The 101,722-nt window shown below is 36.9% G+C and overlaps 1 protein-coding gene and 1 long non-coding RNA gene across 3 annotated transcripts; one reads left to right on the forward strand and one right to left on the reverse strand.

The window, feature by feature from the left end:
• Positions 1-4,851: 4,851 nt before the first annotated feature.
• Positions 4,852-88,258, reverse strand: SLC30A9 (solute carrier family 30 member 9). Its single transcript, XM_027056138.2, has 18 exons — positions 88,000-88,258; positions 67,769-67,936; positions 55,188-55,250; positions 53,050-53,149; positions 50,934-51,026; positions 50,466-50,548; positions 44,900-44,958; positions 38,487-38,554; positions 35,723-35,825; positions 26,789-26,844; positions 24,415-24,550; positions 21,764-21,803; positions 20,874-20,945; positions 20,299-20,406; positions 17,877-18,042; positions 15,446-15,575; positions 13,488-13,601; positions 4,852-6,276 (listed from the first exon to the last, which is right to left on the reverse strand). Exons 1-18 carry the CDS (start codon positions 88,109-88,111, stop codon positions 6,232-6,234), a joined length of 1,716 nt encoding a protein of 571 aa, XP_026911939.1. The 5' UTR covers positions 88,112-88,258; the 3' UTR covers positions 4,852-6,231.
• Positions 88,259-89,937: 1,679 nt separating this feature from the next.
• Positions 89,938-99,796, forward strand: LOC128314561 (uncharacterized). 2 transcript variants are annotated; one of them, XR_008296342.1, is made up of 4 exons: positions 89,938-92,079; positions 93,565-93,700; positions 94,123-94,212; positions 98,593-99,796. It is a non-coding gene; the product is annotated as an uncharacterized LOC128314561 (long non-coding RNA). The 2 variants fall into 2 exon arrangements; XR_008296341.1 differs by having other exon boundaries at positions 94,123-99,796.
• Positions 99,797-101,722: the final 1,926 nt, after the last annotated feature.

Here is a 101,722-nt window from a genome sequence, read left to right on the forward strand (position 1 = left end):
GGTAACTAGGGGTCACAGTTGGAAGCGAGAATGTTCCCTGTATATGTTTGAACATCCTTAATTTTAAACACTTTTAAAGTTTAAGAGAGAAAGAGAGCGCACAGGCATGTGAGTGGGCGAGGGGTACAGAGAGGGAGAGAATCCCAAGCAGTGCAGAGCCCATGCAGGGCTCCATCTCACAAACTGTGAGATCATGACTTGAAATCAAGAGTTGGACGCTTAACTGACTGAGCCACCCAGGCGCCCCTGAACCTTCTTAAATTTTGTATCATATAAATGGTTTATCTATTCAAATACAATTTTAGGGTATTTTTTTAATTTTTAATTAATGCTAATCTACATACCTTTCCCTAAATATCTTTCCTGTATGGTTCCAATCGATGACTGACAGTTGAACTAAGTATTATTACCTTCTGGGTAGGTCTCTAAGATGGCCTATAAGTAATATTTGAAAATACATCCCAGGGGCTTAAGATTGTCTCTCTCTCTCCCTCTGTCCCTTTCCCCCCTCCTCTCCCATGTGCACTCTCTCTAAAAAATAAAATTAATTTTTTAAATATTTTTGAGAGAGAGAGAGAGAGAGAGAGGCAGAGAGAGAGAGGGACACACAGAAGCAGACTCCAGGCTCCGAGCTGTCAGCACAGAGACCTACATGGGGCTTGAACCCATGGACAGTGAGATCATGACCTGAGCCGAAGTCGGACGCCTAACCAACCAAGACATCCAGATGCCCCTCTAAGAAATAAAATAAAGGGGCGCCTGGGTGGCTCAGTCGGTTAGGCGTCCAACTTTGGCTCCATGATCTTGTGGTTTGTGAGTTCAAGCCCCGTGTCAGCTCTGTGCTGACAGGTCAGAGCCTGGAGCCTGCTTCGGATTCTGTCTCCTCTTTCTGCCCCTCCCATGCTCATGCTCTCTCAATAATAAATAAACGTTAAATAAAAAAATAAGTAAGTAATCTCAGCAATGACAGCCAATTCTTCAGCTTCTGTAAAATATCAATGTTCCACCCCAACCCCACCTCACTGATCCCCCTGTTCCAAGCAGTCCAAATTAGATGTGGCTTGTTCTGACTCCTATTACCTCATTGGCTTATTTTATAATAAAATGATTGTTTTGCTTCTACTTTCTATACAGTGCTACTCCTCTTGGGCTCATCTGCTCACCAGTGACTTGTAAAGAGCCAAATTTTGAGTTCAAATTCGAACTCTGACCTTTACCAGCTGCATACCCTCAGACATTACAGATCTAACTGGATCTCAGTTTCCTCATCTGCATCTCTACTTCACTGGCTCTTTGTAATGATTAAATGGCTTAATACATGTATAATGGTACCTGATATTAAAGAACTCAAAGTATCCTTTGATAGCTATCATAATACCAACAGACATGTTTTAAGTCTATTTTAAAGCCTCTACAAGCCCTTAAAGATACAGATACAATTCTTCATTTTGCTATGCAAATTCTGAATTATTGTGTTTCTATTTTTAATAAATTTTTATTTTGGGGAGGGAAATATGCCCTTCAAAATACATTACTTTCAGTATTACTTTGGTTTAGTTTCATGTGAAAAAAATACAGTCAGAATTCCTACATTAGGATTAGCATAGAATTCAACATGGACCCCAGTGCGGGCTGGCTCTAGGCTGCAGCTTTTGGTGTGTTTGTGTTTTGTACTTGTTCCTCTAAATATGTTATATAGACACTTCTCAAAAGAAAGAACCTAGTTAACATGTTTACATAATCTAGTTTTGTCAAAATGGAATGATACTATGTACCAATAAGGGATAGAACTTTTTGGGTTTGTGCTTTATCAAACACATAATATCCTAACAGTATATTAACAGCGGTCTCTTCAAGGCGCCTGGGGGGTTCCGTTGGTTAAGCATCTGACTTCAGCTCAGGTTACGATCTCACGGTTTGTGAGTCTGAATCCCGCATCAGTCTCTGCACAAATGCAGAGCCTGCTTGGGATTCTCTCTCCCCAGCCCCCCTCTTTTTCTGCCCTTTTATGCACGCTCTCTTTCTAAATAAATAAACTTATAAAACTAAGTTTTCTTTACGCTGAAAAATGATTATAAAATGATTTAAGACTTGTTACACTTTAGTTTTGTAAAACCAGGAAATTTACAAACTAACAAGCATACTCAATGATTAATAAATTGTTCAAAAAGGCAGGCATTTAAAAAATTTATTTTTGAGAGAGCCACCCAGGCACCAATATGCAGGCATTTTTATGGTAAAATATATCAGTCTATACTTTACGATTTAGTTCTTACTACATGAGGTAAAAAAGGATTTATGTTGACAAAAACATTTATTTATCAGGAGAAAAAAATCCCAAACTAGTAAGTGAACTGCTCTTACTTGCCATGTGACATTTGTTAAGGAAAAACCATCCTGAGGGACCAGGACCATCTTAATCTGCCAGCAAAATCAGACAGATGAAATACAATATAATAGAAACAAAAATTTTCTTTTCCATAAAACCAAGTCTAGGGATGCTAGTAAACTTAGTGCAAATATAAAGGCTGCCAGAACCATCTTCCATATAAATGCCTTCCAAATTTCCATTTCAGACACAGGGATGAGGGATTTAGGGGAGACAATCTTTGAATCAACATTTCACCTTCAATTCTTTGCTTCACTGACTTCTGACAGTTTGGCAAATTAGGGGTCATCACATTTAGAAGAGATGCCCAAGCCTGACAAATGCAATCTAAGAAAGACAGTATAAATTTTAAATGCCTGTGTAATTTTCTGTAGTTCCCAGCATTCTACCTCAAAAAGTCATCAGATTTAAAACTTAAGTCATTTCCTTTAGATGGTACAATTTTAGCAAAAAGCTTTTTTCAAATTATGGGATAATTAAGGTAACACTAAAATTCATATACCCAAAATTCAAGTCTTATGCCATTTTGTTATTCTGGGTTACTTGGTGTGTGAGTAGGAAGATGTATGGCAGAGATTAACTTTGTTTTTGAAAAAAATTTGAAAAATTTCCAATCTAATCCTATCTCAGTTTCTTCAGTACATGTTCAGAAATCTCCATCCTTGGAATTAGGTATTATTATTGGCCACCAAGACGGCCACTTAAAAATAAGTTTCCATCCCTCATGCTCCCACTGCCCTGGTCTAAAAAATGTGCCACCTTAGTTTGGTGCCTGCTATTTACAGGTGATTAGAGATCCATTCTCAGCCGGAGATGAAAACAAGCAATCTTCACCTTTGAGTTCCTAAATGCAGCTTAATACAAGTAGGAGTCCCAGGTCCATGACTGCCCTCTTCACTGTCCAACGTTACTTTCGCAATTATTCTACCACAGAAGCTATTTCCCTTGAAAACACTGAGATTTACATGCTTAAATATTCAAATGGTATGCATCAGGTCAGGACTCAAAAGTATTAATTTGGAAAACACAAAAACAAGAAACCTGAACTTGATAGCCTATTTATTTATTTAATTTATTTCTGAGAGGAAAAGAAACAGAGCATGAGCAGGGGAGGGGCAGAGAGAGTAGGAGACGCAGAAACCGAAGTAGGCTCCAGGCTCTGAGCTGTCAGCACAGAGCCTGACGCAGGGCTCAAACTCAGACACTGCGAGATCATGACCTGAACTGAAGTCAGACGCTTAACTGACTGAGCCACCCAGGCGCCCCTATTTATAAGTTTGTTTTTATTTATTTTGAGAGGAGATACAGAGCAAGTGGGGGAGGGGCAGGGGGAGAGGGAGACAGAATCTCAAGCAGGCTCTGCACCATCACGCAGAGCCCGAGGGGGTCAAGCTCAGGAACCAGGAGATATGACCTGAGCCGAGGTCAAGAGTCCATGCTTAACCGACTGAGCCACCCAGGTGCCCCTTCTCTTATTTTTAAAGGCCCAGGGGCACCTAGCTGGCTCAGTTAAGTGTCTGACTTTGGCTTAGGTCATGAGCTCACACTCTGTGAATCTGAGCCCCACACTGGGCTCATTGCTGTCATCACAGAGCCCAGTTCAGATCCTCAGTCTCCCTATCTCTCTGCCCTTCCCCATTCTCTCTCATGCGCTCTGTCTCTTTCAAAAAGAAAAAGAAAAAGGTCCAAATTCCCTGGTTTTAAAATTCAAATTTGACTCTAGTTTAAAAGGAAAAAAAAAAAAAAAACAAAAGCAGTGATAGCATACATTCCCTGATTCCATAGAAATACTCAAATTCATAGATAATGCTGTACTTCTTTATGTCAAATTTTGTTAAACAAACTTTACAAGATCAGTGCAGAACAGAGCTGGAAAGAAATGACAGAAACAGAAGCCTTCAATAATTATTTAAGAATAGGTATGATCTCAGTCAAAATCAGATTAGAAAACTCAAGGAAATATCCGGCACTGGCTTCTTTTAGGGAATCCTTAAAAAACCTACCATTTGGAATAACTTCTGTATCCCAACTTTGACATTCTTTCCTAAATGAATTCACTATTCCTATTTTTGCTATGTGGAATTTTTCAGAGTAATTTTCCTAGGAGGAAATTGGATATAATCACGTACCTTCCCATATGGCAGTGACATGGGACTAACAAATGGCAAGTGGGAAGGGGAGAGAAGATATAAACAGTATAGAGTGAAGTATAAGGAGTAAAACACAGTTAAAAAAAAAAAAAAAAAAAAAGGGAAGAATTTGTGACCATAAGAACCAGAATCAAATTGTGTGTGTGTGTGCGTATAACAATTTTATATCTTCAAAAATAAAACTGGAATGTTATTTCACTTAAAATGTACAATACGCAAAATGCTCTGCAAAGGTAAAAAAAATGTACCCCAACATAAATTTTCATGATTTTCTAATACATGACACTTTTGGATCAAAAAATTACCATTACAAACCCTTTAATCAAATGTTTATTTTTTGTTTCCAGCATTACAATCTGCTGTGATTCATAAACTTCCATCTAAGTTAAGTTTTTAGCCACTGACCTCATACAAGTAGTTAGGTTCTTACATCAACCACCCACTTATCCAGCAAAGAATCACCCAGCTACAACTCTTGCATGGACAATGCTCACTACCACCCTGAACAACTTAAAGTGCATGAGTTATTTTGATGAATGGAGACACAGCTGTAGTTTTGCACTAAATTTTTCATTACTGAATTGTATGTTTTTTCACCTTGGTACCTTATCACTAGAAAGCTACTTACTTACATAATGTTATAACCATATATCATGATAAATGCCCATTTATAACTGTAAGAAACTCATGTTACAGACACACTATTGACTATGATATTATACAAAATCATGGCCACAAGTTTCCGCATAAGAGATTTACTTCTCTTTCTCTTAAAGCAAGAAATATCTCACAGTTCAGATTTACATGAGTAGTGCCTTTTAAAATAAATTAAAAATAAAATGCTGTCCCGTCTGTAAAATTATAAATATTTCTAGTCCATTTTACAGAATTTTAAAATGCTTATAAATGCATTACCGCCTAGTAAATACACATTATGGCACTGAAGCCAGTTAAAAAACAAAAAAAAAACCCAGCCATCAAACTGGCCTATGGAAACATCCAGGGTTATTCTGTATCTCCTACACTGGAAAAATGAAACTAAACAAAGAAAAAAGTAAAGGAGAGATAAGAAATTTACAAAATGGCAACTACTACAACCTAAAAGGTGGACTGAAATGTCCTCCTTCGATTCAGTAACTAAGCTGTTTCTGGAATGAACATTTATGGATAACTAGAATAGGAGAGTGTTCCTCTTAATGCTCAGGGCAGAATTATGTAGAAATAATTTCCACATTCTGTAAGGAAAAAACAGAGTGACTATTTAAAAACTAAATTTAGCCAGAACATTCAAGATTGGCAGGTTCTGATGGAGTGACATCTTCAAAGGTAACAAAATTAAAACTCATAATCCTATGGATGATGCTTATTTTTACAAATGTAAAGAAAGGAAACATGATCGCAAGATACAATATACCCTGACAGGGTAAAATGAAAAATTATGAACAATTTAAGTAACTAAAATGTTCTCTATTGAAACATAAAAACATGATTTCCAAATTGATTCAACTTGTAATAGGTCCCTTACAAGGATGAAGTAGTCATTCTGTAGATGCTGAACTGCCCTTCACATTAAATACTTCCTCATCTTCAAAAAAAACAGCTTCTGAATGGCCCTGACACCTTCAGTACAGGAGAGCAGGCTCGCGGACTTGTTTCCAAGGCTTTCCTCCAAAGAGATTCATTCAGTAAAATCTATAATATCTCCAAATCTACATGTCGAACTTCGGGATTTCGTTTCTGGAAGGAAAAATCACCACCACATTATTCATAGCAAAACTGAATTTTGTTTCCTTTTATTCTGTTAGATCACTAAAGCCACTGACAACATTTGGTCAAACGACTTCAGTGTAGCATATTAGCAAGATAAAAATCAATAGATGAATACTACACACTATAAACAATATGGTAAGTAGCCCCATCTCCCTGAGTTTGTTCAAATGTTCGTTAATACATTAATGGATGAAGAACCTAGTATGTGCCAAGCATTGGAAAGCACTGTAAATACACTCGTTTGTGGTGCAAAGAAAATCACTGTAAAACAGTAACAATCTGAAGAAATGAGCTGACATTCACTTATTTTATATATTTTAGCAACACCCCAGATAGTCTTGTGGCAGGCACTGTGCTAAATAGTGGAGCTGGAGCTATGATTATTAGTAAGTCTGTTCTTGACCTTGATGGACTCAGTTTAGCCAGCAAGACCAGCGTATCAGTAACCATCTACAAGGGAAAGCATTGCAGCTAATAAAAATAGCAGTTAACATTTAATAAGCAGTCACCCTTATGTCAAGTACCATGCTAAGTAAGGGCCTTCACGTGCATGTGTGTTTTAAAATCCTCATAACTCAATTATTTCCATTTTATATATGGGAAAATTGAAGTTTGAAGAAATTAACTAACCTACCTACGTTATGAGCTACTAAGTGACGAAGCCAGGATACATTCTGGACCTCAAGCTCCTAACTATTACAATGAATGCACTGAAACGCTAACTCGGGGAACAAAACCGCCAGATCTATTTAACTCATGAGATTGAGTAAGACTTCACTGAGAGTATTAAGACTTCACTGAGAGTATCTAAACAAGGCCTGAAAGTAGTGAGTTTTCCAGATAGATGACGACGAGGATCATCATCTAGACAGAGGAAACAATACAAGCAAAGTCAGCCGGAGAAGGGTGTGCTGGCCATATGGTATAGTTAGCCACAGGGGTTGCAAAAAGGGCAGGATCAGTAATGAGGCTGGAAAGGCAGGCAGAAACCAGGTTGTGAAAAATTTTAAATGCCGGCTTAAGGAACTTCAACAACAGAAAGTATCTTTATTACATTCCTATTCTATGTCAGGCACTGAAGTATACAACAATGAACAGGAAACAAAACAGTACTTGTCTTCAACGAACGTCTGTCCAGTGAGGAAATACAGGTTAAGTAAGCAGGCACTTAAAGAGCAAGGTAAAGGTCTTGGGGTTGTATCTTTATGGGTACAAAAAGGAAGGACACCTAAATCTGGGAGTGGGGGGAGGGATTAAAAGTGTAATAAAATGTAATATAATGACATTATGAGAATGCAGGACAGAGAGAACATATAAAACTATGTAAGTAACTTACATCTATCAAAGAGGAAATAAATAACGCGGAAGCAGTTTAAGACCTTCCTACAGAAATACGGCAGTAAATCTAAAAGAAATACTAAAAATGGTTGCTTCTAAGCATGACTGAGGATGGTGAGGCAGGTGACACTTCTGTTTATAAGCTTTTCAGTTCTGTTTGACTTTATAAATTTTGTATATTTTTTTTATATTATTTGATAAAAATTATAAAAGTAGGGGCGCCTGACTGGCTCAGTTGGAAGAACATGCGACTCTTGATCTTGGGGTCATGAGTTTGGGCCGATGCTGGGTGTAGAGATTATTAAGTAAATATTAAACCAATCAATCAACATGGGGAAAAAGCTCTTCTAAGTGATTCTGATAATCAGTCAGGATTAGGAACATTTGCATATTACTCAAAGGAATTCAATTATAAAGGCAAGAATCTGATATAACACTAGAGTTTAGCTCCAGCTAGAGCATTTTAACTGAGTGTGCACTGGCATTCTTCTTATGACTAGTTTTGTTCCAGTATACCTGGGGGTACTCTCCTCTTGGATACTAATATGAGAGTGGCCAGGGGACCCCCAAACATGGGGGTACACTTTTGTTCTCAATTTTCTCTTTACCTTAAACTATTTGCTCTTTTCTAGAATTCCTTAAATTCAATACAGAATAAAAAAGATTTCCTCTAACAGAAATGAAACTGAATTTTATTTTCTCTTTCCAATCCACCCTAACCCATCCCAATATGACTTTAAAAAGTTTAGGTATTAATGGAAAATTTGAAATTATTCTGTCTAAAAAAACCACTATATGTAAAATGTGTACCCAAAAAAATCTAATCTCAAGAAAAAGAAACTGAGGCACCTGGGTGGCTCAGTCAGTTAAGTGACCGACTTCAGCTCATGATCTCACGGTTTGTGAGTTCAAGCCCTGCATCGGCTGTCAGCTCAGAGCCTAGAGACTGTGTCTCCCTTTCTCTCTATGCCTCCCTAGCTTGTGCCCTTTCAAAAATAAATAAACTTTAAGAAAAAAGAAAAAGAAAGTAAAAACTTGATGTATTCTGTTTTAAAATCAAGTTTTTAAAGAGAAAATTATCAAATTCCTAACATGAAATGTGCCAAATACAAAGACAGGCACAATATGAATGAATAAAAAAAATAGGATTAATACCCTTAGATTTTAATGTTTAGTGCCTAATAAGGTATCACGTGCATATAGCAGAAACTGAATAAACAGCTGAAAATCAATAATTGGTGTTCAATTTGTAATTTTCATTCATTTGTTCTACAGATACTTATTGATTTATTATGTCCCAGGCACTATTCAACTTGAATTAGAACATTTTACATAGCACAAATTTATTTCAACACTCATATTTTAGAGAGATAAAAACCAAATAGTGTAATTTTATAATGTTGCAGACTCAAAAAAATGCTACAGGAGGATGCAATTCAAGAAGCAAAAGACAGAGTAAAGGGCACAGCATTTAACTGGAATACTGCTTATTAGGAATTTGCAAATACTATGGCATCATCCCACTGAATTAATTTCCCATAGAATTACTGCTTCTCAAACATAAAAAACTTCATAGAAGAAGATTGAGATATAGAGGTAAAGCAAAAAAATTTTAGTTAACAGTTCAAAGAACTTAATATATATTTCACATTTATACTACGTGATTAGCTTCTATAATATACATTAGCTTCTATTATTTTTAATGTTTTTACACAGAACTATGCAAGTTGTAAGGGTGCCTGGGTGGCTTAATCAGCTGAGAATCTGACTCTTGATTTTGACTCAGGTCATGATCCCAGTGTCGTAGGATTGAGCCCTGTGTCATTCTCCACACTGAATGTAGAGCCTGCTTAGGATTTTTTTCTCTCTCTTTCCCTCTGCCCCTCTCCCCTGCTGTGCACTCTCTCTCATTAAAATTTGAAGAAAAAACAAAAGGAACTATGCAGGTTATAGATTTTAGCCAAAAATACTATTTTAATAATTATCAGATAAATGGCATCACTCAATAGAGATGGCTAGACTGCTGAATTTTATTATTGAGTGTGACTTTCCAAAGTGATTCAATAATTATTCAAATTTAAATTGAGAAGACAACCATGCTTAGATACTAAAAAAGGGAATATGCCAAAGTTTTAGTTTTCAAAAGATGATCAGCTTATTTTCAAAACAAGATAAAAGAATTACATTTATGCCCTCCTGGTTTAGTTCCTCAATTAGGAAGAACTTTCTTTAACATTAATTATGCCTTATTACCTTAGAGAGGATTCTAACCTGAAAGTATGGGTTAAACTTTGCTTCCTGGTTTGAAAGTCTTATATAATTCAGAAACACATGAGTTAGTTCAGTGCGTTAAAGATTTAATAGCTTCTAATTAAAGCACAAAGCTAAACAAAACCAATAAATTTATCTGATTGTGATAAGAGTAAATATAGTTAAGAATGACCAATTTGTTAATTATTCTCATATCTGGCTTCTGACTTATTGTTTCTATTAACGAGTAAAGCTAAAATAAAGATTTAGTCTAAAAGCTCATTATTTTATCCTTTCCAGGGAAATTTTTTTAAAAAGATAGAATAGAAAAGCAAAGTTTATTCATTCTTGTGTCACCCTGCACAAAAATAATCATCTTGTGTTATATTTGGAAAAGTGACTTTCAAAGTGTGGTCCAAAGGTTCTGACACCTTTTCAAGGGAGACTCCAAGGTCAAAGCTATTTTTATAACACTGATGTTATTTGCCTTTACTATGCTGGTATTTCCTCTGACGACATAAAAGCAATGGTAGATAAAATTGATGGCATCTTTGCACAATTCAAGGCAACTGCCACCCAACTCATATTATATGGAGTCATTGTGTTCCTTTACTGGCAGACACATTAAAAAAAAAAAAAAGCCAGTTTCACTTTAAAAAGTCCTTCATGAAGTAGTAAAAACATTGGCTTATTAAACCTCAACGCCTGAGTACACTTTTTAAAATATTCTGTGACAAAATGGGGAGTATTCTTAGACCCTCCTGCTTCACACTGAGGTCTGAGGTCACAAAGAGAAGCACTCTGGGACGAGCTGGAGTTATGAGCTAAATCAGATGCTTGTTTACATAACACCATGTACGAGCACCTGGCTGGTTCCGTTGGTAGAGCATGCAAGTCTTGAGCTCAGGGTCGTGGGTCGTGAGTTCAAGCCCTACCTTGAGGGTGGAGCCTTCTTAACAACAACAACAACAACAACAACAAGTGAGCTTATCTAAGTAAACGCCATTTTTACTTGAAAGAAAAATGAACAAACTACGGTTATTCAAATTGGGTATTTGGCAGGGATCTTCTTAAAAAATGAAAATGAAAAAAAAATGAACAAAATGAATCTGTTACTTCAAGGAAAACAACAGTATTTGTTGTTAATGGTAAAATGCAAGCTTTCAAATGAATATTAGAATGCTGAAAAACTTGTATCTATCACCGTGACCTTGACAGCTTCCGAATACTTAGAAATGTGTCACCATCTGAAAGATGTGCATAAACTCAGTGAGTTAGTATTTCCCAAATGGCCAATTCATAACATTCTGGAATCATGCATGGATTAAGAGATCCATCCAGAGTACAAAGACAGACCAACAAATTTTAATAGTGTATAGTAGATAATTAATCATACCCCAAGAGAGGTCTGGCCTTTGCCCTTGGCTACTGGGAGGCGATTGTTAGGCCCTTGGAATGTCCTGGCTGAAAATTTTGTCTTTGTTTACCTTTGGCCACACAATATCCGCTATATATCCAAATGGGACTAGAGACTAAAAGTGTCAGCTCTTCCTTGGAGTGGCTAGAGATGAAAGGTTGACCACTTAGCAGTCAACTATGGAGCCCCAGTAAGATCTCTGGACACCAAGGCTCAGTTAAGGTTCCCTGATTAATACTCTGCAAACTGCCACACATCACTGTCAGGAAAGTAACAGTGTCCATGACTCCATAGTGGAGAGGACAACTGAAACGGTGTTTAGAACTCTCTCCTGTGCACTTCTTCCCTTGGCTAGTTTTAATCCTTCCTTTCACTGTAATAAACCATAACCAGGAGTATAAAAGCAACCAATGAGTTCTGTGAGTCCTTTTTGTGAATTATCAAACCTAGGATGATAGGAGGAATCCCTTGAACTTTGTAACTGGTGCCAGAAAGGAGGGTGATCTTTTGAACTGTGTCCCTTTTTTTTTCATTTTAGAAACTATAGTTATTTTTCATTAAAATATTATTTATATTAACATGAAATGAATAAATATTTTTAAAATTCTCAGTTTTAATTTATGATTTGGTAAATATCAATAAAGCATTATAATTTGAATAAATAAAAGCTGTTTGGGTCCTCAATAATTTTTAAGAATGTAAAGAATCCGAAGACCAAAATAATTGAGAATTGCTCCTCTAAAACTTGAAAATCATGTTGTAAACTATAATATTAACATAAACAAAACTATATTATTTGATGTCCTATTAATCTGATCAGATATCTAGAGTCTAAAAGAAAAGATAGTAAGTAGTGACAGAAGTTCTTCCCTTCAATATTTTTCTTTTTAAGACAGGAGAGAGAGAGAGAGAGAGAGAGCGAGAGCACATGCACATACTTAAGCAGGCCCCATGCCCAGTGAAATGCCACACATGGGGCTCTATCTCATGACCCTAGATCATGACTTGAGCCAAAATCAAGAGTCGGACGCTTAACTGACCGAGCCGCCCAGGCACCCCTATTTCCCTTCAGTTTTTAACAAAAGAACGGTCAACATCAAGAAAGATGTGTTCCCTTCAACAAGCTATGTATGTCAAAGATCTTTTATAAGTTTTATTTATTGCAAAAACTTGAACTCAAGAGCCAATGAAAGACAATCTGAAAACAATGAGACGTGTTTAAAGATAGTCTATTCAGGGGGGTGCCTCGGTGCCTCAGTCGGTTAAGTGTCTGACTTCGGCTCAGGCCATGATCTCACAGTTCGTGGGTTCAAGCCCCACACTGGGGTTCTGTGCTGACAGCTCAGAGCCTGGAGCCTGCTTCAGATTCTGTCTCCCTCTCTCTGCCCTCCCTCCCTTGCTCGTGCTGTCTCTCAAAAATAAACATTAAAAAAAAAAAAAAGATACTCTTATCAGGTAATACTTCAGTAAAAAACCAATAGATTGTAATGATCTCCAACTGAACAGAAGCAAAAAGAAAATATAAAATGACAGATGGAGTAAAAGGAAGATTGATGCGTATGCTCAAGGACACATTCTATTTTTTCAAACTTTTGAACAAAATCTGAAGTTTCCCTTTTATCTTTCTCTAGAAACTTACAAAATACTTTTTATTTCAAAACAAAAAATCTCTATTTCGGAAAACTAAGCAAGCAGTATAGAATAGTGGTTGAGGGGCGCCTGGGTGGCGCAGTCGGTTAAGCGTCCGACTTCAGCCAGGTCACGATCTCGCGGTCCATGAATTCGAGCCCAGCGTCAGGCTCTGGGCTGATGGCTCAGAGCCTGGAGCCTGTTTCCGATTCTGTGTCTCCCCCTCTCTCTGCCCCTCCCCCGTTCATGCTCTATCTCTCTCTGTCCCAAAAATAAATAAACGTTGAAAAAAAAAAAAATAGAATAGTGGTTGAAGGTACAGATTTTGGAATTGAACGACAAAGGTTCAAATCCCAATCCCTTACCTTCCTTGAGTAAATTACCCAACTTCTCTAACCCAGTAATTTTTGTTTCACAACTACCAGTCATACACCCTGGGGTTACTAAGAAGGTAAATGCATACACGGGATGCTATTAGCAGTGTCTGCCACAGCATAAGTACTGAAAAACAGGTGGCATTATTATTATTACGAAGACATCTTACTTTCAGTTCCTTCTCAAGTCTGTCTACTTCAGCTCCTAAAGTATCAATAATATTTTCTCCATGTTTAAGCATAAAGGTTTCTAGTTCTTCAGGAGTTTTCACTTCTTGAATTTCCTATAAAGAAAATGAAAGCAGAAAGACAAAATAACTTTAAAAAAATCATAGTAGTACACTGATGATTTCTTTAAAAAATCGTAACACCATTAAGTTTGATGAAAATGAAAAACTTTCACATGATAGGCGATGGATGACCTAGTTCTGAAAAAATATAATTCAACAAAAAATTGAGTATAATACTTCACAGAGGTAGCTTACCAAAATCAGTGGGAACAGAACAGACTATTCAATAAATAGTGCCAGGGCAATTATTTTTCTATAGGAAAAAAGTATTAAATCCCTACTGCAAATCATTAAAAAAACAAATAATTCTAAGTGAATTAAAAAACTATGAGTAGAAAACCAACCACAATATTTTTAGAGAAAAAGGAGAATATTTTTATGATACTGGGAAAAGGAAGGATTTCTTTAACACGATAATAAAAAGCCTAGAGAAAAAGATTACAAATTTAACATAAAGTTTAAAAATGCATTAAACCTTCTGTACAACAAAGTGAAACAGTAAATCACAAACTAGTATACACAACTGAGGAAGGATTCGTGTCGAGCATATTACAAATAAAATGTTTATAAATCTGTCAGAAGAACAGAAATTAACTAAATAAACAAGCAAGTAGAGGAAATCCCAACGGTTAATAAATTTCAGTGCTTACTAACCTCGTTACTACTACCAGGGGGAATATAAATTATAATTAAATATAAATTGTAATTCTCATATTTATAATGACAACAATTTAAAAACTGGCAATACAATACCACCTAGTAAGAATGTAAAATAGAAACTCTGATATACTAATGATGGAAGTTAAACTGACACACTTTACACAATTTGCCAATACCTAGGGAAGCTGAGGGTAAGTTTACTCAATAGCCCATCTATTTTAAATCTAGCTGTACACTACTCTAAAGAAATTCTTGCATAGGTGAACAAGGAAATGTATGAGAATGACACTGTGGACAGAAATGTCCAAGTGGAGACTGGATAAATAAATTACAACAGATTCACTAGAGAATACTATATAGCAATTAAAATAAATTAACTAGAGGTATATGTATATATTAATATGGGAGAATCTCACAACCATGCTGTTAAACAAACTGTAGAAGAAATCAGACAGTATACCATTTATATCAATTTTTAAATATCCAACATGCTGCTATATACTACTATGTTAAGAAAAATATGCTGAAAAGTATAAAAAGTGAATGGAAATGACAGTACTAAATTCAAAACAATTTTTAGTTCTAGGGATGGAGGAAGGAGAATGGGATCTAAAAGGAGAAAACCAAAACTTCACCCATTTTTATAACAATTGCTTGTTTTTAATTCTAAGTAAATACAGTACAATAAAATGTTAAGATTTGACAAAGGCAAGTGGTAACCGGTGCACTGTTCATTATATCATCCTCTGTAAATTCTCTTTTAAATTTAATTCTTAATTTTAAAAAGCATGGGTTTTGGAGTCAGAGATCTAAATTCATATCTGACTCCATACTGTGGCTCTGCAATTTTAGGCAAGTTAATTAATCTTTCTGTGTCTCAATGTGCCTATGTATAAAATTGAAAATATTATTTCTTTACATCACAGCGCTGTTGAGAGTAAATCAGACAACATATATAAAATGCCTGGCATGTAACAAGCACTGGAATAGTAAGTTTGCTCTTCTGCTGTCTCTGACCCAATCTACAGTAAATAGAAGGGTTTTGTCTGATTTTGGAACCCTAAGAAGTTGAAGGCTGAAGTGATTTTAAGACCTGTAACAGTTTTATTTTATTTACTTAAAAATTTAATTTTTGTAACCCTTGGCTATATAAGAAAACAATAAATACATAAACTTACCTGCAGCATTTGGTCAAAATCTTGTTTTTCTAAATATGATCTTGTAACAACTCGTCCATCAAAATCTACTTCTGCCTTAAATCTTACTTTCCCTAATCCCAGATCTGTGGCTTTAACATCATGAATTGCCCTGTAATCAATAACAACGCATACAAATTTATATACACGCACATATATATTTTAATGGCGCAAAGTGCAGATTTCTTGTTTTTTCCCATCAGTGATAAAAATGGACCAAGATGGCTTTCAGAGTGTTCACCATCAAGTGCCATATATCAATATCCAAAAAAATGCCCATTTAGCTATTTTTTCATAATGCATACAAAGATGCAAACTTTATAAATATTATAGTTTTATAAATGTTATGAATTATATAGTTGGTGGATTAAAAACAATCAACTCTAAAGTGCTTTTCTACCATGTTATTTCATCTCATAATCCTTTTTTCTTTTTCCCAAAAGCTTCTTTACAAGTCTTGATACCACTGTAAAGTACTATCAGAATGAGGTTAATAATAACTACCTCACGGGATTGATATGGGGAGTAATGAACCAACACATACATAAAATTTTAATACTGTAGCAACTACATGTAAAGCATTTAATGAATGAAATTTACTTTACAGATTATACAACACTCCCAGAGGGACCTAAGTGACTTGCCTAAGGTAATTCAGCTAGTCAACAGCAGAGGCAGGATTTCCCCTCCAGATCTTCAGAAAGGGAAGCAGATGTTCAAGTGTCATAACTGCTTTTCATCCCTTCTGCCTGCCCTAACCCTAATCAATCTTCCTTAGGAAACTAATGAGAAAGTCTTTTCTTTCTATGGTAACCACTATTAACATCTTTTCTTTACAGGATATATAAAACAATAGAAAACAGTTAATCCTGGGGATAGAGCTACTGGGAAAACAAATTTAAATGAGACTCCAAATACTCTTAAAACATTTGACTCTAATTTCTGAGTGATCCTGAGCAAGTTACTAAATATTGAGTCTAAAATTCTTTAGCCATAGAAATAAAGAAGTATATTTATCAACTAGGATGAAAATAACATTTAATATTTATAAAATTATATATGCCCAAAATGAAAAACTTATCCAGAAAGGCAAGAAACTATATAATTTACTCTTTTTAAAAAAGTATACCTACCTCAGTCTTAACAACATGTTTAAAAATTTCATTATTTGACTAATACTAAATTGCAGCTAATGAAAATATGCAGCTATACCTTTTCCTTATGTACTTATACAGAACTAACTGGATACAAAAGTGTTTGTGATCAGCAGTGTGTCTACTATGGCTCCCGATAAGCCCCACCTCCTGTACTCAAGTCCTTGTGCAATCCTCTCTCCTTCAATGTGGGCTAGACTTGTCCTAAACAAGGGAACATGGCAAAGTGAGGAGCTATCATTTCCAAGATTCGATGACGATCTGTGACTTTATCTTGTCCACACTCAGTATCTATTGCCTTCTCATCTTGCATACTATGATGAAGCAAGAGGCCAGGTGGGAGACACCCATGTAGTAAGGAACTAAATTCTCTCAACAATTACATGAGCGGGCTTAGAAGAAGATCCTTTCCCAGGAGATGACGCCAGTCCCAGCCAACGCCTTTTGACTGCATTGTTTTTTTTTTTTTTTAAATATGAAATTTATTGTCAAATTGGTTTCCATACAACACCCAGTGCTCATCCCAACAGGTGCCCTCCTCAATACTCATCACCTACCCTCCCTTCCCTCCCACCCCTCATCAACCCTCAGATTGTTCTCAGTTTTTAAGAGTTTCCTATGGTTTGGCTCCCTCTAATTTTTTTTTCCTTCCCCTCCCCCATGGTCTTCTGTTAAGTTTCTCAGGATTCACATAAGAGTTAAAACATATGGTTATCTTTCTCTGTGTGACTTATTTCACTTAGCATCACATTCTCCAGTTCCATCCACGTTGCTATGAAAGGCCGTATTTCATTCTTTCTCATTGCCATGTAGTATTCCATTGTGTATATAAACCACAATTTTGACTGCAGTTTATAAGAAACCTAAGTACAGGACCCAGGTAAACAAACCATGCCCATGCCCAGATTCCTGACCCACACCAACTGTGAGGTAACAAATGTTGTTTTAAATCACTAAGTTTTGAAGTAATTTGCACAGTGATAGATAACTGAAAAAACTGTATGAACTTTCTGGATTACTAACATTTATTTTTTCTACCAATTTAATCTACAGATTTCACTCTTCCAGAAAATTTCAAATCTGCCACAGTACATCTTTTTTACTTATAGCTCTTTTTTAGATTTTGTAAACAATATATGCAAAATTACAAATACACATGTACCTAACAACAGGACACTGAAATACGTGAAGCAAAAACTGACAAATTTCAAAACATGTTTTTGTAAACCTTATTAGCAGCATCACTGGAATAAGCTGACCTTACTGATGGGTCGTTCTCCAGGAGTTCAGTCAGCCGCTGTACTTGCTCTGGCTGGATGGATCGCCCTAAGAGTGCTTCTGTGTTAGTGTAGATGAGGAACGCAGAGACTATGCCTAGTAACGTGCCCACACCCAAAGAACCTAGGCTGTCATACAGGGGATTACCTAAATAAAGTACATAAGAAGTCAGTAAATTAACATTTTCTTTTTGTCTTTTTATTTTCTTCAATATATGAAATTTATTGTCAAATTGGTTTCCATACAACACCCAGTGCTCATCCCAAAAGGTGCCCTCCTCAATACCCATCACCCACCCTCCCCTCCCTCCCACCCCCCCATCAACCCTCAAGTAAATTAACATTTTCTATTATTTCAATCAGCTTTAGTGAGTAAAGAACCAGAATTAGTAAATCAAGGGACCCAAAATTCATTCTGAATTCCTTTAATGACTGTCCTAACAGGTTTACTATACTACAAAATGGGGATGCTACAATGTGCTTCACACTACATAGGAGTATCAGGCTGTTTAATTATTTAAGATCTGTTTTCTTGCATCTGGTCATTACATGAGTGAGGGTCCAGAGCATTTTAGAGATATCATATACATATTAATAATACAATAGAGTCCATTTCTTTTTGATAAAGTAATAGCACTTTTCCTGTCCCATGTTGACAAAATAATTGGGAGATCAAAAGCTGAAAAACAAAACAAAACATTTTTTGTCTATTTTTCTTATCAAGGTTCTGTGCGAGAATTAAGCCATACAAAAAATGATATGGATCACTCTTCTCATTCACTCAAGGATGATGCATAGCTAGTATCATTCTAGATACAAAGGAGAAAAGTTAACTCACTGCATGCTATAGGTACCTTAGAGCAGTGGTTCTCAAAGTACGGTTCCTTAATCAGCAGCATCAGCATCACTTGAGAACTTGGTAAAAATGCAAGTCCTTAGGCCTCACCTAAGACTCTGAATTGGAAACTCTGGAGTTGGGACCAGCATTCATTGTCTTCTCAAGCCCTCCAGGTGATTCTGGTTCTATTTTTTTTTTTTTCAACGTTTATGTATTTTCGGGACAGAGAGAGACAGAGCATGAACGGGGGAGGGGCAGAGAGAGAGGGAGACACAGAATCGGAAACAGGCTCCAGGCTCTGAGCCATCGGCCCAGAGCCTGACACGGGGCTCGAACTCATGGACCGCGAGATCGTGACCTGGCTGAAGTCGGATGCTTAACCGACTGCGCCACCCAGGCGCCCCCAGGTGATTCTGATTCTAAAGTTTGCCTTAGTTTGTTGGGACTTAATTCTCTCCCAGAACCAATGAAAAGAGCTGATTATCAGACATCAATAAATATATTTAAAATTTTCCTAATAAACTTAACATACAAGGCTTTTATGATTAAACATTTTTTATTCCAAAGATCAAATATCAATATTAAATTTAATATTAAATTAATATGCTTGGTGAACATACATTCATTTTACTAAAAAAAAAAAGTCTGGGGCGCCTGGGTGGCGCAGTCGGTTAAGCGTCCGACTTCAGCTCAGGTCATGATCTCACGGTCTGTGAGTTCGAGCCCCACGTCAGGCTCTGTGCTGACAGCTCAGAGCCTGGAGCCCATTTCAGATTCTGTGTCTCCCTCTCTCTGCCCCTCCCCTGTTCGTGCTCTGTCTCTCTCTGTCTCAAAAATAAATAAACATTAAAAAAATTAAAAAAAAAAATAAGAAACACTGCAGAAGCATGGAAGCTTACCACCTACAATTATTTCAAGTATGCAAGGGCAAATGGGTAAAAATGGAGGAAGTTCCATTCTGAGAGAACTGTAACCTCAGAAATTTAGTTCTTTTATACTAAATGGTTGTTTTAGAAATTAAAAATGATTTTTCTGTCTTCTTATTTATCTGTACTGGTCTTCCAAACACTTAACTAGTTACCAAAATGAGGATAAATGCAACTAGAGAGTCCAGGAAACAGGAAAGCAACAGCAGTTGTTATTGGCACTAACAATGGAAGACAAATGAACAAGAGCCACAATACATATTTATTTAGAACTTTAGGTTTATTAAAGTTCTCTCCCATATATCATCTTAATATACCTACAAGGTCACTAGGCCAAATATCAATAGGAAGCTCAGAGTACTTGCATAATTTATTAAGGCACATCTAGGAAGGTTAAGCACATTATAGAAATGCTCTATTAACAGCCTTTCTGTATTTCAAACAAAGAAAATTTCTAAGAGACACATCTGAAGACTTTTGCTATCTTAATTGTCCTATACAAATAAATGGTTAGTATGGAATTAGTATTTAACAATCTCTATTGGTTTAAATTATTCAGTGATATAAAAGAAAATACCCACATATTAGACAATTACTTAAGTACTACAAATAAATCACCTGTAATTTATGAAATACTTACCTGTTATAGAAGTAAGGCCCATACACGTGGCTGCTATTATCACTCCCAAGACTGCTGCGGTATCCTCCAGTAATATAACATTTGTACTAGGATCACGACTTTCCATTACTTAATCGGTTGGGGTACAGACAACAAAAGAAATTTTCTGAAATCCTAATTTGATACTATCAAGTAACATTTTAATAAGTATCCATTCAAAATTAAGATATAAATTAAGACAAAAATGTATGAGATCCTGATTTTAAACATCCTGTTCAATGTAAACATGACTTCATGGTTTAAATGTTGACAGTAACAAATTTAAAGTCAAATTACTTTCTTTCTTTTTTTTTTTTACTTTCTCTAATAATATAAGTACATACAGAAATACCATAGTTCACTTAAGTTAAAATACAAAGTATTCACGTTCATATCACACTACATTTCTTTTTAAAAGAGACAGTATATATTGTAAGAGTCACACAGGGAAGACATTGAGATATATTTTGTACACATCTATAAGGAAAAAAGAAACAGCACTAGGCAATTTTAAAAAATAAAGGAGGTGAATGAAATAGGACACCTAAAATACATACCATATTTATAAAATGGCATTCCTTTGGCCCGAGCACTCCTACGAAGTTCATTTACAGCAACGAGAAGTGTTGCTGAAAGAAAAGCATTCATATCAGCAAGGAAAAAACTTCATGCCTCCCAGCTTTAAAGATGGCATCTCAAACTAAAGAGGCACAACACTTTTAATGCCAGGGTTGTCAATAAAGAAAAGTCCTCTATTAACTAGTCATTATCAAGACTCCAAAAATCATCACATTACAATGAATTTCTAGTATTCCCCATATTTCTAAACCGTAATAATTTTAATTTCCTGACTACAACCTAATGACCTTAATTTATTGGACAGCAACTGGTTGGCAGGCAGCACGCTAAGCACATTTACGTCTGACCCTCCCAACCTTTTGGGCCGGTAGTGTTATCACCATTTTACAGACTGTTAAAGATGAAGGGAACACTATGCATAGCAAATGACAACGTTTTGGAAGTAAGCACACTATGAATTCAGCAATGAGTCAGGCAGTTTCCCACATGATGTCGGTACTTCTCTGTCATAGAACTGCTACAGATGAAATTTGCAGAAACTTTGAAATATTTTATTGCAAAGAGTGACCTTTCTGTGATTAACACTACTAAAACCCGACTTTTAAAAACTCAATATATAGTTATGTTTTTATACTTCGCTCCAAATGTTCTGAGTATTACGATAAAATACTCAAAAACAAAAAGGTTTTCCCTTGCCCCCACCCATTATAGGAATAACCATATTATATTATACAAAGAATTTACTTCCTCAAAGTAGATTCCTATTTCTAGTTTTTCTTTAATCAATGGAATTTAGCAATTTATAAGAGTGGACTGCTGAATACACATTACTAAATTAAGAATAAAGAGATACTGTGACAGTACATACCTCCTTCAGATACTAATGATCCTGCTAAAATACAATATGCCTAGAAAATAAGTATTAAAGCATAAGTTAATATTTCATTAAAGAATCACAATGACTCATGCATAAAATTTATAATGTTTAAAACGGAAACATAAATTGAAAGCCTAGCCAGATCAGGATCTTGATGGGAAACAGCTCAAACGAGGACAATGAGATAGATGGTGTATCTTCATAAACGGAAAAAAAAGTTAAAAATCTGATGGCCATCTCATTTTTTATACTTATCTTCTCTGTAGAATGTGATACCGTGACCTAAGTTAAATTCTTGATATAAAATATGAAAAAATTACTTAATTGGTATGAAAATTTTTCTGAAGTTGAAAATGAACACAAACATTTGAAATCTGGGGTGTGGGTATCAGGATACAGTAAGATCCACATCCATACCCATGTAACTTCTGGATTTTGTTTGGATGCCTAGTACCAATCCTGATTCAGAAAGATAACCAGTTATAAACAGTAATCCATTTGGGGGAAGCGGGCAACACCATCTACCTCACAGTTCCAGGATACCCTTGAATTAATGAAAGATTTCAAAAAACTTTAATCCAAGGTGTATAGAAACAGTTAACCTAGCAACACAAATTTAAACAATTTTAAATGTACTCCAAACCAAACACATGTAGAATTTTCAACATTTCCTTCTTGGAACCCTAGGCTTCCCTGAAACAGAAGTTTGGAAAATTCTGATTCCAGTCTAACACTCTCATAATTCTACTAAGGAAACTGAGATGTCCCAAGGCTATGTGATTTGCTTGAGTACACAAAAATGATACCAGGGTAAAAACTTAAATATGGGTTTTCCAGTTTTAATTCTAGGCTATTCCCACTGAATCCTACTGCCAACCTAAAACATAATTAAAAGAGTAGCTAAACGTCTAAATAATTTTTTTAATCCTTCTATCTCTTTCCTGAAAGGATTTAAGATACACTTGTCACCCAAAAAAGGGAAACGGTATGTATTAGCCAGTGATTCCAAAATCTAATAAACATAAACCGGTCTATGGTATGTTAACCATTATATATTAACCAAGAGTCATAGTCTGAAGGAACCTCATTTAGTTACAAAAAGACAGAAAGAAGAGCTTCTAGAAACTTTAAAACTTATACACAATCAAAAATTTAACTAATTTTCACTGACCACTTAGCCTCTATGAAGTAATACCGTACAAATCAGACAAACGAGGTTATCTATAAAGTGGCCAAACCTTTTCAGAATGGAGAAAATATACCTGCTCATTTCAATTATATGAAAATATACCTGCTCATTTCAATTATATGGTAAGAAATCAGTCAATAAAAATGGTAGGAAAAGCCTAGTTTAATAGGCTTGTTATTGTGTCGGTACATAGGTGTAATAAGATGTTAAATGAAATTCACTGCAGTTGAGAACAAATTAGGTTATAAGTTCTCCCACATTCCAAAATGAGGTGCTGTACGGTCTCTTTAGGCCAGGACAGAGGATGCCCTAGGCTGGTTCTGCAACTCCTAGCTCCACACCCACTAGCCCATAAAGAAAAGCTAAGGTTAAGAGCAAAAGTGAAGATTTCTTTGGAGAAAGCTGTTAACTGTTAAGATTGCTCAGAAAGCTGGACGTGCACCCTTACTGTTTAGAGTTTACAATGAACTATGTCTAATGCACATATAAAAATAAATTTATTGGCAAGTCTACTAACTGATATTGTGTCAACAGAGTAAATAATTATGTTTGAAAAAAAATACACCCTCACTGAGAGGGTATTAAAGATGTCTGTTTTAACACACAGAGTCCAAACACGGAATTCTAAGTAGGAGTCTTTAGAAAAGAGATCAGCTGCCCCAAAAGCCTTCTTGAAAACGCAAGGCAACCTCAGCAGAAACAATCTGAAACTACACAAGATGCAGAAGCTGACAGCGGCTGGCATGTGACCAATCTGTTTATCAACAGAGCTAGAGTCAGAGTGGCCGTGTAGGGTAATCTCCAAGAAGTTTCCATGAGAGAAAAAGGCAGCTTTAAGAATCTACAAAGACCAGAGGAAACCCATGCAAAATGATGCTGCTGTCAGTAAAGTCTTACTTTTCTGTCCCTATCCCTACCTTTGATACTGCCAGAGCAATCTAGGGAGTAGAAGAGAAGGGTAGAAGTCCTAAGTAGGATTATACAGAAGGTGACCATGCTCCCATCCTACCATTAACCCAGTACAGGCTTCCTATCTACACGCGTGAAAAAAAAAAAAAGATCTTTAAATAAAATTCCAACTTACGACTGTGAGGGACTGTGTATTTTAATTACTGATAGATTATTCTTGGGACTAAAAATGAATAGAGATGTTCTTGTTCTTTAACAGTAACTGGAGAAATGAATGGAACTGCCCAAGATTTTAACCAAGGAGTCAGTGCTTAATGATTGTACCTAAAGAGATACTCTTGGTTCAACATCACTGAATCATATGGATTTAGAGGTCATGTCTAGTCATGTTCGAAAAAATACAACTACAGATACATAACCAAGTATTATAGTCAAAAAGGTATGTGTTAGTCCCTTTCTTTAGCATCAATGTGACAAAGCATTCTACTGTACTTAATCGCTATTTCATATTACTTGAAAACTGAGGGGGAAAAAAAAAGATTACCCATAGAAGGGATTCCATTGGCTGTGGATTAAGCAATCCCATGATTCCATGATACCAAGATAATCCTGCACCCATCATGAAAATACCAACCCCACTAATGAGTGAAGCAATATAGCGCATATTTGAAAATCCATACCTGAAAAATAAAAAAGATAATACGGCTTACAAGAAATACAAATTGTTTTAAAACATGTTTCATGAGTCAGTGAAAAAGAAAACCAAAACTCACAATATCGAGATGTCATGGCTTTATATTTAAGTAAAATGTAAGTGCCAAACTTAAGTCAGAAAATCAATATATGAAACGAAAAAAACTGGAAGATCTTTGAAAAAATATAAAAACAGAGTTAATATGGTTAAATTCAGGTATTTTCTAATCCCTTTTCCATATAGTCTGTTTTGATTAAGTAGAGGCACTTTTACTATTATGTATCCCAAATACTGATTAAACTAATCTATTCAGAAATGCATTCAAATATTTAATTAAAAGGGTAACATTTAAATTTCCTGGTAATGCAGCCTCTAACTAAATATTATGGTCTTCTGGCACAGCCAATCACTGATTTATACTACCTATAATTTGATGCTGGACACTTGTTGCTGGTTCTGAAGTTCAGTACACAGCAACTAACTACTATTAGCAGGACTACGAGCTTCAGTTTCTGGGTGTGTTCATGATGTTTAAAAATTTTTTTTTCATTTGTTTTTTAAGAATATTTGGTCTGTGTGTGCATTATTTTGTATTACTGTATGTGTTAATAAAATATGGAGTATTAAAAAGTTCAAAAACATATGAGGTAAAGAACCACTCATTAACAAAAATATTTCCTGGGAAATTTACTTCCAAAGTCAAACCCTATGGCACCCTTCTGGCAGATGCAAATTTAAACAATAGGTCTCAATTAAAATTGCTTTTTAATTATTTTTGCAAATATGTAGTAATCTTGCCATAGGGAATTCTCAGTTTACAGATGTGACAATGTTCTACCAGCATGATTTAGAAAAATTTACTTTCTCTGAAATTTACCCCCCAAATTAGGGATACACATATTTATTTAAGTTAATTAAGATCTAAATTAAATGCTATTATTTTCATTTTATGTGTTTTCAAAAATCTTGTAGTTTCTTATTGAAATTTTTAACTATGTAGATCTGCACTGTCCAATATTAGTCATCAGCCACATAAAGCTATTTAAATTTAAATTAATTAAAACTAAATAAAAATTTAAATGTAGTTCTTCAGTTGCACTAGCCACATTTCAAATGCTCAACAGCCACATGTAGCTACAGCTAGGGACTATCATACCGGACAGATACAAAATACTTCTACTACTTAGAATACTCAATACTCTATTGGGCAGTAGTAGATTGTTGAAAAATACCTTAAGAAGAAATCTTCACAACCCAAAATTTTAAAATTTTATCCTGTTTTAAAATTTTTGGTACATAAAACTGGTCAGGAAAATAATTTTTTGACATAGTAAAATACTGTAATAATGTGTAATTAGCAGATTAGAAAGCTAGTTGTTCTTTGTAATAGCTTTATTGACAGTTTTAGGATATTCAAAATATGTCATTATTTATAACAAAACAGTAGCATCTTGCTTTTGAGTAAAAAAAGGCACTTATATAAAGCATATATGTAGACTCCTTTACAGATATAAAATAGCTTTTTTTTTTTGCCTTTAAGATAGATCAAATTCTATTACTGAAGCTTGTTAAATGATACATGTGGAATTCAAAGTATTATGTTAGTTATGTTAGTAAAAAGAATATCAAATAACTGATGTGACTCAAAATAATATATTCTAAAAAGAATACTCATTTTACAAATAAATTTTGAAACGTTAGCAGAAATACAATTTCAAAATCAAAATATAAGGATTAAAATACATTAAATAGAGATTTAATAAAAGTTATTACGGTTCCTGGGTGGCTCAGTCAGTTAAGTGTCTGACTTGATTTTAGCCCAGGTCATGATCTCCTGGTTCATGAGACTGGGTCCCATGTTGGGCTTTCTACCCCTCCCCTCACACCCAAGAACATACATGTGGCTCTCTCTCTCAAAATAAATAAACTTAAAAAAAATTACCACCAAAATTTTAGATTGAGTGCCTATTAGTCTAAATGTGGAATGTTTCCTTTAACCAAATAAAATAGAACTCTAGGATCAAAATATGTGCTCTGTTATTAATTATCAAATACAAAGAGAACAAGATCTCTATGCTGTTACAAAGCATAAAAGTAATTTAAACTTCATTTTCAAATTAGATCTTGAATTTATTTTGACACAGCAGTGAGTCATGCATTCAGCTGCTTTTATTTCAATGACTTGCTGCCCTCCAAAAAACCGAAATAAAGACAATGTCCTTACGGATGAGTAGGATCTGGTGTTTGAACAGACTTACTGATGCCCACTGCTAGCAAACCCTACGGAGAAGTAAAAAGGGTAAATAATTGTTAGCAAGATGGAGAGAACAGTGCGGAAAAACCAATCTGGTGTGTGCAATCTGACAATGGCAAAGAAACACTTAACATGGACATACACAACAGCCTATCAATTCTGGTTCCCAGTACTTACCTTATAGAAATAAAGATGAACCCAATGGGGTTCAAAACACCATTGCTTATAAGGACGAAAAATGTGAAAGCCAACCTAAAAATCCATCAATAAGGAATGGCAAAATAAATGATGGTATTGCCAAACTGTAAATTACTTCTACAACAGTTTAAAAAATGGAGTGGAGAGACAGCTTTCTGTACTGACATACCATTAGACATACCATTAAAGTGGAAAAAAAAAAAACAAGTTTAGGAATAGCATATTAAGTACAAAAAAAACCTGTGTAATTTTTCTAGACTATATACAATGTAAAGCACGGGAAAAGGTCTAGAAGAACACACATTTAACTGTTGACACCTCGGAGATAGAAGAAGGATTAGGGTAGTCTGTAACATCTGATTTTTCACAGGAAAAGTAACTTGTATAGCCGTACAAATATAGTAAACATTTTAAACAGTACGCATTGCATATTGACACATACATTTCTTTTAAAACTTCAAAACCATGTACCAGGAGTTACGTATCAATATACACAGAGCAGTGATTTCTGGGGTGTGGAAGAAGGGAATAAAGATGGAGGACTAGTTACAACTAAGATTTAATTTCTTTAAAAAAACAAAAATGTAAAACACATATAGCAAAAATATGACATGTCTTTAATCCTGGTTATCACCTTTCTCTTTTCCTTCCTTTCTCCCCTGACCTTATCTTTTCTTGCTTTCATTTCTATTTATTTGGTTTTTTTTTTACATCTTTTGTTAAAAAGAATTATCCACTGGAAACTCCTGATATTAGTATGTTTGCCCTCAGTAAGTCCTTTCTATTCTAATTTGATGTGAATTTAGAAATCTAAAAAAGATTACCTCATTAAAATTATTTACTTAATAAAAATACAAAGCCTCTGAGTGAATACCCTATGTGATATTATTTGCTTAATCTGGGGTTCTTTTTTTTTTCCAGCACAGTACCCAATATCAGATAGATAAAGCTTCAAGATCGCCAAATTCTTCATGGATGAGGTTTCACTGTCACTTACAAGATACCTAATAGAAACATTCTCTCTAGTAAAATATATAGAGATTACACCACCTTGAAAATGGCTAAAACAAATATATACTGAACTTTCAAGTTTTAATACTGGAATTCCTACCCTAAATACACAGAATATTACCAATTTTTTTTCTACTGGATTCCAAAGAAAAAGAGGGTTAAAACTACCTAACACATAGAAGATGACTTTTCAGTGAACCAAACCAAGAAAATGAGAGTAAATTAAGATAGAACATATACTTCTTTAAAACTTATACATTAAAATTAAAATATGAATTCATGTTGTGTGTGTGTGTGTGTGTGTATACACACACATGGTTTAATGTGGTTTAATAATGTTTACAAAACAGCCATTGGGTATTCAATTATTTTTAAAATCCTTATTATTCAGGTTGGCCATGCAATGAAATGTGGAATATCAAGTTTTTTATAAATTGAATACAGATCATTACTTACCATTATTTATTAGTTTTTTCTACAAAAATAAGATATCATAGACCATCCCTAATCCTGTCCATCCCCACTCCCAGAAGCAGGGTAGCATGAGTTAAGTTTGATATGTGTCCTTTCAGACCTTTTTCTGCACAATTGTATGTGTGTATAACATATAAATAAATATACACAAATATATCAGTTTTGTAAATATGACCTACATCTGTTTGGTTTGCAACATAATGAAATATTAACAGCTAGTGGCTAAGAAGCAATGCTTCCCCTTCCATGATCATCCTTCCCTTTTTGGTTTTCCTTCAGTATCATACTATCATTCAACTGCTTAAATGTCATCTTGGAATATCTTTCTAGTTGTTTGAAGTGTATGACCTCCTTACAAAAGACAGAGCAAGGACTGTCTTCTTCTAAACACTACATTGTAAACTAGGTGCTCAATAAATTCATACAATTAATATTAATGATGCATTATATATTATTTAGGAGAAAAGTTTTAAAAAATGAACTGTCAGAGAAATTGTAAACCTAGATACCACCAGAGGTACAGATCTAATTTAAAAGTTAAGGTGTTTTAGTCTCTCAAGGGGTAAAGAAAAAAATATTATAGTTATAAAAATACTATAAAAATTTACTCTTTAATAACTGGAATTTTTATCTTTTGACCACCTTCATCCATTTTTGCCCACTGCCGCCCCCTCCCACCCCCCCGCCACTCCCCTTACTCCATCTTGGCAACCACCAATTTTTTGGTATCTAGGAGTTTGGGATATTTTTGTTTTACTCCATGTATAAGTGAGATTACACAGTATCTACCTCCAACTTTATTTCCCTTAGCATAATGACCTCAAGGTCCATCCATGTTGTCACAAATGGCAGGATTTTTCTTTTTTTTTTATGGCTGAATATCTGTGTGCATGCATGTGTGGGTGCATGCACAACACATTCACACACACCCACACATTTTCTTTATCTTTTCATCTAGCAACGGTGTGACCCAGGTTGTTTCCATGTCTTGGTTATCGTAAATAATGCTGCACTGAACACGAGGGTGCAGATATCTTTTCCATAGCGTTTGGTTTCCTTGAGGTAAGAATTCCAGAAGTGTGAGGTGATAGCTCACTGTGATGTTGACAGCATTTCCTTGATTAGTAACGTTGAGTACTTGAGTACCTTTCATGTACTTGTTGGCCATTTGTTTGTCTTCTTTGGAAAAATATCTATTCAGATTCTTCCCCATTTTTTGATTGGATAGGTTTTTTTTTGCTATTGAGTTGTAGGAGTTCCTTAGAATTTTTAAAAATATTATTATGTCTAAAAAGCTTTCAAAAGAGATATTGAGTTGTATCAGTTCTTTATATATTTTGGATACTAATCCTTTATCAAATATGTCATTTGCAAAGATCTTCTCTCATTCAGCTGGTTGCCTTTTAGTTTTGTTGACTGTTTCCTTCACTGTGCAGAAGCTATTTATTTTGATTAGTCCCAGTACTTAATTTTTGCTTTTATTTCCCTTGCCTTAGGAGACATACCTAGAAAAATGTTGGTAAGGTTGATGTCAAAGAAATTATTGCCTATACTCTCTTCTTGATTTTTATGATTTCAGGTCTCACATTTAGGTCTTTAACGCATTTTGAGTTTATTTTTCCATGCAGTGTAAAAAAGTACTCCAGTTTCATTCTTTTACATGTAGCTGTCCAGTTTTCCCCAGCACCATTTATTGGGAAGAGACTATCTTTTTCTCTTTGGACATTCTTTCCTACTTTGTCAAAGACTGACTGACTATATATAGTTGTGGGTTTATTGCCAGGTTTTCTATTCTATTCCATTGATCAATGCATCTAGTTTTCTGCCAGTTCCATACTGTTTTTATTACTACAGGTTTGTAACACAACTTGAAGTCCAGAATTGCGATACTTCCAGCTTTGCTTTTCTTTTTCAAGACTGCTTTGGCTATTTTTGCAGGGGTCTTTTGTGGGTCCATAAAAATTTTAGGTTTGTTCTAATTCTGTGAAAAATATTGTTGGTACTTTGATAGAGATTGTGTTAAATCTGTAGATTGCTTTGGGTAATATAGACATTTTAACAGTATTTGTTCTTCTAATCCATGAGCATGGAATGTCTTTCCATTTCTCTGTGCTATTTTCAATTTCCTTCATCAACATTTTATAGTTTTCAGAATACAGGTCTTTAACTTCTTTGGTTGTTTATTCCTAGGTACTTTATTATTTTTAGCACAACTGTTAATGGGATTGTTTTCTTAATTTCTCTTTCTGTTGCTTATTAGTATACAACAATGTAACAGATTCCCGTACACTGATTTTATGTCCTGAGACTTTAATGAATTCACTTATCAGCTTTAGTAGTTTTTTTGGTGTAATCTTCAGGGTTCTTTATAGTATCATGTCATCTGCAAACAGTGGAACTTTTACTTCTTCCTTATTGTTGTCTGACTGCTCTGGATACAACTTCCAATACTATGTTGAATAAAAGTAGTAAGAGTGGACATGCTTATCTTGTTCCTGACCTTAGGGTCAAAGTTTTCAGTTTTTCCCCATTGAGTGTGATGTCCGCTGTGGGTTTTTCATATAACACCTTTATTATGTTGAAGTACGTTTCCTCTAAACCTACTTTGTTGAGGATTTTTATTATGAATGGATGTTGTACTTTGTCAAATGCTATTTCTGCATCTATTAAAACGATCATATGTTTTTATCCTTTCTCTTATTGATAGACCACATTGATTGATTTCGGAATATTGAACCACCCTGGCAACCCAGGAATAAACCCTACTTAATTGTGGTGAATGATTTTTTTAATGTATTGTTGGACTCAGTATGCTAGTATTCTGTCGACGATTTTTGCATCTATGTTCATCAGAGATTTGGCCCAGAGTTCTCTTTTTTGGTGGTGTCCTTACCTGGTTTTGGTATCAGGGTAATGCTGGCCTCATCAATTGGATTTGGAACTTTTCCCTCCTTTTCTATTTTTTGGAGAAATATTTAAGAAGAATAAATGTTTGGTAGAATTCACCTGTGAAGCCATCTGGTCCTGCACTTTTGTTTGCTGGAAGTTTGTTTCTTTGTTTTACTGACTCAATTTCCTTGCTAGGAATAAGTCTGTTCAAATTTTCTATTTATTCCTGCTTGTTTTAGTGGTTAATTTATCCATGTCTTCTAGGTTGTCCATTTTGTTGGCATATAGTTTTTGAAAATATTCTTACAATTTTTTGTATTTCTGTGGTGTTGTTTATCCTCTCTCATTTGTGATTTTGAGTCCTCTTTTTTTCTTGATAAGTCTAAACTAGAGGTTTATCAATTTTGATTTTTTTCAAGTAATGAAATCCTGGTTTCATTGATCTGTTTTTTTCAGTTTCTATATCATTTATTTCTACTCTAATCTTTAATACTTCCTTCCTTCTCTGTTGATTTGGGGTTTTGTTTTTTTTTTTTCCAGCTCTTTCGGTATAAGTTAGGCTGTTCATCTGAGGTTTTTCTTGCTTTTTAAGGCAGGCTTATATTGCTACAAACTTCCTTTCACAACAGCTTTTGCGGCATCCCAAAGATTTTGTTTTCTATTTTTTTAAAACGTTTATTTTTGAGACAGACAAGTACAAGTAGGGAGGGGCAGAGAGATGGGGAGACACAGAATCTGAAGCAGGTTCCAGACTCTGAGCTGTCAGCACAGAGCCCAACACGGGGCTCGAACTCATGAACTACGAAATCATGACCTGAGCTGAAGCTGGACACTTAACCGACTGAGCCACCCAGGCGCCCCTGTTGTGTTTTCATTTTCATTTGTTTCCATGTAATTTTTAATTTCATCTTTGATTTCTTGGTTGACTCATTCATTGTCTAGTAGCCTGTTATTTAACCTCCATGTATAAGTGAACGTGTTCTCAGATTTTTTCTTGTGGTTGATTTCTAATTTCATAGCATCGTGGTCAAAAAAGATGCATATGACTTCCATCTTTCTGACTTCGTTGAAACTTGTCCTGTGGCCTAATATGTGATCTATTCTAGAGAATGTTCCATGTGTACATGAAAAGAATATGTATTCTGCCATTTGAGGATGGAATGTTCTGAATATAGCTGTTAAATCCACCCACCCCAGTGTGTCATTCAAAGCCATTATTTCCTTATTGATTTTCTGTTTGGATGATCTGTCCATTGATGTGAGTGGGCTGTTAAAGCCCTTTACTACTAATATATTAATACCAATTAATTCTTTCAAGTTTGTTATTAACCTTTTTAGGTGTTTGAGTCCTCTCATATGGATGCATAACTATTTATAATTGTTGTATCTTCTTGTTGGATTGTCCCCTTTATTATTACACAGTGTCCTTGTCTCTTGTTACATACACTCTTAAAAAAATTTTTTTTTAATGTTTATTTATTTTTGAGAGAGAGAGAGAGAGAGAGAACCTTAGCAGGGGAAGGGCAGAGAGAGGGACAGAAAGAATCCAAAGCAGGCTCCAGGCTCTGAGCTGTCAGCACAGAGCCCAACGCGGGGCTCAAACCTACAAACTGCGAGATCATGTCCTGAGCTGAAATCGGATGCTTAACGACTGAGCCGTCTAGGTGCTCTTCTTGTTATACTGTTTAAGTCTATTTTGTCCAATAGAAGTATTGCTACGCTGGATTTCTTTTGACATTCATATGCATGACACATCTTTCTTCACCCCCTCACTTTCAATCTGCAAGTGTCTTTCAGTCTGAAATGATTTTCTTGTAGGCAGCAGATAGACTGGTCTTGATTTTTAATCCCCTTGTCACCCTCTGTCTTTTGATTGGAGTGTTTAGTCAATTTATATTCAAAGTAATTATTGATAGATATACATTTATTTGTCATTTTGTTACTGGTTTTGTACTTGTTTCTATAATTTTTCTCTGGTCCTCTCCTCTCTTGCTGTCTTTCACAGTTTGCAGCAGTTAGACTGGGTCTGAGTCAAATTTCTGATTCTTGGTTGTCTGATAATTTTATTAGATGGAACATGATGAATGTTATATTAAGTGTCTGGATTTTGTTGTCTTCTTACAGAGTGTGGGGCTTTGTTATAGCATGTCATTAAGTTACCTGCAAATCAGCTTGAGCCTTCAGAACTTTTTTAGGGAGGTTCTAAAATAGCTTTTATACCAAAGATCATTTAGCCTTACTAGTATGATATGACCCTTCTATTTGCCTGGGTAATCAATGAGGACTGTATCTCAGATGGTCAGAACTTGAATGTATCTGATCGCTGTGTAAGCTCTACTCTAGGAATTAGCCTAATGTTCCCTGGTGTTTCTTTGCCCAGACTCATGTAAAGATTTACCCTACACCCTTTGCTTAATATTCAGCAAAGACACAACTCAAGGGAGGGAGGGAGGGAGGGAGGGAGGGAGGGAGGGAGGGAGGGAGGGAGGGAGGAAGGAAGGAAGGAAGGAAGGAAGGAAGGAAGGACGAACGAGCCTGTATGTAGACATCTGCTACTTTTTATCTGCACAGTTCCCTCCTCTGTGGAACTCTGCCTTGTAATTTCTAGCTACCTCGGCCTCAGTGAACTCTAGTTTCTGCCTTCTCAACCCAATGAGACTATTATCTCCCACCTTCCTCCCACTATTCCAAATGTGTCTTCAAGCAAAAAAATGAGAGATCATACAGCTCAACTCATTTGCTTCCCTTCTCTCAGGGATCATCCTATTGCAGTCCTTTGTCCAAAGTTTGAAAACACTGTTTCATAAATTTGGTCCAGAGTTTTAGTTGTTTACAGCAAAAGACTAAGTCCAGTCCCCATTAGTCCCTCATGACTGGAAGCTGAAGTTCCTTATGAAATGTTTTACAACTGGAATTTTTTACTCAAATTATACTAGCTATTATTCCAGGTCTGTCCACAGATAATCTACCAGTCTTTTAAACCCCTGAATATACTGCAGACTAGGGACACTTCAGGGGTGGCCGGGTGGCTCAGCTGGTTAAGCACCCGAGTTTGGCTCAGGTCATCATCTCACACAGTTCATGGGTTTGAGCCCCGCGTCAGGCTCTGTGCTGACAGCTTGGAGCCTGGAGCCTGCTTCAGATTGTGTCTCCCTCTCTCTCTGCCCCTCCCCTGCTTGCACTCTCTCTCTCAAAAAAATAAATAAAAATTTAAAAATAAAAAAAATATTTTTTGAATCCTAGATAAAAAAATGATCTTCAATTTTTTAAATAACAACTAATACTGAAACTAATACTCTGTACATACCCTCTTGCCCTATGTACCAATATTTTTATATTTCAGTATTTTTATGTTCAGATAGGCGTTCAACATTAGATACTGTGTTATGTATCTCTCCCCATTCTCTCCCCCAACTCCATACCACAACTGAGTGGAAAAATATTTTAAAGATAGTAGCTATTAAGTGTCTCATGAGTCTAAAATTTAATTCAAGGGAAAGATTGCTAGTACTAATAGTAAATGTCTTCTTTCCTTGCTTTTACAAAGGGTGTTAATTCATTTGACAGTGATGAGTTCTCAGGTTCAATTTTTAACTCAGATCGCTCTCCCTGCTCTCTACCATTTTATTATTACTTTTAACTTTGTCTAAAATATTGTTATTATACCTGTGTCTCTTACCATAAATTCTCCCAAATCTGTTCCTACAAAACAGGAGTATAAACAAATAATGCTAACAAGTTATTCTCTTAATACACCACATTCTTTAAAATGTGAAAAGCAACATAAGTAGAAATGTTTACGATGTTCTTAAAAAAGACTTAGGTTTGTAGTAGTCAAAATCCTGCAAGTCGAAGGGGATTTAAAAAGGTATTCTAATTTTATAAAAATCTTTCTTCATTTACAAAGTCAAAGAAAGGAATTTAAAATACCAGTCTAATGTAAAATGGTTTTAATTCATCAATCACATGTGAATCTTTTATATCTTTATTCAAAAAACTTAAATTGGCTCTTATAGTCATAAGAACTCATATTCAGAGACCAAATTTCTACCTAATGGTAAGAAGCTCTTGTACAAAAGCCTCTGCTCAAACACTTAGTGACCGATAATCTTATATGTCATACTCCATTGTTGTAAGTTCTTAAAGCAGAACAACCTGCTTTAAAATACTGTGACCATTTTTCTAGTATTTCATTGTTCAAAAGTAAAAAAAAATTCATTTTATTCCTCATGCCAACTATAGGAATCATTCTATTTTTAAATAAGTCAGCTTTTAGACAAAAGGCTTAAAAATTACTTTAAAACTAGTAAGGAAAAAGCTTTTACCCCTCACCTGATTACAAGTATCAGATAAAGAATGTATAGCTTCAGAGAACATACTTGCAGAACCCGTATAAATCCAGGCAAGAAATTTAAAGAAGCAATTTAATCCATTGCTAGAAGAGAAAGACAAAACAATTTAGCATAGGTTTTGATACAAATTTCCACCAAAAACTTATGTAATTGACTATAAATACCTCTATACTAGATTCTGTTCAAAGTAAATTAAAAAGAATCTCTAGTCTTCAAAGAACTTCTTGTATTTTAGGTAACAAGAGTGCAAATTTGAAAAACACAGGTTACGGTATCATTACTCAAATGAAGAAACATGATACGTGTAAAACAAATTACTTAAGTGTATTTTGAGAATGGATGAGAGTGTTTTATATTTTGACAAAATAAAGTTACAAAGGAAATTAAGTGTCTTCGGCGGGTTAAAGAGGATATGCACTTGATATTGTCTAGCAGACCAGTGTCAAAACCAAGACTTTGATGAAAGTCTGTTTTATCAAGCAGGCAGATGCCAGAGACGAAGACGAATCTAAACCAAGCAGTCTCAAGGTCATACCAGAAGATAACAGATGCTAAAAATAAACTTGGTTAGCTCTGAGGAAGCTGGCTGGTCAGATTCCAACAATAATGACTGGGACGGCTTATCTTGGGCACTATACTAGTCACTATGTTTCATTATAACGCTATTATTATATAAATATTAACATCTTCATTCTATAAATGACAAACTATAGGTCCCCTTCCAGCTACCCTTTCCCCTCTTCCACTTCAGATAATTTCTTAAAAGAGTTATATGTGCTATTGCTGTCTCAGTTTTCTATACTTTGTATTAAATCTTCAAGCCATTTAAAGATGGCTTATGTCTCGGATACCTCATTAGATTATTATCAACACCACAACTGTTTCTTATTATTAAATCCCTGAAAACATTTTAGTATTTTCCTTAATCTCACAGAAGCGTATGGCACTATTTTCTTAAAATGCTGTCTTCCCTTGGCTTCCATGGTATGCTGGTTTCTTCCTAGTTCCTGGTTTGCTTTCCTTTCTCTTCCTCAGTCTCCTCTGCAGGCTCTTTTCCTCCACCCATTTCACAGATGTTAGCATTCTTCAAGGTTTCCTCCTAAGAGGTTTTTCTTCCATATCTCCAAGTGATCTTAACTACTCTTATGGCATTAATTATTATTTCTATATTAATAACTCTCTAAATCCCTAATCCAGCTCTCCTCTGTGACCTTCAGGCCAATATATATTAACAATAATTATTAAATACCTATTAGGTACCAGGTATTATGCTAAGCAGTTTATATACATTACATACATTCTTCCGAGGAAGAAAGACTTCGTTGCTAACCCTGCTTTACTAATGAAAAGAATTACTGCTACTGCACTTAGTGCATCACCATCTCTTCTCTATATTATTGTAAATGACTTCCTCCAGTCCAGCTCCTCTCCAACCCTTAAAGATGAGAATTATGTATTGTATCTTGAATTTCAAGACCCTACCACAATTCCCGAGATGCCATATATATATATATATATATATATATACACACACACACACACATGTATATGTATATATACATGTTATTTTATTAGAAATAAAATAACAAATGAAGTACGGAATTAAACTTTTTAAACATCCTAAGATAGATTAATCAGCAAAAGAAAAAAAATAACAATAGGAATCAATTAGACAGAAAGAAAAAGAAGAGGCACAAATATCAATTATGTTCTTCTGAGGTAAGTGAAAAAACAAGAGTGCAGATACTCTTCTGTAGTTACAACCCATGCTGGTTTAGTTATTCAAAAAATGATCTTGGCAAATTCACCATTTTTTCTTCCAGAGACACAGAGAGTGAGCGAGCGAGCACGAGAAGGGGAGAGGGGCAGGAGAAAGAGAATCTCAAGCAGGCTCCAAGCTCAGTACAGAGCTGACTCAACCCTGAGATCATGACCTGAGCTGAAATCAAAAGTCCCATGTTCAACTAACTGAGCCACCCCAGGTGCATATAATTCACCTTTATAAAAAAAAAAAAAAAATTCTATCAACCCCAATGAAAATAAGAGAATTTTCAATGTTTTTATTTATTTTTGAGAGACAGAGAAAACACATGCAGAAGCAGGAGAGGGGCAGAGAGAGAGGGAGACAAAGGATCCGAAGTGGGCTCTGCTCTGACATTAGACAGCCCGATGCAGAGCTCAAACTCATAAACTGTGAGATCATGACCTGAGCTAAAGTTGGAGGATTAACCGACTGAGCCACCCAGGAGCCCCCAAAATAAGAGGATTTTCAGAGAGCAACTGTTCTTAGATCTTAACGACACCAAAAATAGACACAGTACATAGACACAGGTATCTATGTGGACTCTTCCTTCATCACTTTACTGACAATAATTAACAAAGACTTATTCGACTTCCTTCTACAACAATATAAACTTTTGGGATGCTTGGGTGGCTCAGTCGGTTAAACATCGGACTCTTGGTTTTGGCTCAGGTCATGATCTCACGGTTTGTGAATTCGAGCCCCACATCGGGCTCTGAGCTGATAGCATGGAGCCTGCTTGGGATTCTGTCTCCCTCTCTCTTGGCCCCTCTCCAGCTCTCTCTCTGTCTCTCTCAAAATAAATAAACTTAAAAAACAAAAGTATTAAAATGATATAAACTTGTAACTATCTAGATATTAAGTAATAAATGTTTACATTCATGGATATACACATTAAAAATAACGTGTTTCTATTTCAAATGGCTTATTTTTCAGTACTTACATGCAAATGGCAACCATCACCACTTTTCCTGGCCCTTTAAAAAAAACTGATGTCGTTCTGGACCGTGGCTATAAAAAAGAACCAAACAAATAAATCTCTAAAATTTCCCAGGGAAGCAGTTTAATGCTTTTAAGTGACTCTGACACACCAGAAAAACATCTCTTCTTTCAAAACCTCTAAACAACTAGATTTATTTATTTATTTATTTACTTATTTACTTATTTATTTATTTATCTCCAGAATTTCCTCTTCAAAAAGTGAGAAGATGGAAATTGAGAATGCCTATGGTCTTTTTCCAAAACAATAAATGTTTATTTTGCTTCCTTGTAAGTAATTTCCTATCGCCAGAAAAGATCTGAGTTGGTTACACAGAAACTAGGGATAAAGTGATAAAAATGTACTGAACTACAACTGATACACTCTAAAATTTTCCCATTTCTTGAGCAACTCCTTAACTTTTAAACAAGGAACAGCCAAAGCCAAGTTTCCTTCTCTAATTTAACTCCTTACTGCTCTCTAAACACCAAAGACCTCGAGTGATAATAAGTTTAATTCCTAAACACACCAAAACAAAAGAAATAAACCAAGTAAAGAAAAATATCTTTCTTGAGTTAAATGTAGTTTTACTCTTCCTTCAATGTATACTTTCTGCATTTTTTCTCCTGCTCTTTCCTCTCCCTGGAATGTTATCATCATCTTCCAACACAATCTGTCCAGGTTTTACTCATCCTCTTCCATGTTACGCCAGGTGGCACTTTTCTACATAAAGCCTTCCTTGGTCAGTCACAGAGAATAAATATTCATTCTGCTGCACATTTATTATTAAAATTCAGTTCAATTTAATTTCTATTAAAGTACTGCATATATTCCACCTTATGGCATTTATTCAAGAAATTTTCATCGTGCAACTACTACATGCCTCGCACAATTCTGGGATCTGACAGTAAACAAAACAAGAGTCCCTGCTTTCACTGATCTCCCAGTCCAGTCCAGAAAGATAGAGAATAAATCCATAAACAAATATATACCAGAAAATAATGAATAAAATAAGGAAGATAAAACAGAATGGAGAGGAACACGTATGGGAGGGGGAGGGTATATGTGGGAAGATTTATTTTAACTAGAGTAGGAAAGAGGTTCAAGGGTGATAAGGAAGCAACCATGAAAAAATCTGGAAGAACAGTTTCAGACAGAGTATACAGCATATTTAAAGGCTGGAAGAGAAGCACAAAATAAGGCTGGTGTGGCTTAGAACATAGAGAGCAAGGAAAATGGTAGGGGTTGAGGACAGAGAAGGAAGCAGGGGCCATATCCCATCGGATTTTGGAGAATACGGTAAGGAGTATAAATTTTATTCTAATGGCAAAAAGAAGGCACCGTATGATTTTATACAGATACTTGACATAGTCTAATTTATGTTTTACAAAGACAGAGTTTATAATGTAGAGACTAAATTATGGAGACAAAAGCATAGTGGAGAGAACAATTAGGAGGATACTCCAGGTAAAAGATAGTGATAGTTTAGACTAAGGTTTCAATAAGAGACATGGGGAGAAGCAGTTATACTAGGTATCTATTTTGAAGAAAATGCCAGTCAGATCTACTGATGGGATTTAAGTATAAAAGGGTCTATAATAAATGTCTAACATTTGGAGATTGAGTAAAAAAGCAGTTTTGTTGCAGAAGAGATAAAGAGGAGGTATTCATGAAATTAGAAGGAAAACCAGGTGAAAGGCTGTCTTGGGCTCCTAGAAAACAAGGTGTTCCAAGGAAACAGAATGCTGCTGGTGGTGGTAGGCACTTGAATACTTCTTCCTCTGATTTCCATGAGGACAGATACTCGCACCCCCGCTGATACTGTGGCCTCTTGCATTTAGCCAGCCCGTCCCCCCTCCCCAGTGGCCCTCTGGAGGTTGACTAAGTTTAGTGAGGTAAGTTTGGGAGAGAATGCTGGGCATGCTTATTAACTCCCTCCTTTATTTTGGGATGTGGTACACATTGTCTTCTGTTCTTTCATGGCTACGTATCTGGGCAAGATGGGTAGAACTGTCTACAATTTACTGGGTAAGTCTAAATAAGAAGAGTCTCTAAGATCTCATACGCTGGCTCAGAACTCTGAGAAATAGCTGAGGAAAACAAATGAGTAAAATTTTAGGTTGTTACTGGGATCAGGCCACGTGAGAGTCAGTTCTTGGTAAGTCACCACAGCTTATGGAAGTTTTGTCCCCTAGCAGCAGACTACAATGGTTTTGCAATTAGAAACAGCCCTCACTGAATGTGCTGGTTTTGAATAAGTAGAAACAGTCCTCACTGAAGGTGCAGGTCCTGTAAGACAGGGTGCTGCAGCTTAAATGTGAATTCTATAGAGGCACCTTGGCTTGGTATTGCCATGTCAGGCATGAGGGGAGAAAAATGTCTTTTTTAATTTGTTCATACTCTTACAGTGTTTTGCAGTCAGGTCTGTAGACCAGATTTTACACAGCACCTCCTAAGTTTCCTATGGACCACAGAACACAAGAGGGAGCTTCTGGATTTAAAGTGTTAGGGTCAGGTCTTGACAATGTGCAATTAGATGCCCCAAATTTTGTTTTGAACTGCCTGCAGGACTAAGATAAGGAACTAGGCAGGGAGAAACTTTATTCACATGACTTCAACTTGAACTTAGATATGCAAACTATAAATTCTGACCATGGCTCTAGATTTCCGAGTTCTATCACTTACTGATAAATAGAAACCACAGTATGTCTGTCTTATTACAATGAGAATGTGCCGCACGCATCTTTTGGCTGAAGAGAGAGAGAAAAAAAAAACCTTCACGAAATTATTTTAGGAATAGTAAAACTGTATAGAAATAAATGCAAAGATGCTGCTTAAGATGGTGGAAGATGAGAAATATTTCTTTAGAAGAAAGGTTTAAGGACTTTGGGGATAAATAAGATAAAGAAAATGATATGTTTAAAATCAGAATAGAATATTAAAGAACAACAGATTCACTGAGCTCAAACTGTTCTGATAAAAAAGACTGTAGAAAAGATGATTATGTGTTAGTTGTCACTAGATCAGAAATAGTGACGAAGTCCAAGGAAAAGCAAGAGATCCACAAGGAGCCAAGATTCACAAGCCACTTGGGAAGTATCCTGTTAAAGTTACCAATAAATTCCATAATGAAAGCAATGGGAGAACCATCTCTAGAAATCAGAATGGCCACCATGCTGGGAACTACTGAAACTGGAAGATGGGTACATCAAATATCTATTTTTTTCTACTTTTGCATATATTTGAAATTTTTCATTACAAACAATTTTTTTTTAAATATTGGAACAGAACCAAAATTTGGCAATATTTCAAAAAAAGACTACCACAAAATCAGCAAAAAATACTCAAAGCACTACTGATGTATTTCAGGGTTATAACTGCAAGAGGAGATAAAGGTACTTGTGATGCTCTAAAGGACTCTAAGAAGAAATTCACAGAATTAGAATTCTAAGGAAAGGCACAAGAAAGTAGAAACATATTAAAGTAGAAACATATTAAAGGAACAATGAGAGGGGCAACCTGGGTAGCTCAGATGGTTAAGCGTCTGACTCTTGGTTTTGGCTCAGTCATCATCTCACAGATTTGTGAGTTCAAGCCCTACGTCGAGCTCCATGCTGACAGCACAGAACCCGCCAGGGATTCTCTCTTTCCCTTCTCTCCACCTCTCCCCAGCTTATGCTCTCTCTCTCTCTCGAAATAAATAAAACTTTTTTTTTAATGTTTATTTTTGAGAGAGACAGAGACAGAGCACGAGCAGGCGAGGGGCAGAGACAGACATAGACACAGAATCTGACGCAGGCTCCAGGCTCTGAGCAGTCAGCACAGAGCCCAATATGGGACTCAAACTCACGAGCCTTGCGATCATGACCTTAACCAACTGAACTACCAAGGCGTCCCTAAATAAGACTTTTAGATAGATAGATAGATAGATAGATAGATAGATAGATAAAAACTTTAAAAAAAAAATAAAGGGATAATGACAAATTAGATATCAGACAGTTAGATAGTGTTCTGAGGAGAGAATGCTTTTAGCAGACTCAGAAGATGGTAAGTTCATATATATCAACCACTACTGGAATTTCCTAAGACAAAGAAAAATACCATAGAAAAACAAGTGTCTCGATCTGGGGAGAAAAAAAAAAAAAAACAAGTAAAAGTAAAGAAGGTATTTAATTCCAGCAAATAGGACTAGCCCCATATATTTCGGAGAAGGAAAGCAGCCATCTTCAGTAGGAGAGTGAATGTTCCTTACAGGAATATGGAACAGTAAAGGGAAATTAAACACTAAGGTGTTATCCTATTACTACAAAAAAGGGTGTAACAGAAAGATATTCTATTCAAATCCTGGAACATTTCAGGGTTGACGACTATTAATCCTCAAAGGCCTCTAGTGACACAGATTTCAGAAGTCAATAGCTACTATTCAAAAATCTGGTGACAATGACCCTCCATGTGAAACAGATACAACAGTAGGAACAGACCTTCCCAGGGAGCAGGTCTCACCAGCCTCACAGGAATGGGCAGTGGCTACCACAGCACGGAAGTGAAAAGGCTGGCTCATAAGGCATACAAAGACTCACTCTATCACTGGGATGCCAGAAGCAAAAAACTCAAAGGGAAAATGGAAATTAAAGAGTTTTGAATATAATGAATGGAAAAGAAAAGAGTATCAAGTAAAATATGACTAGAGTCCTCATCACTGCCAACTTAAATTCTGCCAAAAGGGAGCAATGTCTCAAATGTAACTCAGAAGAAAGGAGACAATTTACATGGCGGGTCTTTTCTCCAGACAGGACACTGACTTCTTCACGGGAGATACCTCCCATTTAGGTTTAAATGCAAAGCTGACTCTGGACATGACTACCTGGTATTTTGGAGGTTGTGGGTACTTTGCTAAGAGCCATTTCAGTGGAGTGGTGGGAATCAAAGCCCAAATGAAGAGAATTCAGAAGAGAGTAACAGGTAGGATAATAAAGGTAAACTTTCCATACTGGTCCCAATAGTAATCCTTCTAGTAGGAAGTATTCTGGCACACAAGTAGGTAAGTCAGTAAATCTGGTGATGGAAAGTGAGGTACTTTTATCCGATTACATCTATTTTTTTTTTTAATTTTTTAAAATGTTTTTATTTATTTTTGAGACAGAGAGAGACAGAGCATGAACGGGGGAGGGGCAGAGAGAGAGGGAGATACAGAATCGGAAGCAGGCTCCAGGCTCTGAGCTGTCAGCACAGAGCCCGACGCGGGGCTCAAACTCACAGACCGTGAGATCATGACCTGAGCTGAAGTTGGACGCTCAACCGACTGAGTCATCCAGGTGCCCCACATCTATTTTTTTCAATGAAATATGAAGCAAGGTCATCAGCTGAAGAGTAAGGCTATAGGAAGTGTGGGAAGAGAGGAAAAGTATGGAATAGCTATCTCACAGAGTAAAGAGAATGAATGTCCTCTGCAAGTTTAGTAAGACTGTCAACATTGTATCCACTGATTTTATTTTCATTAATTAAAAAAAATTTTTTAACATTTATTTTTGAGACAGAGAGAGAGCATGAACAGGGGAGGGTCAGAGAAAGAGGGAGACACAGAATCTGAAACAGGCTCCAGGCTCTGAGCTGTCAGCACAGAGCCCGACACGGGGCTCGAACCCATGGACCGCAAGATCATGACCTGAGCCGAAGTCGGACACTTAACCGACTGAGCCACCCAGGCGCCCCCACTGATTTTATATTTACATATAATAAGAAAGAACAATCAGTGGCTATGAAATGTTCTCCTCCAAGGGCTGAACATTTTGGGTACAAGCAGAGAAGTGGCAGTTTGAATATTTAATCAGGGTTAGGAGTAGGAGAGAGGATAAAGAAAATTAAAGGTGTACGTGAGAGTTTAAACTTTGCTAAAAACCTAAGAAAACAGTCTTCTCTGTCACCTACGATCTATACACTTATGGTTTATAACACTATTATGAATTCAAAAAGAACATATGTCCCAAGTTTTTAAATTTTTTTTAATGTTTATTTTTGATAGAGAGCACGTGAGAGAGGGGGAGGGGCAGAGAGACAGAGGGAGACACAGAACTGAGGCAGGCTCCAGGCTTTGAGCTGTCAGCACAGAACTCGCAGCAGGACTTGAACTCATAAACCCGAGATAATGACTGGAACCAATGTCAGACACTTAACTGACTGAGCCACCTAGGTGCCCCCCTCCCAGTTTTTTTAATTTTAAGAAAACCACACAGAAGCAAACAGACTATTTCAGTAAGTTACAATGTGCTCAGGAAAATCTTGAATTATGATCAGATATGCTAGATTTTCACAAAAGACTGACACTAACACTTCACCATGCAAAATATATACACATAATAGCAGAAAGATAACCTTACCTTAGTGTTTCCCAGGAAGTCTCTATATTCTCTTAATATTTTTTGGTTTCTAAATAGCCCTTTAAAAGAAAAGAATCACAAAATACATTTAGCTCATACATATTCTTATCAGTCATATTTTAGGTTAACACAATTATTCTCTTTAAGACTATGTTAAATATATTCCACAGGCTAGCGGCCAAATACAAAATGGGCAGAGGACTCTTCTTTCTCCAAAGAAGATATACAAATGGCCAACAAGCACACTAAATGGCCAACGTATCACACTAATTATCAGAAAAATGCAAATTAAGACCACAATGTGATATCACCTCACAGCCATCAGAATGGCCATTATCCAAAAGCAAAATGAAACAAAGCCCAGAAAACAAGTGTTGGCGAGGATATGGAGAAACTGAAAACCTTGTGCATGCTGGTGGGACTGTAATATGGTGTAACCACCATGGAAAACAATATGGAGGGTTCCTCAAAAATATTAAAAACTACCATATGATCTAGCAATCCCACCTCTGGGTATACACCCAAAAAATAAATAAAAAAGCAGGTCTCAAAGAGATATTTACATACCCATATTCAGAACATCACTATTCAGAATAGCCAAGAAGTGAAAGCAACCAAAATGTCAATGGACAGATGAATGGATAAACAAAAGGTGGCATATACATACAATGAAATATTATTCACACTTAAAAAGGAAGGACATCCTGTCACATGGACGGACACTGAGGACAGTATGCTAAGTGAAATAACTCCATCAAAAATACAAATATTGTATGATTCTATTTACCTGAGATATCTACAGTAGTCAAATTCATAGAACCACAAAGTAGAATAGCGGTTACCAAGGGCTACAGGTACGAAGAAAGGGCCATTGCTTAACAGGTATAGTTCCAGTTTTACATGATGAAAAAGTTCGGGAACTAATTTCTAGAGATTTGTTTCAGAACAATGCAAAGATACTTAACACTCTGTTAACATGATAAATTTTGTTGTGTTTTTTTGTGGGAAGAAATCTGGCTTTACAATGAGAGAAAGGCACTTTGATATTAAGATTCTGTTCTCAATATTACCTAAAAATATGAGTTACTTAAGCTTGATAGAAGAACCAATTCCTCATTTCTTAGCCCAACGTTTAAAAATACAATAAGAACAAACTTCTATTACTATCTTTTCTCAATTGTGAACTTTATATATTTCCTTTAATGTATGTACAAGCTACTTGTGGTATCATTATTTTAATAGCAAAAGACTAGAAATGACCTATGGGGAAATAACTGAATAAACTATGGTATACCCCCCAAAATGGGAGTATTATAAAAGGAATGAAAAAAATGTCTCTATTTACTACTATAGAATGGTCCTTAGGACATAGTGTCAAACAAAAAAGCCAAGAACAGAAAGTATACCTTATTTAGCAAAAGGGGTCTGAGGGGGTAATACCAGTGTATATGCTATTTCTATTTCTCTTTTAATAGTATTGTACTTATTTGTGTTTTGGAACTTTTTTTTATTTAAGTTCATCTATTTATTTTGAGGGAGAGAGTGTATATGAAGGGCACAGAGAGAGAGAGAGAGAGAGAGAGATAGAGAGAATTCCAAGCAGGCTCCACGGGGCTCAATCTCATAAACCATGAGATCACGCATGGCCTGAACCAAAATCAAGAGTTGGAAACTTGGGGTGCCTGGATGGCTCAGTTGGTTGAGCATCCGACTTCAGCTCAGGTCACGATCTCATAGTTCGTGAGTTCGAGCCCTGTGTCGGGCTCTGTGCTGACAGCTCAGGGCCTGGAGCCTGCTTCAGATTCTGTGTCTCCCTCTCTTTCTGCTCCTCCCCTGCTCACACTCTGTCTCTCTTTCAAAAATAAATACAGATTAAAAAAAAATTAAAAAAAAGAGTTGGACACTTAACCGACTGAGGCACTTAGGCGCCCCTATATGCTATTTCATAATATATTTTTTAATGGAATAAATAACCTCAAAACTAATTTTCTAAATGGTTACTGATACAAGAGGGAGAATAGGGTGGAGAGGATAGTAGTGGAAGCTAAATTTCTCTGAAGTATTTTTATCTGGTAGATGTGATTCTAGATAATCATGTAAATGTTTTACAAAATTATAAAATAAAAATAAATCAAAATTATTTCTAAAAATCATAAGCAGGGGCGCCTGGGTGGCTCAGTCAGTTAAGCGGCCTACTTCGGCTCAGGTCATGATCTCGCAGTCCGTGAGTTCGAGCCCCGCGTTGGGCTCTGTGCTGACTGTTCAGAGCCTGGAGCCTGTTTCAGATTCTGTGTCTCCCTCTCTCTCTGACCCTCCCCCATTCATGCTCTGTCTCTCTCTGTCTCAAAAATAAACGTTAAAAAAAAATAAAAAAAAAAAGAATAAAAATCATAAGCAAAATGAAACAAATGAACCAAATTTTACATCTACTTTGTGGTTTATCCACACAGACAGAAATTTCAAGTGAATTTAAAACACAGAAATATAACTATATATCCCTAGTGGGATATATACTAAAGACCAAAAAAAATAAATAAATAAATCTTAAATCATCCTGATGGCAATAATATTGGTATTATTATTAGAAACTACATTATATTCTTTCTATATGTGTAAACAAAAAATGTAATTAATTATATCAATGGACTAAAAAATAAAATTTTCAGTGTAAGAAAAGAGATACAAAACACAACAAAGAAAAATAAACATTCAGTTTTTCAAAACAGCCTATATATCTTCTCTCTTAAGGAAAAAAAAAGCATTTCCTACCTCTGTCCATGGAAAGACCTTAAACATATGACAACCTACTACAAATGAATATCCCTGATGCCCAAAGTAGACTCTCTCAATTTTATTTCCTACTAGAAAGAAATGTAGTTCCTTCCAGAGATGCGTAATGCCCAGTCCGGGGCAGGAAATATAGAAGATAAACCTGAAACATCTTACTGTACCTAAAAGCAAGGAGGCTACAACACTAGGGTTATGCCAAAAGGACTTTGGAACCAACCTGAGGTGCTTCCACTGGCCAAAAATGGGACAATTTGAGCACCACTACTTTGCCCTACTTGGTTTTTCCTTCCTTGCATATCTTCCTTCAGCTGGTTTCACTTCTCCTTGATCTCCTTCTATCTCACCGCTCCCCCTCTTTATACTGAACTCCCATACTCTCAAGAAGCTCCCTCTATCCCTTTTCTATCTATATTACTGACCGTATTTCCATTTAGAAATTTCACCAACTCATCAGGGGAAGGTAATATTGTCGCCTTTAAGCTTTGGTCCTGTACAGAATTTAGAAATACAGTTGAAGAATTCAGATTCTCCTAAATAAAGCCTGTCAAAGAAAAGTAAGTGTATATTTTTCTCAGATACTAGCACCTCTATCTATATTTTAATCCTGCCACATTCTATCAGTTCCCCAAAGTAATAGAACAGATCTGTAACTGCAGTGCCAGCATCTAATTCCCCAATGCAATCTGCCCTACTGGAACGACATTTGATCATATCCAGTATTAGCATCTGTATTACTGAAAAGATACCCAATGGAAGTCTTTGAATAGTGATACCAAAATTCTGAGGTTCTCTGATCCCAGTATATATTTGTTTTACTGAAATATTTCACCCCTGTGGATTTAGGTGCAGCTCTCTTTAGCATATCTGTGAATATACAGTCAACAAATGTTTGCTTTTTCTAAGAGGCAAAAACTGCACAGATCCTAGGATTCACGGATTCTCCTTATTACTTTTCAAAATGCTGAACTATGATTTAAAGGACTTGGATTGTGCAAAACAATCTACACTTGCTCAACATACAGATATCTGAATATCATATATTCCAGGCCTATAAGAACCTCAAATATAGCCCTTATTCCTCCTGACTAGATTAGCTGGAAAGAGACAAAATGTTTTTTCAACTTTGTCAAGAAAAGAAATAATCAGCAGAAGGTCACTCATTTTCTTTGCCAAAATTAAAACTATACAAAAACATCCTAGATCTTCAACTAAAGGGCAACTGAGAGGATATTAAGACCTACTGACAGATTATTGAGGGCAGTGGTTAGTGAGCTTTTCTAAAGCAGTTTAACCATCACCATCATATGAACTAACTAAAACAAATACCTGTTTTTTAGAGACATATACTGAAATATTTATAGATGGAATAATATAATAGCTGGGACTGGTTTCAAAATAATTCAGCAGAGTGAATTACTAACCCTCAGTAGAGTGAGGGTTAGTAAAGGAAATACAGATAAAACAAGGTTGGCCACATGTTGATAACTGTAAAGCTGAGTGATGGGATTCTCGAGGAGTTGTTACACTTTCCTCTGTACTCCTATGTCTGAAATCTCCCACTAACTGGGGGGTGGATAAAACAAAATATGAAGAAGGAGCAAAAGAAAATATTCAGAACATACAAAATTAAGGGTTAAAAATACACCAAAAACTCATGAAAATCTATTTTAAAAGATACACAATCTAGAAGAGTAAAGGATATAAAAATTATCACAGAAAACTAAGAAAAACAAATATATTAAAAGATAACCAACCTCAGTGGTAATCAGAAAAACTCAAAATTAAAGGTACCATCTGTTGTCCATCAAATACATAAGAAAGTTAAAACAATGGTAACATCCAGCACTGTCAAGGATATAAGGAAATAGTCACCCTCATACACTGTAAGTATAAATTGACACAATATGCCTTTGGAGAATAATTATTCAGAACTAATCATTCTAACAAATCTTAAAATGCCCATGTCCTTCAACCCTAAAATTCTACTAACATTTTATACCATGTATTTTTAATAACAGTATATATTACATATTTTAAAATATGACATTCACTAATGGTTCTTTGTAATGGTAAAAAATTGGAGAACATAAAGCTTGTTATGTCCATATAACGGAATACTCTGTAGCTGTTAAAAAAGAATGGGAGTGAGGTAGAGCTCTATAGAAAGACATGGAAAGAGGTTTACAGTCACACTGGTAAACATAAAGGACAAGACACCAAACAATATGCATAGTGTCACCCAATTATGTTTAAGTGAAAAAATGTGTACAGAAATTTGAAAATTCATCAGAAATATTCTGGATAGATATACACCAAATTGCCAACAACAGTTCTCTATAGTCAGGAAAATGAGACAGTAACTGTAGTTACTGTAGAAAATGAAAGGAGGCTTTTTATTCTTTATATATATATATAAATATATATATAGGAGGCTTTATATATATATATATATATATATATATATATATACACACCTATATATATATAGATATATATACATACACAAATATAATCTTCAAATCAGACTATAAATTATAATATTGACATATAGAAACAACCATGTAGCTTTGTTACCTCTCATCATCTTTAAAGAGCCATACAGGAGGAAAAAAAAAAAAAGGTACTGTTTTATACAGTGGAAACTGGTATTTGCTAGAACCAACAGAGCCAAAGTCAAGACCTGCAACTGCTAGGAAGTACAGTTATTCATTAAAGGCCCCAGTTTCACCTACACGTTATGTTTTAATTAACTCCACTTTAAATTGAATATACTTACTCTCTCTGTATTCTATTTCTGCTTCCTTACGGAGTTTTTTCTCTCTGGCAAGAGCTTCAGGGCTTCCCCAAACTTCCAAAGATCTGCACATACACACATGGGCCATTGACAATAAACACTTTTAATGAATTTATTGTAATCATATTTAAATCTAGACGAATTATAACTATATGAGAATCTTACAACAAAGCATAAGGTCCTTTAGAAAAAATACAAAACACTGAAGAAGCTTTTCTAAATTAAATCTAAACAGTAACAGTAACTTCAACAGCAAATTTTCTTATAAATTTTGATATACTTTTAGTTGACTAGTATATACTAGTAACTCACAGATAGACAAGTTTGCAAATATGAAAATACTCTGCTTTTTAAATATATTCTTTAAAAACTTCTGGGTCTATCTAAGATGGGTTTTTATTAATCCCAAATTTGGCTTTAACATTTATTCTAAAAGAACTATATTCTTACTTTGCCTCCACATCCGATCTCAAGTATACGGTAAAGGACTCGGTATCTTCATGAGGACTTCGTCGTCTGATTTTTCGAAGTTGTTCCAGATCACTGGAGAAAGAAACATGCTGAATTTATTCAGACAAGGTTCATATAGTTGAGGTACTCAGATAGATTATTAGGGGCAGATAAAAGCCACTATCTTGATCCTGATCTTTAAAGGCTACACAGATCAGTTAAAGGCTTTATAAAGATCAGTTTAAAGAAGGCATTTTTGCATACAGAAATTGCTCTAGAGACAGTGAAAAAAAAATTATTCTTGATGCTCACTATAGATAACATGACATAATATGTAGAGATTCAACTAATTCATCAGTGTTTGTTTTTTATCTGTTATGGACACTCCACTGCAATGTCTGATGTATGAGGAAAAAGTGAAAAGTAGAAAAAACATGGATTAGGATATCATCCTCTATTTAAGAATTTAAATTTAAGACTTATAGTCATACTTGTTTATATCCAGATTAATACTAATTGATGATACTAAGTGGTAATACTATTTATAGGTATCAAGTCATAAAGTGTATATGTCAATTCTGTGCTATTTATTTTCCATTCTCTTAGATTCTGAAGGGTTTATGTATTCATCAAGTCACGGCTAAATAGTCATTCTAAATTTGATTATTGGTCTTTCTAAGGAAATTCTACAAGAGCAATGGAAAGACCTATAAGTAAAAATCTGGTTACTATGGAATATATTAAATCCCAAGAAATTATTTTGGAGTTTAACATAAGTCAACAACCCGGGCACCTGGCTGGCTCAGTCAGTGGAGTGTGCGACTCTTGACCTTGGGGTTGCGGGTTCGAGCCCCAACTTGAGTGTGGAGATTATTTAACATAAAATCTTTAAAAATAAATAAATAAATACATAAATAAAACAAGTCAACATAACCAACCATCACATATTAGTAAAAAAATGTTTACTTATCAAAGATATGTATCCTAGTTCCCTGATGCTGACTCACTAAGTGAGCCAGGTTGCCACTGACCTCTTTACTATGTTTCTTGGCCTACAATGCGGAGACAGCAACACCTAATCCACTTAATTCACAAAATCTTTGTGAGAACTAAATGAAGTACTCAGTGTGAAACAGAACATTCTTTTACATCACTGTTACAACTGTTTTTTACAATGTTACAATGTTGTTTTTAATAGTTAAGTAAGTTACAAAACTGATGACAGGAATTCTTATTTCTTGATACTGTAATACAGAGGATGTGACCAGGAGGGAGAGGGGAAAAAAGGCTAAATCTGATGTCTAAATTGCCAAGAAATCTTCAACGTAATATGGCTTCCTTAGGTAAACACACAAAAGGGGGGGGGGGGGCTTCTAAATTTGTGACAAATATCTTAATAAATATCTAAGATTACAACAAAATTAGTAACAAAAAGATACCAGAAAAATAATTTATGCTCAACAGAAACCATAGCTGGAGTGTGAACATAAATGTAACTAAATTACTCAACTCTGCTAGCCAAATAAACCCAAAACTTTAAAAAGTTAAACAAATACACAAATATCTTATTAATAATAAACTACATATTAACACAATAATAAAACTCCTAAGGTTCTTGTGGGATATAGAGGTTTTGAAGAACCTTTTTTTTTTTTTTAAAGTTTATTTATTTTGAGAGAGAAAGTACGAGTGGGAGAGTAGCAGAGAGAGAATGGGAGAGAGAATGCCAAGCAGGCTCCATGCTGTCAGTGTAGGAGCCCTACACAGGGCTCAATCCCGTGAACTGTGAGATCATAACATGAGCCAAGATCAAGAGCCAGATACCCCACCAACTGAGCCATCCAGACACCCCAAGAACCTACCTTTTTGAACTTTTTTAAGATATCACAAAAGACTGGAGTTGCTCATGTTGAAGCAGAATTCAGTTTAGTAAGCTACCAATCTTAACATTTTTTAACTGAACAAAATAGATCTTCAATTTAGGAAGGTGTCTTGGGAAAATTTCCACATGGATGGTGGCAAGTAACATATTCTAAGAAATAAATGGCTATTTAGATTAGATACAACTATCACATTAAAAAAGAAAAAGAAAAAGAAAAAGAAAAACCTACTATACCTGGATTTCAGACAGAACTCATTTATTGCTCTGACTCCAGTGATGAAATTATTCTGAGTGTACTTTGGTCCATATTCCCTCTTCTTAAGGACTGCTTTGACTAAAACCAAAAATAATAATTAAAAAAAAAACATAATAAATATGCAAATTGGAAACAATATTAGAAGATAAACATTTGTTGACGTTTAAGTGGGTTCACTAATGAATTTCATAGAAAATTGATGTTTTTCCTGATGCACTAAATGGCATCAGAAAAGGAAATTCTCCAAGTGCAGAATAGGACAGAATCCCATTTGTTGCCTAAATGTAGATTTTATCTCCATAGCTCAGCTACAACTGATGCCAAAATGCTAATCCTTTGTCTAATGGACATCTTGTATAGGTATTACTGGTCTGTTTAAATTGCACTAATACAATTTAAATTGTCTAGGGTCTAAATGAAAATGAAGTTTCAATAAAAAAATTCCGTACTGGTTCAATGTTTTTCAAACATTTTTTATAAAAAGGAAAATAGAAAGTAATCAAAGAGTACTACATACAATGAATAAGTACTCTTTGTGAAAACTTTTGTTTTCATTCATATTTCTTACGTGAGGTGTAGTCAAAAAAGGCCTGAAAGCCACTGGACTATTTCACATAATGTAAGAAAGCTAAAGTAAACGTAAGGAATATTTTTATCAGTTAAAAATTATAGGAAGTTTAACATAATTATAGAAGGTTTATTATGGGTAATAGGTAAAATACTGTCTTCTACTAAATTATTTCCCCACTACCAAGCATCAAATTGTTCATTAAAAAACCAGAGATCAATAACAAAATACCAATTTGGCATCAATTATAGCCTGTGAATTAAAAATTACACTCAACATAGGTCTATGTTTATAAATCATTGCAAAATGAGACTTCTGGTCACATAACGTAGGTAAATAACATGAGCAAATATCTGAAGAGCAGGACAAAACAACACAAGTCACGTGTTCCGTTTCAAACTGTCACCCAGTTACTTCATATTCTATTCTCAGATCTATTAATGAGTTTTCCATTGTACTTTGAAGTGGAAAGAGTATATTAAGACTAAAATTACCTGTCACTACAGTAGCTAGAAAGGACTCTTAAAATAACACATTAACTATTAAAATCAAATGCACAAATAATATTTAATAACACTTCCAACAAAGTGCAGTATAAAAAATCAAAACTTTATTTGAAAAAAATACATATAAGGTAGTTCAGGTTTCTTTTTGCATGAGTTTCATGTCTCTAAACTGCCTTACTCGAATAATCCTAAAATTCTAAATCCAGATAAGCTACTCTGGAGCAAAGAGAAGAATTACTTCTTTCTTTTAAAAGATCAGTGGTTTTTTAAAGTTACTTTTCAAAGATTTCTTTCTAGTATACAGAAATCCCTCTTGGCCTGCCCTGGCCCAGACTGTGGATGATGCTGCTGCAATCATATTAATTATTCCTAACTGTAACTGTATACTATGGACCATCTTCCAGGTTACCCTAGAAAAGAAATTGCATTTAGCAAAATCTCATAGGGGTGAAAAATACGGCTCAAGGAAAATGCCCAAGGCTATACAGCTAGTACATGCTGGAGCCACAAACTGAGTCCACTTTTGCCTGATGCCAAAGCCGTGGTGCTTCTAATCACAGTTACTGCCCTGTAAAACACGCTGCTTTGGAAGTGAGAGCCACAGTTCATACAAAGAGCAGAGCTGCAAACAAGAATTCCCTCGTCACTCAGTTATTCCCAGAAAACAAAGTCAAAAAAGAATGTCCAAACTCTATCTGGATTTGAACATGGTGTAACTGAAAGGTTTTGGGTCTCCTGCTTTTTAATCACATTACTTTTCTAAAAATGATAAAGCAATTGATCACTTTTATTTGCCATTACTCCTTTCTTTGGGCTTTTGAAAAAACAATTACCACAAAATTTGTGACCAAAATGCAAAGTGAATTTCGGTAGAAAATTAGTTTATAAAGAGGAGAATAAATCCTTATGGTCAGTATGTTTAAAGAAAAAAAGGGACTGTACACTCAGAATAATGTAATTATAAAGAGCTCTATATAAACTAATTTTGTATATTTAATTCAAAACACCATTACAATAAAAAAAAAGAATAAAATATATTTACCTCTTACTTGGAGAGGTTCTTGCTTAATGAGTGGAGCTTTGAGTTCAGCACCTATATTTTCTGCTAGAAAGTTAATTTTAAAAAGTTACATTAAGTAGTTGCTTTCAAGCAAAATTAAAAACTTAATGTTAGCTAACAATCTGGCAATGTATAAAAAATATAATATATGATAGGCCAATATCCTAGGAATACAAGAATAGTTGAACATTAGAAAAACTATTAATTCCCCTCATTAACTGACTGAAGAAAAAAAGCTACAGAATCATTTCAAGAGCTAAAGAAAAAGCATTTACTAAAATTCAACACCAACGCAAGTTTCAAACCTTTTTTAAAAATTAGGACAAAAAGGAATTTCCTTAGAAAATAAAACAAACCTATAACAAACATATTCAATGACAAAAAATTAGGTGCATCTCTTTATAAGGTACAAAACAAGGACACACACTATAAATTCTTCCACTCAAAATTATTCTAGAGATATTAATGAGTAAAGGATGACTATTGAGTGGTACTGGGAAGAATGTACAACACCCCCCAAAATTCACTAAAAATTAAAAATTAAATATACTTCATCCCATAAACAGCCAATTCCAGGTCAATTAAGAACTTAAGTGTGAAGGCATTTACATGCCTAACAGACAACAACAGAGAATATTTTTATGGTAGAGACAGATTTCTTAAACAAGAAAAAATGGACATATTCTACTAAACTAAAATTCAAAACCTCTGTCCATCAAAAGATCCCATTTAAAACAAAACAAAACAAAACAAAAGATGGGTGCCTGGTTGGCTCAGTCAGGAAAGCATTTGACTCTTGATCTTGGGGTTGTGAGTTTGAGTCCCATGTTGGGTTTGGAGATTACTTAAAAATAAAACCCAGAAAGAAAAGAAAAGAAAAGAAAAGAAAAGAAAAGAAAAGAAAAGAAAAGAAAAGAAAAGAAAAGAGAAAAGGAAAGAAAAGAAAGCCTCAAACTGGGAGAAGATATTTTTAACAAATAGCATCAACAAAGGATAAGTACCAATATTTAGGAATTTCTCCAAATTAACAAGAAAAAGACAGATCATTAGAAAAACAGAGAAGACAAGAACAAGAAGGAAAGGAAATACAAGTGACCAATAAACATACCAAAGAGATGGCTGCCTCATTATGGACAGAACCCAAAAGAAACCACAAGAATCCATTTTACAACAATCAGATCAGGAAAAATGAAAAAACGTATCAACATCTAGTGTTGGCAAGGGCTATGGAGCAATGGGAACTCATACACTGCTGGTGGAAATATAAATGGCACAATTACCTGGCTAAACAGGTTGGCATTACCTGATACAGCTGAACATAAGCATAACTTATGACCTAGCAAATTCTTCTAGGCCAATATATTTGTCCTAATAGAAACCTGCACAAGGGTACAAGGAAAAAGGTATATGAATGTTCAGAGCAGCACTGTGTTCTGTTGCTTCAAATTGGAAAGAACCCAAATGCCCATAAGAATTGGAATAGCTAAACATACCATGTTCTATTCATACCACATTTCATACAGTAGTGAACAATAATAAACATAATAGTGGCTATCTTTCTTTGAGCCTTTACTATGTGCCAAGCACTATTTTAAGTACTTTACATGTATCATTTAATTCACACAACCATCAGAAGTATGTGCTCTAATTATCTCCATGAAAATTAATGAACTAGATACATATAATTTATAAGCTAGACACATATACTGTTAAGATAAATCTTAGCAAAATCTAATGAAAACAGTAAATCACAAGCATACACACAATAAGTTATCACACAGTAAAGTGTAAAAAGAGCTAAACAATTAAAGATATATACATATAAATGTCTAATTCTATTCCTTTTTTTTAAACTGACAGAACTTAATTTTTTTAAGTTTATTTATTTTTGAGAGAGAGAGAGCATGAGCAGGGGAGGGGCAGAGAGAGAGAGAAAAAAAATCTCACCCTTAAAAAAATGCCCCTTATAAATTTATATCCTCACTCAATAATAAAATATTTACTAATGACAGAGCTAACATTTACTAAGCATTTAATATGTGCCACATACTGTACTATGTGTTTTATGTGCATTATTTCATTTGATCTTAACAAAACTGCTGAGGTAAGTACTATTATTATCTTCATCGTAAAGATGAGGAAACTGAAGCACAGAGAAGTTTGCAACTTCCCCCAAAACCACACAGCTGGTATTTTAAACATGAAGGCACAGTCAGGAATTGAAACACACATCATTTTGATTAGTCTATGCTCTTAACCAACTTCCTATATTATCTCTACGTGTAAAACAATATTCGATGTATGAGTAGGTATTTGTGTATTTTTCATGGCAGGGAGGAAAAGGACAGATGTAAAAACTGGATTAGCAACATGAAGCTTACTGGTAGCCTGTTGACAATAGCAGTTTCAGCAGGAAGAATGGGGACAGAAGCAACAGCTTGAAGTGAGAATGGGAAATGAAACAGTAAAAGCAGTATCTGGACTTTCAGCAGGAGCTAGAAAGGAGAATGGGATCAAGGAAAGACTGACTCTTTTATATAGGGATGAGAATGATGAGGAAGAAACTGTTGGTTTAATACATCAAGAGGATAGTCTCAAGAGCAAAGAACTTGAGCAGCTGATAGCAGAGGCTATCTAAACGTCTCTCTAAACACGTCTCTCTAAACATATTAAAAAAATAGAAACTGTTTCCACATATTTATAGAATGTCAGTTACTGAAATGATATGCAGCACCATGAAATCTGGCTCACTACCTGAGTAGTGGTACATCTGGACTTCTGCCCCCTTACTGTCTGTTTTCATTTTACCATCCTTTTGCTTTGCTCTTATTTTTGTTTTGCCTTTCTTGCCATCTGTTAGACTGATAGAGTTTTCTGTATTTTCTTCCCGCCCCATCCCTTAAGATGGTTTGAAATTTGTAAGATTACGTTTCTGTTTAAATGATTCCACTTAAAAATTTAACATACATACTTTTCTGTGAATCTTTCTAATCATCTGCAAAGTTATTCAGCATCTCAACTTTCCTCTAAACAGGAAAGAAACCTTTAATTACTGAAAACTTCTTTGATCTTATTATGCATTTTTTTAAGTGTATCGATTTATTTTGAGAGAGAGAGAGAGACAGAGAGAGAGAGAGAGAGCGCGCGCGCGCAGGGGAGGGTCAGAGAGGGAGAGAATCCCGAGGAGGCTCCACACTGTCAGCGCAGAGCCAGACACAGGACTCAAATTCAGGAAATCCTGCGGTCATAACCTTAGCCGGAAATCAAGAGCCTGGGTTCAACAGACTAAGCCACCACAATCTTACTACTCTTGACTACGACTTTAGCATTTAAGGGGAATCCCCTTCTGGGGATATTCTCTCTCTCAAAATTAATCAACTTAGAAAATAATAAAACAAAATAAAAAAATTAAATTAAATTTTAGCATTTAGTATTTCAAAAGGTTATTGTTTGTATTATCAATACTTAATTTTCCCAACATGTTTTATCCATTTCTTGCTCTTCACAGTCTCGCCTATATCCCAATGCTTTTTTCCCTCTGAGTCTACTCTTATACAAATATCTTATACAAGTATATAATTTAATTAAGTTTCCTTCTTTAATGTGGGTGGGTTAATGGTAAATGACATTCATCTTTCTATACGTGAAGTATTTTTATTTTGCTTGCACTCTAGACTGTTTACTTAGACCAGTATGAAATTCTAGAGTAATATTCATTCACCTTTCCTTTTCCCCTTGCACAGCTATTACTACGAATCACTCACCCCTGTGTCTTCTGCATACTGTGAAAGATAAAAAGTCCACCTCAAAACAGCAACAACTGGGCTGATACAGTATTTTCACTTTTCTCTTTGGACGCTTTTAAGTTGGGCTATTTCTTGTTTTTGTTTTTGTTTTTAAACCTGTGGATTTCTTTTTACTTATCCTGCTTAGTATTCAAAGGGTACTTTTGATCTGAAGACTCTTGTTTCATCAAAATCTGAAAGATTCTTATCATCTCTTTGCATATTTCACCATTTCTATCTTTGCTCTGAAATGGCCTGTTAAATGTAGGCTACAGCTTCATGCCTCTTAAATGCCTTCTCACTTTTCTTGAAAATCCTTTTGCTTTCCTATGTGCACTGAGGGTGAATTTCAATTTACTAATCCTCTACTTGACGAGGACTATTTAAACTATTAAATTTTTATTTTAGTAACTAACTTTCATTTCTAAGATTTCTAGTTGGCTCTTTTCCAGATTTATTTGTTCTGGTTTTATTCTGACAGTTTGTATTTCAAAATATGTGAATACTTCATTTATTCTTTTGAAGATATTAAACTTCTTTTAAAGCAATTCAGGCCGTTATTTTAATATCGTCTAGAGTTAATACACATTTGATTTTGTTGGCTTTCTTACAATTAGGATTTTTCATGTATTTTTATTCTTCATTGATGTAAGAGACATAACGTTTCCTAAGTTTAAGGTGTACAATGTGATCTGAAATTTATATATTGCAATATGATCATTCATGTACTTTTAAATTTCAGAATTTACAATCTTATTAATAAGTAGGATATATCCCTTCACTCTCATGTTCTAGTGCTCAAACTCAATCTGATCCATCTGTCCTGAACCAGATCTCCTACTGCCAGTTTGAAATTCCTGCCACTCAATCCAGTCTCTAAGTCAGCAAACAGTAGGTTCTAGTTTTTGTTCTTCTTGCCTCCCTACCCTACAGCCTCCTACAATGGAAGAGCCTAGTTCCGCCTACTTTGGAGAGTGGGTGGGTGAGTTCAAACAGTGAGTCTGACTCCAACACCAGGCTATGCATGTAGCACCTACAGATCCCTTACCACAACCAAACCAAACTCCTGGTTGCCAGTGCTTGCTCACACACCCAGAGTAAGTCCACTCCTTGGACATAGCGTATCTTTTTTGAGGGCCGTTGTTTCTTCAGGTTTCTTTTTCCATGTTTTATCTATCACTCCAAGGAGAAGTAAAACAGATACTTCAAAGCATCTATTCACAATGCCATCTTGGTCAGAATTTCTGCCTAGCTACTAATTTACGTTGTTCAAGGCTTTTCAGGACAGATTAAATGCCAACAGACTAGGTACTCACAAAGGCAGAACCCTCTCTGAAATAAAGGCAAACATCTTACACATAATTTTTGGTATATTCTTAGGGGTTTTTTTGTTTTTGTTTTTAGTGAAAGCCACTGGGCAAATGACTTAACATGGTATATTATGGTTTGATAACTAAACATGTACAGAAAATCCAAAAGGCTTTAGTTTTAACTATTCATCAAATCCTAAGTAGGTTATTAAACATATTGGTAAATTAAAGGTAGGCTTAAAAACCCTCTTATTTAGGGGTGCCTGGCTGGCTCAGTCTGTAGAGCATGTAACACTTGATCTTGGGGCTGTGAATTCAAGCCCCACATTGGGTGTAAAGATTACTTAAACATAAAAAAAAAAAAACACTCCTGTATAATTAATAACTATAGGTTGTAACATTTGACACTGGACAGTTAAATAACATGATTTTATTTTTGTCTAAACTATACAGCAAGCAAATTCTGAAGCATCTTTACCCATAAAATCTATTTATCAATTTCTTAAAATTTTGTTTTGGGGAACAGAGAGTAGGGCAGACAAAAGTGAAAGAAAAGCTTTCAACATTCACCTAGCATCTGAACAACTAAAATCTTTTACTGTCAAAAGTTTCAGAGACAACCCTCTTTTCCACAATGATCAAAGGTGTTCAACCAAATCACTAAGATGAATTGCTCTAAGGCTGATATTTCGGGATATTTTTCTCCCTACAAACTGTCTATAGTTACTAATCATAGTGCTAAGAATCATAAGCAATAAATGCTAGTAAATGGCTCAAAGACATGTATGAATACTTACTTTGCACACCAACACCTTAATAAGCTTGTACTGTATCACTGGAGTAGAATCTTTATGATTTCAATAAATAACTAGACATTCTATCCATGAATATCTCTAGACACTTGTTTAAAGCTCAACCCCTGGCTGTTTGCCACACATCTGCTGCCATTAGCAAAATTAAAACTAATTTTACTAAAATTTAAAACATCTGAATGCTCCTTAAAAACTTAAGGATTCCTTAGCAAGTCTCTGCCTCTTAATGAGCTGTTGCTGACTTTACCATGTGATTTGAATTATTCAAAAGTCAATCTTAAATCCTTAAATATACAAATTATCTTTCAATCAAGCAATTACTTGCTGTCTATCTGATGGCTAACAACGTCTAATTTGGCCTAAGCAAATTCTGAAAAATTGAGCCCAAAATAAAACTATCAATAAACAAATGTATTTCTAATGTAAGAAAATAAACTTGTATTTTTATTTGTCAGCAGACGAAAAAGGAAACCTTGTCATGGATTTCAGTTTCAAACCTTTTGTAGAGCAGAAACATTAAATATCTTTGCCTGAGTCTACGTTCACCTCAGAAGAGTATTATAACATATTTTACCTTTGTATTATTTCATCACTTATTTCTTCTCCCATTTCTTTTCTTTTTTTAATGTTTATTTATTTTGAAAGAGAGAAAGAACGCACGTGCACACACGCAAGCAGGAGAGGGGCAGAGGGAGAGAGGGGGAGAGGGAGAATCCCAAGCAGGCTCTGTGCTGAGTGTGGAGCCCTACGTGGGGTTCGATCTCACAACCGCCAAGATCAGGACCTGAGCCAACATCAAGAGTAGGCCACTTAACCGAGTGAGCCATGCAGGCATCATTCTTCTTCCATTTCTACGTTCCAATAAATATTCTGGAACTCAGGGACTCATCATAACCTCCATCCCTTCATCTTCTAACATCAAACTCTCAATATTTCTCCCTGCAGTTCTCCATCATCACAAGAAAAAGAAGAAATTGGCTAAAACTGCATAGGTGCCCAAAAGGAGGATGGGGCTTAGGGACAAGCATGAAGAACAGGCACTGCAAACATAAGTACAGGTTTCTCAAGGAATCTATAAAATATTCCCATGGGAAAGACACCCAACTAAAGAAAAGATAGTTAAACTCCCTTCCTGTACTGTCTCAAACATACTCATGACTTCAATAACCTCTTAGGTAGAGCTATTAACTACTCCTAAGTCTCTCCCCAAGTAGGAACTTAGCATTCATTCATTTACAAATATTTACTAAACAACTACTATGTGCAAACCACTGCTCTAGGCACTGAGTCCTGCTATCATGGGACCTGGAAACAAGTGGGAGAAATAAATATTGGAAATATCAATCAGCATTAAGTGCTGCCCACACAGAGTTAAAATTAGGCTGATATGGCTACTTTAGATGAAGTGATTAAAGAATGACTTTGTGCAGAGTTGACATTTCAACTAAGATGTAAATGACCAGAAGGGGTCAGCCATGTGTAGAAGGGCACCTTGAAAAGAGAAAGCAAGTAGAGCAAAGGCCCTAATCAAGAACAAGGTTTGTATTTTCTAAGAGCCAAAAGGAGACTGGTTGGGCTGAAATATAATGAGCAAGAAAGAGAATGGAAGCACAGAGCCCAGGAAGACTGCTGCAGTAATCCAGTCAAGAGATGATGATGTCTCACAACAGAAAAGTAGTATACCCGGGGTGCGTGAGCAGCTCAGTTGGGTAAGTGTACAACTCTTGATTTCAGCTCAGGTCATGATCTCACGGTTGGGTGAGGTTAAGCCCTGAGTTGGGCTCCATGCTGACAGTGCAGAGACTGCTTGGGATTCTCTCTCTCCCTCTCTCTGCCCCTCGCCCACTTGTGCAAGCTCGCGTGCTCTCTCTCAAAGTAAATAAACATATATATTTTTTTAAAAAAGGCTAGCATAGGGGCGCCTGGGTGGCTCGGTCGGTTGAGCGTCCAACTTCAGCTCAGGTCATGATCTCGCAGTCCGTGAGTTCAAGCCCCGCGTCAGGCTCTGGGCTGATGGCTCAGAGCCTGGAGCCTGCTTCCGATTCTGTGTCTCCCTCTCTCTCTGCCCCTCCCCCATTCATGCTCTGTCTCTCTCTGTCTCAAAAATAAATAAATGTTTAAAAAAAAAATTAAAAAATAAATAAATAAAAAATAAAAAAGGCTAGCATAATTCTAAAAAAGAAAAGAAAAACAGTACATACCCAACTGCCTATTAGTCCATCTGTTAAGATGTCACAGAGGCACCTACAATTCAGATGTCCAAAACTAAATCATCACCTTCTCATGAAAATATACTCTAGCTTTGGTATTCCCAATTTTAGAAGTCAATGAAATCATCTACACAATCACCCAATCCAAAACTAGGCACTGTGCTTTACTTGACCCTCTCCTCTCTTCCCCAAATTCAACCACCCAATCTTAATTATTTAGCTCCTAAATCTCGAGTTCATCTACTCCTTTAAAAAAAAGCATTGCCATTAACCTAATCTGGACCTTCATTTGTATTACTGCTCTCAGTCACCTTCTTTTGCAATAGGTTTTCCAGTCTTCAGCTAATTATCTTTCTAAAATTTTAAATCTGATCACGTACTTCCTCTACTTAAAATGCTCTAATAGATTCCCACTGCCTACAAAACCAAGTACAAACTCCTCAACAAAACCTTGATCTCCTGATATTCACCCCTTGTGCTCTCAAAACTACCAACCCCACCATCAGGTCCTCTACTAACTAATCACACTAAGGTAGTTGTAGGTTTATCTTCTTTCTCTACCATTCAGTACACCAATACCTAATTTTCTTTTAGGTCCCTAATTAGATAACATTTCCCCTCATGGAAAACTTTCTCAACCACTCAACACTCAGGTACCCCTCCCAAGTGCTCCTGCAGCATACACTATTTCCTCTATCATGGTACTTACTCTACAGTATTACATTTGTTTACTTAACTTTGTTTCAGCAATTTTCTGTTTTAGTAATAAACTCAGTCATTCTCATCTGCTGCCGTATAAAAAGTGTTCAATAAACACTTCTTGAATAAATTAATGGACAAATAAAGGACTTCATTTTTATGCTGCACAGCAAACTAGGTATCCTGAACAAATTGTTTTCAAACACATTACTAAGCTCACAAAAAAATTATCTGAAGAGGACAAAAATGAAAGGAAAGCAGGACCTCTACAAAATAAGTGAGAACACCAAAGCCAACTTTTCCCCTGACATGTCTGTTAAAGCTTATAGTCCTTGAGCTTCTACTTCCATATCTGCTAGGGGAGTAAGATACCAGAGAATAAGAACTACATTCTGTTTAAGATGGGCAGTCTAACAGGAGGCACCCAGAAAAAAAGCAACACAATGTATAACTCTGAACTGAAAAAAAAAAAAAAAAAACACACAGAAGGGAACAGCAAGAAAGCATATCAGCCTTTACTTTGCTGTTAAATAGTGAGGATGAAAAAAAAAACTCTGAAAATCCTAAGGATAAGTCAGCTCTCACTCAAGTTTGCAGTCTAAATTCATGCTACCAAAGTGGTCTAAATAATCTAGGGCAAAGAATTTAATTTAATTTGGTACCAAGCTATATTCCCAGCAGCTAACAGAGGCAGAAGCAAACTCTATGCAGGAATGCATCTTCAATCCAGAAAGATTTCAGAGTTCCAAAATATAAAACTGCATGAAAAATGAACAACTCTCAGTTAAAAAACAGATATGGCATCATGAATAAGTGCATGAACAGAGGAAAAAAGATAATATAGTTAGAATCAAAAATTTCAGACAGAAGAATTTTCAGTCACAGAATATAAGACATGTTTAATACGGTACTAAAAGAGAATAAAAGAGAAGTTGGACTTATGAAAACATAAGGAACAAGAGACCAAACAAGCAAAATGAAAAATAAACAATTTCTAGAAATGAAAAATATAATCAGTGAAATTCAAAACCCAACATACATATCAACCAGCAGATGAGAGGCAACAAACAAGGGAATTAGTAAACCAAGTAGACTTATGAAAATAATTCAGAATTCAGGCCAGAAAAATAAAGAAATACAATATGACAAAGAGGCTTAGAGGCATGGAAAATAAAGAACGAAAATCTAACATAATTCTAGTTAGAGTTCCAAAAGGAGTAAAAGAGAACTGAAAGCGAGGTGGCTGGCTGGCTCAGTTGGTGGAGCATGTGACTCGTGATCTCATGGTTGACAGCTGGGAGTCCCACGTTGGGTAAAGAGATTACTTAAAAATAAATAAGTAAATAAACTTTAAAAAAAAGAGAGAGAGAATTGAGAAAAGGTAATACTTAAAGGGAGAGTGACAAAACTATAGAGTAAAACCAATTCTCAGATCCTGGAAGCCCAATAAATCTCAAGCAAAATAAACACATAGTAATACATACCTAGTACACAGAAATATACACAGTAAAACTGCAGTTTACACCAAAGTAAAGACTTTCAAAACAAAGGTAATCAAATTTAAAAAGCAATAAAATAGAAAAGACATGAGAACAAAAGCATGATATGTGACTTCTCAACAACAGTGGAAGCCAAAAGGCACTGTAATAACATCTTAAATGTGCCTTTACCATAGATAGAGCCTCACCTCAAGGAACTTCTATAGGATCCACATCAGACAGAAAGATCAGAGAAATAAGAAAAGGTAGTTAACAAAGATTCTAGAAAAATTTAAACAAATAACAATGTATATTGTATAGAAGGGAAAGAGCAGAACAAACACAAAATACAGCCAATAAATAGCATGTAAGTTGGGAGAAAGTGACCAGAATTAAAGCATTCTAAGTTCTTCATATTTTTCAGAAAAAATGTAAACTTTTCAATTACCTTTAGATGCTGAAGTACATAGAGTATATAACTCCCAAATGAGTACATGTATGTGTGTGTGTCTGGGAGAGAGGGGACAATGCAATGAGAAAAAAAGAAAAAATGTAAAAGGCGAAAAAGAAATAGAAGATAAAAAACACAAGGAAGCTCATGATACATTGGCAGAAATATATCCAAACGTATCAGTAATAACAGTAAATGTAAACAGACTAAATTTCCAATTAAAAGACAAAGATGATCAAATCAGGACAAAAAAAGGTTATAGTCAAAGGATGGGAAAATTTATACTGAGCAAATACTAATAAAATCTGGTGGAGATGTCACTAAAAAAAAAAGTTGTTACATAAAAATAATGAATGTAATTCACTAGTGTTATATGCTAAATGTCTATGTATCTAGTAACATAGCCTTGAAATATATAAAGCAAAATTTTAGGGAGAACTATTTTTTTTTTAATTTTTTTTTTTTTTAACATTTATTTATTTTTGAGACAGAGAGAGACAGAGCATGAACGGGGGAGGGTCAGAGAGAGGGAGACACAGAATCTGAAACAGGCTCCAGGCTCTGAGCTGTCAGCACAGAGCCCGACGCGGGGCTCGAACCCACGGACCGTGAGATCATGACCTGAGCAGAAGTCGGCCGCTTAACCGACTGAGCCACCCAGGCGCCCCAGGGAGAACTATTAAAGAAGAAATTGTCAATCTACCATCAGAGCCATCATGGCTTAAATGCCTACTTTAGAAAAGAAGGAAAGTTCAGAATTAATAATCAAAATAGCTACCTGATAATTTATTTTTATTTTATTTTTTTTAATTTAACATCTTTTTTTAATGTTTATTTTTGAGAGAAAGAGAGTACAAGTGGGGGAGGGACACAGCCGGGGCGGATAGAGGATCCGATGCGGGCTCTGCGCTGACAGCAGCGAGCCAGATACAGGCTCGAACCTATGAACAGTGAGATCATGACCTGAGATGAAGTTGGACATTCACCCAACTGAGCCACCCAGGCACCCCACTACAAGATAATTTAAAAATGAATGACAGAATAAATACAAAGAAAGCAGGAAGATTTAATTAAGGTAAAAGTAAAATAGGAATAAAATAGGAAATATTTTATTTATTATTTATTTATTAATTATATATTTATTAATAAAATAGGAAATAAACATACAATATAAGGATTCAAAGAAAAAAATTATTACTTGGGAACAAAATAAAATGGACAGAGTTCTGGCAAGAATAATCAAGAAAATGACAAACACCATTAGGAATGAAAAAAAGGGATATAACTATAAATGCTGCTCAGAATATACAGAGTATATTGAACTTGATCCAATAAATTAAAATTTTAGTTTAATTCGATAAGCTCCCAGAAAAAAATAGAACTTACCAAAACTGAATCAAAAAGAAACAGAAAAACTAAATGAAAGTAAATCAGCAGTCTAATAGCTTTCCACAAAGTAAACACTAATTCAGAAAGTTTTGTACAAAAGTTCTATGGAACATGCAAGGGACAAATAATCTTATTCAAGCCATTTTGGTCTAGACAAAATGATTTTTTTTTTTAACATTTATTCATTTCAGAGAGACAGAGAAAGAGCACGAGTGGGGGAGGGGCAGAGAGAGAGAGAGAGAGAGAGAGAGAGAGAGGGAGACACAGAATCTGAAGCAGGCTCCCGGCTCTGAGCTGTCAGCACAGAGCCCAACGTGGGGCTCGAACTCACGGACCACAAGATCATGACCTGAGCTGAAGTCAGATGCTTAACCGATTGAGCCACTCAGGCGTCCTGAAAAAAAATGATTTTAAAAGATTTATACATACCTGTTTCATCAAATGATGGTACTTTTTCCACTCTGAGACTTTGTGATCCCTGTCCTTCTTTCTGAACATTTGTAGAGTACAACTTCACTTGATTCAGTGTACAAATGAATGGGTGACTACAGGGAACCACGTTTGAAAAGCTTCCCAATGTCACTAAATTCTGCCATTCTACAAGAAAAAAAATTAATTTCAAACTCACAACAAGGATTTTATACCCAATAAAACATACTTACTAATATTAGAAGGGTAATTTTACAGAATAACAATAAAACTTTCATTCTGCAAAATATCCAAATGCACAATGCCAACCCACCCTCTCCACAGAGATGTTTCATTGACCCCTAGGTGTATGGGGACCACATTTTGTAAAGAAAAAATAACAATAATATTCCTATTTTCTCTAATTTGTAAATTTATTCATATGTAAACTTTTAAAATATATAAAATTAGATAAGACATTCTGATTATTGATTATTCACCTGTTCTGAAAGGTCTCTGGAATACTTTTATTTTATATGCTGGTTGCATGCTAAAAAATGTTGGCATAACATACTTTTCAGAATAGAGAACTCTAAGGGGGAGGGGGTGGGGGAGGTCAAGATGGCTTCCTATTCAAAATTACCCTGTGTCCTCCTTTTGCTAGCTAGAGATTTATTCCTCTTTCACTTCACAATCAATAAGTGAATTACACTAATCAGTCATTCAGAGTGTCACTGATTTTTTTTTTAATCAGATAATTAGATCAACATTTGGTAAGATTCCTCAGTATACAGGAATTCTAATTGAGGGAAGAATAGAAGACTAATTACAAAGCACTTCAGCTGCTGCATCTGGGTGACTGTGGGCTTTGGAGGCTGAAATACAGAAGAAAAATATATTCCACACTTGCACTGAAGTGGTAGAAAACTAAATATGTCTGTCTCTACTCTCATGTGACCATCTTTCTCTTTTTTACTATGAGTACTCAGACCTTGAAAATCTTGTGAATAATTTACATCTCTTCTAAAGCATCAGATGAAATAATGAAGTTATATCATTAGAGATAGTCAAGTTTCTCCAGCGGAGAGTTAAGCTTTTAAGGGTTGAAACTTTCCTCTTTTTTTTTTTTTTTTTAAAGTAATCTCTATACCCAATGTGGGGCTTGAACTCATAACCATGAAATCAAGAGTCACATGTTCTACCAACTGAGCCAGCCAGACATTCCAAGTACTGAAACTTTTCTAATTGTTTAATAATGTTTTCCAAAAATGGTAATTCATGTATGTGCATGTACAGATGTATACCTTCTGAAATCAGGAAGAATAAACCTTTTCTTTATGGCTCAGAAAATTCATCAGGAACATAAATTTTGTGAATGTTCAAGATAATCTGAAAAGCATGAGAAACATAAAGCAGCATAAGTATCCACCCAAGTTTCAGGCTTGGAATTTTTTTTTTTTTGAAAAATTTCCTGATGTCAACTTAATTGTTCATTTATTTGGTAAAGAATTGTTAAAGGCCCAGTATGATTTTGGTCATTTGGTATTTCTTAAAGGCTGAGTAAAGCAAATATAACAATGTATCTTCTTGCACATTAAAATATGTAGCCTACTAGCAGGGAGCTTGGATGGCTCAGTTGGTTCTGACTCTTGATTTCAGCTCAGGTCATGGTCCCAGGGTCGTGGCATTGAGCCCCACATCAGACTCCATGCATGGAGCCTGCGTAAGATTCTCTGCCCCTCTCCCCTGTCTTGTGCTCTCACTCTCTAAAATAAAAATCAGGGGCACCTAGATGGCTCCGTCGGTTAAGGTCAGTCTCTTTTGGCCCCAGTCATGATCTCACAGTTTGTGGCATCAAACCCCGCATCAGGCTCTGCGCTGGCAATGTGGAGCCTGCTTGGGATTCTCTCTCTCCCCCTCTCTTTGTCGCTCCCCCTCACACACTCTCAAAATAAATAAACTTAAAATATTTTTTTAGAGGTGCCTGGGTGGCTCAGTCGGTTAAGCATCCGACTTCAGCTCAGGTCACGATCTCGCGGTCCGTGAGTTCGAGCCCTGCGTCGGGCTCTGGGCTGATGGCTCAGAGCCTGGAGCCTGCTTCCGATTCTGTGTCTCCCTCTCTCTCTGCCCCTCCCCCATTCAGGCTCTCTGTCTCAAAAATAAGTAAACGTTAAAAAAAATAAATAAAATATTTTTTAAAGAATATATTTAAAAAAATAAAAATTTTTTTTAAAGAAATAAAATTTAAAAATAATTTAAAAATAAAATATGTAGCCTACTAGCAAAATTAGTGAAGCAAGGGCTAAAGCAAATGCTCCTAAGAAACACCCTCCAGGAAAGCACTGGTCACTGGTATTCTGACTTCACGGTCTGATTCAAAGTATCTTTTGTGATTAATACCTAACAAAGACAATATGCCACAAATACTTTTTTTTTTCACCCAGTGATCAAATGCTTTTGTAGAGACTGTACTAAAATGTTTAAAAAGGGAATATGCCACAGTTTAAAAATCCTTCCTCAGAAGCTGACAATGTTTCCATGACTGGTCCTAGATGTTTTTCAAGGTTCTCCTTAGTTTTTCAAACATTAAAGAAAATTTCAAATACATGCAAAGGTAGAAAAAAAAAAGTACAATAAATGTCCACATATTCATTGTCCACCTTCAGCAATTATCAGCTCAGTCAACCTTGTCTTATCTCTACCTGCACCAATATCTCTTCACCTCCATGTTAATTTGATGAAAATCTCAGACAAAATAATTTCATTCATAAGTATTTCTGTATGTATTCTAAGAGACAAGAGCTTTTTAAAAACACAGATAAACCACCATTACAAAAAAATAATAAACAATTGAGGATATCATCAAATATCCTCAATTTCCAACTGTTAAAAGTTTTACAACTTCTGTGTGTGTGAACAGATCCTAATAAGATCCACATACTATGGTTGATGCAGATGTCTTTTAAGCCTCTTTTAAGCTACAAGATGTCTTTTTTTTTTTAACTTTATGTGTTTCTTAAAGTTTATTTATTTTGAGAGACAGAGAGAGAACGTGAGCCCAAGCGGCAGAGGGGCAGAGAGAGAGGGAGGGAGAGAATCCCAAGCAGGCTCTGCACCATCATCATGAAGCCCTACTCAGGGTTCCATCTCACGAACTGTGAGATCATAACCTGAGCCAAAATCAAGAGGCGGCCACACACCTGACTGAGCCACCCAGGCACCCCTAAGAGCAATTTTTAAGGTGAAGAAACCAAGTTTTGTCCTAAATTTCTGTCCTGGTAGTTTTCCAGTCTGAATTTTGCAGACTTAATTCTCATGGTGTCAAAGGATGTAAAGGCTTTATCTAAATTCTGATTCTTTCTGTTAGGATGCTACCACTTATTATGCAGTGATGAGTTCTTTCATCAGGAGCCACATAAAATTTGGTCGACTATTTGTGTAGTGTCTGCTGTTGTTCAATGCCCATAACCATTTATCCATTAGGTGGTTACAAATGGAGATATTCAAATGTATCAATTCTTCAATTGTTAGAACACTTCTACAAAAAGAAAATCCTGTTCACTTATTTGGTTATTCACCAACGTACTTCACATAGGAAAATCAGGCTAAATGCTTAATTCTCTCCTTATTTACCAGTTCTCATAATAAAGAGTTCACTACCTACCATCCTATATTAATTTGCATATATATTATTTCATAGATTAAGAGTTATTTGATATATTTCAATCCATTTCAGTCACTCTGATTAATAAACTGTCCCATTTCTGACCAGTAGGGGTCTCTTCAAATTGATTCCTGCATCCTTCTGAAACTATTCTAGTAATAATCTTTAATAGCTTCCTTGCTAGCTGTTCTTGAAAAATCCTTAATTTTTAACTTTAGAAGAATTTCAGGTATCAGCAACGTTAAAAGTACACATTTGGCATTGACACAAGATCAAAAGTTGCACAAAATTTGCAGAATACATTACCACCTTTAACATTTTATACTCTAAAAAATATAGAGGACCACATTTGATTCAGGAAAAAGAATATTATCTAACACACAGCAATAGCAACACAACCATTTAAAAATACATAGGGGCACCTGGGTGGCTCAGTCAGGTAAGTGTCCGACTTCGGCTCAGGTCATGATATCACGGTTTGTGAGTTCAAGCCCCATGTCGGGCTCTATGCTGACAACTCAGAGCCTGAAAGCTGCTTCGGATTCTATGTGTCCCTCTCTCTCTGCCCCTCTCCCACTAACCTCTGTCTGTCTTTCTCAAAAATAAATAAACATAAAAAATAAAAATAAACACACCCACTTTTTAATAAATTATTGAATTCATTAATTAATTCTAAGAGGCAGAAAGATAGTAAAAAAATTGTTACACTTTATTCTAAAGAGGTTAGTGTGAACTTAAAATACACAACAGCAGAAGCTTTCTGGGCCCATAAAATACACAATAATACAGACTGTGAAAATGTTCTTCATGGTAATATTTATCATGGCAGAAACTGGAAACTTAAATGTTTCCTAATAAAAAAATAAAAATTAAATTATGATATCCCTATATTTTCATTGTGTATACATTAAAAACTATTAATGTGGAAAAATATTGAGAATATTACATAAAAAAGCAAAAGACAAAATAACATAGGATTTCAACTATTAAAAAATGTGACTGGGGGTACTGGGGTGGCTCAGTCAGTTAAGCGTCCCGCTCTTGATTTCGGCTCAGGTCACGACCTCACAGTTCTCAAGTTCAAGCCCCGTGTCAGGCTCCAAGCTGACAGTGCAAAGCCTGCTTGGAATTCTCTCTCTCCCTCTCTCTCTGCCCTTATCCTGCTCTCGCTCACTCTCTCAAAATAAATAAACTTTAAAAAAAAAAATGTGACTAGTAGGGGGCACCTGGGTGGCTCAGTCAGTTAAGTGTCTGACTCTTAATAGCAACTCAGGTTTTGATCTCAGGGTTTTGAGTCCAAGCCCTGTATTGGGATCCACGCTGGGCATGAAGCCTACTTTTAAAAAAATAATAAACAAAAATAAAAATGTGATTAGTTGGGGAGGAGTTAAGATGGCAGAGTAGTATAGTAGCAGGACCTTATGCTTGCCTTGTCCCTCGAATACCAGTAGATAAATACTAAGTCATTGTGAACACCCAGGAAATCTGAGAACTAAGAACAAACTGCAACTAGAGGGAGAAAAGAAGCCAAATTGTGGAAGGTAGATGAAGGGATGGGATTTGGGGGAGAAAAGAATCAGCTGTGCTGAGGAGGGGAGGGAGCCCTGATTAGGGAGAGGGAAGAAAGGAGAGAAAGAGATGGCGGGGGTGGGGGGGGGAGAGAGAGGGAGGGAGGGAGAGAGAGAAAGAGAGAGAGAGAGAGAGAGAGAGACAGCGCGCGCGCAAGCGCATGTACATGCAAGGGACAGCAAGCAGGGTGCAAAGCATTGCACAAGAACAACACTTCCCCAAAACCACTGACAGGGAAAATGACAGGGGCTGATAATCTCAAGTTTTTACAAGCAGCAGAGCTCAAAGTCTGAAGGTTTAGAAGTCCACGCTGTTGCTGGGGTGGGGCCTGGGAGTCACAGAGGTGCTCCTGTGCAGAAGGAGAACGGACATGGGTGCAGATAGTGTGCTCTGAGGATCCCTTGGGTTGCACTGAGAGAGACCGCACCCCTTCTTGCAGTGCATTTTGGAGAGATGGCACTGGCTCTCCAGGGACAAAAAAGCCAACAGATGCCCTGAGCTGCCCTGTTCATTAGCCTAGGAGCAGAGGCAGCTGCTCAGGGCAGCTACGCTGGACACTGGCTTTCTGCTGCACTTTACCATAAACTCCAAGGCTCTGAGCTTTCATGCAACTGCCCTGCTGGGACAAACTGGCACCAGCCACAGCACAGTGAGACCCTTCCCCAGAGGATCAGAGTACGTCCATGCCCGACTGGGTCCCTAAAATTTGGAGTTCTGAAACCCAGCCAGCGCACCTGATATAAAAAACAGGAGCACTGCACCGGGTGGGCAGAGAGCCCAGACACAGACAGGGTGAAGGCAGAGATCTGAGGGAAGCCTGGGACACATGAGGGGAGAACGTTCGCTCTTCTGTGAGGGTTTCCTGAACAGCGGAAGGCATGAACTCCCCTCTCTGGGGACTAGAGAGCCGGCTGATGCCATGTTTTCCTCGCCCATCAGCACAGGAGGACTTCAGTGAGCAGCAAAGCACCCAGAGTGGAAGCTTGAGCCACTTTCACCAAGCCCTTCCCTCTGTGCTCTGCAGGTGCTTCTGAACGAGGGCAAGTGTGCCTGAGAGTCAGAGCAGCAGTGGGCCACTCCCCCAGAAGACCAGCACAACCTCTCACCACCCACACGCAACAAATCTACTGATCATAGAGTGCTACAAAGCTTCAGTTCTAGGAAAAATAGGATCCAGCCTCTTTTAACAATTAGCCGACCAAAACATACTGAGTTAAAACTTGCCACACAGTGGACAAGGTCAAAACACTCCCACTGCAGCACAGAGAAACTCTGCAGAGGACTGACCTAAGGGAAGAAACAGCCAAAACACAACAGTCGAGTACACAAAGCATATACCAGAAACAATTCCTGAAGCGGCAGGCCCTAGACAGTATGACTTCTTAATATAGCCAATACTCTCAAGAGCAGGAAACATAACAGGCTTTTATAACACACAGAAGACAGAGCCCTACACAAAATGCCAAGACGGAGGAATTCATCCTGAAAGAAAGAACAAGAGATCACAGACAGGGATTTAATCAAAACACATATAAGTAATATGACTGAACCAGAATTTAAAACAACAATCATATAGACACTAGCTGGGCATGAGAAAAGCATAGAAGACACCAGGAAGTCCCTTACCACAGAGATAAAAGACCTAAAAGCTAGTCAGGCTGAAATTCAAAAATGCTATAACTGAGATGCAAAAACTGGATGCAATGACAAAGATGAAAGAAGCAAAGGAATAAGTAATATAGAAGATAAAATGATGGAGAATAATGAAGCTGAAAAGAAGAGGGAAAGAAAAATATTGGATCACAAATGTAGATGTAGGGAACACAGCGGCTCCATAAAGCGTAGCATTCATACCATAGGAGTTCCAGAATAAGAAGGAAAAAGGGACAGGTTTATTTCAGCAAATAATAGCTAAAAACTTCCATAATCTGGGAAAGGAAACAGACAACAAAATCCAAGAGGCACAGAGAACTCCCATCAAAATCAACAAAAGCAGGCCAACACCAAGATATTATCATAATAAAATTTACAAAATACAAAGATAAGGAAAGAATCCTGAAAGCAGCAAGGGAAAAGATATCCCCAACCTATAAGACAAATAAGGTTAGTAGCAGATTTCCCCACAGAAACTTGGCAGACCAGAAAGGAGTGGCATGTTCAATATGCAGCCAAGAACACCTTATCCAGCAAGGCTATCATTCAGAATAGGAGAGATAAAGAGTTTCTCAACAAAAACTAAAGGAGTTAGTGACCACTAAACCAGTCCTGCAGGAACTAGTAAGGGGACTCTTTGAGTGGGAAGGACAGATCAAAAGCAACAAAGACTAGAAAGGAGCAGAGAAAATCTCCAGAAAATCTTCTGATGTTACAGGTAATACAATTCATATTGTATTTACAGGCACTAAATTCATATCAATAATCACTCTGAATGTAAATGGGCTAACTGCTCCAATCAAAAGACACAGGGTATCAGAATGGATTAAAAAAAAAAAAAAAAAAGACCTATCTATATGCTGCCTACAAGAGACTTATTTTAGACCTAAAGACACCTCCAGCTGGAAAGTGAAGGAATGGAAAACCATTTATTATGCTAATGGATGTCAAAAGAAAGCTGGAGTAGCCATACTTTTATATCAGACAAACTAGATTTTAAACCAAAGACTGTAACAAGAGATGAAAAAAGGCACTATATGATAATAAAGAGATCCATCCAACAAGAAGTTCTAACAACTGGAAATACTTATGCCCCCAATAATATGCATTTGGGAGTAACCAAATACATAAATCAATTAATGACAAACATAAAGAAACCCAATGATAACAACACAATAATAGTAGGGACTTAAACACACTACTTACAACAATGGACAGATCATCTAAGCAGAAACTCAACAAGGAAACAAAGGCTCTGAATGACACACTGGACCAGATGGACTTAACAGATATATTCAGACCACTGCATCCTAAAGCAGCAGAATACACATTCTTTTCCAGTGCGCATGAGACATTCTCCAGAGTAGATCACATACTGCGTCACAAATCAGGCTTCAACAAGTATAAAAACTGAGATCATACCAGGCATGTTTTCAGACCACAATGCTATGAAACTTGAAGTCAACCACAATAAAAAAAAAAAAAAAAATTGGAAAAGACCACAAATACACGGAGGTTAAGATCATCCTACTAAAAAATGAATGGGTTAACCAGGAAATTAAAGAAATTAAAATATATCTGGAAGCAAATGAAAATAAAAACACAGCAGTCAAAAACATTTGGGATGCAGAAAAATCAGTCCTAAGAAGGAAGCATTCAGTAATACAGGTCTACCTCAAGAAGCAAGAAAAGTCTCAAATATACAACCTAACCTTCACCTGTCAGAGCTAGAAAAGGAACAACAAATAAAGCCTAAAGCCAGCAGAAGAGAAATAATAAAGATTAGTGCAGAAATAAATGATACAGAAACAAACAAAAAACCCAGTAGAGCAGATCAATGAAACTAGAAGCTGGTTTTTGATAGAATGAGTAAAACTGGTATACCCTGAGCCAGATTTACCAAAAAGAAAAGAGGAAGGACCCAAATAAAATCACGAATGAAAGAGGAGAGATTAGGGGCACCTGGGTGGCTCAGTCAGTTAAGCATCTGACTTTGGCTCAGGTCATGATCTCAGGGTTTGTGGGTTCAAGCTCCCTGTCAGGAGCTCAGAGCCTGGAACTTGCTTCTGTGCTAACAGCTCAGAGCCTAGAACTTGCTTCGGATTCTGTGTCTCCCTCTCTTTCTGACCCTCCCCCGCTCATTGTCTATCTCTCAAAAAAAAAAACATTAAAAAAAAGAGAGATTAAAAAAAAAAAAAGAAAGAGGAGAGATTACAACCATATCACAGAAATACAATTAAAAGAGAATATTATGTTATTTTCAATTTTTTGAGGAACCTTGATACTGTTTTCCAGAGTCACTGCACCAGTATGCATTCCCACCAACAGTGCAAAAGTGTTCCCCTTTCTCCACATCTTCACCAACATCTGTTGTTTCCTGTGTTGTTAATTTTAACCATTCTGACAGGTGTGAGGTGGTAACTCACTGTGGTTTTGATTTGTATTTCTCTAATGATGAATGATGTTGAGCATCTTTTCGTGTGTCTATTAGTCATCTGGATGTCTTCTTTGCAAGAATGTCTATTCGTGTCTTCTGCTCATTCCTTCACCAGATTATTTGTTTTTTGGGTGTTGAGTTTCATAAGTTCTTTATAGATTTTGGATACTAACCCTTTATCCAATATGTCATTTGAAAATATCTTCTCCCATTCCATAGTTTGCCTTTTAGTTTTGTTGATTGTTTCCTTCACTATGCAGAAGACTTATCTTGATGAGGTCCCAAAAGTTCATTTTTGCTTTGGGTTCCTTTGCTTTCAGAGACATGTCTAATAAGAAGGTGCTGTGGCCAAAATCAAAGAAGTTGCTGCCTGTTTCTCCTGTGGGATTTTAATGTTTTCCTCTCTCACATTTAGGTGTTTCATCCATTTTGAATTTATTTTGGTGTATGGTATAAGAAAGTGGTCCAGTTTTGGGGTGTCCGGGTGGCTCAGTTAGTTGTCTGACTTCAGCTCAGGTCATGATCTCACAGTTCATGATTTTGAGCCCCACATTGGACTCTGTGCTGACAGCTCAGGGCCTGAAGCCTGCTTCAGATTCTGTGTCTCCCTCTCTCTCTCTCTCTCTCTCTGCCCCTCCTCCCTCCCCCCAAAATAAATAACCATTAAAAATAATTTTTAAAAAAAGTGGTCCAGTTTCATTCTTCTGCATGTCACTGTCCAGTTTTTCCAGTACCATTTCCTGAAGAGACAGTCTTTTTTCAACTGGACACTCTTTCTTGCTTTGTCAAAGATTAGTTGGCTGTACATCTGAGAGTCCATTTCTGGGTTCTCTATTCTGTTCCACTGATCTATGTGTCTATTCTTGTGCCAGTACCATACTGTCTTGATGATTATAGCTTTGTAATACAGCTTGAAGTCTGGAATTGTGATGCTTTCAGCTTCGCTTTTCTTTTTCAGGATTGTTTTGGCTATTTGGGGTATTTTGTGGTTCTGTACAAATTTTAGGGTTGCTTGTTCTAGCTCTGTGAAGAATGCTGGTGTTATTTTGATAGGGATTGCACAGAATGTGTAGACTGCTTTAGGTAGTATAGACACTTTAACAATATTTTTCTCCCAACCCACGAACATGGAATGTTTTTCCACTTCTTTGTGTCTTCTTCAATTTCTTACATAAGCTTTCTATAGTTTTCAGCATACAGATCGTTTATCTCTTTGGTTAGGTTGATTCCTAGGTATCTTATGGTTTTTGGTATAAACCATAAGATAAATGGTTTATATAACATTTATATACCATAAATGGTAACTGTAAATGGGAACAATTCCCTGATTTCTCCTTCTACTACTTCATTATTGGTGTATAGAAATTCAACTGAGGGGTGCCTGGGTGGCTCAGTTGGTTGAGTGTCTGACTTTGGCTCGGGTCATGATCTCACAGTCCACTGGTTCAGGCACCATGTCAGGCTCTGTGCTGACAGCCCAGAGCCTGGAGCCTGCTTCAGATTCTGTGTCTCCCTTTCTCTCTGCCCCTGTCCCACTCACACTCTGTCTCTATCAAAAAGGATTATACGTTAAAAAATTTTAATTAAAAGCTTTTAATTAAAAAAATGCAACTGATTTCTGTATGCTGATTTTATATCCTGTGACTCTGCTAAATTCACAGATCAGTTCTAGCAGTTTTTTGGTGGATCATTTGGGTTTTCCACGTAGAGTATCATGTCATCTATGCAAAGTGAAAGCTTGACTTCTTCCTTGCCAAATTTGTATGCCTTTTATTTCTTTCTGTCTGAAAAAATTAAAAATAGAACTACCCTGAAAAAATTAAAAATAGACCTACCCTATGACCCAGCAATTGCACTACTAGGTATTTATCCAAAGGATACAAAAATGTTGATTTGAAGAGCACACACACCCCAATGTTAATAGCAGCATATCAATAATAGCCAAATTATGGAAAGAGTCCAAATGTCCATCAACTGATGAATGGATAAAAAAGATGAATGGAATATTACTCGGTGATCAAAAAGAATGAAATCTTGCCATTTGCAACAACATGGATGGAACTAGAGAGCACTGCTAAGCAAAATAAGTCAGAGAAAAAAATGTCATGATTTCATTCATATGTGGAATTTAAGAAACAAAATGATAAACACAGGAGATGGGAAGGATAAAAAGAGAGGGAGGCAAACCATAAGAGACTCTTCAATACAGAAACAAACTGAGGGTCAATGAAGTGGGGGAGGTGGATGGGGGAATGGGCTGAATGGATGATGGTCATTAAAGGAGGGCACTTATTGGGATGAGTATACAGTGTTATATGGAAGTGATGAATCACTGGGTTCCAATCTTGAAACCAATATACTATACTGTATGTGGAATACTTTAAATGAAAATTAATTTTTAAAAAGAGAATAATATGAAAAATTATATGCCAACAAATTGGGCAATGGTGAAGAAATGGATAAATTCCGAGAAACATATAAACGGCCAAAACTGAAAATCTGAACAGACCCATAACCAACAAAGAAACTGAATCAGTAATTAAAAATCTTTCAACAAACAAAAGTCAAGGGTCAGATGGCATCCTTGGGGAATCCTAACAAACATTTTTTTTTAATGTTTATTTATTTTTGAGAGAGAGAAAGAGAGACAGAGCATGAGCAGGGGAGGGGCAGAGAGAGTGAGGGAGACACAGAATCTGGAACAAGCTCCAGGCTCTTAAGGTGTCAGCACAGAGCCCAATGCGTGGCCTGAACTCATGAACCACGAGATCATGACCCGAGTCGAAACTGGACACTTAACCAACTGAACCACCCAGATGCCCCAGGAATCCTACCTAATATTTAAAGAAGAGTTAATACCTATTCTTATCAAACTGGTCCAAAAATAGAAGTAGTAGCAAAACTTCCAAACTCATTCTATGAAGCCAGCAATACCTTGATTCCAAAATCAAACTACTATAAAGGAGAATTACAGGCCAATGTCCCTGATGAATATGGATCCAAAATTCTAAAAAAGCTACTAGCAAGTCAAATCCAACAGCACATTAAAAGAATTATTCTCCACAATCATCACAATCAAATGGGATATATTCCTGGCCTGCAAGCGTGGTTCAATATTCACAAATCGACGTGATACAGCACATTAATAAAAAAAAGGATAAGAACCATATGAGACTCTCCACAGATGCAGAAAAGGCATTTGATAAAAGGCAACATCAATTTTTGGTAAAAACCCTTAACAAAGTAGGGATAAAGAGACCATACCTGAAAATCACAAAGGCGATATCTGAAAGACCCACAGCTAATATCATCCTCAATGGAGAAAACCTGAGAGCTTTTCCTTTACAGTCAGGAACAAGACAGGGATGTCCACTCTCACCGTTATTTAACATAATACAGTACTAGAAGTTCTAGCCTCAGCAATCAGACAAGAAAAAGAAATAAAAGGCATCCAAATCAGCAAGGAAGAAGTCAAATGTTCACAATTCACAGATGATATGATATTCTATGTAGAAAACCCAAAAGACTCCACCAAAAAATTGCTAGAACTGACACTCAAATTCAGCAAAGTCACAGGATACAAAATCAATGTACAGAAATCCGTTGCATTTCTTTACACCAATAATGAAGCAGCAGAAAAAGAACTCAAGGAATCAATCCCATTTACAGTTACACCAAAAACCGTAAGATAACCTAGGAATCACCCTAACCAAAGAGGTAAAAGATCTATACTCTGAAAACTACAGAACACTTATGAAAGAAATTGGAGAGGACACAAAGATATGGAAAACCTTCCATGTTCATGGATTGCAAGAACAAATATTGTTAAAATGTCTATATTACCCAAAGCAATCTACACATCTAATGCTATTCCTATCAAAATGCCACCAGTATTTTTCAAAGAGCTAGAACAAAAAACCCAAAAATTTATATGGAACCAAAAAAGACCCCAAATAAGCCAAAGCAATACTGAAAAAGAAAAGCAAAGCAGAAGTATCACCATTCCAGACTTCAAGCTATATCACAAAGTTGTAGTCATCAAGACACTATGGCACTGGCACAAAAGCAGACACGTACATCAATGAAATGGAATAGAAAACCCAGATATGGACCCATAACTGTACGATCAACTCATCTGCGACAATGCAGAAAAGAATGAATTTCCAATGGAAAAAAAGACAGTCTCTTCAAATGGTGTTGGGAAAACTGGACAGCGACAGACAGAAGAATGAAACTGGACCACTTTCTTACACCATACACAAAAATAAATTCAAAATGGATGACAGGAAAACATCAAAATGCCAAGGGAGAAAACAGGCAGCAACCTCTCTAACACTGGCCGGAGCAACTTCTTACTAGACACGTCTCTGGAGGCAAGGGAAATAAAAGCAAAAACTTCATCAAGATAAAAAGCTTCTGCACACTGAAGGACACAATCAATAAAACTAAAAGGCAAACTATGGAATGGGAGAAGATATTTGCAAATGACATGTTGGATAAATGGTTAGTATCCAAAATCTATAAAGAACTTACCAAACTTAACACTCAAAAAACAAATAATCCAGTGAAGAAATGAGCAGAAGACATGAATAGAAATTCTTCCAAAGAAGACATGCAGATGGTTAATAGACACATGAAAAGATGCTCACAACATTACTCATCATCAGGGAAATACAAATCAAAACTATAATGAGATATCACCTTACACCTGCCGGAATAGCTATGGTTAACAACACAGGAAACAACAGATGTTGGCAAGGATGTGGAAAAAGGGGACCCTCTTATACTGTTGATGGGAATGCAAACTCGTGCAGTGACTCTGGAAAGCAGTGTGGACATTCCTCAAAAAGTTAAAAATAGAACTATCCTACAACCCAGCAATTGCACTACTAGGAATTTACCCAAAGGATACAAAAATACTCATTTGAAGGGACATGAGCACCACAGGGTTTCTAGCAGCATTATCAGCAATAGCCAAATTATGCAAAGAGCCCAAATGTCCACCAACTGATGAGTGGATAAGGAAGATGTGGTATATACATATACAATGGAATATTACTCAGCCATCAAAAAGAATGAAATCTTACCATTTGCAACGATGTGGATGGAGCTGTGGTATATTATGCTAAGGAAAACAAATTAATCAGAGAAAGACAAATACCACATGATTTCACTCACATGTGGAATTTAAGAAACAAAACAGATGAACATAGGGGAAGGAGAAAAAAAAAGAAAAGCAAATCACACGAGACTCTTAACTATAGAGAACAAAGTGAAGGTTGCTAGAGGGAAAGTGGGTGAGGGGATGGGCGACGGATATTAAAGAGGGCACTTGTTGTGATGAGCACTGGATGTCATATGTAAGTGATGGATCACTAAATTCTACTCCTAAAACCAGTATTACACTACATGTTAACTAACTAGAATATAAATAAAAACTTGAACAACAACAACAACAACAACAAAAGTGACTTGTGGGGGCACCTGACTGGCTCAGTCAGTAAAGCATGTGACCCTTGATCTTGTGGTTTTGAGTTCAAGCCCCGCACTGAGTATAGAGCCTAATTAAGAAAAAAAAATGTGACTGGTGAAATATCTAGATTATGTATAGTTTTTACTTGATAAGTTATAATTTTCTGTATTTTCCAAAAAAATGCCGAAAATTTAAAAAACTAAGAAATACATTCATTGCCAAATTACTTCTAATATTATTACTACTAATACTGACACTATCTAGTTTACTCTTACGCTTTCAGCTAGCCAAAAACACAGGAAAACCTTTGGTGACGAATCATCTAGCAAGCAAAAGTGTGACCTAGATCAGGTAGCTCAGCCTAGAGAACGATAACGGATGTGATTTCTCTCCAGAACACAGTAAGCAACAGGGAAGAATATTGTTTTTTTAAGTAAATATGAGATGCTGGCAACTTCCTACACTGCCTATTGGTATACATCTCTACTGCCCTTAATTCTTGTTAATATATGCTTAGAAAAGTAAAAACAGTATCTAATATATTTAGGGTTTACCAAGCGCCATTGTCTTAAATGCTTTCCCTGCATCATATTTTCTAATTTATATTCCAAAACATACCTCAAAGTCATCTATTTCTCTCCATCTCCACTGCTAACCACTATGGCCTAGCCACAGCCTTGCCTGCCTAGATAACTATCATAGTTCCCAAATGATGTCCTTACTCACTCTCCCCTTTTCAATCCATTCTCCCCACAGTAGTCTGACCGATATTTTGTAAATATTGCCCTTTTTTAAAACCTATGGCCTAAAAGGCACTGATGCTTCTCAAACTTCATTTCATACTCTATGCCCACTTCCCCGAGCCACAGCTGTTTTCTTCTCTGCTCCTGAACGCTACTATATGGTCTCTAGGGTTCCTATTTGCTCTACCTGGACTGCTCTTCACCCTAGATCTTCGCGTGGCTAGTTCATTTTCATTTTTCATGCCTTGACTCAGCCACCACCTCCTTAGCAGATCTAAATGAAATGGCCCCTGCTAGCTACTTTTTAGCCCATCATCTTTTGCAGCACTTAGACATGTTTTCTCATTCTTAGTGTCTGCCCAATGAAGGTCTGTCTTGTTCAGCACTAACTACAATGCCTGGCACCCTTTGCTGAACTGGACCTCAACTCACAAAAACCTATGAAGCACACAGTATGATTAGCATCATCTTTCAGTTAACACATCCTATCATAAATTTGAACTATATAGAACTATGCTGTCAGCCTGCCAAAATGGTCTTTTATAGCTGGCAATGTTCCTATAACTTATTCAAAGTGGGGTCGGGGGAGGAGGCACAACAAAAGTGAAAACTTCCACTCTATTTTCCTTAGGGTAATAAATACTACCAGATTAGAGACAGGAATAAAATACAAAAATTTAATTTTTTATTTAAAACTACACTTCTGTTAAACCTCAGATTTAAGCAAAAGCACATATCTGTTAATTTGATATGCAGTACTTAAAGGAGCATCCTCCCATCACAAATTTTTGTCAAATGAGGTGAGGCATAAATATATGAAAAAATAAAATAAGTGCCCCATGCAAAGTCAGAGGAACTTTTTTAAAAAAAGGAAATATTAACTACAGAAACTAAGTCACATTTTTATTCTTTAAAAGGATTATGTTTGGGGTGTCCGGTGGTTCAGTTGGTTGAGCGTTCAACTCTTGATTTCAGCTTAGGCCACGATCTCATGGTTTGTGAGATGGAGCCCCATATGGAGCCCAGTGAGGAGCACAGGGCCTGCCTGAGATTCTACTTGTCTCTGCCACTCTCCTGTCCCCACTGACAGGAGCGGTATATATTCTTACTGTACATTTTTTCTAGTTTTACCTAATAGTACAATAGCATTTTCTCATGTCACTAAATATTGTTCTAAATTGATTTTTTTAATGTTGTATACATCACCAGTGCATAATAAAGGCACCATAATATATTTCAGTTTCCAACTCTCCATAACTAAAAATGTTACCAATTTATTATAATGAATAATGAATCTGTGCACACACTGTAATACCTCTCTGCTTATTTCTTTAAAGTAAATCATTTTAAATAGAATCATTGGGTCAGAAAGTATGAACTTTTAAAGTTTTTGTTTTTTTAAAATGTTTATTTAGAGAGCACAAGCAGAGGAGGGGCAGAGAGAGGGAGAGAGAGAATCCCAAGACATGGGGCTGGATCTCACGAAGCCTAAGATCATGACCTCAACCAACTGAGCCACCCAAGCACCTCTAAAGTTCTTTTTGTTCTTTAATGTTCATTTATTTTTGAGAGAGACAGAGTGTGAGCAGGGGAGGGGCAGAGAGGGAGACACAGAATCTGAAGTAGGCTCCAGGCTCCAAGCTGTCAGCACAGAGCCCAACGAGGGGCTTGAACTCAGGAAGCGCGAGATCATGACCTAGGCTGAAGTTGGACACTTACTGGACTGAGCCACACAGGTGCCCCTAGTTCTTTTTTTTTTCTTTCTTTCTTTTTTAGTGTTTATTTTTGAGAGAGAGCATGAGCAGGGGAAAGGCAGAGAGAGAGGGAGACAGAGGATCTGAAGTGGACTCTGTGCTGACACTAGAGAGCCTGATGTGGAGCTAGAACTCATGAACCATGAGATCATGACCTAAGACCTTTCAGATGCTTAAACAACTGAGCCACCCAGGTGACCCCTTTGTATTCTTTTTATATAAAGAATAACTGACCTCCAAAACACTGTTCAACTGTATGTCCCAATGAATAGTAAGAAAGTTCCTGCTTTCCTATACTCTCCGTATGAGGCATCATTATGGAAAACTCAGCCAATATGCTACAGGCAATGAGTAGCAAATCCTTAAACTAATATTTCCATGCCTACCGGTACGTATGGTAGATTTTTGCATTTTTATTGGCCACCTGAACTCCTTTAATGAACTCTTCATTTATTTATTTTGCCCATTTTTTTTTTACTGCAAGATACACTGGTTTGTAAAAATTCTTTATAAATTAGGGATACTAACTTTATAACTGCACTGTTCAATACAGTAGTCACTGTCCATTGAGCACCTAAATTGTGGCTATTCTGAATTAAGATGTGCTAAACATAAAATGCACACTGGACTTCAAAGATTTAGTACAAAAAATAATGTAAAATATCTCAATTTTTATCTTGATTGCATACTGAAATATTTTGAAAATACTGGATAAAATATATTAAAATTGGGGCACCTGAGTAGCTCAGTTGGCTAAGCGTCCGACTTCAGCTCAAGTCATGATCTCGTAGTTTGTGGTTTGAGCCCCGCATCGGGTTCTCTATTATCAGAGGCCACTTCAGATCCTCTGTTCCCCTCTCTGCCCTTCCCCCACTAGCGCATGCTCTCTCTCAAAAATAAATATTAAAAAAAAAAAAAAACCCAAGAACTAAAATATATTAAAATTAACACTATCTGTTTTTTACTGTTTCACATTTGGCCATCAGACAACTCAAGATTACATACATGGCTCAATTATCTTTCTTTTGGACAGTGCTGCTCTACATGGTTGTTTTCCTTATCCCCTTGAAACTGAGCTTTCAGTGTACAGGCATTTCTCATTTCTAAGTATGCAAATAAGGCAATTGTTTCCCTTAAGGCTTCCTCCTCTCCTTATTCTTTGTAAGTTTTTCCTCCACCACACAGGAATTTAGAAGCATAAACTTTTTCTTGACAAAGAAAAATATGTTTTTGGAATTTTCCCCCAAAAGTTCTTCAAATATCCTTTTCTTCTTACATGCATCCAACTTAAATAGTACCCTTTTTCTAAATGCTTTTTAAAATTTTACCATAACTGTTGTCCTTTTAAAAATTGTTTCGGTATTTCTGGAACTAAATTTTCACAAAGAAGGCTATTTTTAAAACCTACTACATGTTTTTTTTTTAAGTGTGAAAACACATTTTAATTTCCTGGTGATAAACATTCCAAAGAACTTTGCAAAGTCATTCTGACTGATGAAATAGGTATTATTATCTGTGGTTCACAGATGGATGAGACAAAGAGTACATAATTTTGGACACGATGACAGTTACAGAGAATAGGAAATACAAATTACACTATTTCAAATCCTTTCAACTAACACTTAAAGGGCAGTTTAGACTAAATTCAACAGCCAATATACCTAATTTAAGTGTAAAATGCCAAAATTGCTTGGCAATAAGAATCAACTCTGCTAGAAGGTTTACTTGGGGATTTTGGAGTATGGTATAATCAGATGATTCATTTTGTTCATTAGGGAACCGGCTATATTGCCAATATAGAAAAACTCAACTTTTCTATCACCACCAAAAAGCCCCAAGAACAGTGACGTTAAAATTAACTCCTCTGAAATTTTAAGAGCCAGTTTATACATTCATTGCAAATAAAAGACACTGATGTATTCCAATTTTATCTGCACAGCTTAGGCATTACTTTATATTACTTATCAACTTGAATGACGTGACTACAAGTTCTAACTTCTAGTCTGAGGTCACAAACATGCTACAAAGTTTTTCAAACATGAACTTTTGGGAAATGTTTCTGTAAATACTCTGCATACTCAAGAATCTGAGGAATTAGACTCGGGGTGGATATGGTTCTGTTTTTCCCTCTTCGTTCCTATCAGTTCTGGAGAATCAAGCTACAGCATGTCAAGCCATGGCAAAAACAGACACAAGCCTTACTAAAACTGAAAAGTTCCTTGCTATCTTGGAAACTGTGGGACAACTTAAATTTGAGGCAGAAAAGAATGCTGAAGGAGAGGGATAAAAATTCGCGTCAACCACATTTTTCTGTTACTGTTCCAGTACACACGTTTTCACCAATAAGATTGTTCAACAGAACCGAAGAGTTCTCTTGCTTTTCAGGCCCAAACTGGGTACATTCAATGACTGTGGCACGGTCATACGCTCATACTCAAGAATGATTCGTAAATAAGGAGTACTCCCCCCCACAATCCTCCCTACTTTCGGGAAATTTAAGACAAAAGTTGGAGATATGGGAAAAGGGGCAGGGCAAGAAAACCTGCTCGGCCAAAAGCGCTCAAAGGGAACTGGTGAGCTCGAAACACCCAGGCACTCTGGGGAGTCAGCAATTTCTCACCGTCCGAAAGGAAAGAGATTGTCACCGGGGACACTGCGATGCAAACGTGGCGTTTCATCTGGTACAAAGTGGTCGGCTTCATGCATGCGACCAGGCCCGAGAGCTACCCGCAAGTTTCTGCGGGGGTCGTTTTAGGGCCAGAAGCGAAACCACGGTCTGGGAGACCTCTCCAGAAACCCCGCGGGCTGGGCGGGCCGAACTGCAAAGGCGGAGACCCGGAAGGAAGGTTAGGGGGTTGGGGAAGGGCAAGCGGGCGAACTGCCCGAGGCGAAGCGCCGAGACCGGCCTGGTCCTCCAGGTCACCTGCCGCGGAGTCAGCGGCCGGGCCGGTACACTCACCCTGGCGCTCGCTGGAGCCGTGGGCCGCCGCCCTGCAGCGCAGACGGAGCCGGCACAGGGAGGACCAGCTACATCTGTGGGCCGCAGCGGCGGCGGCCAAGCCCGGTAACATCCTGGCGGGGCAAAGGCCCCTATTCGGACACCACCTCCTGCCTCCGCGACGCCGCCGGCAACAACTGACTCCATAGACCGGACACCTGCTAATACTCACGCCTGCGCCGCCACAGGCGGCCTGGATGACCCGGAAATAGTAACAACATTTAGCGCCGCAGAGCCCGCAGGCAGCGGAAGTGACGTAGTCTCGGAGCACAAATCAAGAGGCCTTGCCTCCGCAGACCGTGACGCCACGGCGTGCGCAGGGCGGGGATGCTGCGGGGTTTTGGTGTCCTCTTCGCTTTTTCTGCGTCTGTACCTTTTCCTGTTAGTTGGAAGTCATCGCCTGAGTGGTTTGCATCCTAACAGCTAGGAAAACCGTGGGAGAAGTGACAGGGCCTTTTCGGGCGTCTGCCTGCTTCTATTTCTGAGCTCGAAACGTGGGCCATGCTGTTGGAAATGGGAAGAGAGGTGGGAAGGAAGGATGGTGGCTTACTTAACCTCTCTCTCCGGAGCCTTCTTGGATGAGCTCAAGCAGCGGCTAACGTGCCGAACTCAGTACTCTCCAAACCCTGCCCCAGTACGTCGTTCTCCTCTAACACACCAGTGTGTAGCCAGAGTACGTGAAGGCAGGTACTTGCCTTATTTACCTCTAAACTTCCGATTCCCGTGTGTAATGCAATAAAGTAAGACTTTAATGTGTTCGAGGTGGGTTAAGTGGAGATGTGCGGACATCGGAACAGGAGTCAGTCTGGTTCTAGAAAGATCGGAACAATACTCACCACGGTGTTGACCTCTGACATGCTCATTCAGATCTTAGCTCAAACTCAATAGACACTTTCCTTGACTACGCTGGCTGGAGTAGGGCTGGTTAGTCTCTACCCGGTTGCCTTGTATACTTTTCTTCAAAACGCTTATCACTATTTGAAAGTTTCTATGTAGTTTTTTTTTTTGTTTTGTTTTGTTTTGTTTTTTAATTTGCTCGGAATAGAAAATAAGCATCACGGAATCTTGGGTTTTGTACATTGCTGTTTCCGAGGGGGTAAAACAACCGCCAGCACAGCAAATAGAGTGGAATGCATTGTCGTTTGTTTTGAAATCAATCTGAGTAGCTTAACTATGTTCCTACAGAATAGCTCTTTCAAAGGGAAGTAAATTAGTTTGTTCCTAATTTTGAGAGAATCTACAGCCTTTTTTGCCAATTAAGATAAGTATAACCAGTTTAGTGGGGTCACAGTGAATAAATTATCACAAAATGGTAAGCAAATTTAACTTCTATGACAAACATAGTTTAATACATTAAGGTTAAATAGTCATAACCTCAAGATTATAAAAAATCAGAATATTACTAAAAAGTTCTTGTCTCTTCTTTGTGGATAGATTTTAACAGAAATTCAACTCCATGATACAAAATACATAAAGGCTTAACTCTAACTTTATAGTCATTGTATGTAAATGTCCATTAATCTTTGCCATAATGCTTTGGATTTCTTAAAGTAGCCCCTGGTTTCTTATAGTGGATACTGTATTAATTTTGATGAACTTCCAGAAGCCTTGACTTGCCAAATAAGTTTGAAGAATAAAGCAGATCTTGCTGTGTTACCTTGTTTAAACCCTCACAATGCTGGATCACATAATAAGGTCTTCACGGCCTTAGATTAAAATACTTACCCAGGGGTCCCTGAGGGGCTCAGTCGGTTGGGCATCCAGTTCTTGATTTCCACTCAGTTCATGAGATTGAGCACTCAGTTCATGAGATCAAGGGGGGGCACTTTGCTGACAGCTTGGGCTGCCCCTCCCTGCTCCAGCATGTCCGCGTACTCTCTCACTCGCTCTCTCGCTCTCTCAAAGTAAATAAACTTAAAAAATAAAATACTTCTGCAGCTGTCTTGGTGTTTACACCTTGATGTTAGATACAATGATGTGTTTTCATAACATACTTGTCCTGCTGGGCAGTCTTCAAAATTTCCCCAAGTGCTGAAAATTAAGGAAATGTCAGTTGTAGAGTTCCTTAGAATTTCCCTTGACCCTAAATTCTTTGAGAAATCCCATCCTTTGCAGACTTTGCAGCAGTAAAGCAAAGTACCAAGGTCTACCAAGAGACGTTGCCTTACTGCTGCACCTCAGACACATTCAGCAGCTGCCTATATGTAGTAAACAGATAAGAATCCAACATCATGGAGTTTATTTTTCTATGTGAGGAGACAAACTTTTTAAATAGACATATAATTTCAAATAGTGGTATTAGAGATGCCTGACTGACTGGCTGAGTTGGTACAGCATGCGACTCTTGATCTTGGGGTTGAGTTCAAACCTCACGTTGGGTTTATTTTTTAAAAATTAGTAACGGTAAAATATCAGTCATATGGCAATTGCCACACCCTCTGTGTGCATTATCTTATTCATAACACCGAAGTAAGTTATAGATGAGGAAACTAAGGCAGAGATCTTGCTGTTAACCACCACACTTTACTTTCTAAGTCAAACGGTTTTATCCTTTGGAAGAAAATGTAGGGTCTTTCAAGATTTGAATGACAACAGGGGCGCCTGGGTGGCTCAGTCAGTTAAGCATCTGACTTTGGCCCAGGTCATGATCTCACAGTTTGTGAGTTCAAGCCCGGCGTCAGGCTCTGTGCTGGCAGCCTGGAGCCTGCTTCGCATTCTGTCTCCCTCTCTCTCTGCACCTCCCCAGCTCATGCTCGCACTCTGTGTCTGTCAAAAATAAATAAACTTAGGGGTGCCTGGGTGGCTCAGTCAGTTAAGCGTCTGACTTTGGCTCAGGAGGTCATGATCTCATGGCTTGTGAGTTCGAGCCCTGCATCGGGATCTGGGCTGTTTCAGATTCTGTGTCTCCCTCTCTCTGCCCCCCCCCCCCCCCGTTCACACTCTGTCTCTGTCTCTCTCAAAAATAAATAAACATTAAAAAAAATTTTTTTTAAAAACTTAAAAGATTTGAATGGTATCTTGTTTTCTGAAATACAGGTCAAGAGAGCATTTCCCCATATTTTTTTATGTATGATCAACATATTAAGTTTCAAAAAAATAAACTGAATTTTTGGGGCACCTGGGTAGCTCAGTTGGTTGAGTGTCCAACTTCAGCTCAGGTCGCGATCTCATGGCTTGTGAGTTTGAGCCCTGCATCGGGCTCTCTGCTGTCAGCACAGATCCCACTTCAGATCCTCTGTCTCCCTCTCTCTCTGTCCCTCCCTCACTCACACTCTCTCAAAAATAAACATTTTTTTAAAAAAATTGAGTTTCATGAGGATCTGAGATATAAATAGATGCCTAAATTTGGTAACTATTAAGTCAGATGGATGGAAATAGATGTAGGAAAGAAGTGTCATTTGATTATTACCATACACAACACCTGCAGTTTTCCATTAATTCTGAAGGAGTTCCCACATCTTTCAGAAATTGGCTGTAATTAAGCTGACTGTTCCTTGGTTTCATCTTGTCTATAGCTTTGGGAAAACAGTGATTCGAAACAAACTTGACCGTTTATGTGGAAAATTGACTTAGATAATCCATTAGAAGATAAAGTGAGTGGTTCTATCATGAGGCATACTAAGAACACAAATTTAATTCTGAACATATATATGTGTTGGCATCGTGTTGCTTTTGGCCTGCAGGATTGAAGGAGGAGGGAGCTTGCCCACCTGAACACTTGAAAAAGAAAATGTTTTACATGTGGATAAAAGGAAGACTGTCTGGCCACACTCAGAGGTATCATTCCCTGCTGTACAAGCATGGTCGGAAGCAATGTGGGTCTGCACATATAGCAAACGTCTGCATAAGTAGAGAAAGTGAAATGTGAAGTTGATATGTTTCTGACCAGGCTGCTAATCCCCCTCTCCATTTTTCAGAGGTGTTGAGTGATTTTCCCAAGATCACTCAGCAAGGATGAGCTAGAACATGGAATCAGACTCCGGTCCTCTAACTCCAAATCCGTACGTGTGTGACCATAGGGTGCGGTGGGGAGAGGCAGAGGTTGGTTGTTCTGATAGGTTTTCTCCCCTACGTTATTCTGTGAATTAACTTGTTTTTTAATCACAATTATTATGTGAAATAACCATATAGTACTCCACTTGCACTCAGTGGGTTCACCCTTTACCACTTCCATCCAGGAATAAGAAGAATTTCTCCAATGTTGACCATATTCCTGGGTCCTAACTCTTACCTTCTTAGCTCTTTTCTCCATACACTCCTGGCTCCTTTCCTCAGAGGTTAGTGATCAGGGGATTACAGGTATTCTAGCTGGGAAAATCAAATTACTAAATACTCCTGGGGACAGAGCAGACTGAAATGTTTGATAATCTTTATCCTTGAGAAAAATAAGCTGGGGACTGAGAGGATGTAGATTTGGTACTTTGGGGGAGGGCAGCATTGGTGGAGAGAGTTAAACTTCTTCCCCAAAGCCACAGGTGGGGGCACCAAAAGAAATTCTCGTTAGGCTCTTAAAATTTTAACTTTTTATTTAAGTATAATACACGGAAGAAAGCACAAATCCTATGGGCATGGCTCTAAGGATTTTAACTAGGGAACAAAACTGTGTTTTCAGCACACAGCATTGCCCGCTTCCCAGAAGCTTCTCTTCTAGTCACTACCCTCCCACCCCTGAAGGTAGTACGAATCCTAACAACAGAGATTAATTTCCCGTTTGAGACTTTCTATGTTGTACACTATGTGTTCTTTCATACTACATATGAAAGAGTCTAGTTTCTTTACCTCAAACATTATGTTTGTAGGATTCATATTGTTATGTTCATTCTCACTGCTATATAGGATTGTATTGTGTGAATATCCCACAATGTACCCATTTTACTGCAGATTAGCATTTGGGTAGTTTTAGTTCAAGACTATTACAAATTATCAATGACCTGTGTATGCATTTCTGATGGATATATTCCTGGGACTAAAATTACTGGGCCATATGGTATGCAGACTTCCAGCTTTAGCAGTTGCTAACAGTTTGCGAAAGTAGTTGTACCAATTACCAATAGACACCCCCAATAACAGTATGGGGAAGTTCTGTTTGCTCATGACTGTACCATTTGCTACTATCCTTTTTTTTTTTTTTTTCTTTTTTAACCTCATGGGAGGTATGGAGCGGTATAACATTGTAGTTTTAATTTGCATTTCCTTGATGATAAATGAAGCTGGATACAATTTCAAATGTATATTGGCTCGTTAGATATCCTTTTCATATCCTAGTCAAGATGATTATTGCTCACCTTTATTTTAGGTTGTCTGTGTTTTTCTTATTGATTTGTATGAGCTCTTGATATTTATATTCTGGAAACAAGTCCCTTGTTGGATATGTGTATTACAGATATCATCTTCCACTCTGTGAGTTGTCTTATCATTTTTTAGTGGTGTCTTTGGAGAAAGGAAGGTCTTCATGTTAAATTATCAATTTTTCCAAATTATCAATTTATTTCACTAATAGTTAATATCTTTTGTGTTCTATTTTAGAAATTTTTACTTATGCTGTGGTACTTGTAAAGTTTTGTAGTGTCTTCAAGACAAAGAAAGGGATATCTCCATCCCCATTTGGATGTTTGCTTAACCACCAAGCTTGGTGATCTATCCCAGCGCTATAAATTTGGAGGTAATTTTGAGCACGGGGTGGGGGTGGGGGCAGATGGTACATGGAGCAGAGAGAATTCCAATATATAGACTTGGATCCCATCTGATCCTATAGACCTCAGGTTGGGATCACAGACAGTAAATGAGATTGACACCTGTAGACTTGTCATAGAACATGGGGCAACAGATAGGTGTACATCAGATGAATGTACTTCACCACTGCTGGCCACGAGTCAGCTGATGGATACAGCAAGTCTTACTTATAAAGAGCTATCAAAACATAGGGAACTGTTTGGGATTGAATTTCTCCTCAATGGGGCCTGTTGGGAATCCCCATGTGCACTCACTGACAAGGAACTAGATAAGCCACAGGGACCTACAGAAAGGGGACAGCAACCTTACCACACTCATGCACTTAAGACATTACCTGTTTTCCTTGTTGAGCTCCTGACCACACCACCAGAGGAGGAAGCACACGGAAGAGGTGTGTGTAAAGAGAGCTGGATCGACAGGTCTAGTCTACCCTGGAGGGGCGTGAGTATTTTTAAATTAAATTATGAGACTGATGTTTTAAATGAGTAGGACTAAATCTCAGTACCTGGAATTAAGAATCTAATAAACAGGGAGGCTGCTATCCCAAAACAATGAAGTTCAGCAAAGTACCAAGAATAGAAAATATGACACTTTCAGGGACATGCCTCTTGAGTTGAGATTCTCAAACTGGTTACACAGTTTTGTCTCCCCTAGTATCTTTAGACAGGGATTGTTTCTTACTCACCTTTCAAGCTTTGGTGTCTAGTGTACAATATAGTGCATGGGACATATAATGTGTGTGGGTAAGTGAGTGAATGCATCCAAACTGTAAGAACTACGTAACTTAATTCTCCTTTAGTCCACAGGCCCCTTCAGAGAGATTAGGAATTAAGGTTATTTCTGTAAAATCTCTACAATTTCCACCCCACAGAGAGAACTTTCAGTCCACTTTTACTTCTTTTTCTAATCAGCTCTCCTTCTCTCTCAATAAACATATACATAATTCCTCTAGGAAAAGTACGTTTTTCCCCTTAAATGTTATGTGACTTTGATCCACATTACTGAAAGGCTCTCACAGGCTCTAGAGACCCTTCCCTTTCTTTTAGGAATCTACATGTTCTGTCCCCAGCACTCCACTCCATTTCCTCTGCCACCATCCCCTCCCGCTTCTCCATAAATACCCTCCTAACTCTGGCCTTACCATGTACCAGCTCTGTCCATGTCTGAAGCCACTTTCCCACTTCAGCATCACTTTGGGGAATCAGGGAGAGAGGAATGGAAGACAATATTTCCTATCTCTTGCCTCAAATATCTATACAAGTGGGGACAGGAAGGTGAAAAGATAAACAGGGCCAGAGTCTTGTTCTTTTTTATTCTTAGCCTCTTGTGAAACCATCTTCCACCAAACATTTCCGTAGCATAGACATGCTTCATTACAGCTTCTTTGTTCTCCCCAGCAATCCTACACTTTTTCCTGATACCTCCAACATTTCTTTTCTTGTCTTTGGATAGCTTGCCAGAAGTACTTTTGTCTGACATCAATCTGTGTGTGTGTGTGTGTGTGTGTATCAGATTTGTATGAAATTTTACATTATTTGTCCTTTCTAAAAATCCAGATCTTTACCTTTTTTTAGCCCTAAAAAAAGTCAAATTGAGTCAATTCTGGTATTTTGGCTATGCCATATCAGGGCATAAGCAGTTACAGAGAAACTGAAAAAGTTAGAAAAGAATCTGGTCACTGCCCTGTTTTCTGGTTAGGGAGGAGCAGACTTTGGAGAAGGGCAGCCAAGCATGCTTTGTAACAAGCCGAAAATATGCCCTTGAAAGCTGAGGCCTAAACTGTGCCCGTAAGATGGTAAACAAGCTTGACTGTGGCTTTGGCTTCTTCACAGTAAGGAATAATTCTTTCACATTCTTCTACATACTTAAACAGAAATAGATCATAAAGAGCCAGGAGACATTCTAAAGAATTGAAGCAAATGGAAGAATTTAATAAATAGAAAAGAACTAAACAAATGAAGTAAAAAAATAAGCAGCAAAAATATATTTTTTTAAAGCTAAAAACATTTTAGAAAGTGTCAAAGAAATAATTACCAAGCCCCAGGTGGCTGGGACAAATGACTTGCAATCAGAGGCCAGAATACAAAACATAATACAAAACATAATTATTCATTAACTCGCAGGGTAGCCTCTGCTACATGTTACTTCACCAACTGAAGTGTGTGCTAAGGACAGTGAATTCTACACTTAAATATCTAATAATTCGAGAGAGTCATTCCTGTCCCATATTGCAAAAAAAAAAAAAAAAAAGTGGTATGAGGAAAAGTGGTTAAATGGAATCAAGACGAGTCCTAGAATCTAATATATTTGAACTGGGCTGGGCAGCAGGCTACTCACTGACCTAGTGGCTGAATACAGTAGTTCTGGTGACAAAGGAAAAGCTCTGAGGCAGCCCGGGATTTTATGCCCTCACTGCTTTTTCTGATGATGGGCTCACACCATTTCTTTTCCATAAGTAAAGCATCAGATTGTTTACTCACTCCACCCTCTGGCCAAGAAGTACAAGTTCACGATGGGAACCATACTCCAGGCTGTTACTTATCAGGATGTGAAATGAGAAAGAAAATATGCAACTGATAAAGCTTAGAGACAGAATCAGGAAGGAAGAAAAATAAATTTGAAAACAGATCGTTTAGCAGTTGCTGTTAGAAACAAATTCCAGCCACCCCAAAGCCATTGGCTGAGTACCCCCACCCCCAGGATTCCTCATGCCCACTGGCCTGCTCTGCCCACAGGACCCTGGGCTGGCTGTGGAGGGGCTGCCAACAGTGGCCCTGACCTTCCTTGCTAGAGCACACCTCTTTGCGGGGTTGCTCCTTCCAAGCATATGCGTGTGTTTGTATGGAACAGTTACTTGCCATGTTGGGGCAGTTTTAGGAATTGCTTCTAATTAAAAAAAAAAAAAAAGAAAGAAAAAAATTCTAGATTAAAAATAAAGTTTCTATCTGAATTCAGTTCTCTTGACATGGAATTTTTTTTATTAAATTCTTTTGCAATTTTTTTAAGGTTTTTTTTTTTTGTTTGTTTTTAAGTAATCTCTACACCCACTGTGAGGCTCAAACCCATGACCCCAAGATCAAGAGTCATAAACTCTCTTCAGACAGCCAGGTGCCCCTGGAACTTTTTAATGGTAGGTAGAGTTCAGTACCAGTAAAGGACATTTATCATACTTTCTGTCTACCCAGCATATCTTTGATGTAATTCCAGTATCTGGGGGAATTTCCCACCTTGTGGGTCCACCTCCCCAGGATAGAAAGCTGGAACTTGCTTTTCCAGGCCCCCTTGCAGCTAGGGCCCACAGATGTGACACAGACATCCATTTGAAAAAAGTGATGGGAAAAGCAAGGCATCTCATGGAATACATTTTGTGCAAGGGAAGAGGTGTGAGGCCAAGATATATGCAGCTTTCACAGGTAGTGGGGACAGAAGTTCTGGCGTGTAACCCCACAATAGTGATGACTGTCTCCAATGGAAACTACATCATTCCTGGTTCTATAGCTTCCAAGCTTGATTCTCTACTTCCAGATTTTTTCCTTTGAAAAAGGATCCTTTTCTGTTTAACTAGGGTGGATTTTGTTTCAAACAGCGTGTATTTATTGAGTGCAATCTATGTTCTAGGAACTGGCTTTTAGCAATGCAATAAAACAGGAACAGATTCTTATCCTAACAAAACTCACACTCTGGTAGGGGAGACAGATGATAAAGTAAATATATGATAATGCTATATACCATATGATAAGCGCCACAAGACAAGAAGTGCCATAGAGAAAAGTAAAGCAGGTAAGGAGGAGAAATGCCAGGGGTGAGGTGTAGCACATTTAAATAGGGCCGTCAGGAAAGCTCTGACCAAGATGACATTTGAATAAAGATCTGAAGGATGTAAAGGAAGAAATCAAATGGGTATCTAGGTCCGCATTCTAAGTAGAAGGGACACAAAGAGTACGTGTGCCCGTGAGCAGCAGTGTACTTGGCACATTCCAGGAAGAGCAAGGAAACCAGTGTGGCTGGAACACTGAACACGGGGAAAAGTAGTAGCAGCTGAGGACCAAGAGGAGAGTGATCCAATAGGTGCTGGCAGGTTACCGCAGGGGCTTTTGAGAGTGGGAACGTTGAAGGTTTTCAGCAGAGGAGACACATAAGATTGTCTGCTGCACTGAAAACAGACATATGGGAAGGAAACAGGTAAAAGCAGAAAACAAGAGAAAAATGAGGAACCTACTGTAACAAACGAGGTGAAAGATGAAGATGGTTTGGTCCATGGTGGTAACGGAGGCGGGTGAAGAGAAACAGTCCGATTCTGGATATATTTTGAAGGTATAACTGACACCATTTATTGACAGGTTGGTTTGCGGACATTCTGATGACTTAATGCTTCTGACATATAGAATTAGCATATATAACATAATGTGTTTTCTAAGAATCAAAAGGCAGAAATATATGTATTCTCAACAGTGGTGGTAGTAGAAACCCTCTTGCATTAATACAGAGCTTTAGCATTAACACTATCTGACAGATGTAATGATGTATGTCATCATTACTGTGTTGAAGTCATTTAAACCATGTTTTCAGTGGGGGCACCTGGCTGACTCAGTCGGGTAGACAAAGCGATTCTTGATCTCAGGGTTGCAAGTTCGAGGCCCACGTTGGGTGTAAAGATTACTTAAAAACCTTAAAAAAATTTTTTTCAGTACTATGTGTAGGACATGGTAATTTGATAACATCACCAAAAATTCACATAGCACTAGAGTTTACAAAGCACTCTAACAACCATTATTTAAAATCACAACCACTTCAAGAGAACGGTAATTCCCTGTTTTACAGATATGGAAACTGAAATCTAGAAACATAAGTGACTTGCCTCGGGTCAGCTCCTGGAGAGCCAGCCTTGAACATGGCCCCAGATCCTTTAACTCACAGATGAAAGTGCTGTACCACAGCTACACTACAAGGTGGCATTCTACCATCTCCCAGGTTTCACTTTTATTTCTTAGTCGTGAAATATTATCTACATCTGTATCTTAAACGCTAAGTCCATATGCTGTGGACAGAATTGTTTCCCTCAGCCCCTCACTCCACAAATTCTTATGTTGCAGTCCTAACCCCCAATGTGACTGTATTAGGAGGTAATTAAGGTTAAATCATAAAGGCAAGCCCTAAGCCCATAGGACCGGTGGGCTTATAAGAGGAAGACAAAGATATTTCATTTTCTACACGTACACACACCTGAACATACACTGAGATGGTGGCTATGTACATGCCAAGAGAAAAGGCCTCAGAATGAAATCTACCTTGCTGGCACCTTGACCTTGGCCTTCCCAGCCTGAGAAATCTGAGAAATTGTGTTGTTTAAGCCATCCAGTCAATGGTATTTTGTTTTGGCAGCCTGAGTAGATTAATACACCCTATTATGGAAAAGAAGGGTGGTTTAATCTAGAACAGTCTTAATGTTGGCCAATTTAACATACACACAAAACCCCAAAGAACGTTCAATCCCAACTTCACTTTCAGGCCATGTAATCTAAACCAAAGTCCACAAGCCAGCAGAGATTAGTCGTTTTATACCCTATTTAGCTGGCCCCTCAACTCCATTCACAGCCATGGAGTCATACTCCTAGACTCTGGGGGAGGAACATGTGCCAATGCCACGTTCACCAGTGAATCTCCTACAATCTCCTTCATACCTTCAATACCTGCATTGTCCAATCAAGTAGCCACTAGTCATATACAGAGAGTAAGTATTTGATATATGGCTACTCTGAATTGAGATGTGCTGTAAGAATAAAAAATACACTGGATTTCAAAGACTTAATACGAAAAAAAGAATGTAAAATATATTAATAATTATTAACAGCTGAATATTATTTTGGATATAGGGGGTTAAATAAAACATTACAAAAATTAATTTCACGTTTCTTTTTACTGTTTTTAATGTGCTGCTAGATAATTTCGAATTACATACATGGCTTGCATTTGTACTTTGCATTGTCTTTCTATTGCTTCTCCATACAGTCCCTTAGTCCTTTTTTTTTTTTTTTTTTAAAGAAGGCACCACACCCAGCATGGAGCCCAATACGGGGCTTGAACTCATTACCCTGAGATTAAGACCTGAGCTGAGATCAAGAGCCGCTTAACTGGATGGACCACCCAGGCGTCCCTCCTAGTTTTTTTGATATACTCACTCTTTCCTTAGAATCTCAGCTCCAGTTTTTCTTGGGTCTTGCCTCCAAAGGATGCTGTCTTTTTCTGCTCCAACTACTTCTATTATTGTTGTGGGCAGACTCCAGAACTTGAGTATGCATGAAGAAGGGGAAAGACCTTATGGGAGTTTAACTCCCAGATAAAATATTGAATGCAATTAGATCTTTCCTCGATACATTATTACTTTTTCTCCTTCACTATGTTAGGTAACATTATTTTTAAAACACCCTTCTAATAATGTAGCCTTAAGATACAACATTCTAGGGGCGACTGGGTGGATCAGTCAGTTAAGCGTCCAACTTTGGCTCAGGTCATGATCTCTCAGTTCATGAGTTCCAGCCCCGCATCGGGCTCTGTGCTGACAGCTCAGAGCCTGGAGCCTGTGTCTCCTTCTCTCTGTGCCTCTCATGGGTCACACAGTCTCTCTCTCAAAAACAAACATTTAAAAAATTAAAATAAGCATTCTAGAAAATGGGAGGGAGTGGCAGAGAAAACTCTGTCCCATCATACATAATGATTTTGATCCTGTATTACTACCTATTTTTCAAAAGAGAAAAGATGTGAAGCGTCGTTAAATACATTACCCAAGGTCACAGATCTGTATGAAGTAGTTACTACTGAAATCTGGTTCTGTGCTCTTACTATTTATTATGTCACAATTCATGTAACCTCTTGACAGCTGAAAATTTTATAGAACCTGGGTAGGGGAGAAAATGGGAGGTGGCCACTGATACAAACATCAATGATTACTAAACACTACCTGGAAAGTAATTATAGCTATTTTCTGCTTGGGATATAGTTAAATGAGAATTATGTTAACTACTCAAGTTGTTCAATAAAGCACTCCACAGAACTCTTCTAAATTCTAGATGATGATGATCACAACGGCAAAAATGGTTTAAGCCCTTGTGTGTGAAGCACTGTGCTAAACACTGCTGGAGCTCATTTTATTGTCTCACAATGCATGGGGTCTTAGTGACCCCATTTAAAAAAAAATTTTTTTAACGTTTACTTTTAAGAGAGAGAGAGTGTTTGTGTATGAGTGGAGAAGGGGCAGAGAGAGGGAAACACAGAATCCAAAGCAGGCTCCAGACTCTGAGCTGTCAGCACAGGGCCCAACGTGGGGCTCAAACCCATGGACTGTGAGATCAATACCTGAGCCAAAGTCAGACACTCAACTGACTGAGCCACCCAGGCGCCCCAGTAACCCCATTTTATAGGCGAAACCAATCACAGGGCTGAGAATTGACTGCAACCTGGTCTGTCAGGCTTCCAGAGGCCCAGAGCTTGGCCATGCTCTGCCTTTTCCAATGATAATGGTCTCATCTCCACAACTTCGAGGTGTCACCCTTGGGATAAATGAAGTCACTCCCAATTTCTGGCAGATTCCCTAAAGAAGAAAGAATGGTAATTCTGGGCCTCATTCTCCACATATTACAGATAAACTTAGTTTTGAGCATTTCTTAGGCTATTTTTGCATCCTTCTCATGCATTCATTTGGGATAGTTTACAAGGAGCATGTTTTAGAGAGAACTTTTAATCATTTACTGATTTTGAAGATGTACTTGTGGAGAGAGCTCTCACAATTCCAGAAGCTGATCTGATTTGCTTATGGTCATAGCATTTTTACTTTCTGTCCCTTGCATGAATCTTTATATCCCTGAAATTGTGAGAGTAAAAAAAAAAAAAAATCTAAATGTCAACATAAGACTTTGTATTTTAATGGGGTGGAGGATTCTCTTAAGTCCACTTT

Source organism: Acinonyx jubatus, chromosome B1 (assembly GCF_027475565.1).
Source record: "Acinonyx jubatus isolate Ajub_Pintada_27869175 chromosome B1, VMU_Ajub_asm_v1.0, whole genome shotgun sequence".
Lineage (NCBI taxonomy): Eukaryota > Metazoa > Chordata > Mammalia > Carnivora > Felidae > Acinonyx > Acinonyx jubatus.

Bases quoted from the DNA above. Each gene is read 5' to 3' on its own strand.
- SLC30A9 (XM_027056138.2), bottom strand. From the start codon at position 88,111: ATGTTACCGGGCTTGGCCGCCGCCGCTGCGGCCCACAGATGTAGCTGG. The intron at 67,937-87,999 runs GTGAGTGTACCG...TTTTTCTTGTAG, and splicing joins CGGCTCCAGCGAGCGCCAGG to AATGGCAGAATTTAGTGACA. The intron at 15,576-17,876 runs GTCAGCTTATTC...TATTGATTACAG, and splicing joins GAGAACGACCCATCAGTAAG to GGCAATTCATGATGTTAAAG.